Here is a 115124-nt window from a genome sequence, read left to right on the forward strand (position 1 = left end):
AACACCCACTAGCGTGAAATGGGGTTGGATATTTCCAACAGTAGTGCTAGCCCATCTCAACTAGCTTCTCATTTCCCCAAAAGGACAGTTGTTAACAGAGGAGAGGCATGGGAGGTCCACAGGGGACACATGCACCCCGGCATTGCCACCCGCTGCCCTCCATACTCACTGTCAGTGTTGCACCACTTCCGGTGAGTGCAGGGACCTCACAGCCTGATAGAGTGCAAGTTTCCTAGCTCATGGTACTCATAGGCTGCACCGTGCCAGGGAGGGGACGGCCCTGCAGACATCGGAAGCAGCACAGCGCTGGGAAGAAGCTGGCAGGGCAGAGCAGGGGTGTGTTAGAGGAGGGTCATGGGCAGAGCAGGGGCAGGGCAGGGACATGTGGCTGGTGCCTTCCCGAGAATCCCTGCACCCATCACCTCTGTTTATTACCGTCTTTGATGTTCCCTAAGGCTGTGTCTACACTTGCATTCCTTTTTCAAAAGAGGTATGCGAATGAGGGAAATCGACAATGCAAATGCATAGCAGGTTTGCCTATCTGGCACCTAAGTTGCAGATTCTTATTTCGAAATAGCTTCTTTCGAAAGAAGAAAACCAGTGTAGACGCTGCTCTTTCCTTCTTCCCTTTTTTATGGGAAGAAGGATTCTTTCGAAGATGGGGTTTGCTTTCGAAAGAGCAGCGTCTGCACTGGTTTTCTTCTTTCGAAAGAAGCTATTTCGAAATAAGAATATGCAAGTGAAGTGCCAGATATGCAAATCTGCACCTCATTTGCAGTTTCCGTTTCCCTCATTTGCATATCTCTTTCAAAAGAGGATTGCAAGGTTAGACACAGCCTAAGAGACTGTCAAAGGGTTTGTTTTTTTTCCAGTCTAACAAATTTCGTCAGCTAAAGAAAAAGGGAATAGGGGCAGCGTTGAAAGTGAAAACATTCTTTAATACTTCGCATTTAAGATGTTTTACTTTTCCCTTCTTTTTTTAATCTTTAATAAAAGGTTTAAATGACTTTTAACCCCATGTTTGCCATGGAACGGCACAGGCTCAGATCACTGTGTGCCTCATCCCAAATCTTGTTTAACACTATGTCAAGTGATTTGGTTAAGTTAATGCCTTTAGCCCAGGTGTTAATTTAGATAGATTATAACAGGCCCTACCACCCTGAAGGGGACAGACCAACCCTGTCACATCGGTCCCAGGGTTTCACATTGTTGTAAGTGAGAACCCAGTCAAACCCATGGTTTATATAGTGGAAGGGGAAAATATAGACATGACCTTTCTCATCTACAGTCAGCCTGCTAATTAATGTGTCATAGATAATAAGCGTTAAAGCTTGATGTACTTCTAAAGGCGAAAAAGGCAGCAATTTAGTTAAGCCTAGTATTATACTGTTAATGTTGGTGAGTTGAAAAAATATACCATAATCCTGGAAATCTATAATTAAAAAGCATAAATTATACTCTTTTCCCTTGTAGGGACCACTAATGAAGTCTGCTTTGCACAGCCATCTAGAGCGCAAGACAGACGTGTAGGATTATATGAATTATTCCATAACAGTAAAAAGAAAATAAAGGCATTAGGAAAAAAATCAGCTTCAACTGAGAGAAAAACACAATTAAAAAAGGCTGTAAAAATGTGTCAGCATAGCCTGTTATTTGACTAACCCTGATGTGCACCTGGGTTTCCATTACAATAGTAGGATCCCCTCAGTTTCCTAAGGCCGAGTCTACATAACTTTAACAAGGGTATGCAAGGTTTTAAACTTTTGGAGGTCGGCCAGGTTCTAAAGATTGGGGGTGTACCTCATGCTGACCATACTGTCTTCCTGTAGTGAGGAACAAGTCCTAGTGATCTTGGTACTCAAGCTGCCTTATTCCTAACTCTTCTCATGTACCACTTCTGCTTCTCAAAGATCTCTGACATCCAGACACAGGGGCTAAATTTTCTAAAGATCTGGAATCCAAATTTTAAACTGCTACTGCCCACAACCAATGTTCCATCTAGTTTTTTCTATTCATGTGCAGAATAATTTTATGTGCACCAAGGCTTGTGGGAATGTGCACCACCAGGAGAAACAAAGTGCGTTGGGAGTGCCCTGCTAGTCAGCTGGGTGGCATCTGAATCTCTCCAGAGAGGCCACACAAGCACACAGCTTATAGGGAATGCTGCCCACAACCACAGTCAAATCTCAAGGGCACCCATTATGACAGCTCCCATTATGACAATGCCTGATCGTCTAAAAAGCTCAGTTCCCACTGTGCACATTTGAAAATCTGGCCCCGGCTGTGTGTGCTAAACCCTTCTCAGAATTCCAGCCCTGGAGCTTGATTCTTTCCTTCCTTGACTCTCACCTCCCATTGGTACTGGTGGGTTCTGCTGGTGGGGAGCCAGGCTGGGTCACTGGTGGATACCCGCAGCAAAGCCACCAAGCTCCTAGTTTGGAGAACTGTACTGAGTTCTAACGGAACAGAAGGAGAGGGGGCTCCATCAGGATTCTACTGTCACCTCCTTTGTCCCTGAAGACCCTCTCTGGAGACATCGGGGTGAGGAGCTACAGCTAGTCCCTCAGCTACTTCTGCCCCCAAGGGGACAGCAAAGGGATCTACACAGGGCTCTCCATCAGGACTTGCACCCTCAGCTGCTCCAGCAGGACAAGAAGGTGCTCAAGGACTGCAGCTACAGTTTCTACAGCCCGTTGAGGTAGCCTGCCTACACCTGGCATCAGGAAGCCAGGATCACAAGTCACTTCTGTCAAACTCAGGGAGCTGGGGATGGTGAATTAAAATGGGGCTCTGCAGCTCCTTACAGCCTGGGCTCTCTCCTAGAACACTCTGGATCTGATGCAGAAGTTGACAGATGTGGGGAAGGAGGAAGATCAGGATTAATAGATGTTGCACATGCTGTGCAGATAAGCTCACCCCTCTCCCCAGGACTGAGACATGCATGGGGTGGAATAGCTGATTCATTGATCATGATGCTTGAGAAGGGCATTGTCACAATTTGTCTTTTTCTATCTAGACTAGGATAATGTTCAGATAATGTTCAGTGTCTGGGCTTGTCTCATCTTTTCTGAACTCCTGATTCATGACCACTCATTAGGATGGAGACAGGCTCCTTACCCCTTGATAGCTTGAAAACCCTTTGATCACAGGAAGGGAGTGACTATGAGGAGAATTCTTCCTTTTCTCCTGAATCTCAGTGCCAGTAGGAAATAAGAGATGATGCCCTTCAGGCCCACTTGGTTCTCTAATGAGATAGCAACTCTTCTGTCAGCACCTGCTTGTGGACCTCATAGTGGGAATGAGAAGGTTGGGCAGGGGTGGGGCAATTTGAGGCTAAAGTCAGCCGAGGCCCTGACCTGAAGTTCCATCTTCTTCCCCAGTCCCTGAAGGAGGAAGGGCTCAACGTAGCACTGTCCTGACTAAGGATGGCCCACTGGGGTACAGGCTAGGTGGACAGACTGAAAAATGCATTTCCAGTCTCTTCTTTCCAGTTCTCCCCAGCGCAAAGGTAAAACTGCCCCCTGTCCCTCCAGACCATGCTCACCTCCAGGAAGTATTGGAGTCTGCGTCTGAGGATTCTGCCAGCAAGTTCCCCTGCATGGCACCCCTGAGGTCAGACATGTCCTTATGCAGAGCCTGCAGAGGAAGAGACAGCCACGGGTCACAGCTGGCAAGTTGAGAAAACTTTGCCCTGTCAAAAGCCAGTCAGCATCCAGACTCTAAGTGGGAGGCCGAGAGGTCTCACCAGACATCCCGAAGGATGGCCCAGGTCACCGTCAGAGGTGGGGGATCAGTCTCAGAGCCATTCCAGCCCCACCTGTTTGGGATGGCCTCCCACAAAGGTGGGTGGGAATGTCTCTGAGGTTGCCCCGCCTTGCACCTCTGTCCTGCTTGGCTGATGTCAGGGTCTCTCTGTGCACATAGGGTGACCATAGCTCCCTTTCTCAAATGCAGGACAGGAAGAAAGGGTGATGGAAGTGGCTCCCCGGCTGCAGCTGCCAAGGGCTGCCACCCTGGTGGACCTCCCCAGCTGCCCCACGCCTTGGACAGCCAGGAAGGAAGCAGCAGTGGCACCAGCGTGCAGTGAGGGCCCCAGCTCCCCAGGGTGGTGGTGAGACCTGGGAACCCAGGTTCGGGTCCCAGGCTGAGCCTGACCTGCTGAGGAGCAAACCCCCAGGGTCAGGAGCCAGGGACTGACCTAGGAATTACCAGCAGCTGCCTCCTGGGCCAGGTCGGAGCATGAGCAGCTGACTGCACCCCCACACAGGGTGCCAGACCTAGTGGTGATAGGGGCTTTAGGCAGGCTCCATCCTGCCCAGGGTAACAGGTACGGTCAGTGGGGCAGAGCCCCATCCCTGATGATCCACCCTTGGAACTGGGCTGCCCTGACTGATCCTCTGCCCCTGCCCCAGTCCCCTCTGTCCAACCAGCCTGAGCCATGGAGATGTGGATACCAGGGAGGGGGAGGCAGGGGGCTGCCGTGCAGGGAGAGGCTGTGGGCAGCTGCTCCCTGGGGGCTGGGAGAAGCTGAGGGACCCCGGACAGGGAAGGGGCACTGGCTGCATGCACCAGGGCGGGCTCTGCAGGGTGCCCAGAGCCCATGGGTGTGCATCACTGCTCCTGGGAAGCTTGCGGCAGTGCTGTCCTGCCCAGGAGGAGTGGTCCCATGGTGGAGTGGGGGACAGTGGTACCTTTACAGACTGGCCACATCCTGGATGGCACTGAGTGCCCACAGGTCCTGTGCCTCACTTCAGCCTCATCGGCATTGCCTGGAGCTCTGCTGCTTCTGCCTGCACTGCTCCACCACGCAGCCCGTGGTCTTTGGGGTCCAGGCGCTTCCTGCTGGCCTCCAGGAGCCTGGTAACTCAGCAGGGCGCTGTGCCCAGGCAGGGCCAGGGCTGCCCATGCAAGGGACGGGGCGGGGGGGGCATGTTGCATCCTGCAGCTGCCCCGGCAGGAAAAGCTCTGGCCCCAGCAGGGCACGTGCAGGGCCCCAAGTGTCCTGGCTCCAGCCGTGCCCCTCAAGGGCCACCTTGGGACCCCCCAGGCCCTCGCTCCATATTGGCCTGGGCACTGGTCTCCCCAAGCCCTGAGCAGCTCACGGGGCTGCCTGGTGGTGCAGAGCCACAGAAAGCAGCTGGAGCACCCTGTCCCCACAGGCCAGTGCTGTGCAGTGCCTGGGACCCTCTCGCTTTCCTGCCAGAGCCACGGGGGTGGATTCCCAGCTGGCTTCCTTGCTCCTCGGGCAGCCAGGAAGGAGGAGGCAGCTACCCCAGCCTGTGCCCCTTCAGACCAATGCCACGGCAGGGCCCCCTGCTAACTCCCTCTGGTGTGACTCCATGTGCTCTCTGGCCAGCAGCTGAGCCTGCATGCCAGCAAGGGGCCAAATACAGGGCAATTGGCTCCTTTTAAAAATAAGGTGTGATGCCTTTTTGGTGCCTGAGCTACAGGACTGTCCTGCCAAAAACAGGACAGATGGTCACCCCACCACCTCCTCGTCACCTTTCCCCAAGAGGCTGAAGTCCTGAAACGGGCCTTTGTGATGTCACTGCCACACCCAGCCCTCTTCTGCAAGACCGGTGTCTTGTCCCTAACCACTCCCTTGGCACGCATTGATGGATCACAATAAAGTGCTCGCCCCTGAGCGCCAGACCATAGTCATTATTCAGCAAGCATTTTAGAAGAACTGGCCCACTAGAGAGGATCAGGAACTGCACAAAGACCATAGCTGCAGAAAAGCAGCACCATCAATCAACTACACAATGGTTTGTGACTCGTTTGGCCTTAAAAGGGAACAAAAGCACTTGAGTCTTCCCCCTCAATGGCCACCTGCTTGGCCAATCAGCATCAAGACACTTGAAGTCTGGGAGGCTGAGATCTCAGCAGAAGTCCAAGAGGATTCACCCAGGGGAATCAGTCTCTGTCTGAGCACTCTTCCAGCTCCACAGCTTTGTGAGGGCCTCCCACAGTGACACAACTCCCCTCCTCTTTCTCCTTGATGGAGGCAAGGAGGTATGGAAAAGAACGAGAAGCAGAGGGCAAGAAGGAGGACAAGGGATTCCTAAAATGACAAACGCCCAATGTCTCCAGTGATTCTACAGAACAAAGTCCTGGGTAGGAAATTAAATCACCTTAAATGTGTGATTTCTGTGCCCACAATTCAGCTGGTACCAGGTGCATCAGACTGAACAGATTCTAAACCTCTCTGAGGCTCTTACCTTCTAAACAGGGCCTCCAAAATCAGTGGTAGGGAAGGAGGCAACTGACAAGGTTCCTCCTCATGCTCATGTGCATTCATCTTAATCCTCCCTCAGTCCCCAAGGAGAGACCTTGAGAAGGAGACTTGCTGCTTCAGAACCACGGGAGTCTCTGAAGTTGTCCCTGGCTTGCACCTCTGTCCTGCCTGGCTGATGTCAGAGTCTGTCTATGAGGTCACCACCTCTCCACCACTATCCTCCAATAGGCTGAAGTCCCACAACAGGCCTTTGTGATGTCACTGCCACACCCACCCCTCCCTTATAAGTCTGGTGTCCTGACCCTGGTCAGCCTCTTTGGATATATGAGTGGCTTCCCCTGCATCATCCCCTTCACGACAGCCAAGTCTGCTGCATAAGCTGACTGAAAGGGAATGCCCCAGAGGCTACTCCCTATGCCACACTCAGTTTTTCATTAATTAGTAGAATGCCAGAAGGGACAATTAGAGCACTTCGGTCACCTCTCAGCCTTCTTTTGTAACAGCTAGACAGATTGGGCTCCTCACAAGAAGGCATTTTTCTTTGCTGCCCCATCTCCAATCTCTTTTTAAAATTTGGCCCGTGCTTGGCTGCAGTATCCAATCCAAGTCTCAGGGATGCTCACATCAGGCACGGAAACATACAAAAACCTGTAGGAGAACACTTCAACCTCCCTGGACACTCTAACAGATTTAAAAGTAGCCATCCTGCACCAAAAATCTTCATAAACAAATTCCAAAGAGAAATTGCAGAGCTGCAATTCATTTGCAAATTTGACGCCATCAACCAAGCATTGAACAGAGACTGGGAGCGGTTGGCCAATTACAAAAGCAGTTTCTCCATTCTTGATGTTCACACCTCCACATTAGCGACTGATAATGGGCCACATCCTCCCCCACTGAAGTGAACTGACCTGATTTGTCCTCTCTTGATGTTCACAACTCCACATTAACTGCTGATAATAAGCCACATCCTCCCTGACTGAGCAGACGTTGTCAACTCTGGCCCTCCCCTTGACTGAGACTCGCTCTTTAAACCCTCCTCTGGAACACCCGACTCATGCATCTGACGAAGCGGGTCTTTGCCCATGAAAGCTTTTGCTCCAAACTATCCGTTAGTCTATAAGGTGCCACAGGACCTCTTGTTGTTTTATCTGCCTAGAGTTTGCCGTTCCAGGAGGTGTGGCCTGCATGCTTTGGGGCTAAGGTAGGGCCTTGCATATGGCTCCGTGAAAACCTGTCCTTTGCATGCTTCTAGCTTCCCAAGGGATCCAGATCACACAATGTCACTGCCCTGGCCTCAGACTTACTCCCCATTCTGCTTGTATTTTGTCACCCATGTTACCAGCAGTGAGTTTGTATTTTTTTCCTGTTCATCGATAAAATTATTTGAACAATTCTTGGGAGCCTATTAACAAGCACCTGCCCTTCTCTGAATCTTTTCCAGGTCCACTGTCTGCTCTTTGATATATGTCACCCAAAATCAGATAGAATATGCTGGGTTCTGGCATTCCATGGATTTATATGGGATTTGCTGTTTTATTTTCGATCTCTTTCCCAATAGTCCCTAACGTACCCATAGCCTTTGGGACTGCTGCAGCACAAGGAATAGAAGCTTTCCAAGAATCACCCATGGCAACTCCAAGATCCCTTTCTGGTGTGGTAACTGCTAATTCAGAACCCACCGTTGTATATAGCCGGGATTATCTTCTCCGATGAACATTACTTTGCACTTCTCAATGTTCAATTTTACCTGCCATTTTGTTGCCCAGCCACCCCGGTTTGTGAGATCCCTTTGTAGCGCTTCACAATCTGCTTTGGTCTTAGTACTTGAGCATCTTTCTATCATCTGCAAATGCTGCCACTTCCCTGTTCATCTCCTTGGCTCCATTATTAGTGAATACAGTTCAAGTTCCTGTACCAGATCTGTCTCATCCATAGGGGCACGAAACAGAGGAGCAAGGGTGGGAAGAGGTGGAACAGGCGCACAGCTGGACATTTTTGCATAAATGGAGGACGCGTGACTTTTCAGGGAAGTTCTCTGGCTGGGTTCCTGTGGCTGGGGCTGCTGGCTGCGTCATGGCCTGCATAACCCCTTCTCCCCAGAGAATATGGCGAGTGGGACAGGGCACAATTTCAGCTAATGAAGAAAATGTCCCATGCTTACACTTCACCCCTCATGTGCAGGTTTGCTGCCACCCAGGCCTTGAACAGATAGCTCATTTAAGAAGGAGACTGTCATGCTGACATGTCAGTGACTGAGAGAGACTTTCCTTTTGTTGCAAGTCAAGTTTTAATTTCTTCAACCAGGCCCAGCAATGGTGGGAGGGGAAGGGGACAGTTGCCTCTGGGCCCCTTTGAATTGCCACGGCAGCTCAGTTCCAGCTGCATGCAGCTGGAAGGGCCGGCAGCACAGCCATGCTGAATACCCAAGGCCCTGTCCCTTCCACCACTGGCTCCACTCCTTCTGGGGTGCAAAGCTGGGTTCCCTTCCCACCTCATCCTGGGGCCTGCAACAGCTCTTGGTGGCACTGGCCAGGGATGCGGTGTTGGCAGGAGAGTGCAAACAGCAGCAAGTTGGCTGCTTTAGTGTCACAGGAGATTAAAGTATTTCTTTCTTAAGACTGAAGAGACAGACAGGACTCACCTACTTACTTTACTAGATTGTGCAACTCCAGTCCTGCACAGCTGCTTCTGACTAGCCATGCCCACATCTGGGGCCCTGAGATAGTTCAGGCAGGGGTTGAAGCAGAAAGCCCCTAGCTGGAGAACCCTGGATTATTAGGCAAAGACTCCTGGGTGCAGATAGCAGTCAGCTGGAGCACATCAGCCTGCTAGAGACCCAGGTGGAGCCTGTATATGGGGAAAGTGAAGACAGAGGAACTATATAATTCTGCAGTCAGTCATTCTAACTCAGGATGGGTTTTTGTCCTCCATTGGGAGCGCTCTCTCAACCTTCCTATGCAACAGTTCTGTGTATGAGGAGAAAACACACTGCCTCTACACATACACGTTCAGATTTCTGTTTAACTGTTAATGAAAGCCACATTCTGAAGACAGCTAGACTGTCTGGGTTATTCTCTATGAGCTCCCTCTGATTGCAGCCTGGTGAGCTTCAAATAACAAATAGACAATAAAAGTCATTCTTTTTTGGGTCTTTAATTTAGACAAAACTGGCAGCTCATTATGTTCCAGATAACTGTTAAAGCAAAGCCCTTTCTTCTTCAACCAGTCTGTTCCTTAGGGCCTTGAAATTCCAAATAATAAAGTGGCTTGTATCTTTATGTTTACACTGCTGAGATTGGACATCCAATAGTTTGATTCCTATTTAACTGTCTTGACTTATTTTACCACTTGACATTCCCTCCACCTCCACTTGTTCCTTTTTTGTACCTATACTTTCCTTTACAATACTTGTAGACAGTTTTTCTCCTGAATTACCCTCCATTTCCATGCAAGCCGAGGGGTTGTAACACAGCAAAGCGAGGTGATGGATCACAGCATAAGAACCTGCCAGGGACAGAGCAGAAGTTACCCTAAGAACATGGACAAAAAGTACATGATGGGGTTTCTCCTCAGAGCTGGCCTTAGGGAAAAAGATGCTCTGAGGAAATTTTATTTAGGTGCCCAACCCTCATGCCCCTAGCTCATATGTTTATCACCCCCCATTGCCCCTGACCCCTGCAGGATCCCCACCCACCCTTACTCTTGTCCCCACGTGCTATCCAGGCTTCCCACCCACCCAGAGCCTGCAGCCTCCCACGAGTGCTTTATTTGTACTGAAGGAGGTGCCAGAGCTCACCGTTGGCTGAGCTGCAGAGAGTGATGGCTGCTGGCTGGGGGGCCTAGCTCTGAAGGTAGTGAAGCAAATGCATAAAAATTGGACTATTATTAGGTACAGAAATTAGGGGACAACTCCTGCAATATTTGTGTGAAGAAAACTCCACAGACAATGGGAAGTGCAGGATTTGCAGAGCATTCCACCTCGTTTTCAAAGATGTAGGAAATGACCTGTAAATTCTTTGGCCACCAGAGGTCAGCACTGGATTAACACTAGAATAACCCAGGAGAGGCCGGGTGCTTTTACATGGGAAACTCCAGTCAGGTGGTGACACAGCACGGTGGTGGAGGATAACAAAAGAAGCTGAATTCAACTCACATGCATTGAATGAGTCCATTGGTCTCACACATGCCCAGAAGTCCACAGTAGTGAGAAGTTCAACTTTGTTTGTGGGAGAGACACCAAAATAGTTTGTACCACCATCACTGTGGCGCACTGCAGAGACATACTGTTAGGCCACTTGTGAGTATGAAAACGGTCTAACTTTAAGTAGCTCTTATACTGACATTAGTCAAATTTCAAAATGGTGCTAGTCATTTTCCAGTACAGGTTGAACCTCTCTAATGTGGAACTCTCTCATCTGGCAACATCTGTCATCTGGCAACATCTGTAATCTGGCATGATTTCAGTTAGCTGAACAACTACTTATGGACGTGGCCAGCTTTCCCATCATCCCATGAAGCCACGAGTCCTGTCTCTCAGTGTTCTGTGCTGGTATTCAGCTCTAGTTTACCCTTCAATGTCTTCTAAGAGCCCGGGAAGCAGTGGAAATGTTGGCAACACTGCTAGATCAATGCTTCCTAACCTTTTCACTAGTGTGGTCACCCCAATCACCCGCCCACAACAGTTCATGGACCCCGATCAAAGTCAATTCTATTTTTCATTTTCATTTTTTTTCACGGGCCCCTTGCAATACATTCGTGGATCCCAGGACCCCAGATTGGGTTACCACTGTGCTAGGCAATATTGACCTCCTGTAGTCCAGCAAATTCTCTCATCCAGCACCAGTCAGGTCTTGGGGGTGCCAGATTAGAGAGGTTCAAACCGTATAATCATATGAACAAGGTACAACAGAGAAAGGGAAACTCAGGCATCTGAAATTTGGTAATCCAAAATTCCTTCGTATCCAAAGAGAGCTGACCCCTTTGCATTACAAACTTCTAATCTGTGTTTGCACAGGGACCTGGTTTAATCTGTTTTGTTATTAGGAGAGAAGTGCATTCACACCCTAGATGTCACGGGCACGTGTGACAGAAGGGAGGGAATGACCACTCTCCAAGGTTAGTTGGAGAAAGTTGACTGGGTAATTAGTAATAATTAGCTAATCAGACTGGGAGCCTGATGAGTTAATCAACCCATCAGCCCAGAAGGACAGAGAGAGACAGGAAGGAAGTAGATGGGAGAGGGAGGAATGGCGGTAGTTGAAACCAGGCTCCTAAAGGCCTTAGTGAAGGGAGACCACTGGTCTTGAGGAGAAATCAGGCCCACTGACAGGGAGGGGCAAAGTGCAACAGCCCCGGGGCCCAGTAAGTCAAAGAGGCCCAGGGCTCCTGCAGCAGTGGCAACAACCTGAGCCCTGGACCTTTAAATTGCCACTGGAGCTCTGCACGGCACATTGTAGAGCCCTGAGCGGCATGCTCCAGATGGCACTAGGAGGCTGCCCTCGCCCCGCCCATTCTGCTGAGAACTTGCCCCTTCTGAGAGCGCCAAGCCAGCATCCCTACCCCAACTTGCCAGGAGCTGTTGGCTGGCCTGCTGAAAACACAGAGGAGATTGTAAAGAGAGGGCTGCAAAGGGACTTCAGCGGCATTGCTGGAGGGAGCTCAAATAAGTGGCACCGTGAATACCCCATTAGTGGAGTCTGTGCCATTTCTGCAGAGCAAGAAGACAGGAGCCAAAGCACATCCTGCTACAGTATAAAAAAGTCACCCAAAGCCTTTTCTTTTTAAAGGAAAAAGCCTTCATCAGATATGTCAACTTGTGTTTATACAGACAAGTGTTGTGTTCACCATAACAGTTAGATAACAGATATCCTGTACGGAATACTAGCTATGCACGTGTCCACAACGAAAATCCCTTACACACAGCATATCCCCCTTCCCAGCCAGGAGCCTCTTTAAAGGAACCAGGAACTCTTGAATTCTGCTACTTAATAAACTACTTCAAGAAACATTGCACTGAAAGAGCAATAAAAAAGCAGTAAAAGAATAAAAAAGTGATAAACTAACATTCTTCTTTCCAGCAAACTAATAGGTGCTTTCTGGGGTCCCATCAGCTTAGTTCCAAAATGAAATAGACAATGGATCAGTAACTGGTTTTCACAACAGTTGCACAGAACAGAAATAAGAAAATATTGATATTGGAGCATTAACAGTTACAAGGGAGAAGAGCATGCTGGTTTCAGTCTCTCCTGCTCTGCCTCCTCACCCCACCCAGCTCATCCTTGAAGTACGTCCAGTCCTTCAGGACAGACTGTGTGAAGAAGAAGAACAGTAACAGCTAGACAAGAGAACAGGTTAAGCAAGCCACTGAGCATGGGGTTGAGTCTCCTTTTGGAACAGAGACTTAGGCTGCTGCTATGCTACCATTGTCCCATTGGAGGTGCCATGGTAATGAGGCAATTGGAAGCAGGCTAATGAGGCGCTGACATGCACATTCAGCACCTCATTAGCATAACGACGGCCACGTGAACAGACTTGGAATTGCAGATTGACAGTGTAGATGGAGGCAGCTTCAAAATAAGCCCCACTTTGGCATTCCCTTACTCCCCCAGAACTAGATCGGAGTAAGGGAATGTTGAAGTGGGTGCTTATTTCAAAGCTGCCCCCATCCTCACTGTCAATCTGCAATTCCAAGTCTGTTTGCGCGGCCATCATTATGTTAATTAGCCACTGAATGTGCATGTCAGTGCCTCACTAGCCTGCTTCCAATTGCCTCATTACCATGGCACCTCCGACAGTGCAGTGGTACTGTAGCAGCAGCCTCAGATACAGGGAAGTGCGTTTCACCAAGGCAAATATTCCTTATAGGCAAAATATTCAATATTGGCCTCTGATTTTCACAGCTGTTTTTAAGATCTCAATTTGAGACACTGAAGGGCATGATTTCCACAGCTCCTGAGCAACCACAGTGCCCGTTGACTCTGTCTGGTGTGGTGTATGCTCAGAGACTTCCCAGATTAGGTCCTTCGTGTCCCAGGTGCAGTACCCAAAGTTCAAAAATTGTTTTTGAAAACGCTGCCATCGCTTAAGGTTCACAACTTCCATAGTGGATAGAAGCGTATTGGCTTCATTTCACAGATGGGGAAACCAGCTCAGAGCCTTGTGTGGCTTACAGAGTCCCCTATTGCAGGAAGGAAACCCCCCATGCCGTGTGGGGAGAAGAGGTAGGTGAGTTCACAACTTGGAGCTCACTCTCTTCTCTTTACACAAACTTTCTCCACGTAGAGACAAATGGCCCTTTAATGAACAGTGACTTCGTATCACACGCAATAAGGTAGAGTATTCAAATCTGCAAAAAACTAGAAAAAAATCAGTAAGGCTACAGCAGCACCAGCAGCGGATGAGACTGCTAAACACCACAAGGCACAGTTGGCAATCTCAAAAACAATAAGGGAAACAGCATTAAGCACTTAGGAAAGGGAAGAGCAGTACATTTCTCCTGGGCCATCTGAATTTTGCAATTTCTCTTGGAAAGTTTAGCACAAGCCAGGTAGGTTGCCATGCCAAGAAATTCCAGGAAAAATCCTAATGCAGCTGAATGTTTCCTGGACCTCACGTAGCACCCACACTTGGTTCCATTTAAGCCAATGATAGAACACCAATTGATTCTCAAGGAAGAGACATCAGGCCTTTAATGAGGGTTCAGTTTGGAACACGCAGCAGGAGTAATTGTCTGTTATTTGAATACAGGGCTGGACTTGAGTTCCCGCAAAGCCAGTGACTGCTTGGGGTGCCTATTCCAGGATCCCTCTCAGTTACAGGCTACCAGCTTCCCAACCAGGTGGCAGAAGGGAGTTATAAGGCTGAAGAAGAACAGAAAGGAATTCAGCACACTCCGCAGCTTAACAGGATTGCCAGGTGCTTTGCAAGCTAGAGGTTTAGCAGGTTCCTCTTTCTCTTGCAGCTACCGGGCTGTGACTGAGCAAGGAAAAAGAGCAAATAAAATGGACCTTTAAAGCTCAAAAAAGAAATCCACTTTATCACCAAAATGATTACCCACTGTGCAATGAGTGTAGTCCAGTTCCCAGGGCTCCCTAATACAGTAACTCTTTTATATTTGGCATTCTGTTATCCAGAACTCTCAAATACAATAACCAGCATTTTAACCATAAGCACATTTTAGTTTCATTTTCCATAAGTGCAGTATAGGGAAAGTAAATACACATAATTACAGCATGTACAGTACAAGTTTACAGTGTACAAGACTACTGATGTTGGTAAAGTACTGTGCATACGTTTTCTCTTATGATCTAATTTTATTTTTCTTTAGTGTTATGCATTGTTCTATTATCCAGAGTAGCTGAATACCCAGCAACCTCCTGGTCCCGGGGCTGCTGGATATGAAACATTTTACTGTACAAAAACCAGCTCCTTCAATTGGAAGTGTCAGAGAGGCCCACACTGGATGAATGCAGAGAGAAAAATACCCTCTCACCCCACAGGTGAAGGATTTATCCAAGTCACAGGATTATTTTTAATTCATTCTTTAGAAAAATATCACTATGTGCATCCTGTCAGTGATACAGCTGTATCGTTGCTAAATAGCTGAAGAGATACAGTAAGTGTCATTCATTCCAGTAGCAGTTTCACTTAAATAGCTCAGTGGTTTGAGTAGTGGCCTGCTAAACCCAGGGTTGTGAACTCAGCCCCCCAGGGGGCCATTTGGGGATCTGGGCAAACAGAGTATTTAAAAAAAAAAAAAAAAAAAAAAAAGGGGGATGGTGTTTGGTCCTGCCAAGAGGGCAGGGGACTGGAGTTGATGACCTCCCAAGGTCTCTTCCAGCTCTATGAGATGTGTTTTATGTAATGAAGCCTAAGAAATTACAACCATATCAACCCCAGGAATTCAAGAGTCAGGAGTCCAGCTGCAGAAAAACAAACCATAAGCAGAGAAACCCCGCCCCCCGCCAAAAAAAAGGAAAAAAACAAACCAAACCAACCACAACAAAAATACCCCCCACAACCAGGAATATGTTTTAAAGAAGTTTTGAGTAGCTTTCATTTGGCATCTGGTTTCTGGGCTGTTGGCATGTACCTGGGTCATGTTTTCAGGCTGTTAGCTGTAAAACTGGGAGGTACTTTCAGCTGTCATTTAACAAAAAGTGAATCTCCTCTTCACTTGACTACAGAGCTGGAGCTGTAGAAAACCAACAACCATCATGAGCTGTACTGATAAAGTCACAAGCTGGTAAAACTGAGATCCATATTCTCATTTGTTTTTCAAATGGCCCCCCCGGGGGATCTTTCTTGATAAGGCAAAGCTCAGCTCACAGCCTCTATAAACCATGGGCTTGAAAAATGTACATTGGAGAGCAAGGCAGAGGAAATTACTGCAGCTGTCCTGGAAACAAAAGTAGTGGATGCTCCAGACATCTCACTTCATCAGCTTGCAGAGGCCGCTGTAACCAGAGGAGCAACAGAGCTTTGAAGGAATTCAGAGTAGCAAGGGTATAAGACTGCCCTGGCCACATCTCAGGCCTCTTCCAACCTCTGCCCAAGCCCTGCCCTAGAATGCCACCTGTACTCCCCGTGCTGGAGGAATTCCCCACAGTGTCCTTACATCTGAAAGGGGCAGATCACAATGCTGATGAAAACAGCCCTTAAATTCACACAAAGGGGAGGGCAAAGCTTGATTTCACTGACTCTTTGTAAGTATCCCCAAACTGAAGAAAACTAAAGTTCCTTTACAAGTCATTCCTTCAAACTCTATTAGGCCCTACAGAATAAGGATAAAGAGTGAGAAAATGTTGCAGGCTCAATCCTCAGCCATGGCTGACAGTTCCTGCCCCTCCATCTGTGCTGTGTTGATTGATTTCAGGAATCAAGCTTCTGAAAGTTGCAACATTGTCTTTTGAAATTATTATTAATTTCCTCCTGGCAGCGTTCTTCCCCTCCACTGCTTTTCCCATGGAGGCTCCTTGGCTTCTGACTTCTCTAACTTAGAACAAGAAGCTGGCCATGTGCTCTTTCCACATTTTGAAGAATCAGCATCTGTGCTTTAATGATGACAATTCAAGCATGCTTTAAATGAAGGGGATCTAGGTTTCCTTGCTATTTACTCTTTCACTGGAGCCTCATGGAGAACAATACTGTCATGTCATTCTAGGGCAGAGAAAAAGCTCTGATCTTTCTCGACAGATTGGCTAAAGATTTCTACAGGATGCAAGAACAGGGCCAGTAGTTTTTGGACACACATCTCCTGCAACTGTCTTAATTTTTTGTTTGGCCTGTCTGCTGTTGGTAGTATGTTTTTCTGCATGTGAGGCTCAGAGTTGGAAGTCAAGCAAAATTGTGCTGCAGGCATGAAAATACGCCATCTGATATAAAATTGGTGTCTGAGACACTATCATCAGTACAAGCTCTCACTAGTGGGAATTACACACGTAGGATCTGTGAGATGAAGTGATTTAACCTGTTGCATCATACACATTTGTGTAAGCCTCATGAAACATCTCCAGCCTGTTTAATGCAAAATGGCATCTTCCAGTCTCTCTTACTGCAGTAAAGAGGGTGTGATGGGTGAGAGAAACTGGAGTGCTCCCTTCTCATGCTTTTTTAAAGATGCATATACTTGCACTACACTTGCTTTTACACATGCTGAGACAGAGACTTGGAAAGAGTATAGAAATCCAAAGAACCCAACCACAACCGATTTGTAACGGCTCATTGTTTTGAGTCTTAATTGGAAATGGGCATTGTTTCAACAACAGGCACAAGAAGCATTCCCAAGTGTTCAGTTTAGCAGGTTAACAAATGAGGCTTTCTTGGCATCTGAAGCCATAGTCTGTAGAAGAGGAAACTGAAGTCATCATAGATGACTGTTCCTTGTTTAGTGGGTAGGTACATTAGCTTTGTCTGCAGTAGAGAAATTTACTGACAGGCTGCGCAACATGTTAGCAAGGGCACAGGAACAAAGCGTGTAGGGGCAGTGCTGAGAGCCATTGAACCAAACTATAAACCCTGGATATAACAGAAGTCATTTCAAGTCGGGGTGGGGGATCTGACAGGCCCCTCAGCCCCTCTAGATCTAGCACCTATGGATGTCTGTGACACACTTGTTCACTTCCCCACACGAAAGTGCTCAAACCACTTCACATGAAGGATTTACTTTCCTCCTTGAGTTCTTCCTTGCCTCTGGGCACCTTACTGGAGTTACCACCCTCTTCCTCCCTCAGGCGTCAAGGGGCTCCAGGACAGGCTCTCTCAGATCAGTAAACCAGCTGTAAAGGAAGGCAGCATTACAATACACAGTGCCAATATGCTACAACAAGAGTTCCAAAACATTGTCCACTGGTCGCCGCCCCCCGTGCATGTACAACTTCAAATCCCACGAGATACAGCCCATCAGCCTAGTTCATACCTCACCCCAGCATCTTCCACCACATATAGATTCTGCTTCTGCCAGGCAGCCACCCCAGCCTTGCCTGCTGGAGCACAACCTCGCTCTTCCCAGCAGGCAAACCTCATCACCAGAGCGCTCCTGCGAGTTCATCCTCACTAAGGAAGCAGTCATCACACTGCCTGTTCTGTTTACCATTCATCTCAGACAGGCCCACAGGTAGACAGAGCCCTAAGCCTTCCAGCATTGAAACATCAGCAGGTAAATCCCCCTGTCCTCGCTGTCCGCTCTTTTCAGTCCTTGGCTCCAGCTCAAGATCATCCAGCAAACGCCCTGGCCTTGCCAGTTCAGCCTATAGCTGTTACTACCTCCTTAAGGATCTTCCCAAAACTCTGATTCCCCCTGATCCTTATTGTTCCAGGTGCTGCTCTTCCCTTTTAGAAGGACAAAGTGGGAGCAACTATACTGGCATGGAGGGGAGAGAGAATGGCTGAACTTGTTTTATTTAAAAGGGTCCAGCTACCCTCCAACATGTTCCAAGAATTGGAGGGAGTAGATCAACTTGCAGGTGTGCCATGAGCATCTGACACTTTTTGATATCATTCACTGATGGTCTATATTTTCTGTTTTTAAAATGAGATACAATGTTACTTCTTCGTTGCTACAATACCTGATCACATCACTTTATTTTGGTTTTGCTGTATGTGTTGCTGTTTGGTGTTTTGGTTTTTTTTTTATTTTGGTCAGACAATTTTTTTGAAGAGAGTTTTCATAGGTGTTTTGCATTAAAAAAAATTCTTGTTTGGTGTCCCACGGTCTCAAAAAGTTTAAGAACCACTGGCGCAGATGAATCTATCAGCAATATAAAGAACTGGTTCAGCCTAAATGGTTTCAGTCTGAAATGCTTCACACCAGTATGGGCACAGACCAGATGCTAGTCATCTTCTTGCTGCTCTATGGTCACAGCCATCCTCTCCCATGCGCAGAATATACAGCTGTGTAAGACAACTGAAAATTTGGGTCACCACTGGCTCATAATGTCTCCCCACCCACTGCTTCCTATCCCTGTTCTGTGGCTTCATAGCTTCCTCCAGAGAGGATTTAGTTAACTTAGAAGTGGGGAAACCTGCCAGAGCTATGAGCAGAACACAGAATCTGCGAAAGAGCCATTCAAATGATAAGGAAGCCATTTAACAGGCATTTGCCAACCCCAGGTACATACTGTCAGTTTATGAATTTACTGTGTTACTCTACATGATATTAGTTTAAAAATTATTTTAAAATATTGTATTAGTGTGATTTTATAATCTTTAGCAACACATATCTAAAAAATTGCCCTCGCCCCCACCCCGCCCTGCCATCACGCACAGGGGCACGAGTTTAATAGTACTGCACAGAGCCCCAAAATCCTAAGTGGGCCATGTCCATGGTCCTCTAGGGGTCTTAGGAAATCGCCAAGAATCCACTGGTTCTGTAAGCTATGGCCAGGGCTATAGGATAGATTTCTGGAGGGCCTTTAAACTGAAGTGGTTTTGAACCACATTCATGTGACTGTGAGGCAACTTTGCATTGGGCCTTAAAAGGATGCAGCATGGCTGGTGTGCACACACTTGTCTGAGATTCATCTGCCTCATTGCCACAGCTGACAGAGTTTTGGCAGAGTCCATGCTTTCCCCCTATGTTCTGTCATGCTGTGTGCATTGACACCCCCAAACACGTTACCCGTTAATAACACCTCTTCCACACACCCCTTTGGGATTTGCTGACAAGAAAAACATCCAAGGATGCAGTTAAGTTCAAAGATTTCTTTATTAAAATACCTTTTCCAAATGCACCACAATAACTTTCGAGGTTGGTGGTGGAGGGAGGGCAGGGTTGGTGGAATGCTAGGATCTATATTTGCCAACAGAGATGAGCTAACAAGGCCATAGTTGTTTGTGAAAGGTTTAAATGTTTTATGACACAAGCAACCTTTTCCTAGGGAAAAATAAATTAATAAGGTATTAGTCAGTGAGAGACCGAACAGTTTAAGCCTCGGGGGTGGAGGGGAGGGAGAAACAATCCTTTGTTTTCAAAGGAGGTATATATATTTTCTGTTCCAGAGCCTTTGATACAGAGTTTAAAGCAGTAAATGTACATACATATATTTATATATGAATCCATATGCCATCTCTCTGTAAGAATGACTTAGATCCAGCATTTTAAATAATATTTGTCTTTTAAAATAAGAGCTTTCTTATTGATGTTCCCCTGATCTTGCAAATGACCCTGCAGTGATACATGGGAACACACTGCAGAATCGGGACCCATTTTACTGTCAGAAATGAAAAACAATTCAGTTTGGGTTTTTCGTTTGTATTCTCTATGCAACAATAAACCTGAGATTAAAATGGATTGATCAAGTGTTTGGACCCAGGGCTTTGTGTGAGCCTGGTATTGAACTAGTAAAAGGCACTTTGGGTGGGTCTGGGTGTGGTGCTGATCTTCAAAATCATGGAATCAAGGTTTTTGTTTGGCATATTGCAGAGATAAGGTTGGGACAGGCATGAGGTTACAATGTGGATCCAGATAAGCTTCTGAACGTCATTGAAGTTTGCAGATGGGATTTGATTAAGGGTTTTTAGCTTCAGGCCCAATCTGTTTACCTGGGACTCAACATCTGTGATCTAATCTGGATTGTGATGCGCAGTCATTCTTTTGAGAGAGAACCAATATGCCAACCAACTCAATGAGCAGTGAAACTTTGAGACAGAATAAGTGATTTAACAAAGGACTGGGAATATTTGTGTCACTAGTGATGTAGGCACTTGATAAAGTTCTGAATCTCTGTGCAGCTATTAAATTTTAAAAGAGCCAAGAATGTACTCTTACTTTGCTGCAGTTTACACTCCCAGCTCCCCAGAGCAGGATGAAATAGAGCATGGAGAAACAAAACTCTTTCCATGAGAGAAATTAATCATGTGGCAGACACGTGTCATTGGTTTCCACAGTCACTTTCCAATCCGAATCTTTATTCGTAATTTTTTATAATTACATGCTTTATGAATGTCCCTGTTGGTTACTCCGAGGAAATGAACATGGAAGAGAGAAGGGTGGCAGGTTCATAAATAAGTGCCAAAGAGCTTTTGAAACAGGCACATCATCTTGCCTCTTGTTCTTTTCTCCCAGCAGTTGATGTTTCCAATGATGCTTTTAAGTGGCATCAGGAGAAACTTCTATTCTCTATTGGCAATGAAAGAGGGAAAAAAAACCAATAAGAATAAATGAAAGACACTCTTGGATCAATGAAATTGCATAAAGAGAGCATAACATATCAGAGAAAGAACATAACAACAACTCTTCCAAGAGCTGCAGAATCAACTCAACAGTCATCATGTCTCTCCTCCAAGGTTGTTTAGGCTATGGCTACACAGCAGACTTATTACAAAATAAGCTATTCTGAAATACCTAATTTGAAATGGGGCTGCTATAAACAAAAATGTTTTTCAAAATAGCACTGAGATATTTTGAAATACATAGTCTGCTCACATAGCCCTTATTTTGAAATAGGCACTATTCCTCCTGCAATGAGGTTTACCAATTTTGAAATAATAGAGCCGCTATTTGGAATAGTTTAGACAACAGCTGTTATCTCGAAATAACTTGGCTGTGTGGCTGTAGCTTTAATGTCTCCATTGTGTGGAGAGGAAGCTAAGACACCATAAGATTTAGACTAACATTGTCAAACTTGCTTGCCTATAATTAAGCACAAACCTATGTGGTCAGATTTTCAGTTCTCACAAGTGGAAGGAGAATTAGAGACATTTGTTTCCAGGATGGTACATTCTGTGTTAGTACAAATGTACACCTGAAAGTACAATGTGTCCTGAGTGAGGCTAATCAATCCACATTCACCACCAAGACAAAAGAAAACAAACAAACAAGTCAAAATTACAGGGGAGAATATGAAGTCAGAATGTACACCCGCAGCAAATCCAACACAATACCAAATTAGTATTTGGCGAAGTGGCTCTCTCATTGTTAAGATATTTCCTTCAATATGTTTTCAGAAACTAGGATCATTAAATAACTTAGAAAGATTGCCAGCTCTGATTCCAGGAAGGAAACCTCCTCCCAGTTCCTCTCTGAGTAATTCAATTAATTTACTCCAGACACTTCCAAGCAGATTTTAGGTTAAAAAAAAAAAAAAGCAAAGATACTTGCTTTTTTTGCAAACAAGAAAAAGAGGGGCCAGAAGCGCAGAGTTTGGTTCTACTTCTCAATATCCCTCAAGTCCAGTGTGTTCAAACCCAGGTTAGTTTGGTGATTACCTCTCTCTAGTCAGGACTTGTAAGATAAATACTTGCTTCAACTGCAAAATAATTATCCAACACACCATCCTCATTGCGTTAAATGGCATCAATCCTTTACTGTGAATCTGCTGTCAGTGCATGGCTTTGATGAAAGCACTGGGATTACTTATATCACGAAGTCCTGTGGCACCTTATAGACTAACAGATATTTTGGAGCATAAGCTTTCGTGGGCAGAGATCCACTTCATCAGATGTATGAGTGGAGGAAGGTTCCAGAGGCAGGTTTAAATACCCGGGCTTTTCCGCTCTTGATGTTCACACTTCCACATTAGCTACTGATAATGGGCCACATCCTCCATGACTGAACAGCCCTTGTCAACTCTGGCCCTCCTCTTGACTTGTACTCCCTTCTTTTCATAAGCCCATGTATTTAAACCCTCCTCTGGAACCCACCATTCATGCATTTGATGAAGTGGGTCTCTGCCCACAAAAGCTTATGCTCCAAAATATCTGTTAGTTTACAAGGTGCCACAGGACTTCTTCTTGGTTTTGAAGATACAGACTAACTTGGCTACCCCTCTGACACTTATATCATGGTGTTGCATAACATGTAGCTAGCAAACCTCTTCTTTGTTTTCATTGCATTAAATTAATTCTGACAGTGACGCAACTTCTCCGGGAAGGGCTACACTAGACCTAAAAGATGATCCTAGATACGCAATTCCAGCTTTGGCAATTGTGTAGCTGGAATTGACTTATCTACAATCAACTTACCTGGCTGTCCACACAGAGGGAGGCTAAAGGGAGAAGCTTTCCCATCAACTTCCCACACTCCTCATGATATCGAAGAGTATGGGGTCGACAGTCAGCCCGGGATAGTTTGATTTCATGCATCCCTACGACGCATGAAAAATCAAACCTGACTGGGTCGATCTCCTGCCAAATGTACAGGTACCCTTAGAGCTGAGAGTAGAATAATAATGTGGAGAGAGCTCATTATAAAGCTGCTTTCTTTAGCACAGCAATCCTTGGTTGCGCCTTATGATTTCCTTCCCAATAAAGAAGACCATTATAATATAATGCTATGGCCCCTTTTCGTCTCGAGAGACAGTGGTTAGCAGTGGTACTGAGAATCTATGGGCACTGTTTGAGTCTGCAGTTTCTCTTGTGTCTTACGTGTCCAATATTGGATTTGCATGGTCAATTGCAATAACTGCATGTTGGTTAATTTCTGAATTCTTGAGTTTTAGGGTTTTTCCTTCTAACACGAAGTTCTTTAGTGTGGCTTGCATATATACTATCAAAGGATGATGTGCCCTGTCATGCAATTGTTGCCATGTATTTCAGTCTGATGATGTAGATTCCCAGGAGTTTGGATCGATGTTGAATTTTTTCATGATGTTTTTGCATGTATCCTTGAATCTTAGCTTTGATCTACCTCTTGATCTCAACCCACATGACAGTTCATCAAAGAGGATTTCTTTGGGAAAACGTTCATCACCCATTCTTCTCACACGACCAAGTCATCATAGTCTTCTGCTGTTGAGGATCGCTATGAGGCTGGGTATGCCAGATCTTGACAGGACATCTGCATTTGAAACTTTATCTTGCCAGTTGATAACTCATAATTCTGCAGAGGCAGTCAAGATGGAAGCTGTTCATTTTCTTCTCCTGGTTAGAGTAGGTGGTCCATGCCTCAGAACCATACAGCAGGATACTCAATACACATGCCCGATAGATTAATGTCTTAATAGGTTTATTAGAAGTGAGTGGGACAGCATTACTTAAATTTGAAGTGGGATTCAGACACTAAGGATCCGACTTGAAACGCCCACAACTAACGTTCCCTCTAGTATTTTCCATCCATGTAAGGATTTTTTCCATCCCCGTGTGGAATAAATTTTTACACACACCGAGGTGCACACAAATGTGTGCCACCAGGAGCAACAAAAAACCAAGCTGTGGGCACTCTGCTGATTGGCTGGGAGGCATCTGAATCTCTCCTGAACGGCTGCACAGACACATAGCTCACAGGGAACATACGTCAATAGGAAGGCATGTACCCTCACCTCTGAAACCTAGACTTCAAATAGGGGACTAGTCCCGTGATCCTTACTTCCTTCGGTCTCTCCCCCCCATATTTTATGTGGTATTGCCAAAAAAATCTCCACAGTTTCTGGTTCTCTCTATGACAATGTCAGATAACGAGTCTTCAGGGCCTATACTCTGACTCGTAACTACAGCCAGGAAATCTGGTAGCTGGGCATTACTTTCTGACTTGAATATCCCTTTCCTTAGGATGCCAAGTGTCAAGACTGGAGACTGAAGGCCTCTCTCTACAGATCGGGGCAGCAACAGAGAAGGACGTCTCCCCCACAGAGAAATCTTCCATCTCCCCCAAGCACTTTTGCAGACCTTTAAAGCAGAAAACTGCCTGAAGAGGAAGGTTAAGCCACTCAGTTAGGTTATTAGGACTCTCTTTGCTGGATGGGGAGAGTCAGCCACTCCCTGTGAGTTGAACGGTACCTGTGAAGCGTGGCAGAACACAGTGCTGCAGGAAAACAAGCTACAGAAGAAAAGTACTTGAATAAGATGAGGAGAGAAGGCACGGCTGGAGTCTCTCCATCTCTTTTCTCTCTTTGCTTTTGTGTTGCCTGAGCCACATTGAGAAGCAAGGGAAAAAAAAAGGAAACTCACTGTCTGATCCCCACTGTGGCTCAGTTATCTGGAGGAGAGAAAGAAACATTGGATTGGTTCTATTCAGCAGGTAAAAGAACGGAAGCCTGATGCTGCTTGTTATCCAGAGGAGGCCCTGAGAGCAGCACTGGGCACTAGAGGCACAAGCACTGGTGATTCAAATAGCTATTTAATCAGGAGATGTTGCAGTATTTGACTGCGACAGGGATGCCTGGGGGGCAGCGTTCCCTGTAAGCTCAGTGCTTGGGCAGCAGCCCAGAAAAGAGTCAGGTGCCACCCAGCGGATTAGCAGGGCATCCACAGCCACCATCCTGTGTTTCCGTGCATGGTGCACATCCAACACACCTTGGTGCTCATAACAAAATGTATTCTGCCTGGAGGGAAATAATTAGCTGGAACACTGGTGGGCAGGGGACATTTCCTGTCCAATAACATTATGTCAGAGTTTCTAGGGGATGCCTGTGCATTACAAAAAGTGCCATTTCCTGTGAAGTAGCCTGTTCACCATCAGAGATTAAGTTTAGTGGCACATGCGCATTCTGATGCTGCCTGTCTGTGCACTGTCTATATGAATCCCACAAGAGCATATTGCTGGTGAAAGCTCAGGTAAAAGCAGGCTTTTCTTTTATGTATGGATGAGAAACTAAAAAAAAAAGTTTGTGAATTTTACAGGGGATCTTATTACTACTCTCCAGCTGCAAACAGGAATTTGTACAAGCGACCACAAGGAAAATGCAGCCCAAAATCCAGCTCCTCTCATATAGCGTGCTGGGAGATGGTAAAATTTTGGGCCCAATTAATTAAAGCCAAAAGTATTTACATAGGGTTCTAAGGTGTTTTCTCTGCATCCCATTCAAAACCCAAAGCACACTCAATATGCCTTGGGATAATGGCTTCTAAACTCAGCTTTGGTAATACAAAAAAAATGTATTGAAATCATAATCAATAGTATCTTGCATCCAAGGACCTGAGAGCTTTGCAAACATGAATTAAGGAAGCCCCTTGGCACCCTTGAGAGGGAGATATTAAATTTCTTTGCCCAACTGTAAAATAATGAGGAGCAATGGAGTCAAGACCAGACAATAACAGAGCCGGGTGTAGAATCCCACAGGACTGACTATCCACTGGGTCACAGTTACTGTATATATTACAAGCATTGTGAAATACCTATAAGTACTACAGGGCAAGGACTCAGTTCACATCAGCAACTAGCGCCTATGTGGAATTCTGCTTTATGTATCTGTTATAGATAAAGATGCAAAAAGGCCTGAATCCTACATGCATGTAACTCTCACTGACGTCAAAGGGTACAGAAGATAAGCAGGGTTCACTCCAATAGACAATTCAGAGCACTTGTGCTACATCTACACTATCCCAGAAGCTTGATCTGCTCAGGGTTAACTTTCCAGGGTTTGATTCCATGCATCCAATACGGACACATCAAATAGACCTCTCAGGGGTCTCAGTCTATCCCTGTACTCCTCGTGAGACACAAGGAGTAAGGGAGGTTGATGGGAGAAACTCTCCTGTTGACCTTCCTCTGTATACACAGACAAGTTAGCTAACAGCAGATACATCGATTTTCGCTACTCAATTGGCATAGCTTGAACTGTGTATCTGCGGTCAACTTTATCTAGCATAGACATAGCCCAAGCAAGGACAATGTACCTTATTCAGGTCTATGACAGCTGTTTGGTGCAGTTACTTCCCTCTACCTTCTCCTGTGTATACTAAGTCCTTATCCCTGGCATAGCAGTTTTGATTTTTTGGGGGGTTTTTGGGTCTTTTTCTTTTAAACCTCCTTTGTGACACCATGAGGTTGCATCTTTGCAACTGGGAAAAGAACTAGGCTTGATTTAGTTTTAGAAGACAGAAAGGAAAGTAAAACTCCAAACCTTTAAATGACAATGAAGAATAAACCCAATTTGCCTATTCAAATCCGCCTGTTCTTTGTAATGTATTCTGTGACCTTCAGTGCTCTGCCAATGGACTGTAAACAATGTACAAGGTTTCTAGTGTATCCCATGTGGACTTGAGTACTGGTGGAGGGTGGAGCACCCTTCTTTTCAGAGCCCGAGTCTACGCTATAAAATTTAAGTGAAAGTTACATTGACGGACAACCACTGCAGTAATTAAATCACTTTCCCATGTCTACCCTACTCTTTGCATTGGCTGTGAATGTCCTCACCAGAAGCACTTGTACCGAGTTAACTGCCAGTAAGGAACGTTGTGGGACGAGTTCTGAATGGCAACCAACAGTTTAAGTAAACAACGCAGTGTCTGTACTGATACTTCATTGACCTACATCGACTTAAGCACTGTGTCTCTTGCAGAGGCGGAGTTACTAACTCTGCAGAGTGGTTGAGTGACATCGGTGGGAGCTACGTTTTAGTGGAGATGCTTACAGTTAGTCAGCATGAGGTAGCTTATGTTAACGTAACTGTATAGGGCAGAACAGGAGTGAATGTGTATTGTTATCTGACACAGAGACTGCTATGGTGATTGTTATTTACAAGTTTCATTTGCTTCAGGTTTTTTGTAAGCAGCTGCTCCAGAGTCATATACAATAAGTGTCAGGAAAAATAGTCTCCTGTCCTGGTTTGTACAAACGGATCTTTGTACGGACGCGCATACTCCTCTTCTGCAGGCTTCTGCTCAGGGGACCATGGACCTCTCAGCCTGGGGATGGGACTGTCTGCAGCTGACATCTCCTCCATCCTTCTCCCAAAAGGTACAGGTTGAACCGTTCTCATCTGGCACCCTTGGGATCTGACTGGTGCCAGACGAATTTGCCAAATGACAGGAGGTCAGTATTTTCTAACACATTACAATTTTCTAACACATAACAGTTGGGGCAGGGGGCTGGACTCGGTGGCCTCTCGAGGTCCCTTCCAGTCCTTGTATTCTATGATTACTAACACTTCCACTGCTTACTGGGCTCTTAAAAGACATTTTGGGGTAAATTACAGCTAAATAACAGCATAGAAGACTGAAAGCCAGGACTGGTGGCTGTAAACAAACTTTATGAGACCATGAGAAACTCTGCCTCACCCATGAATAAGTGGTCATCCAGCTAACTAAAATTGTGCCAGATTATGAAGTTTGCCCATGAGAGAGTTCCGGATTAGAGAGGTTCAACACGTATTCGTCCTCCACCAGCTGTCTCTTAGGAATCCCACCGTATTCTCTAAGATCAGGAGGCACTTGGAGCTCTGCATGTCAATATGTCACAGTTTCTCCATATCCTAACAACTTTTCCTTTTCCAGAATTACCCTTTGAAAACTCTTTTCTTGAGATCTAACCCTACAGTACTATAATGTCAGTTTTGCCTAAGAAAGGACTGAGCAAAAGACCTCAGTGTTTAGCTTCTGGACAGGATCCTCCTCTCTTTTGCTCTTGATAGTCTTATGGGGGGCAGGCTCTATCATAGTGTGGTTTTCATTGTGTGTTTCTCAATTTTTTAAAAGAAGATTATAAATTTATCAGGGCAGGGACTATGTCTTCCTGTGTGTTTACCCAGTGACCAGCCCAATTTGGGTGCTGACAGAACAGCATAATCATGACATTACTGAATAGTGCCTTGTGAGTGGAGGCATAAAGTATTTAATAAATGTTAATGTTCTGAAGTGCTTGTTCTTTGCCTTTTGCAGGTCAGCAGAGCCAAGTGCTCACTCACTGGAGGCATTTAGCCTCTCATTCTCTCCACAAACTGGATTTTCCTCTGATTAGTTTGGTGTTCAGAGCTATTCTCTGTATCATTCCTCAACTGGTAGAATGTTCATGAAATTTGAGCGCCAAATGTTAGTTTCGCTGGGCTTTTACATCACATGACATTGATCTTGTTCACTGATTGGATGTCAGAATAAGGTCGGAATTTGCTTTCCATTAATATTTGTTTAGAATGCCACAGTTTCCACCAACAATCCTGTCAGTCAATCTGTCTCCTAATATCCTGGTTGAAGGTACTACTTAGCACAGGTCAGGAGCACAAGCAGAGTTGAATGCAAGCTTCTGGTCAAGCCAGTAGTCACAGTCAGATCATCACCTCGCACCAGAACTTAAGAAGGAAATCACATCTGCAAACGGTAAAAATCTCCCAATGTATGTGTGTGTATGGCCTATTTGGACAGAAGACTCGATTGGTCCCAGTAGTTTTTCCAGCTAAGGTCCTAAACATACCTTGTTCATTCATCTTTGTTCATTTCCTATTTGACATTGATGCTTATTACTCCACAGACTGGCCATCCCAAAAAGAGCTCACCGCCTGTCTCAAGTGGTTCAGCTCTATCACGCTTTTGAATACATCAGCCCAGCGTAAGTCTGAGAACATTCCCAAGCTTGGTTGCGCTATGTCAGAATGTACATCCAAGCACCCAAGCCAACTTGCACAGTTGTGTTTTTAATGTGTAAACTACCATTTCAAAGAGTCATCATGGACCAACTGTGCTGTATAGCGGCTTTCTCAAATACCAGTTATTTCATGACTTTTAGAGCTCACTGCTATCTAAACATATCAGAGAAAACCTGGCCAACAAGGATAGAACCAAATGTGGTAAACAATATATTTCCAAAGTACTGTGAATATACAAATACTACAATTCTTGTTGTTATCTCAACTATCAGTTATCTCAGTCTAATTTCTTAAACTGTTATTCCTCAGATAAAATGTATACTTACAGAGTGCCTGTTTTCCCCAGAATCTGCAAAATAAAATATAGTTTAGCAACTGAATGGCACATTTCAAAGGGATCAGCTTCACGTGCAAGTAAATGAGACTTCTGAGTTAATTGCACTGTGTAATTTTGGAGTGATATAAACCAGCTGGTTGGGATGTTAGAAAGTGAAGGTTCAGACCCCAGTCCAGCAGAGCCTCTAAGTATGTGCTTAGTTTAAGTACAAGAGGAGTCTCATTGATTTCAAAGACTGATTCAGTAGACTATTAGCTCCCGTTGATCTTTTTGGCTAGTCGTGGCCTCCACAGCAAGTTGTGAGTGGTTTAGGAGCTGTTACTCCCCAACATCTGCTCCACACGGGGGCTCAGAAAGGCAGACGTCTGAGTGACAAAACACTCCCTCCTGAGAACACAAGCAGCTGTTGCACATAACAGAAGCTTCCTTTTAGAGTCCAGTTTAGACTCCACTCTGCTAATGATTTGTCTGATGCAGGCTGATTAAGGATGTATCTTTTATTGGACGAGGTGAGAGAGACAAGATCTGAGCTTCTGCAGAGCTCTTCTTCAGGTGTGAGAAAGTTATTCAGAGCATTGCCGCTAAATACATGATGGAACAGACTGTTTGGCATAAGTAAGGGGAAAAGCTATTCTAGATCTGATTTTAACAAATATGGAGGAACTGGTTGAGATGATACCAAGCTGGGAGGGGTTGAAACCGCTTTGCAGGATAGGGTTATAATTCAAAATGATCTGGACAAACTGGAGACATGGTCTGACGTAAATAGGATGAAGGTTAATAAAGACAAATGCAAAGCACCCCACTTTGGAAGGAATAATCAGTTTCACACGTACAGAATGGGAAGTGACTGTCTGGGAATCTCCATTGCTGGAGATATTTAAGAGCTGGTTAGACAGACATCCATCAGGCATGGTTTAGATGGTGCTTGGTCCTTCCATGAGGGCAGAGGACTGGACTCTATGACCTCTCAAGGTCCCTTCCAGTTCTAGTGTCCTATGATTCTAAGTAGCAGATACATATTTCAAGGGACTATATAAGATGAAGTCATCCTAGTGCTACAGAGGCTCAAGTGCTGATTTCCCTTCTAGCTGGGGGTGCTCCAGTCCCTCCCTCTGCACCACAGACCCCATCCCCACTTCCCCCAAGCCCATGCCAAGCCCGGCATCTACCATTCTCCTTGTCCCCATTCCACCTGGCCCTGCCATGGCTCTCTCCACCCTTGCACCACCCCCTTCCAACCTGTCCCTTACCCTCACCCCACCTCTTCCATACCTCCTCCTACGAGCACACTGTACCTCCACTCCTCCGCCTCCCTCCTGGAGCATTGTGAACACAACAAAACAGTGTTCAGGGCAGGGGAGAGGTGCTGGGAGCAAGGAGGAGCTATTGACTGCCAGTGGGTGTGGAGCATCTGCCAAGTTTTCCCTGGGGGTGCACCAACCCCAGAGCCAGCATGCCCAACAGCCCCTGCAGGAGCAAGGTGTGGGGGGACGGTGCCATGACCCAAAAGGGGCGGAGCCTCATGCAGAAGGGACAGGGCCAAGGACACTCAACCCTTAGCACCACCCAAAGGATGGTGCTGGCTGCCCCAAAACTTCAGAAGTTACGTGGTGCGGTGGATTGATGCTCCCACAGCCTTTCGAATGGGCCCAGGGCTCCCAGCTGCCACCCCTGTGGCAGCAAAACAGGCAAAACAGATGGTTGCTTCTCTTGTTCCCTCCCATTGGCAGGCCTGCTAGGAGCACCCACAGAGTTGGTACCTAAGCAGGGAGGGAAGTAGTTGGAGAATCTTGACATGAAGTACAAACGTCAAAGAAAAAGGAGATTCCCAAAAAGATACCCAAGATTTAATGAATAAAAGATTCATTAACCCCGTCCAAAGCCCCTGAAGGCCATGGCGTATTTCCACTCAGCTTCAGTACAGTGGTTTGAGCATTGGCCTGCTAAACCGAGGTTGTGAGATCAGCCCTTGAGGGGGTTATTTAGGGATCTGGGGCAAATAGATTTAAAAAAAATAAATGGATAGTGTTTGGTCCTGCCAGCTCTACGAGATAAGAGTCAGGCGCCTGGTGTCTATTTTTAGTGGGCAGTTAACAATTGTCATCTGAAAAAAAAAATTGCATTGGTAAGGAAACGGGGGTATGCAGCAGGGTTAGGAGGGAGACTTGTCATCCTTTCAGATGAAGTTGTCGGACTTGTTTAAAGTACTATATTTGAGTGATCTACTCATCTTTGTTACACAGGAAATACACGCTAGTGTTCAATGCCAGTAAGTACTTTTCAGTGCTAGAAGTTCCATGAGGAATGGCCACAGGCAAGTGAGGATGTCTAGTACATAGAACAAGTGTTCGGGGGTCAGGGCTTCACATTAATCCTGGGTCTCGCACAGAGCGGTTGAGTGAATTTGGACAAGTCTCTTAACCTCTCTACTGCTCAAATGACCCAGTTTTAAAGTTACATATAATAATCTTAACTTAGTCCACAGGCTGTGCTGCTGTAAGAATTAAAGTTTAAAAAGTCCACAGAGATCCTTGAATGAAAGGCACTACGCAGTGTGACAAAGTCCCTTGTCCCTGCGCTTCCTGGCGGTTCTGTGCTGCCTCAGAGACTCACGGAGGCCCCCCTTTTCCCCAGGCCTTTCCAAAGGCAGGGGTCTCCGCCTAGCGAGCCATCCTTATCATAGGCAAGACCAGTATGGGGAAAATAACACCAGTTCCCTTGCACGCCTGTGCCTGCTCCAGTACAGTGATCCCTCTGGGGAAGGGTGGGGGGAGTCCAGACCCACCCTCTACCCTGGACTCTGGCCCAGGGTCCCTAAGAGGACAAGAGGCAACTGGCAGGGCCTTCACCCCTGCCCCAAAGTAGTAGCCTCGCCCTGGGCCACTTCACCCACTGCTCCCCTGTGGTACTTTCTCGCTCTGCTCCTCCGGTGTGCCTTCCAAAACCATCCCACCACTGCTACCAGATGGGGAGCCTTTTACAGGGCCCATCTGACCAATGAGGGCCTGGGCCTAGACAGGGGACAGAAACGCATTGGCTCACCACCCAGTATACTGTCCTTCTAGAAGGCTCAGGAAGCTTCCAGGTAAGGGTCTGCCACAGCAGGTACAAAAGTGTGGTGGCTATAGCTAGCATACAGTTTAGTAGGTCTCACTCTGAAGATGTTGTCTCCAATGTTCTATGTAATGTCACCTTTGTTCAGTTTCCTCCTGTTACTCAAGGGTGTATGTTCTTGTCCTATGCTAAATAACTCCTCTCACTGCTTCAAGGTTATGCCAGTCACATACCTGTGACCAGTTAACTCCCCTCTAAGCTAAGTAGATGGACATAAGATTTCTATTATCAGCATTCTGATTACATTAAAATGACTACCGTCATATTTAACTGTTCGTTTACATGCCAGGAGTTCTGCAGAAAGCAGTGGTTCCCAACCTTTTCATTAGTGCAAACCCCCAATCACCTGCCCAAACTGTTTGCAGGCCCCAATGACCACCCATAATGTTTGCAGACCCCCATCAAAGCCAACTGTAGCCACTACGTACGCTTTGTCGAATGAAAAAGGAAACCACAACATAGATATTTGGACAGCAATTAATAAAATTATTGGAAGATATTTAATTTAAGAATAATATTCGATTGTAACTTTGCAATTTATTTAAAAGGCATTTTCTATGATAATTTTTATTTATCTTTTATTTTTTTCATGGAATCCCTGAAAAAGCTTTGTGGACCCCCGGGGTCCACAGACCTCAGCTTGGGAACCACTGGCCTAAAGAAAGCATCGCTTGATCTCTTTAGTCTTGTCAACAGAGCTCAGCCAGGAACCTAAGTCTGCCCTCAGTCGCATTATTTTTATGCCATTGCAACTCCATTGACTTCCATATAAAATTGGGCCAAATATTGTTATCCTGCCTGACAGGAGCAAAAGAAAGAATTTTGGAAAAATGTACAAAAGCTTCTTGATTGCTGGAACTAGATACAGCTCAAAACAATAATGCCATTTACTCCTGCTAGATCAAAGCCAAATTTGGACAAAACTAGCTATGTGATTTATAAACAGCTTATTAAGGAGAAAGCACGCAAAGCCTCACTGTGTATTGTGTTATCAGAAAGGAGGAAATTATAAATTTTATATATTTCCCAAACTTCACATGCAAGGATGTTTGCTAATCCAGGGCTATTTTGTCCTGTGTGGCAACAGATCAGCTAACGCTTTGTAACTGTGTCACCCAAGATCAAAGGATATGCAGTCAATCACAAATTGGGTTTCGAGGTAAAAAAACAATCGTTCCTGCCAGGGGAATGTCATACACCATGGTTATGGTCTGAGAGGTATCACATTGGCTGTTAGATAGCTAAGTGATTTTTGCTGTGTTTTGAACCAGGTAAATACAAATATTCTGTACTTAAAGCATAGGGCTGCCTAGGTCACGCTTGTTGCAGAAGCCAACAGGCCATTACTGTTCCACAAATCCTTTTTTCCTATTGTAACCTTTAAATACATTTACAGCAATTTTTAAATCTAAACCAAACTAGATTTTATTGTTACGTTGGGAAATGCTGGTGCTTTTGAAGGAAACAGCAGTTACTCCTATTAAAGGAGGCAGGAAAAGGTGCAGACGCATTCTGGGTTCTGATCACGTATGGGCAGAGTTGCCAACTTTCTTCCAGAGAAGTGCCAATGGGCTCTGTTATGGGCACCGGGGAATAAATGACCTGACATTACAAATCCTGCGATTGCTGAGATATTTGCCAAGTATTAAAGAGGTAACATGTCTATGAGTTACTGAGGGACTAAACATTTTTGTTTTTTCTCAGTGGTGTATTAGGCTCAAATAATGCATTTGCATGATAGAAGCAAATACTGGATATGCCACACAGCATGAACGCCTGTAACTCTTTGCCACGTATTTCTACATGTAGCTGTTTGGTATTTGGGAGCACGGATGAACATTCATGCACAGAGAGAGCTGTAGAGGTCTCACAAGTATATACCAAACAATCAGAAGTTATGTTTAGACTTAGTTGGGGTCTGCGATGGATTGATTGAGTGCATAAAAAGAAGGGGCAAAAGAGTGGTTCAGTTAAAGCAGGACCACTTGCAGTAGCTCCTCTGCACAGATGGCCTAGTAGTCCTAAGGATGCCGTTAAACACAGGTGTGCACCTATTTTTCGTTAAATATGCAGTTCAGCTGAGCCCAGTAACTCCATGCAGACAGATGGTGCTGAAACCATTAAGCATTGCCTGAAAACTGGAGCCAGGCCCACACTAAAAAATTTGGGTCTGGCTCTGAAATGTGTGTGTCCCACAGTTGAAAGCTGTTCAGATCCAGGGTTTGGTTCACACGTTACTGGGGGAAAGACGCTAGACAGAGGATTTTGACCAGAACTGAACCTTGAATACTTCAGACCAGAGTAGGCAAACTGCTGTCTCTGGGGGATATTTTGGGGTCAGGTTTAGTCATTACACATACAACCACACACAAAAACTATCACCATAGTGTTTAGGGGTTCCACATCTTCCAGGGTTGACTCAAGATTTAGCCAACCTGGGCTGAGCATTGGAATTGACGCCCTAAACCAGGTGACTTCCCCCTGGTGTCTTGTTTAGCTGATAAATATTTTTCACTGCTCTAGTGACTATTTTCTCAGTCTAATACAGAGGTGGGACATCTGGAGCCTGGCAGCAGGAAAGTGGTAGAACAGATTTTCTGATTACTGGGTCTGATGTCTAACTGCTCAATGTAGTGAGGACTTCGCATGCCTCTTTCCCCTAGGGAATATTTGTTTTTCCACAGTATATTGTTAGTTGTAATAGGAATATTAAAACTTCCTGTCTCGCCACTGCAACTGCCTCTCAGTAATGGATTTGTTTTTCCAGAGTAAGCAAATTTGAGTTTAGCCATGTATTTTGTTTGCTAGATTTCCCTTTTTCCAAAGAGGGATTAAAAATAGAGAGCAGTCCACAAATCACTGGTAAGGAATCTCAGTGGGATCTATGATGCCATGCAGTGTCCAATGTCCACCCAAAGGCACTGAAAGCCTTCCCAGAGTCAACAGTGGAGGCTGGATCAGACCCAGATCAAACACACTGAACAAGCTGAACTTCACTATTATACTATGGGCATGTCTTCACTAGACTAGATTGATGAGAAGTGATGGACCCAGTGGAGGTTAATTTATCATGGCCAATATAGACGTGATAAATTGACCACCAAGCACTCTCCGATCAACTCTGGTACACCACCAAAACAAGAAGGAATGGAATAATAGTAACACTCTGCATTTCTGACATCTTTCCATCACAGACCTCAAGGCTCTTCAGAAATATTAAGCTCATCCACCCAACACCCTCTGTAAAATGGTGATAATGCCAATTAAGCCAAGTGCTCACCTAAACTGTGTTAATGAACGTATCCTCCTAGCAGCCCAATAATGCTGGAAAGTACCAGACAGCCAGGTGACTTGCCCAGGGTCGCATGTTTGTCAGGGGGAGGGAAAGAACTATAACTCAGAAGTCCTGACTCCTACTCCTTCACTCTGCCCAGCTCCCCAGTCAACACTGACTCCTACAGAAGAGGATCCAAGATAAGCTCTCTTGGGAAACATTTCCCCCCTCGCCTTTTATTTTTCATCAAACAATTTTAGTTGCGGGTGGAGGGAAGGGGTAATTTATTTTGAGAGCCTGACAGTGAATTTGAGATGGGATATGAGGGGTTCTGAGTCTAATTAAGTATCCGGATCCATTTCACCCTAAGTTGTTCTTACATGATCGCAGAAGACAAGTTAGCCTATTTGATTCTGGACACCACAGCTGACGCACCCAGCCTACCAGAAATCACTGACTCATTGTCTAAAACGGCAGTTCCCAGCCTTTTGGAGATGACACTCCATTTTGACAATTCGGTAAGTCTTTGTGACGCAAGGCAATTAAAAACTGTGGAGGGGAAGGTTCTCCCCAGAAAAAAGTCTTTTGTAAAAGTAGATTCCTCACCGCCCCACTCCCAGGCTTGAACCCCTCGCAACTCCAAACTGCCCCCCAACCTACCTCACAGAAGCACCGCTGCTGCCACCTGCTGCTCCTTCACCAGGCCACTGCCTCCTCCTCCTCCTCGTGGCTCCCCCTAGACCTCCTATTCCCTTCCCTCACCTGCAGCATGGGCAGGTCCCCGACCTGCCACACTGAAATCAGACCCAGTTTAACTGGTTTAATGGCCAGATCCCTCCTGCCAGACATTAAACCAATTACACTGAGTTCCATTTCAGCATGGCAGGGCAGGGACTGGGAGCTGGAGCAGTGAGCAGCGGTAGCAGTGGAAGTTGCAAATGGCTCTTTGAAGACCCACATGTGGCTTGGAGCCACACAGCTTGCGACTCTTAGAAAATCTAATGGCAACCTGTGTTTGGGTCCCGACATGTAGGTTGGGAATCCCTGGTCTAAAAGCAGTTTTCCTGAGCTCATCTGTGCTTGCCAATCCACAGCCTCATCCTTCGGAGTCCTGGGCAGCTCCTGTAAGGTACTACGCTGAAGACTCAGCTCCTGCTAGCATCAAACTGATTGGTGTTAACAGAGTTTGGGGGTCCTTTGCCTAGCATTCATCTTGCAAGATTGGACTGTAAAGCATTCATCCGTCCGAACTGCTGAAGATGCCCCTGCTATCCAGAGCCCCTGAACCCTGCCATAGCTGTGTGTATACTTTATTATAGTGCTATCATGCAGCCTAGCCATAAACAAAGTAAATATTATTCTTAAATATGTAATGTAGCCATCCAAAACTACTGCTCGCCTGCATGATGTCCTGCTTATCTATTTGAAACACTTTTCCTGTGTGTCTGTCAGGAAAAACAAATGCAATTAGAACAATACGCCGTTGTTGTTTCCAAAAATAACTGAAACTGTAGAATGTTCTGTATGAGAGAGCAGGTGGGTTGTAAGATTAAGGGGGTACTTGCGTCTCATCTGTCTAATTCAGCCCAGACTTTCAATTGAATCTCATTTCACTGGACTTCCTGCCTTACAATAAATACAGTTTTAGAAGCCCCTTGAATAATAATCCCCTCAAACACACTTGATCTGATGACTTAGGTCTCTACAGTATGTACAGCTTTCTCCGCTCTGGGAAAAAGAATGGTACCATGAAAGACATAATATTTCTGGCATCACCACCCTGGCACAAAGAGAAAGCACCCAGACTGCTTCTGCATCCAAGTAAGGGCCTGATCCAAAGCCAATGTTTCTGTGGGAATCTTTTCACTGACTTCAGTAGGCTGTGGTTCAGACTCCTGAAACCTGCAGTTCTAAAAATTGCCAGGGCTGTCTGCCAAGTAACTGACCTCTTCTTTAGTAAAAAGACTATTTTGCTTTTTGGTGAAAGAATGACCATCGAGAGGGAGTGTGAACTAATGGTTGTAGCAAAGAGCTAGGAAACAGAACTCCCAGGCTCTATTCCTGGCTTTGCTATTGTCCATGTGTGTGATCTTAAGCAAATTACTCAATCTCTCTGTTGACTCAGCTGAAAAATGGAGATAACACTGACCTTCTGTGCCTCACGTGATAGAATTAAGTATGATTTTTGAAGCACTTTGAGACTCTCAGAGGGGCGGTTCAATAGGAGTACAAACTGTAGAGGGGAAAGGACAAGCCCAGACAAAAACTGAAAAATATAAATAAAAATAAAAATAAAAAAGGGACACGCATTACAAAAGAAAAAAAAAGAAAAGAAAAGAAACTGACCAGTCTGCAGCCTGACGTTTACAAACAGATACTCCCCAGTACAAAGGAGATGGAAGGAAATCCTCTCTGGCTGAGTGTTTGACAAGCTAGCAGGAAGCACACTTAATTTAGGGTTTTTGAAATTTCAGTGCTGCCAAAGCAACTGTTGATAGTCACCAGCAGTAAGACAGCTACTGGGATCCACGCACAGAGAAGTATCTTTGCCAGTCTTAGAATTTGTGAGGAGAAAGTGGGCAGCATCCACAGTTTGGAGGGAATATGATTGTATTCAAAATGATGTTACGTGTGATAAATATTACTTCAAAGCTTTTATGTTTAGGGGCAGGGTGGGGTGGAGGCGACAAAACAGACTTGTAGGAGTTATATACATTTTTTAAAATAAACATTATTGAGACAGGAAAAGAGAAGAAATACCCTGAAGTATATCACATTCTGTAGTATCACAAGAAGTGAGCCGCTGCATGTATGTTTGGGCCTGCCAATAGGGGAGGAAGGGAGGGGACTACCGGCCAGGACTCCCAGCCGCTGCTTCAGGAATAATAGTGGTGGCTGGAGCCCCAGGTCCTTTAAATCATTGCTGGAGCCCCAAGCAGTGCACTCCAGGTGGTGCTCAACACTGGCTGGCCTGGCCCTGCCCCTTCTGCCACATCCAGTCTATTAGCATGGGGTCCCACCCCAACCTCACCCAGATTTAAGTCTGTCAGCCCCTCTGGGTACATTCCGACCTGGAAGGATGGGGTTTGGGCTTGCGCTAGCACTCTACAGACACATGCATACACAACACTTCCAAGCTGCAGCATGAGTCAGGCTTGGAATCTGAAGCCCACGGAGAGCAGTGGAAGTCAGCCCCACCCTCCCACACTCTGAACAAAGTAAATATTGGCAGTTGGAAAGGGGCTAGCTTCAGAACACACAAGCCAAACTCACAAAGATTTGGGCAAGTTAAAATCCAGATTCAGATCTGAAGCAGCCCTTCTTGGCAGATACAACATGAATGGATTAATGGAGGAGCTGTTCCATTTGTCAGTCTCACCATACTGTGGATCATTACTTGATGAGGAATCCCAAAGATGCTGTGAAATTTATTAGCACTTGTTTTCTCAGCTGCTACATGGGATGCCTCCATAGGACCTCCATGTCTTTTTTCCATACCCTTTACCGTCTAACTTCTCTAGATACACGTTTCCAAACTTCCTTTAGGGGGTTTAATTTTTTTCCCTCACTTACTTACCATTATTACCTTTTGTGATTTCACTGTATACTGTATCGGTCCCCTTCTTTACAGGAGCTGGAAAAGGTATTGGCACAGAATCAATTTATCTCCTTTTTTTTGTTTGTTTGTTTGCTTTACATAAAGCTCCTAACACAAACAGAACACGCTGTTTTCATTTTCGAGGAAACCATTCTATAGACATCAACACACCATTCCATGTCTGAATGAAAAAGTAGCTGTGCCCCCCACCTGCCACCCCATTTTTATGTTTTTGAGACATGGACTCTATTTAACACTGAAATTAGCTCCCCGCTACATATTTAATTCTCCCTCTCTCACACACATGCATAAGTTTCCCCACACTAAACGGATCCCCAGATTTTACAAGGAATATCTGACTCTAGGGTAGAGTTCTTTCCTCAGCAGTTTAGCATAACAGGACAAACTGCCTGAGGTGACATGAGAGCTCACAAAATGAGGTTGCTTTCTGGAAGCGGCTCATACACTCTGTGCTCCTCCCAGCTGAATCGTCCTTTCACGGGGCTGTTTTAATTTTGTGGAAAGGATCAAGGGAACTTTCTCACACCCAGCCCCTACAGCATCAGCGCCTAGTGGTGATGGGAGTTTCGGTTTGATGACTTCTCAATCATAGGCAATGGCCCTCCATGCTCTTTGTAACCTAGGCAACCAGGTGACACCTCTCTTCCCCATAAAATGGGACAAAGGAGGGCCTGGCTGGTTTTAATTGGAACTGGGTGGTTGAGTTGGGAGTCTTGTCTGGCTGGAGAGTGTGGAAGAACAGCCAGGGTCCTGGTTCAGGGACCATCTCTGGGTCCCCTCTCTCCAAGGTGGATTGTACTGACTGCTTCTGGTTTCTGTACTGATAAGTCTGTTCTACGCTGTGTCCCTGTTGCCTGATAAACATTCTGTTTTGCCTGCATGAGGGTGCAGGGCCTGGTGACCCCCACACTCCATGACATCCTGACACTGTTCAGGATCCATGAGCTTCTTGCAAAAGTGAGAGCTCCCAGTGCATGGTGGTGGCGTTGAATAGGCAAGACAGTCCTAAATTTACCATGGGAGCATAGAGCCTGAACTCCAAGTGCATGTGGCCTGAAGACAGTGGAAGCAAAGGCTAAGGTCTACATAGGCAGAAGAGATTGAGGGAAGAAAAGACAGAGATTGAAGCCTCAAAGCTTTATGTTATTGGGTTCCTTCCTCCAGAATGCCATAGCTGGCCTTTCCCCCAGAAGCTCCAAACAGCTGGAGCAGAATAAAGCTCAGTGAGGCTTTCCTCCTGGCTCCAAGCTTCCTGTTTTTATCTGCTATGGCAGGGGTTCATCAACTTAATTGCACTATGACCCCCTTTGGACCGCAAATATTACTTTACAACCCCCAGGAGTGGAGACTGAAGCCAGAGTCCACCCAAGCCGCACTGCCCTAGGTGGAAGGGCCAAAGCCTTGACACTCCTGCTCCAGGCAGGGGGGCAAAGCTGAAAGCTCAAGGGCTTCAGTGATTGGCAGGGGCCTGCAATTTGAGTCCTTTGGCTTTGGCCCTTTGCAGTTTGGTTTGGGCTTCAGCCTTGGACACCGGCAGGTCTAAGCCAGCCCTGGTGCCCCCACTCAAAGGGGATCATGACCAGTGTTCCCTCTAATTCCATCCACTAGTATAATAAATTTTGTTATGTGCACCAAGGCATGTGTGTTGGTGCACCACCATTAGAAACACATGTCCTTTGTGGGTGGCGGTGAACGCTCTGCTAACCAGTTGTGGAGCACCTGAATCTCTCCTTGGCAGCCACCCAGGAGCTCAGTTTGTAGGGAGCACCGTGTGACCCAAAACAAAAAGCAGTCAAATAGCACTTTAAAGACTAGCAAAATGGTTTATTAGGTGAGCTTTCGTAGGACAGACCCACTTCTTCAGACCAGAGCCAGAGTTTGAGAACCACTGTACTAGGGTAAATCCTGCCAACAGCTTTTATTTGGAGGAAGTGGACAATCCAGAAATGCCATAATGGGAAGAATGACTTTTCCTGTCTGGTGCTGTTTGAAGTCATGTTTAGTAGTGTTCTTCCAGGCCAAGATGAGGCCAGCTACCACCAGAACTCAGGTGCCCAACATTGTCTTTAGCTACCATAGCTACTCCGCTGTGGCTACCCTGTGAACCTAACATGATTAATAGTATAAATAACAATATTACATTGAGATACGTAAATTGCAGACCTGGAAGGGGCCTTGGGAGGTCATTGAGGCCAGTTCCCTGCCCTCTTGGCATGACCAAGCACCATCCCTGTGGAGGTTTTTCTTTTTTAATAATCTACTTGCCCAGATCTCTAAACAGCCTCCTCAAGGGCTGAACTCACAACCAGGGGTTTAGCAGGCTAATGCTCACATTGCTGAGCTATCCCTCCCCTGGAGAGGGATTTTTTCCTCAAAAACTGAACCCTGGATCACAGCTGCTGGGTGAGCTGCACTGGGAGCAGTCCTAACATGGCTCTGCTTCTACGGACAAAGGCATTAGCTTTACTAGACGTTCTTGAAGGGCCCAGTCATGAGATTCTCCTGTGCACAGGTAGATTCTTCTAAATCCAATGGGAGTTTTGATGACTCAAGGATGGCAGGATTGTACTGACGACTTCTTTACCTTCCTCTCCCTTAAATTCTCTTAATCTCCCTATCCCGCAAAGAATGGCTACGCGGCAGCCTCACAGCAGGTGTGCGACTGTAATGCAGAAGCTTCCTGCATCATCTGTAGTTCATCCATCTCTCTGAGGGGCGGTAGTTATACTGGTGGAAGAATTCGTCCACTGCCTACCTGCAGTGGGGGTTTGGTTGACCTAACTGTGCTGCACAGGACATGACATTTTTCGCAGCCCTGAGCACTGTAACTAGTTTGCATAAGTTTTAGGTGGAAACCAGGCCTGAGTTACTTTATTAGGGATCAAGTTTCTAAGGGCTGGATTATAACAAGCCAAATTGCATCAGGCTGGTAATCAGTGCTCCCTGTAAGCTGAGCACTTGGGTGGCCACCCAGGAGAGATTCAGGTGACACCCAGCTGATTAGCAGAGCATCCATAGCTGCCCTCAACCAGCAGCATGTGTTCCTACGGGTGCTGTACAGCTGTACATGCCCTGGTGCACATAAAATATTTATTACAGGAATGGATGTGAAAAATTAGGGGAAACATTGCTGGTGATCCAAATTTCTAACAAGGGATGGGTGCAAGAAAGTAGTATTTGGATGCCAGAACTGGGTTAGGTTTAGTTTACAGAGCGAGAGGTAGTGCAGCCTAGTGGATAAAGAACTGTACTGAACAAGTGAAACCCAGTTCTATTCTCAGTTCCGTCACTGGCCTGCTGGGTGACTCTGGGCTAGTTATGTCACAGCTCTATGCCTCAGTTTCCCCCTCTATAAAGTATGGATTAAATCATAGTGACCTGAGGCACTATGAGACCTACAGCTGCAAAGCACCATATAAAAGTTAGATATCATTATTAAAGGCTAACCTTTGTCTTGTGAGATGTTAGCTCAAAATGGTAAAAGTCTCATAAGATTGCTCCTTCCCCTATGACACCAACTAGACCCAAAGACAAGTCATGTTTTCACCTTTCAATATTAAAAAAAAGAAAAAAAAAAAAGCTATGGCAGAGCCCCATGGCAACATGGCTATCAACTCAAAGTAGCTGAACAATATTCAAAACTGTTCATTGTCAACTCACTTTAATCATAGGTTGGTCAGTTCATGTGGATGGGACAAAAGAAACTAGATGTACATTTATTAACTTACTTTGGCTTTGTCCACGCTCACCAGCCAAACTGTAGTGGAAGCAACTGAAATGAACTATGTCTTGAATGAATTTCAACAGCTCCTAATTCTGCCTAAAGACCAATGGAAGCTGGGCCCATCAACACATTTTTAAAACATTAGTTAAAGAACTCAATACTTCTGAGGATGGGTCTCTCTACCTTTCCTTTGGTGAGATGGTTAAGTGACTTACCAAAGATCATGCAGGAAGGTTGTTGCAGAGTTGGGATAAAAAAAGGAACTCAGGTTTCTGGACTCTCAAGCTTGTCTTTTAGCCACAAGACTATTAAAATCCATAAACTGGACTGCTCCTACAGTTGTTGTGCAGTCAAACTGAGAATCAGGTTAATGTATTGTTAAACAGCCTCTCAGTGTTTTCTGCACCCTAAGAACATATTCTGCAATATCCAAAAGGTCTCTTTTGAATTAATTTGTAATAATTTTGCTAACGTTTTAGATACTGGAGACTAAGTACCACTAAAGTCAGTTCCAAAACTCCCACTGGTTTCAGTGGCAGCAGACTCCAAATTTCAGCAAGCACTTAATCACAACAATGTTGATCTGTCATGAAGTTTCACACTATAACTATATCTGAGTTTCACATGCTCTTGGTCTATTGTTTAAATGGACAGGAAAGTCAAAAAGAGTCTTCCCACAAATCTAATCAGAAATGGCTCTGGTCCTGAATTAACACATTTATTTAGCCTACTACAAGCCTCTGTCAACTCCCATTGACTCAATCAAATGATTACCAATGGCAGCCGGATCAGGCTCTTTGATTATTTCAATTCTGTTCAATTTATTTTGATCTTATGCCAATGTGTGGGTATACTACAGTTAACCTTTCATAAGTTATCTTCCTAGCCCTGAGTAACCTGCTAGCAGAAAATACTTAAAATAACGTAATTTTGTTCCAAACCACCATATAATGCTTCACTCGGCAAATGACTAATCAGCTATAGAAGTAAAAGGAGGGGCATTTTGTTACTGAGCCACAGCAGTTTCTCCCTTCCCCTTTTAGAGATATTTCCTGACAATATTTTAGCTTTGGCGTTTGTTTTCCTTGTGTTAACAATAAAGGGTCTGGCTCATTGCACAGTATCGTCTCACAATTAACTTAGAAAAGATATACAATATGTTTTTGTTAAGAACAGTCTCTCGTAAAGAGTTATTACACCAGCCCCCATCACTAGCTGCTTTTTCAATGATCAAATCATCAAACAACTCTAACCTCCCCAAAATAATTCCATACCCAAGTTAGCTAGCCCCTTTCATTAGAGGATCTCATCACTGCTGGCACAGGCAGGTTATCAAACTATCCCAAATGTACAGATGGAGAAAAATGAGGCACAGAAGCCTGGTCTACGTGAGCGTGGTACAGCTTGTGTCTGAGCAATAGTGAAAGGGATGCCTAGCACAGAAACAGCTCCCCCAGCCACCACATATATACCACCATAAGCTGTGTTCCCTTTCATTTTTTCCATCCGGGATGGAATAAGTTTTGTTAGGTGCACCACCAATAGAAACAGGCTGCTGTTTGTGGGCACTCTGCTAATCAGCTGGGTGGCACCTGAATCTCTCCTGGGTGACTGTCCAGCTTTACACTGACCATAAAGTGGTTAGGAATGATCACAAGCCTAGAAAAGTGATCTGTTGGGAGAGATTTGATTTGAGGGAAAAGGGCAAAATGTTAATAGCTCTTTAATGCTCACAAACATCATTCTATAATTGAATATTTGGTGAAGGGGATGTTCGCTTAATCCTTACCCTCAAAACTGCACCAAAGGTTACTATATTATGCATTAAGTATTGATCCTACTCCCTTTGAGGTCAGCTGGAATTTTAATCCTGACTTAGCTGGCTGTAGGAAGAGAGCTATGTATAATCAGATACAGTAATTTAGCCCTTGTCTATATTACTGTGGGCAGTCAACCTAAGTTATGCAACATCAGCTACATCAATAACGTAGCTGATGTTTACAAACTTAGATCTGCTCACCACAGTATCTGTGCTGTGGTAAATCGACAGCGGATGTCCTCCCATCAACTCTGCGTACTCATCTGTTTGGTGGAGAGCGGACGGGGGAGTGGTCAGCAGTTATTTTATCGTGTCTGTATTAGAAAACCCCACCCCACCCCAAAAGGCAAGAATGACAGCATATTGGAATGAGAAAATAGCTGTCTTTTGCTGCCAAGCTCAGAGGCAGGGCATTGATACTAACAATCATTTATTTGTACAACTGAAGAAAGAAGAATGTCTTCAGCACAGAAATAAACAGGTGTCCTTCCCTAACTGGAAAGAGCAAGTTTGTGAATTTCTTCCTTTGGCTATTCAGCTTGTCAAGCTAAAGTGGACAGCTGGAACATGGTATATCATCCCCAGCGGATTTTATTTATTGCTGACTGCTTGGCCTTTGGTGTCTGTTCTGAACAATTTGCCCACTTTCTGCATGGGGAGACTGAGGCTCCCATTATTATTTGGGTGAGGCAAAAAGACTGAGCTGTATGTGCCATCATTGGGAACAGGATACAACAAGCAGATTGCCTTGAAGTCTGTGAGGAGATGCACTGTGACACCAGGCTAAGAGTTCTTGCTACTGACATAATTATTATTTGTATTACCATAGTGCTTAAGAGTCCTGGTTACGGACCAGGGCTCTGCTGTGCTAAGCGCTGAACCTTGGAACTACAGGTTGAACCTCTGTAGTCTAGCACTCTCTTGTCCAGGAACATCTATGATCCAGCATGATTGTAGTTAGTGTTGCTTCCTAGTTATGCTTTTCTGCATTATCTAGCCAAACAATGCAGGTTCAACCTCTTTCATCCAGCAACATCCATGATCCAGCATGATTTTAGTAGGCCAGACAACTACTTATCATGGGTCTGGCCAAGCTTCCTGTGTTCCCATAAAGTTTGCGTACAGCCACCAGTCCAGGCTCTCAGTGTTCTGTGCTGTTCTTTAGCTCTGATTTACCCTAATTGTCTTCTAAGAGCCCAGTAAGCAATGGAAGTGCTGGTAATGCTACTAGACCATTTTGCTCTCTCGTGGTTCAGCAAATTCTTTGATTGGCACCAGTCAGGTCCCTAGGATGACAGAATAGAGAGGTTCAACCCGTATTAAGACACACAACAATGGGGCCTGTACATTTTCCCAACTACTGGGCTCAAATTTAAGTACGTAAAAGTTTGTAAGACGTTACAATCACCAATAACAACAAACGTGGATAAGAAAAGAGGCAAAAGGGAGACAGAGGAATAGAGTTAAGTTAAATTAAAAAGGCTTACTGATATCATTCACAGACTGCACTGAAATGATGTTGGTTAAAAAAATTAGGAGAGGAGGAGCCAAAAGTTAATGAGCCATTTGATTTTATGCTTATTTAGGGGACAAAATGAGACGATGGGCTATTCCATCAACCATGGCCTTTCTGGGGTTCTTAAAAGAAAGAGATTTAGTGGGAAAGTATGAAAGGAATGAAGGAAGAACAGACAAAGTACAGACAGATGCTATTAGAGCAAGTGTCATCATCATGACTGCCACCTCCATTTCCTGGGATCTCAGGCTTTCATTGTTCTGATCCTGAGAGGCGTCCTGACCAGACTGGGCCAGACAGACAGGGACCCAGGGAACTTTCCCACCCGGGAGGCTGAGAGAGTTGCCAAGCCCCTGGGCAAGGTGTGTGGGGGGAGCTCCACTCTCCCAGGCAGAAGAGGCTGGATGGGACGTGGCCTCAGGCAGGAGAAGTGGGATGGGGCAGCCAGCCCTCAACACTGCCCAGACTGTACCACCAGGAGTGTGCTGCCCGGGACTCCACTGGTGATTTCAAGGGCCCAGGGCTGTTCCTGTTTGCTGCACAAGTTTTCAGAGATAATTGTAGCCTGAGCACCTTTGCCAGTCCTCTTGGCTGACGTACACACTGGTGTTCTTTCCCCAGGGGACCAGTGATTTTCAACGGGAGAAGAGAGACTAACCACTAGAAAGCGAGGCACTGTCTTTCCTTCTCTTCTTCTTCTGAGTGATGCTAACCACTGGACACCAATGCTCTTTGGGATTCACCACTTTTCCTTCTGAAAATTGGGTTCAAAGGGAGGGGAATGAGGGCAGTGCACTCTGGGAAGATGAAAGTGGGTGCTATCATGGCACATTTGGTTAAAAGGTCCGTGATTCAGATAACTCAAACAATATCTCACTGGGGAGAGAGACTTCGGAAAAATGGCCTTTTGTTTTGAGGTCAAGGCAGTGTGGGATGAAGACATCACGCTCCCATATGCACTTGGGGGAATTTTTTTTCCGTAATAAAGCACTGAAAAAGCCCAGAATACAATAGGGCTCAGGGAACTGTGGGATAGGTTCACACAATGCACTGCTACAACAGTTGAACTTGGTGATTAGTGGGAATGCACTAAATCGACTTTGTGGGCAGGGGCAGACACTCAGCTTCGACTTTATAAAATCCAGTGTTGCAAATTTGGCTTTGATAAATTTGACTTTATTTCATAGCGCGGACATAACCTTAGTTCCTGCTCTCTATCTCCCTTTCAATCCCTCAACTCAGGCAGCCCCTTCTCCTTCCCTCTCCCGTGGGTTGTGAGGCTGAACCCACCCAGAAAGTAAAAAGAAAGAACTCAGTACCCCTCAGTGAGCTTTGAACCCACAAAACACAGACCCATGGCAGGCTTCTTTCCGCTCAGACCCCAGCTCCATCTGAGGGCTTATGTGGAAGGGCAGGGCCATACTAAGTGGGGCAGGGGGCAAGACCTGGGGCAACCCCCACTATGCCACAAACCTTTCTGCTCTCCCGCTCTGTCCCCACTGTGACCGGCCTGGCTAGGGATTACCTGGGGAAGCGCATGGAGGTGGATGGCAGCAGAAGCAGGGGGTCACTTCCCTTCAGCCCCTCCCACCCGCACTCACCAGGCAGCATGCACGGCAGCCTGCTCCGCCACACCAGCCCAGCCCACTGAGCCCCTCTTCTCCATGGGCGGCAAGGAGCAGAGGCCACTTCCCACTGCTGTGGAGAAGTGGAGCTCGGCGAACCGGGGGGCTGCAGCGCAACAGAGCAAACTGCTGCATGTGCCACTGGGTGAGTGTGGTGGGGGGGTGAAGTGAAGGGAGGTGACCCCTAGCGCTGCCGCTGCCTGCCCCCATTTCCTGCACCCTGCCCCAGGTAATCCTCCTCCCTCCAGTCCATAGGATGGCTGCTGTGGGGCCCCCAAAAGCATGTGCCCTGGTATGGCCACCCCCACCTCATCTTATAAATGGGACAGCTCTGGGGCAGGGCATATACACAAGAGAACCAGGGGGGAAGTGGAAAGCCTTGGTTGTCTTTGGTAACAGCAGCCCCTCCGATGTCACAATAGTCCCAGCATCACTGAGAGCTATTGCCAGGAAACTACCATCCATACACAATAGGTCCTACACCAGCTCCCACTGACGTCAATGGCAGAAAGAGCAGGTCCAGGATTAATCCCAATATATAACTGTATAAGTCAGCCAGCTAGTTACCTCTGTAAGGATCAGGCGTTGGCGCTTCAACTTCAGTATACTCCACCTCAGCACTCTCTTGGTCAGGTCCTGCCCCAAAACAGCAAGAAGATGTAGTGCTCTTTGTAGTGCTCCCTGGGCCCTGCTTACTGTCATCTGAGCCTGACACAAGTGAAGCTGATGGTCAAGCTCTCAGGACTTTAGTGGTGACATGGTCGGGTCCTGTTCCTGGCAGACTGGGGTTCAGCCTAGTATGGAGACAGCTGCTGAAGATGACCCTTCTAAAACCGTGGGTCAGAAGGTGTCTGGATGGTGTCCTTGGTTTCTATTTGTGCTCTTAAAAATTAGGAAATTTAGAGAATCTCGTGCTAGGGTGGCAACTTTCTGACCGAAAAAAACCTCAACACACTAGTCCCAGCTCTTCACTGAGGCCCTGCTCAAGCGATTCCCCTGCCTCTGTTGCTTGATCTTCCCCACCCTCCCTCCCTCACTCATTTTCCCTGAGCTGGGGAGAGTCCCTTTTGAACTGCGTGTTCAGCTGAAAACTGGCCACCCAGCCACCCTATTCCCTGCCCCAGAATCCCTTGTGTGTCCCTATCCATATCCCACTTCAACTAGTCTCCCCATATGTTCTCTGCCCTTCTGGTCCCCAGTATTTTCTCCTTTTCCTGAGTCGCTGAGAAAGGAGCATCTCTTCTGCATTCCTTCAACCCCACTTCTTACCTCAAGGTCCCCCTGCCATCTTCTGATCTCTTGCCCCCACCTCAGATCCCCTCATCAGTCTCCTTCTCCTCACAGTGTAAGTGTGTTTTTGTCACTATCATTTTTAAATAGCCCACTGTTTACATCCAACTATCGCCCCATCTCCCCTCTATGTTCACTGAATGCATCATCAAAACTGCTGTCTAGAGCCTTTCTCTGCTTGTTCCAGACTGTGCTTTCCTCAGTCACCGAAAGAGCTCTCAAAGTCTTCAACAGACTTCTCCCAGCCAAAGCTTAGATACAACACTCCCTGATCATTCTCCTGTGCCTGTATTCTACACCTTTAACCATGCTTCTCTTCCTGAAATCCTGCCCCCTGCTTTTACAAATCTGTTCACTCCTGACTGTTCTTCCTCCCTAACCAGTCCATTAGCATTTCACTCCGAGGAGTCATCGTATCATCACATATCAAAGAACTGGAAGGGACCTCAAGAAGTCATCAAGTCCAGTCCCCTGCACTCGCAGCAGGACCTACCACCATCCCTGACAGATTTTTTTTATTTTTAGTCTAACCTGCCCCAGACCCTTGAAAGAGCCACTCAGGGGCTGAACTCACAACCGTGGGTTGACATGGCCAACGCTCTCTCCTCATGTCTTCCTTGCAACTTTCTTTGGGGGGTTCCTTGGGCCTTCATCCTTAGTTGCTTTCTCAGAGCCTTCTCTGGGGAAGTCTCAGTTGTAAAGATAAACTCAAATATTTTCTATGTTTTCAGAGAGATAGTTGTGTTAGTTTGTAGCTTCACAAAAACAAGCAGTCCTGTAACACCTTGAGCACTGAAGAAGTAGGTCTTACCCAAGAAAGCTCATTATCTAATAAATAAATCTGTTAGTCTTTAAGGTGCTACAAAACTGCTTTTTTGTTGTGGTTCTCTATGTTGATGACTCTCAGATCTACTTTTTCACTCCAGACCTCTTTTCTTCTGTCCACAAGAATCTCAGTCTTTCTGACATCTCCTTGTGGGTGTCCATTTATAAGCATAAAATCGGTATGTCTTAAAAACCTCCCAGTCTTTCCACATTCCTCCTTCTCAGTCACCATGGGCATCAGCACCCTCCTGTCTGTCATTCACGCCTGTAAATTTTACCTTCAACTAGGCCTCCTCTCTAGATCCTCTCTTCCAGACTTTATCAACATCTGACTGCTGCTTCTTCCTGAACAAGATCTAAATCCCAGTCTCCCCTCTCCATTTGTGCTTCTATAACGCTTTTCCAGCCCCCTCAAGTCTTGACTATGGCAACCTTCTCCTGGCCAGCCTTTACTAATCCCATTGCTGCATGTGTGTCCATCCAAAATGCTGCTGTGATTGTTCTTCTGGTTCATCACCTCAGCTTTTACACACTTTATTGGCTGTTCCTTCTCCACTGTACTTGTCTTTACTTTTATGGGCTATTCCAGCCTTACTCATTATCTCATACACTGCTGGAACAGTGGACCTCATCCTCTGGTCTGCCAGTGACACTAACTTTCAATGCACTTTTGTTATATTTTCAGCTATGTCCCATGGTGCTGTCTCCCATGGGTGGTGATCCAGATAGAACATCAAAACCACTCAGTTGTACTCCTCAAAATCCCTTATTAAGGAGTCCTTTTGCCCCAATGCCTTGGAAATGCTTGCCGGCTAGTGCGCTGAGATGGTGACTTGTCATGCTGACCAGTGGGTCTGATCGTTGTATCCACCTGGTGTCTCTTGCCTCCTATTTAGCCTCTTAGCTCTTTGGAGCAAGAAACTGCCACGTGGAGCAAGAAACTGCCACACAAGTCATAGAATTTATGGCCAGAAGGGACCCTGTGATCATCTCATCTGACCACCTGAATAACACAGGCCATAAGACATTATTACTGTAGGTTTGCCCAGCCAAAACCCTGTTATCCATCAGGTTAGCAGGAGTCACATTTTGAACACCCACATGCATACGTGGCAAGTATAGCTGGGAGTCGGGGGCAGGGGTGGGACACAGTTGTAATTAAGGATGTGAAATCCCCTTTAATTAGTTAACTGGTTAACTGTTAAGTTTAAGTGGTGAACCGATTAAATGCTGGGATGTGTGGAGGAGCCACCCCAGCACAGGCTCCCCTGCCCACTGCAGATAAGCTGGAACAGCTCCCCTGCCACAGACAGCTAGGCTGGAGTGCCCCTGCCCATGGAGGGCCCTGTGGAGTTGGGGCAGCCCCCTGCCAGAGATAGGGCTGTTCCAGCTCCCACTGGTTAACCGTAACTGGTAAGTCTTATCCATTATGGGTGAGGCTTATCGGTTAACTGGTTAACCGTTATCATCCCTAGTAGTAACCTATCCATGAATTTTCAGCCATAATGTTATGGGAATATTTACATTTAAGCACTGGTTTTTAACTAGTTCTTTTAAAACACTTAGCCTTGGAAAATTCAGTGTGTCTGTATACAGTTATGGATCTACATAACACGACAATTGACTTTTTTTAAAAAGAAGCTTTTTTAAAACAAGAACAAAAACAGAAACCTATGTGGTGCCTTAATTAGCTGGAAGATCATTTTCTTCCTATTTCACAGCAATATTATACTGTTTAAAGTGTCAAGAGCTGGAAAATGACAAAAGCCAAGATAAACAAAAGATAAAGAAAGCCTGAGAATGAATCTTCTACAGAGAATCTAGCATTATACTGGTGATTTGAAATTTATGTCAGTAATTATAATAATATTTTTATTTTTCCTATGCCACCAATGAAAAGAAGCAACGCCTTAGGCTCAGAACAGACTTGGGACATGAACATTGTTACTCTCATTTTGCAAGTGGGAAATGCAAAAAACCTAGACACAGGGAAGATAAATGACTTCCCCCAGCATCACATGGCAATGAGGTGGGAGAACACAAATGAATCCTAGAAGGCTTCATTACCAGTCCCCTGCTCTCACAATCTGACATGACCCCACCACTTTTAATTCCAGTCTGACAAAAAATTATAGATTAAAAAAATTATGTGAAAATTACCTTTATTTTCATCTGCTGATTTTATGTGATTTTCACCATCTTCACTGTAAACTGACCCTAAAACAAAATATGCCAGCAGAAAGTGAGCCAACAAGCAACTTAGGATAAGTGTGTTTCATTCATTCATTTAGCTTTCTCTTTAAAATATGACAAAATTGTATTGTTTATTTTACTGCCACAATATGTAATGATTTAATTATTTAAGGGGAAATTCTGCCCTTGGATACATGTCCAAAAGCCACTCACATATCATAGGAGAGCAGAAGTTAGTCCTTCAAGAGGACTGATTTCAAGCTAAAAAGAAACCAAGGAATATCTTTGTTCATGTCAAGTGATCTTCCACAGGGTGTAGTTCAGACTCAGATGGAGGGCAATAAATACCCTGCTGAGATTACAAAAAAATCACATTGAGAGCGTTTTGGAGTGGGCAAAATTAACTTGTGAAACTTACCTTGAAGACTGGTGTCTTCCAGAGGTTGGAAAAGATGAATAAGAATGACATGTTTTCTAGTGGAGAGGCAGGACTATCTAGTAACTAAAAACAGGACTATCAAAACAAAAAAGCAGTCCAGTAGCACTTTAAAGACTAACAAAATAATTTATTAGGTGGTGAGCTTTCATGGGACAGACCCACTTCTTCAGGCCATAGCCATAAAAATAGGACTGTAAGTGAGTGATCAAGTCTCAGTAATCAAGTGTTCTACTGTCTCTTGGACAGGTCACCTGATTTCTGTGTCTTATTTTTAACTTCTACAGAAGGAGGATATCAGGCTTATCCACCTTTATGAAGAGTTTTGCGATCCAGGGACGAAAGGCACTCTACAAATACAAAAGTATTATTATTTAGGGACCTGAGCACAGAGGTGCAAGCTGCAAACACCTAAATCTCTTCTCTGAGGTTCTCTCCTTCTGTGGCCTTGGCTGTGCTATTGAACACTCAATCTGCCTTTACCTCAGTTTCCCCCATCTGTAAAAAGTAGATGCTGCTTAGCTTGCATAGAAGGCCAGGAAGATTAATAAGTTGATGCTTGGTATAAAGGTGCTTGCAAAAATATCTAGGGAAAGAGCAGGTCATGAGAATCATGTATGTATTCATAGTGTCTGGATTTGGAGGGTCTGAGTTTGGGGGTCAGTCAGTTAGGGAGCAGAAGAAATAAAAGGTGATTTAGCATTCATCTATGTAACTATTTACATATCGTGAACATTAAATCTATTACTATAGTGAGCAGTTCATAAGTAGCTCAACTGAAATGTGTTTATATAAAGTATTCTCTGATAATCTGAATCAAAAAAAAAAATCATAAGACTCCAAGCCTAGCTATATAATAGGCCAAAGAGCAATAAAAGGGTTTTACCCATGAAAGCGCATGACCTAATAAATTTGTTAGTCTTTAAGGTGCCACAGGACTGTTTGTTCACAATAATTCACCCAGCTCTAGTCACATTGAAAATAAGAGTGAACCTGAAGTTCCAGTTCACTGGCAGCCAAAAGAAATCTCACCATAAGAGTCAGCTCAACATGCCAGAACAACTTGTAAAAGTTTATTGTCTCATAGGAATTTACAAGATGGCAGTTGTAACCAACATAAGCACAACACTGAGTCTAACTGGACCTCAAAAATCAATAGGAGCCCAAACCTGATCTGGTTCCTATCCTAAGCAATGTCTTATGTTAACTCCTAGGCACTGTTCCCTCTAATTTTTCCATCAATATGCAGAATAAAGATTGTTATGTGTATGAAGGCACATGCCAATGTGCACCACCAGTAGAACCACATACTGCCAGCTGTGGGCAACTGTGGGCATTTTGCTAATCTGCTGGGTGGCACTCAGTTTATAGGGAACACTGCTCTTAAGTATTACTAAGGCTTGTTCCATTAAGTCATTTCTAACCCCTACAGCCACCTCCTTTTCAGATCAGTTTTCATTGTGTATGGTCTCTCTGTCTCTCTCTCTCTCACACACACACACAAGCCCCCACACCTTACATGCAGACTAGATAATTGTGTATCCTCATCATCTGATCTACAAGTATAAATGCTGTTTTTTGTGGATGCCTCTGCTATTCCTTTATTTAAAATTTGGGCCCCAGTACAAACCCTGACTATGCAAAGTCAAACTTTCAAACAAACTTATATATTAAAGCAATAGGCTACAAGAGGATATAAAAAATATTCTACCTGTATAGATTTCTCCATCATTGTTCTGTCCAGATGCCAGTTTCTCACTAGTTGCTGCTGTGGATCTAAAAAGGAAACGTATAAAAATAGGTATGTCTAAGGAACCATCCTTGGAAGTTTAAAAAAAGAGTAAGAACTGTTTAAATTGACACCACTTCTTCATTATCCTTTTAAAGTAATGGAATTTTTGCTGTTGACCAGAGTAAGAACATCAACAGACCCCAATGTCAAGAGTTATCCCCATTTTCTTCAACGCTATGACTATTTGATTTAAACTGTGAATTTGAAGGCATTCAAAGCAAAGCCTGATATTCCCCATTTCTAGCATTTGGCCCATGTTCACTTTGGATATTTCCTCATCCAGCTGGTTTGAGTAGGTGGCCTCAACCACCTGTTGCCTCCAGCTGCGAGACCTAATATGATACATATAAGCCGTGTCTACACGTGCACGCTACTTCGAAGTAGCGGCACTAACTTCGAAATAGCGCCCGTCACGGCTACACGTGTTGGGCGCTATTTCGATGTTAACATCGCCATTAGGCGGCGAGACGTCGAAGCCGCTAACCCCATGAGGGGATGGGAATAGCGCCCTACTTCAAAGTTGAACGTCGAAGTAGGGCACGTGTAGACGATCCGCGTCCCGCAACATCGAAATATCGGGGTCCGCCATGGTGGCCATCAGCTGAGGGGTTGAGAGACGCTCTCTCTCCAGCCCCTGCAGGGCTCTATGGTCATCATGTGCAGCAGCCCTTAGCCCAGGGCTTCTCGCTGCTGCTGCCACAGCTGGGGCTCCATGCTGCATGCACAGGGTCTGCAACCAGTTGTCGGCTCTGTGGATCTTGTGTTGTTTAGTGCAACTGTGTCTGGGAGGGGCCCTTTAAGGGAGTGGCTTGCTGTTGAATCTGCCCTGTGACCCTGTCTGCAGCTGTTCCTGGCACCCTTATTTCGATGTGTGCTACTTTGGCGTGTAGATGTTCCCTCGCAGCGCCTATTTCGATGTGGTGCTGCGCAATGTCGATGTTGAACGTCGATGTTGCGAGCCCTGGAGGACATGTAGACATCGCTACATCGAAATAAGCTATTCGATGTAGCGTGCACGCGTAGACGTAGCTATACAGAGTGAAACATAAGCATCCAGCATTCCAATCAATTTTACCATGTCCAGAGAGAAAGCCCTCTTACCCAGACATCTCCATGGAAGCATGTTTCCCTGGCAAGGGAAAGAGAATAGAGAATCGGTTACATCCTGCACAAGCAGAGAGAGATGCATAGAAGATGAAAATGAAAGCTACATGCAGGGCCACTCATCCCTGAGTTGGGATAATTTCTAGTGGCCGCGCTGAACTTTGTTATCTTGTATAGTGGGTGTGGAAGTTGTCAGATTGACCAGAGGATGTCATGGTCCCAAATAAGCACCATGAACAGATATAGTAACAGTTTCAATACAGGCTACCGCACACTCTCCTCTCGATCTAGGGGGGATGCTTCCAAAAACACAGAGCTAGCTTGGAATCCGTAGCCCATTCAGCGCCTTGGCTACTCTTCTGACATTGTCAGTTAGGAGGCTAAATGTGATGACTTTACATACAAAAAAGTTTTCAAACCAAAGTTGCAGAGCTATACTGACCTGGACTATACTGAGTGCGTTACTTAGCACTCTGTATTCTATTTCCAATCCCTTTAGGTATCCAGCCCTTAGGGAGACTTATATGCAGCTACCTGGGAGTTTCAAACATCCCAGATTTTCCCATGTGTTTTGGTTCAGAATAGATTTAAGCCAGTCCTTCTCAGTGTTCTATAACAAAAACTGTGAATGAGTAATCCAATTGTAATAGACCAAATCCTGAGCTCACTAGTCAGTTAAAACTCCCAATTAATAGGAGTTGGGACTGAATAAATGCTAAGTAAAACCCCGAGTTTTTTGAGCCAATAAGGACTAGAGATGAGTGTGACCACCCCTAACTTTGCAGGTGTTAGAGGGAATACAGAACTCAACCCCAGGTCTGAATTTCATCACTTTGTGATGAATTAAACCAACCACCCCACCCCTAACGCAAACAACCTCCAGCACTGGGGTGGTTTAAAATCCAGATCTGTATCCACATTATGTGATTTCTGTCCATATCTAGCACTACTTTCTACCAGTCCCTTCCCTTCAGTAGGGCTGCTGTCTGGACTCTCCGTCGCTTGCTGAGGCATTCTAGACCAAAGTCTGAAACACTAAGATCATTTTTCTCACACCCAGGATCTTTTTACATTGAGTGTTCATAATGTGATTAAGTTGACTCCATTGACATTTAAAGCCCCTGATGGGTGGGCTAGGTGTTTGCTTCCGGAGCCTTCTTAGGACAGGTATCTCTGCTCTTGTGTGCGTTTGCAGGTATACAAGCATATGGGTGCATGCACATGTTTTAGAGAACCCACCATCACATCCTAGGCCCTGCTCACCTCAGGCGACCAGATGTCCTGATTCTATAGCAGGGGTGGGGAACCCAGCTTACTTGGATCTGGTTCACAGAGAGCCTTGGCCCCCTTCCCCCTCAACCTGGACTGGCATGCAAGTGCCAGAAGCTCCGAGACAGGTTAATGAGGCTTTTTTAATCTAATTTTACTTAGTGCTTGTTGAGAGCCAGATCAATGAGGCATGTTTGGGGGCTTTTTTTTTTTCCTCAGTGGCACGCAGCCCTGACCATAAAAGTGTTTCCCCACCTCTTTTTTGCAGGGTCAGTCCTAATATTCAGGGCTTTTGCTTATAGAGGCGTCTGTTACCCCCACCCCACCCAAATTTTTTTACGCTTGCCACCTGTCACCCTACCCTACCTGGTGAGCTTTGTTCCAGGGGGACCTAGGACGGGGATACTCTTCATCTTGACAGTCAACTCAGTCCTCGTCACCTCACTCTAAAGACGCTTTAGAACTCTCCTCCTCCCAAAACCAGGATTTTGCAACTGTTGGTTTTGGCCGTATGTTTGTTGCCTGCCCCCCCACCCCCATCTTCAGTCCTTTGTTCTTGCAGCCAAACCTTTCATTTATTCTATTCATTCAGCACCCAGAGAATAGAAGAGATTCGGTGTTACCCTTTTCCTTCTTGCGCAAGTACCACCAGAAAACAGAAGCTGCTATGGCAATTACAGCCAAGACCAGGGCAGCAATAAACCCTTTCTGCCACACAGCCAGGACAACTGGAAACAAGAAGAGACACGTGATGACACATGCAGTGATATGTAGTCACTCCTGCGGGGTTGCATCTCCCAATCTTCCCTGCAGTGGTTAGAGCATTGGTCTTGTAAACCCAGGACTCTTAGTTCAAGTCCTTGAGGGGATCTTCCAAGGGTCTGGGGCAGGTTAGATTAAAAAAGAAAAATCCACCAGGGATGGTGACAGGTCTTGCTGTGGGTGCCAGGGACTAGACCCAATCATCTCTCAAGACCCCTTCCAGTTCTATGATACACAGTAAGCTCTTTCATATTTTTCCAGGCCCTATGTGCTCCAATGAAATTCACCCTGTAAGTCAGGAAATTCTCTGCAGAAGGGGGCGGGGGAGGGCGTGGAATTTTAAAGGACCAATACATTAAGATGCCTTCCTTCCTGTCATTTAAAACATTACAGCTGTGGTAAGAGATGCCAAGATTCTAGGTAACCCCAATATTACATGCGATAATAGATTTGAGATAGACCCACTCTGGTAGTATTCAGAGCAGTGTAAGCACCTCGTGCTGCACTTAGTGTGTGCCACCTGGAACACAGCTTACCTTTTACGGGCAGCAAGTTGCTTCGCACAGGTAAGCGGGCTTCGTTGGAGGCTTCGCAAAAATATTTCCCTGTGTCCTGCTTGTTCAATGCTTTCTTCTGCCAGGTGACCCTGGTATCCATTTTGCTTTCATAAAATAAAGGTTTCTTCTCATTTTGTTTAAAAATGCTGAAGTTGATTGGCAAAGATCCTTCACTTACGGTGCAGAGAAAGGCAATATCGCCCCCATTTTCCACTTCCCCATAGGGTAAGCTTCCAAGGCTTACATTCCTAACAGGAGCTGCAAAGGGAAGCAGGGGGAAAAGACATATCATCAGGTTATAAAATACTATTGTAGAAATGCATAGTTTGGTGCCAGTTCATCTTCATGCCAAAAAGATTGACAGCCCATGGCATTTGTATTCAGTTATTTACATGTTTCCTAGCCAGCCTCTGCTCAGAAGCAGTGCCCATTGATTTATATGTAATTTGATAGTGCCTAGTCGCTAGCATACTCATGGCTGCTCAGAAAAACAAAAAATAAAAACAAACCAAAAGCAGAGAAAGTTCAATCCACAACCTATTAAAATCAATGGGAGTCTTCCCATAACTTCAATGGGTTTTTAAACAGAGAACAACTTAGATGATATTACTAACAATATCAACCAGATCCCCAGCTAATGTAAATCATCACAGCATCACTGGCTTCAGCAGAGATATTCTATCTTACCCCACCTAAGAATCTGGCACAAGACCTGTAAATAATGTAAAGCTGATTTTCTCAATCAATTAATAGTGAACACTGACAGCTAAAAGACCAAGTTTTCCCCTGGTGGAAGGAATGAACCAAATGGCTCAGATTTCTCATTTTATTGTGTATAAAAACAAAAAATAGGAGATCATTTACTTTAATGAATGTATTTATGTGTAGTCAAAATACAAGTGCTTAGATCTGATATTTTATTAGATATGCTAGTGCTTAAAAGTCAATCTAATTACATAAAAATGTCAATGTAAAGAACAAGGTATATATGTTATACAGCCAAAGCACTCCCTAGAATAAAAGAACATTAATGTTGCAAAAGTCAAAAGGATCACAGTCAGAATTTAGGAAATGACCTAATTCAAGTTTCCTGTGGAACCTTAATTCAGCCCCTTTTTGCACATGCATTAAGATACAGTCTTTAAGAACATGAACACATTACTATTTATTCCACAGGATCTCTGTTTCATTCAGGACACCAGTTAGATGACACTGAATCACAGAAGATTATGGTTAGAAGAAACCTCAGGAGGTGTTCTTGTTCAAACACCTGCCCAAAGGAGAACCAAGCTCAACTAAATCATCCCAGCCAGGCCTTAAAAATCCTCTTAGGATGGAAATTCTACCATGATACTGCATAACCCATTCAGTCCTCTTAGTGAAGTAGTTTTTCCTAGTATCCAACCTAGACCTTCTCCATTGAATCTTGAGACCATTGCTTCTTGCTCTGTCACCTGGCACCAGAGAACAGCCTGGATCTTTGGAACCCCACTTCAGGTAGCAGAAGGCTGCTATCAGAAGCCCCCTCACTCTTCTCTTCTGCAGACTAAATAAGCCCAGATCCCTCAGCCTTTCCTCATAAGTCATGCATCCCAACCTAATCATTTTTGCCCTCCCATGAACACTTGCCAATTTGTCCTCATCCTGTCTGTAATGGGTAGCCCAAAACTGGACACAGTTCTCCAGCTGTGTCTCACCAGTGCCAAAGAGAAATAGTCACTTCCCTCAACCTGCTGGCAGTGCTCCTACAAGGCAGCCCAACCTGCCATTAGCGTTCTTGGCAACAAGGACACACTGTTGACGCAAAGCAAGCTTCTCATCCACTATTCTGCCCTTTTCTGCAGAATAGCTACCTATTCATATTTCTTTGACCATATTAGCCCATGTCTTATTTAATGCATATCACACAAACCCTGCACTTCATACAGAATTATTATATGTCTGAATCAGCTTAGTATCTGAGTGCCATCCTTACTCTTTCAGCAGTTTCCTGCTTCATTCACCACACACTGCCATCTCATTCACCAGAGCGTTGGATGGATGTTAGTCAGGAAAACATTGTCCGCCTGCTGACCAATAATGGTTTGGGGGCGTTTTGAAGAGGTGGGATTATCTGGCTGTCCAAGCCGGAGAAATTCCATTAGGAATGCTTAGGAGCTGCCAAAGCAGCTGGAAGAGGGGTAAGTAGAAGATAGCAGGTTGAGGGTTTTCTCCCCTGGACCGGGCACCCTGCCCCAGTAGTCTTCTTCTGTTGTTCATCCCCAGGAGCACCACCTGGTGCTAGAGCTCCTTGCAATTTCCAAGGTGAAGGAAGCAAAAGGAGAGAGAGGAGGAAGGATGAGGCTTCTCTCAGCCTACCCCTGCTCCCCACAGACCCACCAAGATAACCCCCGTAGTTCATGCCCCTTCTCTGGGCTCAGAAGGGGGCAGACACTCTCCCAGAGATAGGGGAAGAGCAAGATGGGCTTGTCTGACCTTCTCTTATGGACTAGCACTGGGACTGATCACCCATCCTACCCTTCGCAAATAGCAGCAGCTTTCTTCAGCTGCCAGCTAACATAGGTAAGTTAAGAGGTAGCAGTCTGTACAGCAGTGCAGAAGGTTCAGCATGCAAACCTTGCTGATGCTGCGTGATGGTACAGCTGGTACAGTTGACCATGATAGAATTTGATTTTTATCTTTTTCCTTTAAGGAAAATTGGAGGAGGGGAGTGCTTTTTTTTTTCTTTGTCTTTTGTTACAGTTAAATATCCAAAAGTTAGGGCAAGCCAGAATTCAGGATGCCTGGGTAACCTTAATTCATCCCCTCTGTGCATACATATCATGATGGTCTTTAATGACATCATATGCTACTTTTTCTACAAAATCCCTGCCTCATTCGATGGGCCTGCTCTGGAGATGAATTAGAATGGTCTGGTGAATGAGATGGCAGCATGTAGTAAATGAAGCAGGAAACCATTGAAAGAAGGAAAATCGTGATTTTTTTAAAACTGTTTTCTGTAGGTATCTTTTATAAAGTGAATAGAATTTCACAGGACAATGAAAAGGCACTTCTGTGTCCCATCGGCATTCTCTTTACTGAATATCAAAGGCCTGTTTTACCAATGAGTTGCAAAAAGTTGCAAGACTTCTTTACAATGGCAAGTGCTAGGCAACCTAAATCATCTTTCAACTCCCCAGTTAATCAGATTGTACAGAGTTGATTGTCTCCCTTTCCTGCATACCTTGAATGCAGCTTGCTTTATTACTGCAAGCACTTCAAGGCATGGACCATTCCTGTCTTTATGACCCCAATACTTCAAGGGTTATTAATGTGATTAACTTTAAGCACAAAAAGTCATGGGATTACTCACATGGATATTAGCCAGGATACGTAAGATTGGTGTCCCTAGCCTCTGTTTGTCAGAGGTTCGAAATGGATGTCAGGAGAGGGATTGATTTCGTGATTACTTGTTCTGTTCACTCTCTCTGGGGCATCAGATATTGGACTCTGTTGGAAGACAGGATACTGGGCTAAATGGACCATTGGTCTGACCCAGTGTGGCCCTTCTTATGCTATTATGCTTAACTTTAACCATGTGCATACCCATCTGCTGGGGGTGGGTCTATATTTGTCCAGTGCCTAATAATAAAATATTAATAATAGTAATAATAACAACAACAACAACAACAACAACATCATCCAGGGAGCATGCGAACAGGGTGGTTGCTAACAGGAGGAAGTTTTGAGAGGGGTTCTCCTGGGAAAGGAGGGGGCAAACTACAGCACCTTTGGGTAAGTGGCTCTCTGGAGTGTGTGGGTGCCTGGGTTTGGGGGTTCTGGGCCTGGGTTTGTCTGTTTGTTTGGTGTTTGGAGTGCTGTGCTGTCTGTTTGTTTGAAAGGCCATGTGCTCAGGCTGGCCATGTGCTCAGGCTGCGTGCCGATTGGCTGAGCGGTAGTCAGAGGGAGGGGCTCTCTCAGGTAGGCCAGAGCTCTAAAGCCCTGCTGGCAAGCGACCAGGGAGGATGTGACTGGGTGCATGCGAACAGGGTGGTTGCTAACAGGAGGGAGTTTTGAGAGGGGAGTTTAGAGGAGGAGCTTAGAGGGAGCTAGTTACTACTTCAGGTGTGAGATGCAGCATCATCCCCAACTGCTGGCTGGAGCTGAGGGACCCGCTGCAGCATGAGGGGCGGGGGGGTGAGATTGAGGGATGTCAGTGGTGGGCAAGTGGTTTGGGGGCATCTGGTATGGCTGTCAGGATGGCAGCACCCACGGAGGCTGCTTGCGGCGTGCTGGCCCAGATTGCATGGCTTCCAGGCCCAGTCTTGCGCTCCCTGCATGCACGCGCCGCACCAGATCTGTGGGGCTCCAGGGACAGCCGTAGCCAGATGAAGAGTTGGTAGCTTTGGCTGGGACCCAGGGTGCGGCTGGGCTGCAAGATCGGCGCCTTCCTGGAGGACGTGGGGCTGCAGCAGCATTTGGCCAGGTGCGGAGAGGCCAGGGGAAGGGGGACCTGGGGGCAACGAGAACTGATAGGGGGCAGTGTGGTGCAGTCAGGAGACATGGGAGTGGATGGGGGAAAAGGGGACAGGGAGGAAGGATCTGGGGAGTGATGGTAGCCGATGAGAGGCAGAGGGATGGGGAGGAGGGTCCTGGGGAGGCGAGGTGGTTGTCACGAGGAGCTTTGGGGACATGTGGTGCCAGGGAGGTGCAAGAGGTAGTGGGACCGTACCCACGTTCTCCATGCCCCACTGCCTTGTGGGTTATCCTGGAAAGGAGCAAGGCTAAGGGAGTAAACCCTGACAGAAAATCCGGAGGGGAGTCCTAAGGCGGTTCTGTGCCAACTTCTGGCATTGACCCGGCAACTTCTGCAGCTGAGCTGGTACCAGACGTAGAGGTTATCCTCTCCTTTGGACTATATCAGTAAAGCTGAGAGGGGAACACTGGCGTCTGGGCAGCCCAGGGTCCCAATAATTGCCCAAGCTCACGCCTGGAGAGGTACTCCAGCATCGCTAACAGTGTTGAACCAACATGGGAGGTAACAGATACCAGTTATAAGCTCTTGCTCGATTGGCGTAGAGAACGAGCGCCAGGGGTTGCCTCCAACGGTGGGAGAGATTGTCGCATCTCACTGGACAGTCACCACCCGCCTCAAGCTGGGCAGCCCCCAGCCAATAGGGTACTGTCCCGCCACAGTTCACCTGCCTCACTGGGTGCGTGAGGCTTAAGGTTCCCAAACCTGACAAGTGACCTGAAAAGGCTCCAAGTTGACATTGCTGCTCTGCAAGAGACACGCCTCGCAGATTCGGGATTTCTAAAGGAAAAGGACTACACCTTTTTCTGGCAGAGTAAAGCCTGAGAAGAACCCAGGGAGCATGCTGTTGGCTTTGCCATCAGAAACACCCTTCTACAAATGGTGGAATTAGTCATGGGTGGATCAGAAAGACTCTTTCAGGTCATACTTCAAACTTGCGCTCGTCCTGTCCACCTGATCAGCGCTTATGCCCCAATCCTGTACGCCGCACCGGAAGTAAAAGACAGGTTTTATGACGTGCTTAGTGCTGCCATAGCACAAATACCTGCTCGCGAACAACTGCACATTCTGGGTGACTTCAATGCGAGAGTTGGAGCCAATCGTGACTTGTGGCCTTCCTGCTTAGGCCACTTTGGTGTGGGAAAAATGAATGAAAATGGTCAGCGTCTTCTTGAACTTTGCACTTACCACAATCTGTGCATCACAAACACATTTTTACAAACTCAAGCCACAGCACAGAGTGTCATGGAGAAACCCACGCTCAAAACACTGGCATCAACTAGACATGGTCATCGCTAGACATGATAACCTCAAAAACGTCCTTCTGACACGCAGCTATCATAGTGCTGAATGCGATACAGATCGCTCGTTAGTTTGCTCCAAACTCAAGGTGATTCCCAAGAAGCTGCACCGCTCAAAACCAACTGGAAGGCCCCGCATCGATGCCAGAAAGACGGCAAACTCAGAGAGAGCTGAAAAGTTCAGAGCGACCCTCGAGGAGAATCTGTGCAGCAACCCTGGGGGTGCCGATGTGACATCCAGATGGCAGCATCTGAGGGATACAATGTACAACACAGTCTTGTCGGTGTTTGGAAGAAGAGCTAGAAACACTAATGACTGGTTCGAAGCTAACTCCAAAGAGATGATTCCAGCCATCGAAAAAAAGCACGCTGCGCTCCTGGAGTACAAACGTTTGCCAAGCCAGAATACCCTGCAAGCGCTCAGAGCAGCCAGAAAAACAGTACAGCAGATGGCCAGGCGCTGTGCCAACAACTACTGGCTTGAGCTATGCAGCAGCATCCAGACCAGTGATGACTTTGGTGACCTCAGGGGAATGTACGAGAGCATCAAGAAGGCATTAGGACCCACCCAGAACAAGATGGCACCTCTGAAATCCAGATCTGGTGAGGTCATCACTGACAAAGCCAAACAGATGGAGTGCTGGGTCGAGCACTACTCCGAGCTGTACTCACGCAAGAACATTGTGGTCGACTCAGCCCTCAATGCCGTCGAACTCCTCCCAGTAATGGACGAACTGGACCAGGAACCAACTGTGGATGAACTGAAGAAAGCCATCGACAATATTGCAGTAGGAAAGGCCCCGGGCCAGGATGGTACCACCAGAGGTAATAAAGTGTGCCACAGACACTCTCCTGGAACCCCTACATGAGCTACTGTGCCTGTGCTGGAGAGAGGGAGAGGTTCCACAGAACATGCGCGAAGCTAACATCATAACCTTGTATAAGAACAAAGGAGACAGAAGCGACTGCAACAATTACCATGGAATCTCCCTCCTAAGCATCATTGGTAAACTGTTTGCTCGCGTCATCCTCGGCAGACTCCAGAAGATTGCTGAGAAGATGTATCCCGAATCACAGTGCGGATTCCGCACAGAGAGATCTACCGTCGACATGGTCTTCTCTCTGAGGCAGCTGCAGGAGAAATGCAGGGAGCAGAGGAAGCCACTCTATATTGCCTTCATTGACCTAACCAAGGCCTTCGACTTGGTCAACAGGGATGGACTGTTCAAACTGCTCCACAAGATAGGATGTCCGCTGAAGGAGTTTTGCCTTCTCCCTCCTACATGTTTCCCAGGCCTGGCTGGGCTCTTGGCATCTAGACGGAACACCTGCTCTCGTGTAGGCAAGCCGCCGGGAGCTGTGTTGTTTTGATTGGGTGTTTTTGAGAGTCCATGTTCAAGGACTGGGAGGATTGATGTGGCTTTTTTAGAGATAGAAGTGCTGAGCCAGTTATATTGTAGCTGACTGCTTTTCTCATAATAATGTGCTCTCACTTGGTTATAAAAGCTGTGAGAATAATAAATTTAGGGCCTTCAGACTATAGAACTGTTGGCCCCCTGCTGTCTATGTTCGTCTTTGTCTTTCATCCCTCGCGGTATCGCACCTCTGGGACCTGTCACTAAAAAGAAATACAACATCTGGCGCCCGAACAGGGACACGGAGGTGAGAAGCGTCCATGTGGCGAGGAAGGTGTATCAATACCGGAGGGACCGAAGAGGATTTCTAGACCGGGTGAGTCAGACCTTCGGGATTTGGGCAGGGTTAAGATGGGGAATTCTCCATCTTCTTACTCCTCTTATATTGAATTGCCTCAGACCTTATTGAGAAGCTCAGGAGTAAAAGTAAAACAAAGTACATTTCAGAAACTTTTTGATCTTATTTGTAAGCATTGTTACTGGTTTACCCCAAGTGGGAAAAATGCTTTGAATTTGAAACAGTGGAGATTGATTATGAGAGCCCTGCGTCGAGCGCACCAAAGAGGGGAAATTATCCCACTCCCCGTTTGGTCTCTTTGTAATCTTGTAGTCCGTGCCTTAGAGCCGTTGCAGTTTGGCTCTGAAGAGGGTCGCTCCCTCTCCCCGGACTCTTTAGCGGAAAGAGGAGCCAGACGCGGGGTTCCCAAGGGAGATGGGGCCTTATCGGAGGAATCAGGAGATTCTAGTGAGGAGGGCCAAGAGGATCAGCCTATTACAGGAGATGAAAAGACAGGGAACTTTGAACAGCAGAAAAATCATACTGCCCGTGAAACATCATCGGGCTTTTTCCCTGTTAGTGTTTGTGTGGCTCGGCCGGAGCCCGATTTCCCTCCCCCCGCCCCGCCTTCCCCGCCTACCAAGGAGGAAGGCCCCAATGGGGCTTTATCAGAGGAATCATGGTTGCAGCTCTGTAAGCAGAGAACTGCTTGTAAACTAAAAGAGAAAAAGGAATATTGGAGTAGTTTTGTATCTGGCTGTTAGAAACAGCTCCTTGGACAAAAGCCCAGATAATAAGACCTTGAAGAAACTGCCCAAGTCTGAAAGCTTTAGTTGAAGTCCTTAACTCTTTGTGGTACAAAGTGTAGTTATGTAAACATTTATGTTGTGGTGTATGTGTCATGGAGTTTTGTTCACATTAATTGTTTTGCTAACACGTGTTTGTGTCTTGTTATGGAGTTTTGTTCAATGTTGTCTGTCTGTCTGTTTGTTTGTCCTGCTGGTGCATCCATAAGGAGGGGATGCCTTCCGATATGGACACCTTTCACTATAGGAATAAAAGATCTAAATCCCTTTAGTGATACTTAAAAAGGTAATATCCAATAAAATGTCACTCTGGAAAATAAGCATGTGATTTGAGGTTAAGAGTAAGTGAGTAAGTCCTTAACTCTGAAGGGTCTGGAGAAAATTTAGAGTGAGTAGCCTGCAGAGTTCAGAAAGAACTGAGCATATTTGTAAATGGAATATTCCAATATGTAACCTGCCACCCCAAAGGGGGTAGAAAAGTATTCTTTTGTCTTTCAGAAACACAGAGAAAAGCTGGTAGTTACTGAAGAACAACCTAAACATCATGAATCTCTTTTTAAAATGAAGAATGTGGTTTTGTATTTTATGTTTGTGCTTATCTTTTTAATAGCATTATCAAATTGTCTATGTTGGTAAGCTAAAATATATATGGACTTATGAAAACAACATGGTCTGTATATTGCTGCCTTATTAAATGCCTTGGCTGGCACAGCAGCTAAAGCTGCAGACCTTTTCCCTCCTGGGCCACTTCCCTGTTTCCCATTTTTATAGATTCCCAGTCTCCTATTGCAACCCTTATTGATATTGTATTATTTTAAGATCAGGCCCTAAATTCAGAAGAAACTATTTAGAGACTGGATGAATGCCTTTTGCATCCTGAACACCTTTGGTGCTCCCCGGACGGCCGCCTAGTTGCACCCAAGGTCCTTCTCCTTTATTTTGCGTGCATGCACCACAGCCTGACTCATGTAAGCGAAGCAGGGAAATAATTATTGCTGTTCAAGCAAATTGGTTTGCTTCTAAATTCTCCTAAGTAGCCCAAACTATTGTCTGGCTTGCCCTGCTTGCCAAGCCCACGATATGGGCAAATCTGTAAAGACAGTTTTGGCAACCAGATTTCTGCCTTTAGGACTGTTCTTGAAGTTATAAATGAGCTTCATTCAGCTACCCAAATGTAAATCTTTTAAAAGTTGTGCTGGTTATTGTTTGTTTGTTCTCGGGATGGGTAGAGGAATGTCCATGCTGGAAAGCTGATACTGCATAGAACTCCACCTTAATTAAGGAATCCCTATGGAAGGTGGGAATGCCTAGTGAGTACCACCAGGCCACCCAGCAACCCCTAAGTAGAGGGCATGCGTTAGCCCAGCAAAAGAATAACACCCCGGCTGCACAGCTAAATAACCTGGCAGATGCAGCAGCCCAGATCTCTGCCACCCAAGTAAATTGGAAACGTTTGTATCTATGGCTACAAGAGACCCTGGGGCATACAGGGAGTGATGAGCTGGTACAGTAAGCACATATCAGGGGGTGGCCTATCACCCACCAACAGGCTAGAGACCTGTTGCAAGCCTGTACTATCTGTGCTATAAACCTGAAAACATACAGCTGAAGGACAGCGATTTGCCAGACTAAGAGATGGGAAAACACTATGGGCAACCTGGCAGGTTAATTACATTGGCCCACTTCCTACTACCAGGCACAGGTGTAAGCACCTCTTGACTGGAATGGAAGTTGTTTCAGGAATTGGTTTGTATACCCTGCCCCATTGGCAACAGGACTGTTCACAATTATGGGACTAAACCGCTTAACAGCAATTGTCCCAGCACCCCATGAAATCCAGTCTGACAACAGCTCACATTTTAAAAACAAACCCCCTATCCAACAGCATAGTCAAGTGCTGGAATGGGCTATTAAAAAGCCACTTGAGGCCCACGGCTGGCACTTGGGAAAACAGGCTGGATAAGGTGGTACAGCGACTGAACAACCGACAGACCCCTATGGGCAGTCCAATCAGCAGAGGATTTTTCCCTATTGGGAGAAATTTCTCAACTTCGGCTGTGCCACTCAAGGACTCCAAATCTAATCCTGGAGATACTGTTGTAATTAAACACCCTAGCCTGGGAACACAGACTCATGTACTGCACTCTTACAAAGGTGGGGGTGTAGACTGCTTTACACTCTAAAAGGGAACCAATAACCATTACCAAGCCTTGGATCACATCCAAGATTGGCTGACCTTGTGTTTTCTCCCCAGAAAAGAAGGAACCACCTGGAATGCACATTTCCCTGGGAGGAAGCAAGGCAATGGCCACCTGTAACATCAGTACACACCAAAGAATTTTAATGTATATAATATATGCATGTTGCTAGATGCCATATTAATATTAATAGACTTTTTAGTAATTGTTATAGATCTAGTTGTGTTGTAGCTATTTTTAACTCAGATGACAGCATTGCACCTGAACTTCTCCTCATCTTCCTGTCTACCTTGCTGACCTTTGCCACGCTCCAGGGAAACCCTGATCTCAACAGTCTTCAAAAATTGTCCATTAAGGCAAAGGCTAAACTTAAATGGGTGAAGCAACAAATTCACTCAGCGCAGTTGCAAAATGCCATATTAAAATGAATCTTTTTGCCAAAATAAGGTGGTAAAAACTTTATCCACCTATTTGAATAAGATTGCTGACATAATCTATCGAGGCCGCTCCCGCTGTAAACAGCTCACAGGATGGGACCCTCATTCAATTACGGTCCCTCTCACCTCAAATCAGGTTAACCAAAGCTTTAAAAACAATATGCAATGGCAGATTAGCCTGTCTAATTATGTGGGAGAAATTGATGATCATTATCCTAATGCCAAGCTGTTTACCTTTCTTAAAAGGACCCCGTTTATTTTAATCTACCATAGTCAGGCACCAACCCCTTGTTAATGCTGCAACATTTTTTATTGACGCTAATGGGCCTGGCAAGGCCGGTTATACCGGCCCAGTTACCAAGGTATGGCAAACCCCTTACAATTCCGTACAAAAGGCTGAACTTGCTGCTGTTATGCAGCTGCTTATTGATTATTTGCACCCTGTCAATATAGTCACTGATTCCCAATATGTTGAATTTACTGTCCGACAGATAGAAACAGCTACCATTTTATCTTGTTTTGAATTGCATGAAATGTTTTTGCAATTGCAATCCCTTGTTAGATTTTGCATGCACCCTATTTTTATTATACATGTTCGTGCTCATTCTGGCCTACCGGGACCAATAGCTGCAGGAAACCAGAGTATTGATCAGCTGTTGGTAGGTACCACCCAGCAAGCAAAGGATTACCATTCCTTAACTCACATTAACACATCTGGCTTGACTCGTAAGTTTTACATTACCAAAAGTCAAGCACAGCAAATAGTGGCCCAGTGCCCCACATGTGGGCCCATTACTGCCCCTACCTTTTCCCCGGGAGTAAATCCCCGTGGACTCAATGCAAATGACTTGTGGCAGATGGATGTTACACACATCCCCTCTTTTGGGAAATTAAGCTTTGTACATGCATCCATTGACACGTATTCTGGATTTTTATGGGCCACCCCGCTAGCAGGGGAGACCACAAATCATGTAATTCAGCATTTATTAGAGACGTTCAATATTTTGGGAGTCCCCAAACACATTAAAACAGATAATGGACCGGCTTACACCTCACAGCGGTTTGCCGCATTTTTAACACAATGGGCCATTCAGCATACCACAGGTATTCCTTATAACCCTCAGGGTCAAGCAATTATTGAAAGAGCCCATAGAACACTTAAAAACATGATAGAAAACAAAAAGGGGGAGTATGGACATCACATTTAGGAAAAATAACACCCAGACAGCAATTACATATGGCTCTCTTTATTCTTAATTTTTTAAATAGTTCCACTATAAATGATGTGTCCGCTGCAGAAAAACATTGGTCTACTAGCAAAAGAAAGAACTTGAATCAACCCATATATTGGAAAAATTATGAAGGACAGTGGGTTCCAGGAACGGTTAAGATCTGGGGCAGAGGGTTTGCTTGCATCTTTACAGATCTTGGAGAAACACACTGGGTACCGGCTCGACACATCAAGCCAAGATATGACAACCCCCAAGCGAGCGAGGATGGCGCCCCTGTTTGATATCGTTCCCCCCGTGGAAGAAATGAGAGCGCTGAACGTGGGAGAACACGTTCGAACCCCACTGGCTCGAACGCGTCGGACAACCCCACCTACCTGGGGACAGATCAAGAAACTTTCTCAAGAAGCCGAGAAGGTACTGATTGAGACCCAGAAGCTTAAGACAGCTGCTTTGCTGTTTCTGGCCGTGCTGGCGGTACTGACCACAACCGTAAGTGCATCAACACAAAATTTCACATACTGAGCATATGTGCCTAACCCTCCCCTTAACTGTGCTATTCATTGATTGGAGCCCTGTTGGCTCGGCTCGGCGAAAGAATATCGTGTTGGACCTCAAATGGCATAAGGCAAATAATAGTATATATATAAGTGCCCAAAGAAATATTGTCTGGCATTGGAGGTGGTATGTCCCCTCCAGCCCCTTATTTACCTTTTGGCCCCATCCATGACTCATTATGGAAATTAGCCACAGCCCTATAACCTGTGCGAGCATGGAGAGGGATGTATATCCAAGGAAAAAACAATACCTTTTCAAATGTCACATTTCATTTCAACTCCACCCATTATATCCAAGCTTGCGTTCGCATGCCGTATTTGATAATGATTGGCCCTGCCATATGGAATGAGAGCAATTTCTCTGTTAGTTGTTATAACTGTTTCTTTTATATATGTATTAACCATTCTATTCCCTTTAACCATTCACGAGATAGGATGTATTTATTAAAAGCACGGATTGAAGTATGGATTCCTGTTCAAATGCCTCAGTCTTGGCAGCGATCTCCTGAGATGTACTTCATCGACCAAGCCATAAGCAGAATTCTTAAAAGAGCCAAACGATTTGTCGGTCTGCTGATTGCCGTGATTATGGGACTTATTGCCGTCACAGCCACAGCAGCGGTAGCTGGAGCGGCTTTACATCAAATGATTCAAACCACCGAGTTCGTACAAGAATGGCATGCTAACACAGATGGACTTTGGACTTCTCAACGCCAAGTTGATAGCCAGCTAGCCTCTCAAATGGCTGATCTCCAAAAGGCTGTCATAATGCTTGGCGATCAAATAGTTAGCAGGCAGAAACAACTAAGAATGCAATGTGATTGGAATGTATCTTCTTATTGTGTTACCCCTTTACCTTATAATGATACCCACTTTCCGTGGGCAAATGTGAAAAAACACTTGCTGGGTCAAGGAAATTTGTCAATTGAAATACAACAACTACAGAACCAAATCTTTACCACTTTTGATAAAAAATTAGAACTACTCTCTGGATCGAAATTGTTGGACGGCCTAGTGGATGGCCTGAGTTCTCTGAATCCACTCAAACATATTAAGCTGTTAGGGGGCTCAGCGCTAGTATTGTTAGGCCTGATTTTGATTCTTTTGCTTTTGCTTTGTGTTAATTGGAGGAGAAGCAGAAACCTATCCTCCAATTGCAGGCAGCAAGTTGCTGTTTTTTCTCTGATGTTGCATGGAGTAGCTAGAAAAACAAAAAGGGGGAGATGAAGGAGTTTTGCCTTCTCCCTCCTACATGTTTCCCAGGCCTGGCTGGGCTCTTGGCATCTAGACGGAACACCTGCTCTCGTGTAGGCAAGCCGCCGGGAGCTGTGTTGTTTTGATTGGGTGTTTTTGAGAGTCCATGTTCAAGGACTGGGAGGATTGATGTGGCTTTTTTAGAGATAGAAGTGCTGAGCCAGTTATATTGTAGCTGACTGCTTTTCTCATAATAATGTGCTCTCACTTGGTTATAAAAGCTGTGAGAATAATAAACTTAGGGCCTTCAGACTATAGAACTGTTGGCCCCCTGCTGTCTATGTTCGTCTTTGTCTTTCATCCCTCGCGGTATCGCACCTCTGGGACCTGTCACTAAAAAGAAATACAACAGTCCGCCACAGTTACTCAAGATGATCCAGTCTTTCCACGAAGACATGAGAGGAACCGTCCAATACGATGGCACATTATCGGATGCTTTCAGCATCAGGAGCAGCGTCAAACAAGGATGCGTCCTTGCTCCGACACTGTTCGGGATCTTCTTTGCACTCCTCCTTAAACAAGCCTTTGGATCTTCAACAGAGGGCATCTTTTTGCACACAAGGTCTGATGGGAAACTGTTTAATCTTGCAAGGCTGAAAGCTAAATCTAAGGTGCAGGAAGTCCTCGTCAGAGAGATGCTGTTCGCAGATGATGCTGCTGTCATGTCACACACAGAAGACCAGCTTCAGAAGCTGCTAGATCGGTTCTCCAAAGCATGCAAGGACTTTGGGCTCTCCATCAGCCTAAAGGAGACAAACGTACTTGCTCAGGACGTTGATGTTTCTCCATCAATCAGCATTGACAACTATACGTTAGAGGTCATCCACGAGTTCGTTTACCTCGGGTCCACCATCACTGACACCCTGTCCTTGGAGACTGAGCTAAATAGGAGGATTGGTAAAGCAGCCACAACTCTGTCCAGACTCAGCGAGAGTGTGTGGAATAACAACAAGCTGTACACTCACACCAAAATGCAAGTCTGCAGAGCCTGCATCCTCAGCACCCTCCTTTACGGCAGTGAGACTTGGACCCTGTACGCCCGCCAGGAAAAGAGGCTGAACGTGTTCCACTTACGCTGCCTCAGGTGCATCCTTGGAATATCGTGGAAGGACAGAGTGTCCAACACTACCGTCCTTGAGCAAGCTGGAATCCCAACTATGCACACCCTCCTCAGGCAGTGTTGGCTCCACTGGCTTGGCCACGTCCACAGGATGAATGATGGAAGGATCCCAAAAGACATCCTGTATGGAGAGCTAGCCTCTGGTAAAAGACCTCCCAGATGCCCCCAGCTGCGCTACAAAGATGTTTGCAAGAGGGACCTCAGGGAAGCAGACATCAAGCCAGACAGCTGGGAGGAGCTGGCAGATGATCGCAGCAGATGGAGGCAGGAACTATACAAGGGCCTTCACAAGGGTGAGTTGAGGATCAGACAGCTAGCAAAGGAGAAGCAAGCCCACAGAAAGCACAGCAAGGACCTGCCAGACACCCATTACATATGCAACAGATGCAGCAGGGACTGTCACTATCATGTGGGTCTTCACAGTCACAGCCGACACTGCAAATGAGGATGCCAAACGGAACTATGAAGGGCGCGATCCATAGTCTACGTAGACTGAAGGATGCTACTGCTACTGCTAATAATAACAACAACAATAATAATAATATATTAACAACCCAAAGCTGCTAACATGACATAAAAATGATAAAGAACCTGGTTTGTAGAACTACTTGGCGTCTGCAGTTCCGACTTAAACTCAGCTGGAGTTGTAGGTGTTCAGCAGCTCTGAAAATCAGGACTAAAGGCAACTATATGTTGTGGAATTTGTAAATTATTAAAACTGCAGATCTAAAGATATGATTCTAATGGACTATACCCTTGTGTTCACCACTTTTACAAAGCTATAATAAATTTGGTACAAAGTATGCCTTGTGAAGTATCATTTGAAAACTCATCGTTCACTGATTATTATCGTCAGGGTAAAAACACGTGGCAACACTGTATAATAAAGTTATAAGATTCTACTGTATGATGTTACTAAGTGTGCAAAATAACCTGGTGACCCCTAAGTGACTGGCCACGCTCGGGCATGTTAGGGTGAATTGCATGGGCACTTGAACAGCGTGGTGAGGCACGTGGGATGGAGGCAGGGTACAGAGACCCTTTTAAAATACTATAAAGAAGTATGCCTCAGCACAAAATGGCTAAAACATTAACCCCAGGACAAGAACTGAGGAACCAAGTAAATTGCGGAAGTCTAAACCAGTTAGCACTGGGATTTACTGGATTGTGCACAGCCTGCATTAACAGCAGTATGTAACTTCAGCAGCATCCACATCCTCTCAGCCTAAATTGAAAAACAGAAAAGACCATGGCCTCTGACCCATCAGGCCAGAGGAACCAGCTGCGTACTTTAACAAGGACAAAATAAGTATGAGATATATAGTTGTGTAAAATGGGGATGGGGGCTGAGGAATTATAAAGGGGGGCTACAATGTAAGGAAGAGGAGGAACTCCTAAATCCTGGAGAGACCGGACGCTGTCTGCGACAAGGCCTGATCACCCTTCGCCGCTCCTCCCTCCTGCTCACGAGTTAGATAGAGTAGGGTGTGAATACCTAATGGTACCACAAAAAATCTGTATTAGTAGTATAGCTAGCTGAAGTAACATGATGCAACGGTGCGTCTTATTCCTGTATCTGCTTAACTATGTAAGTATATGCTCTCAGTAAATGCTCTCATTAACTCTATTTGTATTCTGTCTGTTTGTATCCTGTCCTGTGGCAAGTCTGTCTATATGGTGATGTGTTTATGTTTTAGTTTCATGAGCCTGTAAGGGTCACATGTAAGGCTGAGGCAAAGATGCCCCAGAACCCCCAAAAGAGCTTTGACCCAATGAGCGGGAAGTTCTGAAAGCAGCTGCCTCCGCTGGGAAGCGTGATCCACTGAACCTCCGTGTTCTACGGGACAGAATGTCATTTCTGCCTGTATATCATATCCCACTATTAACCCTTAAGTAGTCCCATCCCTCAAAACTCACACTTCTTGGAGATAGATAACAGCTCTTAGAAATTGAGATAGATAACAGCCAATGAATTCCACCAACCCGTGGGCTGTTTTAGATAACTACTGGGAGTTAGAAAAACCCCAGGGGGTGCTTCTCTTTCTGTTGGGCATAATCCTATTCCTCCTGTTAGTAGTGTGGTGTAAGCCACGGCTATAACTACACCAGTTTCGTAATAGCAGAATCAATCTCAGTGGTGCGGGTCATCACTGAGAAGCAGCCCTCCGTTTTTCCCAGTCCAACACTCCACTCACCTCCACCCTTATTTAGGACTTGGAGCACAGCTTATTTGCTCCTCACTAAGGAATATTCCAATTCTGGGGAAGCAGTCCAATCTAGTGCCTCACGGACTACGGCATCACAGTCAGCATAATCAAGCTGATTATGGGATATCACCCACTTCAGCACCCATTCTTTGGCAAGAAGATGGGCATAAGGGAGACATTTGCATATTGGCAAATAAATAGCTGGATGTTCCCATCCCAAACAATTGCTGTGCTCTGAGACCCAACTGGATGTGCTTCTCAAAGAAGAGAATTGCTTTCAAAAGGTGGGAACACAAGACTCAAATCACCCTCCCTCCTCATGTCTCCTCACAGCATCAACATTTGAAAGACAAAGGAAGTATCAGGAACCTGGCACAGTGGTCCTGACTGAAGCAACTCATCCAGCAAAAGTACATGATGAGAAGAAGTTTTGCTTTGAATTCCTTTAGTTTTTTAGATATTAGCTTTATTTTTTACTTTTTTTACTTCTTTGTAACCCATTCGAACTTTTTATGCCTCTTTCACTTAAAGCGGAGGTCTCAAATTCTTGGCCCCTGGGACATCCCCAGCTGGAGCAAGCCCCAGGGAGTGCAGGGTGTGTATGTCCAACTGCTGCTGCCACCCCGCACCAAGCCCCCTGTGATATTATGGGGGGAGGGGTTCTAGGCACAGCTGAGGGAACCAGTCCTGGGCAAATTGCTTAAAACCAGGCAGGCCACTTACAGCCCAGGCTGGATTTCCTTCTCAATAGGACAAACCAAACCAGCCACAGAAGTATCTCTGCCATCCCCACTGGCCAGCAAACAATCCCACAGATTCTCCAGCGGCTCCTCATGCCCAAACCAGCAATCCTCCTTATTCAGGAGAGAGGCTATGAAAGCCTATTTCACCAAATCCACACAGATTCTTCCAGTCCCCAAAGGGACCAGCCACATTCCCAGGTCACTATATACCCAAAACATCATGCTGCGCCAATCCTTTAGAATCTAAAATCTAAGGGTTTATTAACAAAGAAAGGAAGAATAGGGTGAGAGAGAAAAATTGTTAAAGTGGTACATTACATACGTCAGTTAAAGCTATTGATGCAGGATACAGCTGATGATATAGGCTGCTTTCTTGAAAATCTCTGAAAATACACCCCAAGAGGGATGGGCCCCAGTCCACATAGGCTTAGTTCATGAGGACAGAGAAGCAAGATTGTCACTGCCAGGGCTTTCCTATAGCCTGCCATGTGGACGGAAAAACTTTCTTCTTCCATAAGCCATGCAGGGTCACCTGCCCAGGATGTGTGTTGTGGCACACTGCCATTGGCTGCATCTCAGATGACAAGTCCCAAATTCCTGAGACGTGTATTTGACGCCTGAGTCTTTGTTCACCATCCTGGCTGGGAGAAGACCACACCTCCCATAGTGAACCCTTAGCTCTAAAACATTTCTAATGCAAATATAACATCAATAGCTATAATTTTACACACAAAGATGGTACAGCTATACGAGTACCGTAAACAGATTCACAGCATTACCAGCTTTCACTAGACACCTCACCTGGCCCACCTGGCACAAGATTTGGTGCCATTATATACAATGGTGACAGAAATAGCTTTCATATTTAATTTAAAAATCCAGTAATGTCACCCCCACCCCCGGTAATCCCTAAAGCTGTACCCTCAGGGGACAGGGTGCCATGCAGGGGAGAGGGAGGGGAAAAGGAAAGAAGGTTGGGACCTGGGGAGAGGCAACAGAAAACCCCCAAACCGGGCAGGACTCTCAGGCTGGATTTCCCAACTGCTTCTGTCCGGGATGCCCCACGAGCCAAGAGTTTGAGATCTCTGGCTCAAAGTCTCTTTCTGTAGTTATTAAACATGTTTTATTATTTTATCTAAACTGGTGCATGTTTCAAGTGCTAGAAACCTGCACTTGAAATAATAAGGTTTGTGCATATCATTTCTATCAACAAGATGGCTGATCTTCTGTGAGCTTGTACTGCACAGAAACAAAGAGCTAAGCAATACAAGATGGACATTTTAGGGAGATAAGTCTGGGAAAGGGAATTTGCTGGTGTCACTCTGCAGTATAGCCCTAGCCAGCCCCATACTGAAGCAGTCATATAATTCAGCTGGGAATGATTTTGCAGAAGCTGTATATGAACTGGCTGGGTGCAATGTTCCCTGTAAGCTGAGTGCTGGGCAGCTACCCAGGAATGATTCTGGTGCCGCCCAGGTGATTAGCAGAGTGACCACAGCCATCCACAGTGGTGCATGTTTCTATCAGTGGTTCACATCCAGGCCTGCATTGGTGCATATAAAAATTTATTCTGTGCTTGGATGGAAAAAATCCAAGGGAACACTGGACAGGAATGGTTATTCTCACAGAAAAGCAGGATTAAAGGCACCCCAGGTGGAGATATGAGAAGACATAGTTCATCTATCAAGACCATACTCTGGGTAATGTCACAATGACCCAGGAATTTCCCTATTACTCTGGAGTTAATATACATGGTCATTGCCAAGGGCCACCATAAGAACAGCTGTGTATATGTAAAAATACATTTAATCCACGCTGCCTACAAAAAGTTACAAAAGTAAGGCCCGTTCCTCCTGCTCTTATTCATTCATTGCATTTGGACTGTTCCAATGAGTAAGACATACAGGACTGGACCTCTATTTATAGTTTCACAGGCTTAAGGGCAAATAATTTTAATGTTGCAAGTAAGCTCGAATTAGCAGAGGAGAAGCGAGCACACAGAAAGCACACTAAGGACTTGCCAGACACCCACCACATCTGCAAGAGATGCAGCAAGGACTGTCACTCTTGTGTGGGTCTTCATAGTCACAGTAGACGCTGTAAATGAAGTCCTTAATTGAAACTATAAAGGGTGCAATCCATAGTCTATACAGACTGAAGGATGCCTACTACTAACAAGTCACGGTTAACATATGAAGGGTATTTTTCCATTAAAATAAAAGTGGCTTGGTGATTTGACCCAGCTTACTGGTTGAATTTTTGTATTATTGACCATCACAAAGTGGTCAGAGGTTCAGATCCCCAAGTATTTTATAATTTGTCCGCAAAAAGGGTTTAATATGAACTTTAACCCAGTTTGCTCAGCCCACCACATGCTACTACAGACATTTTCAAAATTCTTACTCATCTAATTTCCCTCCACTGCAGCAGCGGCTGAACAGTTAGTTGGACTTACCTATCACCGTGACGTTCAACCTGTGGCTACTTCTCTTTGCATATGAATGACGGTTGCTAGCTTCACATCTGTATTCACTCAGACCATGTAATTTAGTTTGGTTTTCCCTGAATTCAGCATGGGTATTATTCAGTACTGTGATGGTGCAAATAAGTGTTTTTCCTCTGAAGAGAGTGTAGTTTATAGGTGGAGTTCCAGAATCAGACTGACAACGTAGGAGCAGCGTCTCCCCTAACACCATCACAGCAGATGGGTTGGCAACGGAAAGAACTGGATTTGAGACTGGAGCTAAAAGAAGAGGAGAAATTGCTATTGAAGAAGCTGTACCAAGGTAGGTCTAGGTTTGCTGGCAGCAGGGCAAAGAAGGCTGCTGCTCTGAGGCCCAGACGGTCAAAGGGGCCCGGAGCTCTGGTAGCTGCTGCTGCTGAAATAGCAGTGGTTGGAGCTCTAGTCCCCCCGAAGTGCTGCAGCAGCACTGTGCCACCACGTGAGGCTCAGAGGGAGCATGGGTGTGAGAGAGGGGGACTGAGGGGTGACAGCCCTAAGCTCTGCCCCTTCGGGGGGTGGGGAGCCAAGCCCCCCTCTCATCTTGCCCCCAAGGCCCACCATGGCTGTTGGCCCCACTGGTCTATTACCAGTAATTAACTAAAAACTGCCATATTAACTTAGACATGATATACATAGGGCGACCCCCGTCCCCACGCACAGCAGGACAGCCCTGTATTTAAGGAGCCAGAAAAGTGCTAATTGCCCCGTATTTGATCCCTTGCTGGTGCACAAGTGCAGCTGCTGGCCAGAGAGCACGAGACTACATGTCCCCTGCCACACCAGAGGGAGCCAGCAGGCAGCCCTGCAGAGGCAGCGGTGTGCTGGGGGCGGTGTGTGTGCGTGTGCGCGCGCGCGCCTCCTTCTTCCTGGTTCCCCAAGGTGAGGGGAAGCCTGGAGTCCAGCTCTACGGCTCTGGCAGGGGAAGCAGAGGGTCCTAGACACTGCACTGGCCTGCCTGGACAGGGTGCCCTGGTTGTTTTCTGCAGCTCTGTGCTGCCTGGCAACCCTGTGAGCTGCTCAGGGTTTGGGGCAGGGGCCAGGGCTCTCCTCTGGGCTCTGGAGGGCCTGTGGAGATACTGGAGGCTCCCCTCTGCCCACACCCTGCCATGGGACTGCTCCTCCCAGGCAGGACAGCAGTGCCGTCAGCGTCTCAGAAGCAGTGATGTGCCTCCACCCTGCCCTGCCCCACCTATGTGCCCTCAACACCCCGCAGGATCCAACCCCTGGATTGCACAGCGAGCACACCTTGCCTGTTGAGGGTCCCTTGGCTTCTCCTGGCCCCTGGGGAGCAAGCTGCCCGCTGCCCCCTCCCTGCTGCGTTCCAGCTTCCCTGCATGGCAGCCCCCTCACCCTGCCCCATCTGCGTGTCCACAGCTCAGGCTGGTTGGACAGCTGGGGAGCCATCCCCCTCCCTCCCAATATCTCCCTGTCCTGTATTTGGGACAGGGAGATATGGTCACCCTAGATACATAAAACATTTGCCATTTATTTAGGATCCACAGACTGGTGACACTCTTATTCCAAGTGATAAAGGAAGCCACCCACATTGGCTGCGCAGGTGTACTGCTAGCAAACAACTTGATTTCACTACAGTGCAGTCCTCCAAGACCATGGTAACGTCTGCCTCCTACTGAGATCTGGGAAGACTGCTGTAGGGGGAGGTGAAGCAGGAGAGAGGAGTGCTAAATCAAGGCAGATGCAAAGAGAGTTTCAGATAAAAATTGGCAACTGAAAAGATGTGCAGAGTATGTCCAGCTACTGAGAAATTTAACGTGAGGTCAAATACAGGTGGAGGTCATTGGAAAATGGATGCAGCAAATCTTTGAAAGGAGTGATGGGGCATTTAAATGAGATGATTTACTAATTTCTTTCTCCACTTGCTGGAAAAAGCTAACCAGTTTGCATCCATTCAGAGCTAGTTCTGTATGTCTAGAGATTGCAAGAAAGTCACAAAGAAAGTTATTTGCTGTTTGCAATCCAAGAGTTGCAGCCTAACCCTGCAAACCACTGGATTACTGATGTGTGCAAGTGTTATGCTGCATTGGGCTCTTAAAACTCCTTATCAACTCACCGTAAACAGTTATCTGTACAGGGTTACTCTCCTTGACAATTCCTTTCATTTCACCCCTACAAACATAGGTCCCGGTATCCTTCACCTGGGCTGTGATAGTTAAGTTGCTGGAAATTTTCAACAAGGTGTCATTCTTTGATGGTCTCTTGATGATAGAGTAGTTTGCGTTAGGGGAGCCATTAATATGACACCACAGGCTTAATGTCTCATTTTCATCTAGGTCAGTCAAAGAAGGGGTCAGTACTGGCTTGGCAAACAACTCTGCCAAAAGAAAAATAGACAATGGATAAAATTAATTCAGGTTGTGCTTAAGAGCAAAGTAGCTACATCTTCCCCAAACTATCCAGGCAATGGACACAATGTAATGAGGGTTTGTTGTGGTGTATTAGCTGTTTTTAATCACCAGCTAACTATTGGGACACAGACTGGTTTTTGGCCAAGAATGCCCCTGCAGGAAGCCTGCCTCTGTTTCCCAGAACAATCCAGTCAGAGTAAGTCTTTGAAGTAATAACCCTCTCTGAATAATTCAGCTCCTAAAAGAGCCCTTTCGTGCTCACCCCTCAAGTTTAGAGTCTCACAGTCTTTAGTGGGACTGTGCTCCAGCCCTGGCCTCCATAGCTGGTAGATTGACCCCTCAGGGTCAGCAATTTCCCTGCGCTCCTTCCTGAGGTTCTGTCCAGGCTGAATTCTTCCTCGCCTCACCAACTGCTCCGTCAGTCACCTCTTCCCTTAGCTTGTCTTGGGCCCTGCTCCTGAGTTACCCTCCAGTCACAAGACTGGATCTTGACCTACCCCAGGTGGGTCTAATAACTCCTAAAGCCTGTCTCTGCTAGCTGGGAAAGACGGGAGCCTTTCCCCCTCCTGCCATACAAGGCTCCTGGTCCCAGGCCCTTAAAGGAATGATGGTCTAGGATGGCCCTACATCAGGACTGGGCAAATTACAGCTCACAGGCTGGATCCAGCCAACCAAGCCTCCAAATCCAGCCTGCAGATGCGGGGGAGAGCCCTACACAGGCTCCATTCCTGACCTGCCTCCACATGCTGCTCAGAAAAGCCACTTCAGGGATCTGTTTGTCTTTGAGAAGTTGCGAGCCCAGGGGAAAGGAAGGGAGGCTGCCCCCGGTCCCAGCACAGTCCCATTCTAGTCAATGGGAGCTGCTGGTTTTGAAGCACAGGCCATGCTCAAAGTGCCCGTTCCCATCCCTCAGGCCCCTAGCTCGTCACAAGGGCACATGGCCCTTGCCATGGCTGGCAGGCAGGGAGCCCACCTAACAAACCCACTGGGCTGCTGTCTAGGAATCACCCAGGTAATTCTTACAGCCAGAGTCTGCTTCTGTCACCCCACCCCTGCTGCCCCTCAGCTGTCCCTCTCCTGGCCGCCTGCCCACATAACCCAAACCCTCTGCCCCTCTTCCTTCACTCATACCCTGCACCCCAATCCCCTGCAACAAGTCAAAACCCCCTCCTGCCCTAGGTCACAACCTGAAATTCTGCAACCCAGTCTTCCAACCCTGGTTACAACCACCTCCTTCACCCAAACTCCCTCCCAGAACCCATACCTCCTCCTGCACTCCAATCCCTTACCCCAAGCTACCTTCTGCACCCAACCTCCTTCCCAGACCCCACAGCTCCTTCTGCACCCAACCTCCTTCCCAGACCCCACACCTCCTTCTGCACCCAGCCTCCTTCCCAGACCCCACAGCTCCTTCTGCACCCAACCTCCTTCCCAGACCCCACACCTCCTTCTGCACCCAACCTCCTTCCCAGACCCCACAACTCCTTCTGCACCCAACCTCCATCCCACACCCCACAGCTCCTTCTGCACCCAACCTCCTTCCCAGACCCCACAACTCCTTCTGCACCCAACCTCCTTCCCAGACCCCACAGCTCCTTCTGCACCCAACCTCCATCCCAGCCCCCACAGCTCCTTCTGCACCCAACCTCCTTCCCAGACCCCGCACCTCCTTCTGCACCCAGCCTCCTTCCCAGACCCCACACCTCCTTCTGCTCCCAACCTCCTTCCCAGACCCCACACCTCCTTCTGCACCCAACCTCCTTCCCAGACCCCACAGCTCCTTCTGCACCCAACCTCCTTCCCAGACCCCACACCTCCTTCTGCACCCAGCCTCCTTCCCAGACCCCACAGCTCCTTCTGCACCCAACCTCCTTCCCAGACCCCACAGCTCCTTCTGCTCCCAACCTCCTTCCCAGACCCCACAGCTCCTTCTGCTCCCAACCTCCTTCCCAGACCCCATAGCTCCTTCTGCACCCAACCTCCTTCCCAGACCCCACAACTCCTTCTGCACCCAACCTCCTTCCCAGACCCCGCACCTCCTTCTGCACCCAACCTCCTTCCCAGACCCCGCACCTCCTTCTGCACCCAACCTCCTTCCCAGACCCCACAGCTCCTTCTGCACCCAACCTCCTTCCCAGACCCCATAGCTCCTTCTGCACCCAACCTCCTTCCCACACCCCGCACCTCCTTCTGCACCCAACCTCCTTCCCAGACCCCATAGCTCCTTCTGCACCCAACCTCCTTCCCACACCCCACAGCTCCTTCTGCACCCAACCTCCTTCCCAGACCCCACAGCTCCTTCTGCACCCAACCTCCTTCCCACACCCCATAGCTCCTTCTGCACCCAACCTCCTTCCCACACCCAATAGCTCCTTCTGCACCCAACCTCCATCCCACACCCCACAGCTCCTTCTGCACCCAACCTCCTTCCCAGCCCCCAAAGCTCCTTCTGCACCCAACCTCCTTCCCAGCCCCCAAAGCTCCTTCTGCACCCAACCTCCTTCCCACACCCCACAGCTCCTTCTGCACCCAGCCTCCTTCCCAGCCCCCACAGCTCCTTCTGCACCCAGCCTCCTTCCCAGACCCCACAGCTCCTTCTGCACCCAGCCTCCTTCCCACACCCCACAGCTCCTTCTGCACCCAGCCTCCTTCCCAGCCCCCACAGCTCCTTCTGCACCCAACCTCCTTCCCAGACCCCGCACCTCCTTCTGCACCCAACCTCCTTCCCAGACCCCGCACCTCCTTCTGCACCCAACCTCCATCCCACACCCCACAGCTCCTTCTGCTCCCAACCTCCTTCCCAGACCCCACAGCTCCTTCTGCACCCAACCTCCTTCCCAGACCCCACAGCTCCTTCTGCTCCCAACCTCCTTCCCAGACCCCGCACCTCCTTCTGCACCCAACCTCCTTCCCAGACCCAATAGCTCCTTCTGCACCCAACCTCCTTCCCACACCCCGCACCTCCTTCTGCACCCAACCTCCTTCCCAGACCCCGCACCTCCTTCTGCACCCAACCTCCTTCCCAGACCCCACAGCTCCTTCTGCTCCCAACCTCCTTCCCAGACCCCATAGCTCCTTCTGCACCCAACCTCCTTCCCAGACCCCACAGCTCCTTCTGCACCCAACCTCCTTCCCAGACCCCACAGCTCCTTCTGCACCCAACCTCCTTCGCAGACCCCACAGCTCCTTCTGCACCCAACCTCCTTCCCAGACCCCACAGCTCCTTCTGCACCCAGCCTCCTTCCCAGCCCCCACAGCTCCTTCTGCACCCAACCTCCTTCCCAGACCCCACAGCTCCTTCCGCACCCAACCTCTTTCCCAGACCCCACAGCTCCTTCTGCACCCAACCTCCTTCCCAGACCCCACAGCTCCTTCTGCACCCAACCTCCTTCCCAGACCCCACAGCTCCTTCTGCACCCAACCTCCTTCCCAGACCCCACAGCTCCTTCTGCACCCAACCTCCTTCGCAGACCCCACAGCTCCTTCTGCACCCAACCTCCTTCCCAGACCCCACAGCTCCTTCTGCACCCAACCTCCTTCCCAGGCCCCACAGCTCCTTCTGCACCCAACCTCCTTCCCAGACCCCACAGCTCCTTCTGCACCCAACCTCCTTCGCAGACCCCACAGCTCCTTCTGCACCCAGCCTCCTTCCCAGACCCCACAGCTCCTTCTGCACCCAACCTCCTTCCCAGCCCCCACAGCTCCTTCTGCACCCAACCTCCTTCCCAGACCCCACAGCTCCTTCCGCACCCAACCTCTTTCCCAGACCCCACAGCTCCTTCTGCACCCAACCTCCTTCCCAGACCCCACAGCTCCTTCTGCACCCAACCTCCTTCCCAGACCCCACACCTCCTTCTGCACCCAGCCTCCTTCCCAGACCCCACAGCTCCTTCTGCACCCAGCCTCCTTCCCAGGCCCCACAGCTCCTTCTGCACCCAACCTCCTTCCCACACTCCACAGCTCCTTCTGCACCCAACCTCCTTCCCACACCCCACAGCTCCTTCTGCACCCAGCCTCCTTCCCAGGCCCCACAGCTCCTTCTGCACCCAGCCTCCTTCCCAGACCCCACAGCTCCTTCTGCACCCAACCTCCTTCCCAGACCCCACAGCTCCTTCTGCACCCAACCTCCTTCCCAGACCCCACAGCTCCTTCTGCACCCAACCTCCTTCCCACACCCCACAGCTCCTTCTGCACCCAACTTCCTTCCCAGACCCCACAGCTCCTTCTGCATCCAGCCTCCTTCCCAGCCCCACACTTTTTCCATTAATGTCATGGAAGAGCGCAGCGCTCGATCACTTTCCAAATTCTTGGAGTGGTCTCTCCATCAAATTATTGCCGAAGCCTCCCCTAAATCCTCCACTTCAGGCACTAACTGCTCCGCTCCCTGGGACCATCTTCCTCTTTCCCTAGGATTGGTTCAGTTCTTTGCCTGGACATACAGAACAGAATAACTACATCCTGTGCCCGTAAGAGAACAGTACACCTTGATAAGGCACAGCAAATCCATGACCACAAGTAATGGACAAACCAGCTGCTAAATGAACGTTCCATATACAGCAACAGGTGGGGATTAGAACCCAGCACCTTCACCTTCAAAGGCACAGACACCGCTTCTGCACTCTCACCCCCCTGTTCAAGGTGGCACGGTAATGAGGCAATTCAAAGCAGGCTAATGAGGCGCTAACGTGCACACTCAGCACCTCATTAGCATAAAGGTGGCCGCATGAATTTTGAAGCGCAGATGGAATTGCAGATTGACGGTGTAGGTGGGGGCAGCTTGGAAATAAGCGCCCACTTCAACATTCCCTTCCTCCCACAAAACCAGACTGGAGTAAGGAAATGTCGAAGTGGGGCACTTATTTCCAAGCTGCCCCAACTACACTGTCAATCTGCAATTCCAAGTCTGCACTTGGAAATTTGCATGGCCGTCTTTATGCTAATGAGGTGCTGAATATGCACGTTAGCGTGTCATTAGCCTGCTTTGAATTGCCTCGTTACCATGCCACCTCCGATGGGAGGGTGAGAGTGTAGAAGCAGCCTATGTCTACTCAGGCTAGAGGAGTATCTCCAAGAGCTATGGTAACATTGTTGCTTATATTCTCTGTGGCTTTCTGACCACTAAAGAGAAACATAATTACACAGCTCATTAACAACATCAGTTCTCACAGACTCGTTTTGTGAAAGGTGAGCCAGATGCTTCTAGGCTCTTTTGTTTGTTTGATTGTTTGTTTGGGAAAGTGTTTGCCCATGTTTTTGTTTGCAAATTGCTGAAGCTCTTCAACATTTTAAGTATTTGCAAGGACAAAACTCATTTAAACTAGGTCATCACTTTTATCTAGGAAGTATGGAACTGTACCCATGGACTTTTCAGTATGCAAAATTAAGATCCACTCCTTTCTGGTAAGGTTATGAACACCCTGACTTCCTATTGATCTATAGAGGCATAGATAGCCCTCCAGACAGTTCAAGAGCTGCCAACACCTCACTGAATTCAGGAGTTAACAAGGGTAGACTAATCTCCAATCTAGAATTTAGGCTGGAAGTTATCACAAGAACAGGTTCTGGTGTCAGATTTCTTGGGGGTCCCTGCCAAACAGGAAATCAGCAAAAACATCCTCTCACGGTATTTTAACACTCTTGTGTCCAGATGTAGCTAGAGCCATGATGTGCATAGGGAAAACACAGATTATTAGAACTGGAAGGGACCTCGAGAGGTCAAGTCCAGTTCCCTACCGTGGACAATAATGAAATGGCCAAAGCTTATCTGTGCTGTTTGCCACAGCTCCCATTGGCCAGGAAGGGCGATCTGTGACCTGTGAAAGCTTCAAGAAATTGTACCTGTGGATGTACAGGTAAATAAAGTGCCAGTGGCCTGCCAGGGACTAACTCTGGTAAAGCACATGTAGCCTGCAGGTCACTTACTGCCCACCTCTGGGCTACAGGAGTATTCTGCCAATTACCTTATTAAAATCCTAAGAAATCTCGTTCATTATAACATAAAAAAACCCCACAATAACTCATCCAATGACCCAGCTTGGGTCTGGCACCTCTGTCCTCTACTGGATGAAATGAGAATTGCACAACTGCAGGTCTTAGACTTTACACTGCAAGCAGTGTAAACAGATTCTCCTTTACCTGAAGTGATAGCATAGTAAATAGTGCTTTTGGAGCAGATGGGTAGGTTTAATCTCATTGTCACTGAAGTTCCAAATGCCCATGAGACTCAGTTTAATGATAAACATGAAATGTCCAGTGGCCATGGATTTGTCAGTACCTTCTGCTGTCCTATTATTTTACATTTCTACAGTACTTTATTAATATCTCAGGTAGTACTACCATCTTCATTCTACCACAGAATTCAAAAGCTGGTGGATTTATTACATCTGGACTATGGCCCTTCTCCAACATTGGCTACTCCTGGGATTGTGGATGAGACCAACCAATTTTATATTCAGCATTTTTTTAAATCACTGTTTCCCACAGCTGCAAATTAATGTGGTCATCTGTGTAGCACAAATAGAATCTTTGCTGACGGGCAAGCAGTGATCAAGCCCAGCTCCTCCAAGGCATTTAGGTGCCAAACTCCCATTGAAAATCAATGAGAGTTGACACCTAAATGCCTTTGAGCATTTGAGCCTCCATATCAGGCAGGGTGAGAACTCAGGCGTTTTTCCAGGAAACGTGCATGCAAATGTTGCTCTCATGAGCTACATGAGATCTAGAACAACCAATGCTCCTACCTGATACGACAATGTTTATGCTCCTGGTTTTCGACACGCTCCCCAGTTCCGCTTTGCATGTGTAATTGCCATTGTTCTCTACTGTGGCTATGGTAGAATAGGTGACAGACTCACGACCGCGTGAACTGTTCAGGATCCTTCTGTCTTTCTGGATGAGAATTTCAACTTCTTGTTTGTTGGCTACAACTGTTGTACAATTGATGTCAAGTCTATCTCCTTCTGTAATGTTCCCTGGGGACCTGACACTCAGCTTAGGCTTTGAAAACGGTTCTGAAAGGCAATAAATGTAAAGTCATTCTCATGCTAACAGCAACTTTTTAAAAAGAAAGTATTTGGGTGGGTAAGGAATTCACATCTTTGCTGCTGCTACAGGCTTAACCTCTCCAGTCTGGCACCCTGGGTACCAAACTGGCGCCAAATGAGAGAATTTGCTGGACAATGGGATGTCAATATTGTCTAGCAGCATTACCAACACTTCCATTGCTTATTGGGCTCTTGGAAGACTTGTAGGAGTAAATTAGTGCTAAATAACAACACAGAACACTGAAAGCCAGAATTTGTGGCTGGAAACAGACTTCACTGGACCACAGGAGACTTGGCCACACCCGTCACAAGTGGTCATCCAGCTAACTAAGATCATGCCAGACCACAGATGTTGCCGGACGAGAGAGCGTGCCAGATGAGAGAGGTTCAACCTGTATTGTTTGGCTACATAATGCAGCCCTCCAGAAAAGCATAACAAGGAAGCAACACAATAGTTTATAAACATGGTGAAAGTTCTGTCCAGAACCCTTTTATTTTAAACTGAAGCTTAGACTTTAAGAGAATCCAACTACCATCACAGAGCGACGACAACAATTTTTGATCCCGCTATTTTCCATCCTCTTTGCTAATAACAGCAACAAATGGTGTTCAGTATCTCATAGAGATGTATGCTATATATTAATCAAGATTCACATCTCTCTTGGGGATCAGTCCTGCAAGTGACAAAGGACTCTCAACTTCAGCTAGAGTGCTGGATGGGCAGCTTGTTGTCAGCTGACCTAGCAGCACCGATCAAAACTCGTTAGAATGTATCCCTGGTGAGGAAACACTTGGATTTGGAGCCTGAACACTGATGACATTTGGGATCATATGGATCCAGGATTTTTGTTCACACCCATCTGCCCCCTAATAAGCCAAGAAATAGATCTGCTCTGTCCCTTACAACTACTGCAGTATTTTCGTACAGTTCCCACTGTAGTCCCAAGGGGATGTGGGTCCCAGAGCAACCCCTCACAGTGCCCCAGATGCAGGGCCCTGGGTAACCCCCACCATGATGCAGTCCCTGCCCCTCCTTTGCTCTCCTCCCCCCCGAACCCCTCTCTGACCAGCCTGGCTGGGGATTACTGGGGCTGACAGTGGTGGTGGACAGCGGCAGCAGCAGGGGGTCGCCTCCCCTCCCGCAGGCACTCACCACACGGGTGGTTGGGAGCAGAGGCAACTTCCTGCTGCCACAGAGAAGTGGGACTCAGCTGGCCAGGAGGCCACAGTGAAGCAGAGCAGGGGGCCACTTGCACTGGGTGTTGAATGCCGGGGGGCGGGGGGAGAGGGGGCGAGGGGAGGCAACTCTCTGCTGCTGCTCAGCCTGCCCCAGCATTTGCATTCTGAGCCACGTAATCCTCCCCATTCCCATCCACAGGATGGTGGGGCAGCCGCTATGAGGATCCCCAAAGCACGGGACCTGGGGCAGCTGAAACTGATCGTCTCGCTGCAGGGCTTCCTTTTAAACGCAAACAACGATATCACCATTTCAAAATATCCGTGCTTGCAACCCAGGCAAACAACAAAGTGTAAGAATTACAAGCCACTACAGGGAATCCCTGACACAGGTGCCCGCCTGCAGCCTAGCATGGTAACGCACAGCCACAGCCTCCTGCAGTGCCCCTTCCTCCTCTCATGCAAAAGAACATATTGTCTCTCTCTGCAGCAAATTCAACCCTCTTTGTTCCATATAAAGTGCCACAATGCTGAGGTCCCTTGCACTAAAAACAATTCCTCTCAAAACTGCCCAGTAAATCCAGGTTACGAGGCAGAAGCTCTTCAATCTCATGTCACTACTGACAGGTTGCCCACCTGAGAGTCACTCTGTTCCACCTCCTTTTGCTCCTATTCCAGGACCTTGCTCTCCAATATCTACCTGAGAATACTAATGCCTGCCTCTCTCCCACAAGGCTTCTGCAGCTCCAAGTCAGGTCTCCTGCAAGACGACTCCCCAGGGTTCTACTCCTCACATCTCCTATGAGTCCTAGTCCTGCTCTGAGGGTCTTCTTCCAGGATCAACCCCCTCTGGGTCCATCTTCTGCTCCTCGCTTCTACAAACCTACACACCAGCATTCTTGAAACTTGCCAGTCCTCCCTACAGATTTCCTCACAATTCATCACCACAACTTGAGCCACTGCTCTCCTTTTGGTCTCCTGCAGTTCTCTCTCTGATGACTTCCTGCTGCTGTCTGCCTTTCTCTCCTCTCTTCTTCAGGTGCCATTCACCAGTGCCATCCTGACTCTCTCCAGCTATGTCCGCCTTTCAAGCTGGGGATGTGATTTCTGACTCATGGAGACAAACTTGCACAAGTGTCCTAAAAATAGTCACCACAGCACTAGCTATTGAGTACATGCCTGTGGTCCTGAGTGGGTATATACAAGGCAGAAGGGAGCTGTTCCTCCCACCACTTGAACTGCCATAGCTATGGTCTGTTTCTAGCACACTACCTCAAATCAGAGTGAGCATGTGTATGTCTCCTTCAAGCGGGAAACCAGCTCGAAATGCAGACATGTGCTCATAGTCTCTTGTCAAGCAATTCTTCCCTATCCCAGGTATCCTCTCTTAAGCCCAACTGAGAGTCATCTGCTCCCTCTAAAAGGGGCCAATCACTCTGCGACGCAAGCGAAAAAATGGAAAGGCACAAACGAAGACCATGTCTACTGCTTGTATGTGTCTACATTTGTATTGGCAGCACGTATCCTCAGCAGGAGCACTTGCACTGATTGAACTGGCACTGTGGGGAATTGTGGGACAGTTTCTGAAAGCCAGCAACAGTCGATGTAAGCAACACAGTGTCTATGCGGCCATTGCATTAGCCTAACAACATTGGTATTGACTCTCGTGCGGGGGTGGAATTGCTAAGTGGGAGCAGCCGGAGAGTGATTTTAGCGTAGATGCTTATGTAATTAGGATGACATAAGCTGCCTTGAGTCGACCTATCCTATAAAATTGACATGGCCTAAACAACTTACCCACAACTGTAACAAGTATCACATTACTGGGGTTTGACTCCTCAACACCAAATGCTGAAGTAACCCGGACGATACACGCAAAACGCAATATTCGGTCCCCCTCTTGGACTGGAAAACGAACAGTTGTACTGTTTTTTTCTAATTCTTGTTTCAGTTTCACTTGTTTCTGTTCATTGGGCAAAAGCTTGTGGAACAAAAAAGTGAAGGGAGGCTTTTCTTCTGATTGTTCACACCGTAAAACCACTTCTTCACCCTCTGTTACCTCTTCTTTCTGGGCAGTCAATTTTGGTGGGGATTGTCCTTTGGAAAAGAAAACAAGCAAATATAATGAGGCAGACCTAAAGCAGAAACGATCCATGACAATTGTGCTAGTGGCTGTTCTAATGGATGGGCGGAAAATCTGATCCCAGACCCAGGCCAGATTTTTACAGCTGTCCGGAGTCTGGAATTATTCATCCAGGAACTTTAAGAACAGGTGTTTTGCTGTGTGGATGGGCATTCCAATCATGCTACTGGGACCGGTGGATCAAGACCTCTCTCATCCCACAACCCTCCACGCCTGGACATTTCACAGTACACTTTCCTAGCCACCTGAGGCGATGTTTGCACTAGGAGCATTCTACCAGTATATTCTACTGGCAAAGCATTCCCAGCGTGAATGGATCTATCCCAACAAAGTGCACTTGGTACCAGTACAGTGATGCCACCCCACAAGTGAAATAAACTACACCAAGAGAAGTACAGTAATCCCAATAAAACTCTAGCTACAGGAGGGGCTTCTGCTGGTACAGCTGTCAATGGGGTTCACATCTCTGAATATGCCTGACTGACAGAGCTGTGCTGGCAGAAGCCTGGTGTAGACATAGTCTCAAAGACCACCTAGCTCCCCATGACATACTGAGCCAGTAGTGGTCAGCAAAGGCACCTTAAGCTGGAGCTATAAGCGGGGAGCCTGCTGGCAGGAGGGTCTCCCCTGGGCCCCCTCCTTTACTGTTCACTTCCTCAGTTTGACCCACATTTGTTTCTCTTCTTCTGTTTGTTACATTCTGCAAAGGCCCATCTTTTCCCCGTCACTTCTGAGGAGGGCTTGGTAAGGGTAGTGGAGGATGCTGGTGGGAATACTCCAGGGAGGGAAAGCTACACTAAATGATGCCATACTTGGGTGGCTGATGGAACATCTTAGAGTAGTTGGCACCCATTTATTGAGGAGTGAATTTTTAGAGGATTGCCAAGGCTATGCAGAGCTTTTCTGGGTTTCTTTTATAGCATGGTAGTAAAAATCCTGTGGTGTCCCCTGCTGCTGGTGGAAACAGGAGGTCATGATTTGCACCTCGCCCCGTTGACCCCATTGCTTGGCTGTGGTGCCAGCAGGGGTTTCCAGTGGGAAGTTTTCTCGTCCTTTTCTAGATACACTGTCGGAGGAGGAGACTGGGTGGGGCTGATCCACGACTGGCAGAGCCAGCAGTGGCCTCAAGCAGTCACTTGGATTTCCTTTCGCCCAAGAGTAAGTTACACGACTGAGCATTATTTGTGTCCACCATGGAAGGCTAAGTGTACACCCAGTCTCCTGTCTCAGCAGGCACTGTGCTCAATGTAAAACCTGGGAATGGTTTTCTGGGGCAGCCTCTACAGAGGACACGCCAAAGTCCTGGTCAAGAATCTGGAAGGGGCTTCTCAGACATAGAAAGCTTCTGACTTGGCCATGAGTGTTTTAACACGCACCATAACAAGAGATAAGCAGAGTTTAAAATGAAATGAGCATCACTAGTTCAATCTAGATGACATTTTACACACCCCAACTGGAGGATATGAAGTATACTGAGGAAGATTGAAATCCTCTCTGTGTTACTGAGATTAATTATTCAACAGGAGCGTACAAGAAATAACAGAGTAGTAATGTTCACACCTGATGTAAGGCATGTTGCTTTGAGCCAAGACAGGCTTGATCTGTCACTGCCTTTTTGGAAGGAAAGGAAGCGTAGTTCTTGAGTAACCGTGTATGAATAGTGCTTGCAAAGCCCACCACTGCGTCAACTGGCTGCTTATGTGTGGAAGTAACTTGATATACAGAGACATTAACAGCATGCAAATCTCCAGCTTAAACAAGCAGCTCTAGAACATGTGGCCCTAAGTTCATCAGCCAGGCCAGTGAACAGAAATGGCTCCATTCTTTTATCTCCATCCTATATCAAGCAAGAACTATGATAGCATCAGCTTAGGTAGGAGCCCTTTGAAAGTTCTACTCCCAGTAATGGCACTATGCCTGAAGCATGAAGGGCAGCCCACAGTCGTTAAGAACACTTCCTCATCAAGGCTTCCAGCTCCCACACCAGAACAAGGAACAGGAAAATTCTGATTTCTCCTTTTGGATATTGGAACTGAGGCACTACTCCTTTAGGCAGTTATTCTCAAGCAGGGATACATGCACCCCAGGGGCATGCAGAAGTCATCTTTGAAGGGATATCAGCTCATCTAGATGTTTGGCTAATTTTACAACAGGCTACATAAGAAGCACTAGCAAAATCAGTACAAACAAATTTCATTCAATGGCTTGTTTATGCGGGATACACAGGATACACAGAAATGAAAATAACATATTTATATTCCAATTGATTCCAATTATTATGTTCCAATTGATTCATTTTACAATACCTGATAAAAATGAGAAAGGCAGCAATTTGACAGTACTAGTATAATGTGACACTTCTTTTTATTTCTCATTTTGTAAGCAACTAGTTTTTAAGTGTCATCAGACTTGGGGGTATGAGCCAGACTCCTGAAAGGGGTAGGATAGTCTGGAAAGGTTGAGAGTCACTGCTTTAAGACTAGCTACAGGCCCAGCACAGCTCTGGACCCAGGCTTTCTGGGGATGCCATTCCAAGAGGGAAAATGTGAAGCTGTTGGCCAGGACAAGGAATGTTGGGGAAGGGAATTGGGATTTGAGTATGATCCCCGTCCTCATAAATGATAAGGACGGAGCAAGACTGATTGTGAAATCACCTCCCACATGCCAATTAGTACCAAGTTGTGATGGGGTTCAGGGGTCCGCCTGCACTACACCCTGTCCGCTGGCAGGAGTGACTCTCACTCAGCAGGTACAACAGGAGGTTTATTAGGCAACAGATGCCCAGTTTCTCACAGAAGCGACAGTACGGCAGTCAGAGACAGTCCTTCCAACCCGTCCTGGGGAGAAGACCCCGAGGGGTGCCCCTCTGGGGTGTAGCTTTCCCTCTCCTCAGGCTGGCTGCCTTCCAGCTCCTCTTCCCCTAGCCTCTAACTGCTGCCCCCAATTCAAAAACCCAGCTCGGCTCCTCCCTCCTCTTTGTTCAGGGCAGAGGTGTTACCTGCCAGTTGTAGCCCCAGGGTCACCCTTAGCCACTGGGAGCTGATCTGCTTGCCTCTCACATCCAGCCTGACTCACACATGCACTCCCCCGACTCCATCACACAAGTGCAGAGTGATTTTTCCCCTTTGTACAACATGAGGATTATTCTTTAGGAACTGGAGTGAGGATCTGCTACTGGCCTGCTGGGTGACCTCAGGCCAGGCTCTTCACTGCTCTGTGCCTCAATTTACCCTCATTTTACTGCCTTCCTTTGCAACACATTTTGAGACCTCCAGATGAAAGGTGCTACAGTATTATTAGTTATTATTAATGTAGACTGATAAAGCAGGACATAATCAATCCTGCTTTTTGTAACATAGAAGACTGCCATGGCCAAAGGGCTACCTACCTTTGACCTGAACTTGCAAATCCTCACTGCTTTTCATCTTTCCTCTGGCCTCCACGGTGCACTTATAGTTTCCTGAATTCATTATTCGAGCTTGAGCTATTTTGTAATGCACACTGTCATTCGCCGACGTGGTATTGTGCACAAGACTGTCATCTTGGTAAAATGAAAACGTATGTTGCATCTGGAGGTTGTCACTTTTGCCAATGTCCGCTGTACAGGTGAGTTCAATTGACTCTCCATTCATCACTTCTTGGGACTGGACAGTGAGTTTAACTTGGTTGATGGTAATAACTTGATAGGGAACAGGGGAAAAAAAGAGTCACATTTCATTTCAGTTTAACCAAAGCAGCATTGTTCTCTGAAGTTGCTAAGGAATGCTCATTGCAATGGCTAAAGGCCTAGAGCTCTGTGAGACAAACCCTGTCTTACTTTCTGGCCCTGAGCCTGCAATGGATCCACACAAGCAGGCTCCCACTGAAATGAATGGAGTTCCAAGCAGGTTAAAAGATCCATCTAAGGGCAGGTGATTGCAGAATCAGGGTCTATATTCGCATAATGCCCTTGTCACAATGGATCCCTGATTGGATGTGTTGATGCTACCCTGATACAAATACAATATAATTCCACTTATCTGAATTGCTGCTTTCTCTTTTCAAAAAGCCTCATTATCTGAATCCACAGTGGGTCCCATATGTAGCCCTATGTTAGTTAATAGCACTTCCATTTATCTGAATCCTGGTCATTTAAAACATTTGGATATCCAGCAGGCTTTTAAGATAACGGGGATTAATTACACTGTATGTACCCCTACTGTCTTAGCCCACCTCTCCATCCTGTTGTTTAAGGATTTTTATGGTTGCTGCTCAAGGTTCCGTTCCCATTTTGAAGCAACAAACCCATACAATGAATTGTTTTCTTTTTGAATTACAAGATGAAATGGAGAGCAGGGAGGGAGAAATGCAATTTTGAGTAGTTTTGCTTTTGGCTATGATTATTTTGCAAAGCCCTCACTTTAACTTGCCGCTCAGACAAAATAAAATTCCTTGTCCTCTCTGGTCAGAGGAAACACCTATGAACCATTCTGGCACCAAGTATGTTCTAACACAGTTGTTGTCATTACAGTTTGAAAAGTCATGCAGCCTAAATACGACGCATGCAGGCCCAGCCGTTGAATGACCAGAGTTAATTTGGCACTCTCGGATATCCTATCCCCCAATGGGTGGGATTTCCTGAAATTCCATTTCATCTGAGGGAGACGGACTAGCCTGCCACAGAGTCTCATAATGTTTAAATAAAGAGAATGCCCTTTTGCATCTGTTACAGTTAAAGACAAGACTGGATGGGATCCGCCCTGTGCTAAGAATCACCACAAGGTCTCTATGCACCCTTTAAGTCTTGCTTGAATGGTGCAAAAGCTTGTGCTGGCACAATGCACTAGCATGAATTTATCTCAGGTGGAGAAGAAAAGTGACGGAAAAAAGATGGAGAAAGAGAAAAGAAGAGAAGAAAAGAAACAGCAGGCAATGTGGCACTGAAAGCAGTCAGGAGCACGGAGCATAAGGGGACTGTATGAAATACCTCAGAGCCTAGTCCGCCCTATTGAGCTACATGGAAATTTCACTATTGATGAAGAGGAGCAGGAAGGGGATTTTTGTGACCAATCTGAATAGTCACAGCAACGTGAAACACCGAAATATTTAGCCACTTTTTTCTCCTATTTCCATAGTGTCTTCTTACAATGATACTCCCTTGGAGAGAAGAAAGAGGTGACGGTAAGAGAAGAGGGACTTGTTCACCCCCGAAAGCAGATTTTTCCTCCTGACATTCATGATAGTCTTCCTGGGCTGCCATGAATTACTCATCTTCAATTCCCAATGACAGCTGATCTCTTAGAAACTTGCCCGTGGGGAAACCTTTCCTGAAGTCATGGAATTTTAGATCATGATGGAAACGAGACATTTTTAAATCACATATGAGTATCTCTTCAAACATACATACACACGCCTGGGCTTGAAGGGCTTGAATGAAATGGAACATGGTTACAAACATCTCTTGCTTGGGATTTGCAAAAGAAAAACTGCAAAAACTGGATGAAATGCAAAATGAAAAAACTCAGATTGCTTGACCCATCTCTCCTGAACTTAACTTTTTCTGTAGAAGCATGAGTAATGTGTACTCTAGAACAGGGAGGACAGAGGTAGCTAAACATGTCTGCAGCTTTGTTCTGGTCTGCTTAGCTCTCATGATTCATTGTTTCCAAGCCCCGTAGCAAGAGAGTCCCAGCAACAAAGGAAATACAGCCATTATACTTATATGGATAAATGGAAAATTGCAGAGCAACCCAATGTACCTAACCCTGTAGGGCCTTGGACCAAATGGATCACTGGATTAATTTGACAGAAGTCCTAGGACTCATTCCAGGGTCCTTTATCTCACAGCATAGAATCACAGAATTCTAGGACTGGAAGGAACCTCAGGAGGTCCTCTAGTCCAGCACCCTGCCCCAAGCAGGATCAACCCCAACTAAATCATCCCAGCCAGGACCACATCAAACTGGGACTTAAAAAACTCTAGAGATGGAGATTCCATCACCTCTCTCAGTAACACATTCCAGTGTTTTGCCAACCTCCTGGTGAAAATTTTTCCTAATACCCAACCAATAGCTCTCCCTCTGTAACTTCAGACCATTGCTTCTTATTCTGCCATCTGTCACCACTGTGAATAGCCTCTCTCCATTCTCTTTAGAGCCCCCTTTCAGGAAGTTGAAGGCTGCTATCAAATTGCCCCTCAGTCTTCTCTTCTGCAAACTAAAAAAGCCCAAACCCCTCAGCCTCTCCTCGTAGGTTATAGTAACAGTGAGATAGCTGTGCTAGTCCATAAACTATCGAAACAAAAAAGCAATCTAGTAGCACTTTAAAGACTAACAACATAATTTATTAGGTGAAGAGCTTTCGTGGGACAGACCCACTTCTTCAGATCCGAAGAAGTGGGTCTGTCCCACGAAAGCTCTTCACCTAATAAATTATGTTGTTAGTCTTTAAAGTATTACTGGACAGCTTTCTCGTAGGTCATGTGCCCCTTAATCATTTTCATTGCCCTCTACTGAACCCGCTCCAATGCGTCCATATCCTTTCTATACTGGGGGGCCCAGAACTGGACACAATACTCTAGATGTGGCCTTACTAGTGCCGAGCAGAGGGAAATAATAACATCATGTCACTCAGAAAATCCCATTATACATGCATATATAAGGGGAAAACTTACAAGTGACAGTTGAGATTTCTGTATAGGAACCATAACTTCTCCAAGCATGAATAAATAAAGCCTAGCAGTTAGGCAGAAGTTCAACAGCTCAGAGCAATTTCAGTAATATGGACAATGCCTGTACACGTGCCGAAGCCTACATCTTCCCTAGAAATGCTGCAGCACTTCAGCATAGAAACTCACTGGACCAATGAGAGGGGTTCAGGAGCCCAGTCCTGCAACCAGGTTCTCCTATCGCTGTAGTTAATCCATATCCCCAAGAGTTGGTAGCCAGGTCAATGGAAGAATTCTTCCATCAACTTAGTGCAGTCTACACTAGGGATTAGGTTAACTTAACTATGTTGCTTGCAGTATGAACTTTCCACATCCTTGAATGATGTAGCTGGGTCAACCTGCCTTTTTTTTTTTTTTAGTATAGAATTGGCCTAAATTTACTTATGTGAGTAGTCCCACAGAGTTCAACTGGCCAGCTTGGAAGTGTAAGATTACTCACTACAGAATGGGAGCCCTGAGAGAACAAAGTAAGAGTATCACATTTCGCACAATCTGCCCAAAATTCAAATCTTTGAATCCTGAAAAAGCTCCCTGAAAAATGATACTGAATCCACCCTTCATGTTTTAAAAAACCCTAAACAATAATATACATTTAGAAATAAAACTCTTTATTTAGCTGACTGTGATTAACTCTCACAAGTTGGCCTTACCCGTGAAAATCATTGCACTGAAATTCACGGGGCCACTGCTATAGGGTAAGGACTACTCATATGGGTGAAAGTTTGGAAGATCAGGCTTTATTTGCTAGACCAGCCTCAAACAGGACAGAAATAACAGCCAACACTTCAACTATGTCTCAAATCACTGCGCATCTTTGATTACACAGCCAGGTAAAGTAGTAACATGGTCAAGTGTCACTTTTCTGGAGTTTTGTTAGTTGAGCTCACAACTCTATTATTATTTAAATATAGGTCTCTCTCTGTGAATAGTGAAAGAACAATTAACACACATAACAGCAAAGATCATTTTCCCCACATTTTCTCTTTCATTCTTTTCCCCAAAAGAAATAATTACAGGTTATCACATAATTTCCCAGTTTTCTGGTGGCCCAAGTAGCTCATGACTGCAAATTCAATGTGCTTCCACATCCCACAAACCTCAATAGGACAAGCTTTGCCTTGCTCACCTCCAGTTGTTTTATACTAGGTCTGCTATTTTGTTAAATTCTAATACGCTTCAATGTGGCAAAAATGTTCTAGTATTTTTTAAACCATATACATTATAGGCCTGATCTGAAATCCTTACCGAGCCAAATCTCCCATCGTTGTACCCAAGCCTCTGCTTAGGAACAGTCAAAGTCCAGAATTCTGCAGGGAGGCGACACATTTCAGATTTACAATTAATTAGGGAAAACTACACAATACCTGAATGTAGTGGATCGTATTCATCCTTGGTGTAACTCTACTGATTTCAGTGGAATTATATCACCCACTCTAACTTCAATGATACTTGAGCATACGTTTCAAGGGATCTAAATTTTAGCACAATAATGTATTTTGCTGAATCAAGGTTTTCCTTTGGATCATTCGCTACTTAATTTTTTTTTAAAGCAGAACTTCACATTAAGGAAAGGTAAATAACAGCAGAATCTGGCCCTTTAAAATATCTTTGTTATTAATATATATACTCATATATATATACACACTTATATATATATATATATATATACTTAATATACTCTTGCCTCTTAAGAAAAATTCCCTCCAGATCCATCGGTTCATTGTTACAATTTTCCAACAGATGGCAAGGTAATATCCTACCAGGCTTTTTAAGGACATCTAAGTATTTATTTCATAAAGAAACGTTTATTCCTTTCTATTCTTAAAATGATACATTATTAGCTGTAAGACTTATTCATGTAATTATAAACAAGTCAAAGAAAAAAATTTTATGGGCTTTGTTTGCTTTCACTTGCCCTAACACTAACGGCTAGTAGCTATGCCCAGTTTGCTCCGAATTTAAATTACCGATTAGTCAGACAGAACTGTTCACACTCAGCCAGCAAAGTGAAAGATGGGGTGGGAAAATGGGAATAATTCCTTTTTTTTTTTTTGCATTCAAGTGGACCCTACATCATTTCCCAGCATAAGGGAAGGAGGCAGGGGGGAAAGAGAAGGATAGCCTGTAATGCTATTCCACATTGTACCCAGTTTGAAGGGGACACATCATGCTCAACTTTCAGCACTCTCTGGATATTCTGAAGAACAAAGGCAAATACATCCAGCAGGTGCCCTCAATTTACATCCACCAATTGGTCTCTCCTCCATACTGGGTTATGTGGAAGATATAGAAGCCTTGTTAAAATATGACAGCAATAGGAATGAGATCCCCCATTTCTTCCCTTCTTTTCTGAACCCTGTCAAATGAGATTTACGGGAGGCAAGGGGGTCTGAAAGGAAAAATATTGGCAGCAGGTTGGTGATTGAAACAGTCTGCAACAGCAAACAATGCTCATCAGGGTCCCTTTCATGTAGCTGTTAATCCAAAATATTGGCAAAGAAGTTTGAAAACTTTGTGTAACTGACTTTGTTAAATTATGAATACTGAACATTTATCATAGAAATATGAACTCATATATAATAAATAACCCTACAAAGCCCCCACTTACTTCAGTGAATTTTGCCCAAGCTATCTGGATGGGATTGTAACTGACCACCCCAGCTCCTTTTTGGGGATTTTTTTAAAACAAAAACAAACTTCAGGTTCAATAATTTTTTGTGGGTTAAATTCTGCTCTTGAGTTGAACCCCTGAAAATCCAGAACATCTCCACTGTGGATCCACACCACAGTAACTGAGACCAGACCAGAATTACATCTTTGGCATAGCCACAATTTTAGAAAAAGGGTCATGACTCACCAACATCTTGAGCTTTTAGACTTGGACCTGAAAAAGTGAGAGGAAATGTTATATTCCAAGCATAAGGACTGCGGTTAAGGACAAAATGCAAAAAGCATGGAAATTCTTCACGACAGAATTCTGAAAAATGTCTGTTTCAGGTTAAAGAGAATACAAACATAAAAAATTTCAATATTTGAACAGTGAACTTACAGTGTAAGAGAATCACCAGCACAGCGAGATACATCTCGTCATTGGAGAGCAGTTACCTAATTACAGAATAAAATGGTCATCAACTCTGGTTGGTTCTGCCTCACAGTCCTAAAACTCCACAGACGTTTCGATTTTTGGAAAGAAACCGATGAGGCAGCTTTGCTATGAAAAGCCACAGGTTTTTCCAAAACTTCGACAGAAACTGGCTCGATATTGGTCAAGTAATCGTTCCCGTTACTGGAAAGTGGAAGTGGCAAACAATGAGAATCTATCTGCTGCGAACAGGCAGCAGATTGCTCAGGAAGTGACTGGTCTTTTCCTGAGGGACCCACTGAGCACATTTGCTTTGTTTAGTTTCTTAAGGTGTATTAAAAACAAAAAGTCCTAGTGACATTTATCCTGAGACTCCCATCGATAGGTAGATTTTTAAGTCACGCTTAACTATTTAAAATCAGAATCGCATTTACTGTTCAATTTCACTGGACTCCCAGTAGATACCTCCTGGCACTGAAAACCCTTTGGAATGGATTTAGATATGTAGGATAACTATATGTTTGCCCCACTGTGGCTGCTCACACAGGCTGTTTTGCTTCACTCTCTATGGGACTGAGATTTCTATTGCGGTACATTGGCTCCACTGCAGGTACCCTGGCACGTTACAGTCATTTAAGCAGATATAGTGGTACAACTCCTTAGTGCAACGAGAGCCTTGTGCAGGTGCCTTGATATACATTTATTTTTATATGTGCAATGGTAGCATACCAGTTAAATGTCTCTAGTCTGGCACCCTCGGGACCTGACAGGTGCCAAACAAATTTGCCAGAACATGGGAGGTCACTATTGCCTAGCAGCAGTACTAATACTTCCACTCCTTGTTGGGCTCTTAGGGGAGACATTGAGGGGTAAATTAGAGCTAAATAACAGCACACAGGCCCACTGACAAATGGGGGGCAAAAGGGACAATTCCAGAGGCGCCCGATGCTGCCACTGCCATAGCTGTAGCCCTGCCAGGGTCCTTTTAAACAGAGCTGCTGTTGCATTGTAGTAGGACTACAGGGAGCACCAGAGCTCAGATCCATGGAGCTGCAGGGCAGGAGAGGTCCTGGAGGTTGTAACTCTGCAAGTAAGCAGGGAGGGGAGAGTTGGGCTGTGAAGAGAAGGAAGGAGCTGAGCTCCAGGGCAGACCTGGACTGTGAGAGCCAGGGCTGATGAAGGCTGAGGAACTGGGTTGGGAAGGGAATGAAGTGGAGGGGTGGGGAGAGAGGTAGGCAGGGATGGCTGGGAGTGGGCGGTCACAGGACTATTGGGGAGCAAAAGTGGGCTGGTGAAGACAGAGAAGGAAAGAAGCTGAGCTGGGCACAGAACCACATGAGAGCAGAGCTGGCTGAGTTGGGAGGCAGAGAGGGAAAGGAGCCAAGCTGGGTACAGGAGTGCTGTCGGATACAGCTATGCAGGGGTGACAGGAGTGGCAGAAAGAGGAAAGAGGGACACCTGCAGGCAGGTGGTAGATGGGGTTGCAACCAACCAGGTGGGACCTCTCACTGAGGGATGGTGCTAGGGGTTTTCCTGGGCAGAATTTGGCTTTTGGTGCTGTCCAACAGAGGACAGAGGGCCCACTGACAGTGCTATCCTGGGGTCCAGAACTCCTGTCAGGCAGCCTGACAGCACAGATCACTGAGAGCCAGGACTGGTGACTGTAAACAAACTTTATGGGACCATAGAAAACTTGGCCACTCCCATGACAAGTGGACATCCAGCGAACTAAAATCATGCTGGACCATGGATGTTGCCAGGCTAGAGAGAGTATCAGACCAGAGAGGTTCAACCTTTACTAATGTTTATCATCTTGTATATTTAAAGCTACACAAAATATGCAAACTCATAAAACCCAAATCCATATTGAAGTTGTTGGGTTTGGGGATTTTTTGCCAATTAGAAATTTGAACTGGCATTGGAAACAATGCTCATAGTTCAAATTTCAGAACCATAGTTAAATTTCCCAAAAGTGCGAAGCTGTTTGAAGCTGGGAATTTGGAAGGAAGTTTTGTGAACCTTCTCTAGGGTGAGTTTAAGATGAACAAAGATCAATTTATGAATTTTTTTTAATTGAAATCTGTAATTTCTAGACACGAAAACCAAGCTGAATGTTGTGACTTTGGCCAAATTTCATTTTGAGCCTAAGTACTGAAATTAAAAGTTGGCTGTCTGTGAACTAGAGAGGGACAGAGTGCAAAGTTGAAGGCAAAATTGGCATTCAGATTACAGCATTTTGTCCTTGTTTGCACTGGTGTGATCATTTGCACAACGAACACTGAAGTGGGCCCAAGAGGTAAATTTAGCGTTAGGCTTGTGCAGAGAAAGGAAATTCAATTTGGAGAAGCATTTTGAGACTGTCATTTGATTTTGTTTCCAACTGGAATGAAAACCCAATATTCTGATGTAATATGATTCTGCCAAAGTTTCTGCAAAGTCTAAGCATCCTTTTACGAAAGGTAGTGGTAAAATCCCTCATTGCTCTTAATCAGTGCTGAATCATGCCTAGGACTTTTTACTAGTTGCTGATTTAAAATAAAATTGAGGACAAAAAAAAAAGCAGGCACTCACTATGAAAAATATGTTTCACTATTTCATCATGCTTTGGCTACACAGTCAGACTAATCAAGGATGTTACACAGCTCTGATGACACAGACATCATTTCTTATTGTAGTTCTTGACTCTGTGCAAGATCAGAAAGTGTATAGAAATACGAAGCAATGTTTATTGTAGTAAAGTGCCCCCATATAGTTTGTTATTTAAATGCTCTGCCTTTGAAGTAATCTCCAGGTAGGCAGATCCCAGGGACACCCCCCGCACACGCACACTTATCAGGTTGAGTGCAGCTCAGCACAGGCAGACAGGTATCTGCCCATACCAAACTCATCACAGGATTTGGCCTGAACAGATAAAACAGAGACTAGTTCCATTGCAGTAGGTTTTAAGGTTATTTTTTGCTTTATAAACCAGATTCAAAGCCATTGTTCCTGTATATTGGAGAAAGTATTTTGAGAAGACATTTGAGTATAATGGGGGGGAGGGGGGACCATGGCTTTGTCAAAGTCAGAGAAAGTTTTGCCATTCATTTCAGTGGAGTCCAGATTCCACCGCAGAAGTATAGAAGACAGTAACTGTGCAACAGGTCCGGGTGGGAGTTGCAGTGCAGACAGGTCCCTAGTTTTTACCATGAGCTATTCTTAAAGTCCCAGTTACTGTAGTCAACATGTGAAGCAGTCCTCTTCCCTTTTATACAAATAGGCAGATCTCCGTACTTCCAGAGAAAAGTGAAACTGTAAGAAATGAGAATGCAAAGAAAACCTGGGGATTAGTCTTAAAATTTCATGATTTTTTATACTCCTGATCCATGACTTTTGAAGTTTCAAACAGACAGAGCTGGTAACACTGGAGTATAAGGGGATCCCAAGAGTGGGAGAAGAGAACAAAGACAGATGAAGTGGAAGTCTTGGGCACAGCCAAGAGATGGGTGAAGTAGAGAAGAGGAGTTTTCCTTACAGCTTTTCTGACAGATTTGTATATTCTTAAACTCTGTGACACTTTACAGAAGTGGCTGGTGTTAGTATGAGATTCTGAGAGGATATGACACTATGTAGTCAGCAGAGCCACTGGAAAAAATTACTGCAGCTAAAACAAACATGCACTGACTTTGTCCAGAGGTTAGGGAAACGGGAAAAAAAATGAACGGTTCAACAGTATTCATTAACTCCACCCCTGCCTCAGTTATAGTTCTTCAAACCCTGTTAACCTTTTCTGGGACCTAAGACTTGCAAACGTACCTGTGGAAAGTAACATGGGAGGGGCTGTTATTTAGGCCCATAATCCACTTCCAACAGAAAATATTCCATTGCAGCAACTCAGGCTTTGTTCTAATTCTGTTTTGGCAAAATAGAGATAAAAGGAGCTGGCAAAGCAGAACTCAGGGAAACAGCACACATCACAGGCTGGGGTGAGCTGAAGTTTACTTTATAGATTTTATCATAGTTAAAATGTAGGGCCTTTATGCATATTTAATGTACATATAATACATGCACACACACTTCTGACCCATAGCATATTGCATGTGCACAAGAAATTATGCTGTAAACACACAAGGATTTCAGGATATGTCTAAATAATCGTAGCAATGAAAAAATCCCGCCTTACCCCTCACAGAACTAAATTGTGTATTACACACACACAGACAGAATCATACATATTTTCACTCATAATTGTATATATAGTCCTAAAACAAGACTATGGGGCCATTTGCAGCGCAAACACCCATCAACACTGTCAATGATGTATGCAGGCTCCTTTGTTCTCATTATTAACTTCCCGTGCACCAAAACACTGTTGTCCAAATTAGGACAAAGATTCAACCGATGGGCTCAGTTTTTTCTGTGGGACTCAATTTATTGCATATTAAAGCCACTTGTGACTAACAGACAGAGGTGGAAAAGGTACCCAAAAAGTTATTTGAGTAAAAGTGCAGCTGCGGTCATGTCTGGATACTTGAGTACAATAAAAATTTGGTGTGTATGAAACTACTCAAGTACTTTCCCAGGAACAGTGGTGACTTGTACTTAAGTACACCTCCCACTGCTATAGTTTTACTCTAGTAACTTTGAGTACTTTTTCCACCTCTACTAATAGATAATCTATGTTAACCTCAGCTTTAAGGTTATAGATTTTCACGTAACTTTTTTTAATGGTAAAGGTCAAATTTTTTATGAAAGAAAATGTGCAGTTTACGCTGACCTAGATTAAGCAAAAACTGCTGTAGTGGAAAAAGTACCCCCGAAAAGTTGAGTAAAAGTTCTGTTGTGCTGAAAAATATAATTAAGTAAAAGACAAAGTATCCTTCTGGAAAACTACTTGAGTAAAAAATATAAATGTGTCTCATCTTTATTGTGCTCAGGTATCCAGAAGTAAAAAGTAGCCATCCTATGGAAACTGGGGGAATAAGCTCAATGGGAGAATGCCTGAGATACCCTCCCGCACAAGACTGAAAGCCTGACCAACCAGTCCAGAGAGACAGAGGCTGGTACAGCCTAAACCTTCCAGCCAAAAGAAGAGGCGTGAGACCCTGGCACAATCTGCATGCCTATGTGTCTCAGTGTGTGTATTACATACTATATGCAGACATATATTCAACATGCAAGGCACTACATTTAGCCATATAATAAACATGTATATTTCAAATCTGAAATTTAAATATAGTTGCAGCCTTCATTTATAAAGTTAAAGAGTGACCAAATTAAACACAGGACTCAAATTACAGAAACTACAAATTAATGAAGGGTGCACCGGGACCAGGGCTGCTTTGGCCCAGCTAGAGAACTCCTGCCTGTGGTGCACTCTGGGTTGCCACAGTGACTGGGACTGGTCTGGTACAGCTGGAGTGCCCCACCCTGCATCACATCCGTTTAAGTCAGTTAACTGGTTAACCTTAGTGTTTAATCGGTTAACCAATTAAATGGGATATTACATCCCAATTCTGGATAGGACGTAGGCTGCTGGAGCAGGCTGGGAGTGTGGGTGCAGGAGTGGGCTGAGGATGGGGGTGTCTGAAAGGATGGGAGGGTGCAAAAGTGAGCTGGGGGTGGGGTGTCCAGCCGGGAGGGAAGGTGCTTCCAGCAGCACATTCCCCTAGCCGGGGCTGGAGGGTGAGTTCATGGCACCCTGCTTCTGCTCCCCCACATGCTGGATCTGGCCCATGAGGTTCTGGGCTCCCCAGCCCCGTGTAGATAAAGTTTTTGAATGAAAAAGCATTGATGCCACTTTTAAGAGGCTTCTTCGTTGGCAGGGTCATTGTGCATGTAGATTCGCTAAAGCACAGCCGCAAGCACAGAGCATCCAGTCATTACGCAGTGATGATTTTAAAAAAAATAATCATCAGAATGCTGGTTTGCAAAAGTGTCAGTGGTGTGATGAAAGTAGAGAGTAACTATGCGCCTCTGAAAATGGTAGTGGAGTAAAAAGTACAATGTTTACTTTAAACCTACTTGAGTAAAAATTGGAGTTGGGTGTGTGTGTAAATTACTTGAGTACAGCACAGGTTCTGAGGAAATGTATTTGAGTAGTTTAACCGAATGTTTCTGCTTTGTTACTTTCCACCTCAGGATCTGACACACTATGGGCTTGTCTACACTACCACCTTCCTTTGAAGGAAGGATGGTAATTAGGGTGTTGGGAGTTTACTAATGAAGTCGTGCTGTACATAGGCAGCACTTCATTAGTAAACTCCCAACACTCTAATTACCATCCTTCCTTCGAAGGAAGGTGATAGTGTAGACAAGCCCTATGATTATTATTAGTACACAAGACACAAAGGTGGATGTTAAAACTTTGCTTAGTTTTTAATAAACTAAAATATGAGCATCTCAAAATGTACACAAGATATCTATAGGATCTTGGCCCTTTTAGGTTAGTCTCAGACCCCTCTTCTAGCCTTGGACAGCAAAGTCCTGCAGCAAAGCCAGGAGGGAATGATATAGGGAATCTAGCTGTTTCCTGAAAGTCTGTGAAAACATAGTCAAGGAAAAATACCAGGACAGTCACTCAGCCTCACTCCAGATGACACAGGCAGACAGTGCTGTCACGCATGGACAGTTTTTCAACAGGATGAGTAATCTGTTGGCAGTCTAGATTTACATTGGGACTTGCCACATCTGATCAAACTATTGCAATAACAAATGCTGCTCAGCATTAGCCTAATACCTGACGCTTCAAAGAACCTTTATACAGGGGCTGTTTGTATTATATTTATTACATTAGTCCTGCCATAATATAAATATGAAGTAATAACACCACTATGTTTACAGTTTATACCATGCTGACTCACTGTATTATCTCACCTTGCCTCACCGAAGTGTTATCCATAAAAATATTCATCCTTTTCTTTAACTCACTGAGTATTTTAAGTGTGATTCAAAAGACTGTCAATCATTGCCATTCTTTTAAATACTAGAATTACCATTATAGCTTTAATGGAAAATCCTAGTCACACCATAGAAACCCATCATAATCGTCACAAAATAGCCACAAAACTGGCATTCATCTACCATACATCATTTCTGTTATCCCAGATGGAATGCAATTGCTGACTGCATGAAGGACAAGTCACAAGAAAAGGAGCTGGGCAAAAGCCTGCATTTGTTCTCCAGATTTCTTCTAGGAAAAAAAGGAAGAGCTTGTCTACAGAGGCCTTTCTATACCAGTATAATTATCCCACTATAGTTTCAGCAGTATAACTGCCCTCAAGGACATTTTTATTTGAAATAACAGTCAGTATATTATATATATATATATATATATATATAAAATATAGTAATGCTAGTAAATTTCCCTTTGCAGACAAGCTCTTAGTGTCTCTCACCATTATGAGCACAAAGAAAACCTTACAAACGTGAGCCAAGTGTAACAAAGGCAACAGTGTCTGCCTGAGTTTACAGAAAGCCTGGAACAATAGTGAGTGGTGAGATGCACATTGACTCTTTCATCTCAGTGAATGCAAACTGGGATGCCAGTCATGAGGCTTTAAATGTCAGAGTCATTAGCTATTTCATTGCTCATCAAGTGTGTAGAGAAGGAGAAGTAATATCATATTGTAACAAATTACAAAATCTATCCCAAGTGTTTGTTAATTCTTGATAGGCCTTTGAGAACTCCTGGCAGAATTAATGGAAAATGGGATTGGTTTCATTCTCTTGAAAGGGATGGAGGGGCGTCGGCTTTAAAATTTGAGAACCACTACACAAGAACTCTCCTTTGTGCAAATGATTTCTAAAAGAACACACATACCGGTACTTCCACAGCAATTGGCTCCAGAAACATCCAGCTCTTCAGACTCCATAAGCAAATTTAATAAATGAGACAACTACCTAAGAACAGCCATGCTGGGTCAGACCAAAGGTACTAGCCCAGTATCCTGTCTTCCAATAGTGGCCAATGCAGGTGTCCCAGAGGGTATGAACAGAACAGGTAATCATCAATTGATTCATCCACTGTCACCCACTTCCACCTTCTAATAAACAGAGGCTGGGACCACTATCCCTGCCTATCCTAGCTAACAGCCAGGGACTGGAGCTTCTCCGCCTAGCTGGAGCATCGCCGCCCACAGAGTGCCACGCATGGGGGCTGCTCTGGGCCTTGGCAGTGCTACAGGCAGGGAAGCTCCAGGGAGCAGCCTGGGTCGTCCCAGGTGCATTGCAGGTGTGGGGCGGAGGGGGAAGGGAGGAGTAGCTGGACACAGGGGCGGAACAGCTGACAACTTGATTAATAACAGTAAAAGCATCCCGATTTGTTAATAATTAAAATCACATGGTGCATGTGATACAAACAGCCTAAAGAGACACCTAAGAGGGCCACTTGCAACTTGAAAGTCACAGTCTGAGTACCACTGCTGTAGAGTTTCCTACTGTGGTAACTCCTGTTGCCATTCCTTGAGTGATAGCAACCATGGGAGTACAAGCATGGATCAGCTGCTGGAATTTTAACCACCATTTCATCTGATTCTCTTAAGAGCAGGTATAGAAAACCACTCAGAAGAGCCTGCAAGCCATTGTTAGCACCAGCTTGAACCTGGGACCTCTGGAGCTTAGCGCAGGGGCCTCTACGGTATGAGCAAAAAGCCAGCTGGCTCTCATTCTCTCTCTCCATAAGTGGTTTAGGTGGGACAGTGAACCACACCTAGGAGGTGTGTGGGTTACACAACAATTAATGCTCACATCCATGCGACAAGTGGTGGAACTGCAGCAAGAATGGCAATGGGAAGGAAATTTCATTGAAGGAATTCTCGAGCAGTCATGGCCTTTCTGTCCTGCAAGTTTAAGCCAAAAATTCTTCAGAACTGAAATCAACTTGTCATATTTCCTGCCTCTGTGTGATGGTGTCTCTAGCCCCATGTCTCTTCTGCGGGGTTAGCCTTACACCAGTATTCCTCGGCGGCTTAGTCCGCAGTCCAGCCAGCAGCCTCTGGAGAAATCTGGCCCTGTGGCCCAGACAACAATATCCTCTCTCATACATGGCCTCATTACTCGCCAGGTCCAATCCAGCGGCTTAGTCACCCAGGGTCAGACCCAGCAGCCTAGTCACACCCTCCATCAGGCTCAGTGGCTTAGTCCGTATGTCAGTTTGTGCTCCCCGTTCCTTGGGGGAGTCACAGGGGTGAGGGTAGGGGGGCCTGGGCCCACCCTCTCTGCCAGGCCCCAGCCCAGGGCCCTGTTGATGCTGGGTGTGCCCCCAAACACCAGGTCAGCAGGGAATACCTCGGAAACAGGCCAAGCTCCCTGGAGTGGCCTTCTGGCTCCCGGCCCCTGGGCTACTTCCTACTCCTACCCCAGCATAAAGTGCTGTTCCTCAGGCTGCAGGTCCTGAGTTAGGGCAGGTGCTCCTTCTCCACTTCAGCCAGCCCCAACTGATTGGCTCCTCTGGCCTTTATACTATGGCTGCATCTGGAGCACCCCCACGAGGTCTGTGGAGGATGGGCCTTCTCCACCCAATAAGCCTGGCCACCACCGCCCTGGCCCGTGTGGGGTTGGTACACCCCATCACACTGTGCAAGATCTGTCCTCTGGCATTCTTGGCTGCGGCAGGTGTATCCTTTAGAAGAAAGTGCTGAATAAAAGAATTTTTGGGGGGAAAACAGTAAGGATAACATTAAAAAGAATATAATGATGTTTTCCCAGCCCTCACCAGTTCAGTTTGTGCAAATGAAATTTACCAAGTTGGCTACATGTGCAGTGTTAATAATATTATCTTCTCAGTACATCAGTTCATTTTTTAAACAAATCCATTTTCAGGAACTACTGAGCTCTGACCCTACGTCTGACACTGATTCACTGCAGAGGTTTAACCATATCAGTTAGGCTTTACTTTTCAAAAGTGACAAGTGATTTTGGGTGCCTTAGCTGAGACATATGATGAAAGCCTGAATTTCACCAAGCAGGTGCTTGACCCTTTTTGAAAATCAGGCCCCTCCCAACTAAGGTTCTTCTAAATCTGAAGGACTCTAAACCCCCAGTTATTTTCTAAACTTGAGGCCTTAATTGCTCCCTGGATCTGTTTCTTCTCTTTTTCTGATGGCAATGATACATACTTGGTTACCTCCAATGGCAATGAGAGCGTTGAGTAGTTAGAGCACAGTATCAGTGCTATGCGATATAATCAAGGAAGTATGAAAATGGAGAGCCCTGATTCTCAGCAGCTTCGTTAGTCACATGAAAACAGCTTTGTTTCGCCTGGGGTCAGTGGGAGCTGTTTTCCCCAAGACAATAGCTTTCAGAGGTAAGCTCTGCTATAGTCCTTGCATACCATACATAAGCATGGTATTTTGCAACAGGGAACAGGAAGGAAATACTCATCTGTTTAACGATGCAGCAGCAACATTAGCAAGCACCCAACTAGCTATTTTGCGGAGGAAACAGCATAGTAGCCATATCAATTAATAACCAGGAAGTAAGCTAGCTTGTTAGCAATGGTATTTATTCTCCTTCACCTGGTTCCCTTGAAGTACATTCACAATATAACACTGAAAACTTGGCCAGTCTCCAGCAAAGGGTCTCCAGAGCTAGGTAGAGGAAAGGAGGAGGAGACTGCATGCCAGATGGAGAACAAAGACTGATAAACTTCTGCTATTGATAGCAAAAATAGGAAGGAAGGCAATTTCCCAAGACCCTTAAAGTAATGCAGCACAGATGTACAAAAGTCTGCACAAACCCAACCAGCTTTTCCCACAAGGAGACAAAGGCCGTACATCCTCTTAACCGCAGAGTGGGAAGAAGTTTTGCAAAAGTATGACTGGGATAATATAATAACTGGAGGGAGCCAAAACAGCCCCAGGTTCAGACTGAGGTTGGGCATCTGGCTTGAGGATGAACCAGGATTAGAGGTCAGGTTAAGTATCACCAAAACTTTGTGAGCTGTTCTCAGGAAACTTCAGCCCAAAACTGAAGATCTCTCAGAGAATATAACAATCTCCTGAGAGTTACAGCACCTTGGGAATCATCAAGATGACTCTGAAGAAAAAGAACCCTTGTGGTTCTTGGCGCTGAACAAAAAGCATACCAGGAAATCCAAGAACAGGAAGTTTTAGGCCCATCTTTACTTTTAATTAAATTGACCTGAACCACAATTAAATAATGGAGTTTCTTGGTACCTGGAGAGCTGGGCTGGTGTGTAATATAAGTATGTATTTTCCCACATCCCCTATGTTTCCATTCTATACACTGGAATATATTCTACAGTATCGGACAAAGCTGATCATGAAGCCTTTCCTACTTGCACCAAAATCTAGCGTGGAGGCCTAGGAGAGCATCAGAAGAAGTTTCTTCCATCCACGATATCCACTGTACTTGTGGCCAAGTGAGGTATGGAAAAGGTACAGCGTCCACAGACTGGAAATGAACTGGGTCAATTCTAGAAATATACATTTTAAAAAAAATCCATATTATCTGTTCTAGAGAAAGTGACATTTGAATATTGTATTTAGTACAAAATCTGTCTCTTTACACTTGGGCAGAGATCAATGTTATTCATCAATTTGAATGTTTACCAAGTACTTACCTTCTTTGTTAGGGGACAGACATTTCTGCTAGGAGTCTAAAGAGCTCTTTACAACAGTTGTGGGGCCTCTGCCCCACGCCTTTTCTGAAGGATTACACCTCACAATGGCTGCTCACCCATAGTCCTGGCGGTTTAGTCTACAGTCCAACCACAGCCTCTGGGGAGGTCCAGCTCTGTGACCCCCACAGTGACACCCTCTGTCAGGGCAGTCATGCCTCAGCAGCCTAGTCACTTCCACTGTCCAAGCCTCACCAGCCTGGTCACTTACATAACAGTTCACGCTCCCTGTTCCTTGGGGTCGCGGGGTTGAGGTAGGAGGGCCTGGGGCCACCCTTTCCACTCAGCCCCAGCCCAGGGCCCTGTTGGCAGGAGCTCCTTTCCCCTGGTGGCCGGCCCCAACTGACCAGCTTCTCTGGCCTTTATACTAGGGCTGCAGCTGGAGCATGCCAAGCAGAGCTGTGGGAGAGGGGACTTCTCCCTGAGTAAGCCCGGCCTCCACCCCCTGGCCAGTGCAGGTGGTACACCCCACCACAACAACGTATCGTAGTGACTGCCAAACTGTGGGGTGCAACCTCTACAGGGATGCAGGGGAACATTCAGGTGGGGTGCAGTGAGGCCTGGACCAGATCCCCTGAGGGGTGGGGAAGGAGGGAGCACCACTGAGCCCCTCCCTGCCCCCAGCTCCACTATGGCCTGCCCAGAATGACCAGCCAACAAGCATTTGTGCTCGTTCCAGTCCTGACAAACACATACAAGATCTTTATCAGGCATTTGTAAAACTACAGCATCCATCTGGTGATGTGAGGAAACAGACTGACAGAGCCAGATGGTACTCAGAAGTCATCTATCACAGGACCCGCCCAACCAGCCAAATAACAGAACACCACTGGCTCTCATCTACAGGCTAAAACCTCTCCAGCACATCATCAATGGTCCCTTACTTTTGTAGAGTTTGGGAGGCCAGCCAGCCCTTGCTTACCCCGCACCCTGAAGCAAATGCTCACCAGCAACTGCGTACCACCCCACACAAACACTAATCCAGGAACTAATCCCAACACCGAACCTTGTCGTCAACTCTGTCCACACATCTTCCCTAGTGATACCATCATGTGACCTAACCACATCAGCCATACCATCAGGCGCTCATACACCTGCTCCTACTAAAGTGATAAATGCCATCATATGCCAGCAATGCCCCTCTGCCATTTACAGTGTCCAAACAGGACAGTCTCTTCCATGCAAAAAGTAAATGGACACAAATCGGACATTAAGAATGGTAACATACAGAAACCAGTGGGAAAACACTTCTCTCTTCCTGGATACGCAATAACAAATTTAAAAGTGGCCATCCTTGAAGTTACAGAAGGAGAGGACTAGGCTGGATATTAGGAGGATCTGGTAAATTAGGGGCACTCCTGAAGAAGTTTGGGAGACCACTGACATATAGTGAACCTACAATGCTAAAAAAAACTGGCTTTCTAAAAAATAGATTTCACAATGGCACCACCTAGTGGAAGGTTATCACCAGCAAAATGGAAAGAAATTCTGGTCACCGCAACACATATCTTCTGCTAAACAAATAATATTTGAACATTTCATTTAGCATTTCTCCTATCATCACTGAGGCCAAACTGCAACCAAAAAGCAGAGTTCAAAGTGCACTGGATGGGTCAGAAGGATGCTCATAAAAGAATAACTGAGCGTTTCACATCCAAGAAGTCATCTCAAATCTAGCTCATGTTGGATGCTGATAATCATGACTTACACCATCTAATATCCGACCAGTGTCTGATTGAAGAGGGGGTGGGAGCTACCTATTATTGCACTCCTTATTTTTATTGCAGAAGCTTTAAAAAAGCCCCAAGCAGGAAGGGACTGAGCACTAACAGACACACAGGAGAGGTTGGATTGAGGTATAAGGCATTATAGTACTTTGCCTAGGGCGACACCTCCAGAGTCATATGATTATATCAGAATCTCAGCTTTCACTTAAAATACAAAATGTTTCTAGCCCTTGTGTCTGGGAAGAGAATCTTGAAACCACAAACCGAGTGTAGCCTGTGCCATAGCATTGGCCGGAGTTCCAGCCTGAAATAACAGCTTGAGTAGCTGTGAACTTTTCTATTAATCTCTTTTGATTCCAAGATTCACTTGCATTGGTGGGCACTGCCCCTCCCCCTTACTCATTCCCATCAATTTCATGAAGGTTTGGATTTAAATCCCTGGATCCAAACTCAGCTCTGTGGGTTTGA

The 115124-nt window shown here is 45.9% G+C and overlaps 1 protein-coding gene across 20 annotated transcripts; it reads right to left on the bottom strand.

Annotated features, from left to right (window-relative positions):
* Positions 1-20610: 20610 nt before the first annotated feature.
* On the bottom strand, positions 20611-101592 carry PECAM1 (platelet and endothelial cell adhesion molecule 1). Of its 20 annotated transcripts, none has more exons than XR_012648235.1 (18): positions 101277-101592; positions 101085-101111; positions 94910-95200; positions 91176-91475; positions 87900-88169; positions 80865-81125; positions 78746-79033; positions 58213-58491; positions 57538-57642; positions 55643-55670; positions 54461-54525; positions 52281-52337; positions 48573-48641; positions 47039-47134; positions 39289-39336; positions 37852-37968; positions 29301-29323; positions 20611-20855 (listed from the first exon to the last, which is right to left on the bottom strand). XR_012648235.1 is itself a non-coding variant. In XM_075014296.1 (18 exons), the coding sequence occupies exons 1-18, from the start codon at positions 101308-101310 to the stop codon at positions 20836-20838; spliced, it is 2289 nt and encodes a 762-aa protein (XP_074870397.1). In that variant the 5' UTR covers positions 101311-101592; the 3' UTR covers positions 20611-20835. The 20 variants fall into 20 exon arrangements, 15 of the variants coding, with proteins under 15 accessions (XP_074870397.1, XP_074870396.1, XP_074870404.1 ...); XR_012648234.1 differs by having other exon boundaries at positions 39280-39336; XM_075014296.1 differs by lacking the exon at positions 37852-37968 and adding an exon at positions 24623-24650.
* Between the last annotated feature and the right edge of the window lie 13532 nt (positions 101593-115124).

Source organism: Carettochelys insculpta, chromosome 20 (genome assembly GCF_033958435.1).
Source record: "Carettochelys insculpta isolate YL-2023 chromosome 20, ASM3395843v1, whole genome shotgun sequence".
NCBI classification, from domain to species: Eukaryota; Metazoa; Chordata; order Testudines; family Carettochelyidae; genus Carettochelys; species Carettochelys insculpta.

Excerpts from the sequence above, each read along its gene's own strand:
- PECAM1 (XM_075014294.1), bottom strand. The coding sequence starts at position 101,310 with ATGTATCTCGCTGTGCTGGTGATTCTCTTACACT. Across the intron at positions 57,643-58,212 it reads CAACTTGCTGCCCGTAAAAG|TTGTCCTGGCTGTGTGGCAG; the intron begins GTAAGCTGTGTT and ends TCTTGTTTCCAG. Across the intron at positions 31,075-39,288 it reads ATACAGTGAAATCACAAAAG|GTACCAACTCTGTGGGTGCT; the intron begins GTAATAATGGTA and ends CTCCCTGCTTAG.